The sequence below is a fragment of the Astatotilapia calliptera genome, chromosome 7 (assembly GCF_900246225.1).
Source record: "Astatotilapia calliptera chromosome 7, fAstCal1.2, whole genome shotgun sequence".
Lineage (NCBI taxonomy): Eukaryota > Metazoa > Chordata > Actinopteri > Cichliformes > Cichlidae > Astatotilapia > Astatotilapia calliptera.
The window spans coordinates 31,523,990-31,634,517 of record NC_039308.1 but is presented as its reverse complement, the minus strand read 5'-3'; the positions used below and the strand labels follow the sequence as shown (position 1 = coordinate 31,634,517).

The 110,528-nt window shown below is 38.8% G+C and overlaps 4 protein-coding genes across 12 annotated transcripts; 2 read left to right on the top strand and 2 right to left on the bottom strand.

Annotated features, from left to right (window-relative positions):
- Positions 1 to 12,736: 12,736 nt before the first annotated feature.
- tmem230a (transmembrane protein 230a) lies at positions 12,737 to 22,628 on the top strand. The gene is made up of 4 exons (XM_026174331.1): positions 12,737 to 12,864; positions 14,285 to 14,399; positions 15,048 to 15,170; positions 21,709 to 22,628. Exons 2-4 carry the CDS (start codon positions 14,298 to 14,300, stop codon positions 21,847 to 21,849), a joined length of 366 nt encoding a protein of 121 aa, XP_026030116.1. The 5' UTR covers positions 12,737 to 12,864; positions 14,285 to 14,297; the 3' UTR covers positions 21,850 to 22,628.
- Positions 22,629 to 23,087: 459 nt separating this feature from the next.
- On the top strand, positions 23,088 to 86,255 carry igsf9a (immunoglobulin superfamily, member 9a). The gene is made up of 21 exons (XM_026174326.1): positions 23,088 to 23,457; positions 30,814 to 30,908; positions 31,032 to 31,232; positions 45,513 to 45,659; positions 49,242 to 49,390; positions 50,220 to 50,331; positions 56,430 to 56,571; positions 62,130 to 62,275; positions 64,902 to 65,044; positions 70,163 to 70,303; positions 70,784 to 70,900; positions 72,657 to 72,807; positions 73,060 to 73,171; positions 74,708 to 74,898; positions 77,033 to 77,250; positions 77,610 to 77,694; positions 78,405 to 78,575; positions 78,965 to 79,001; positions 79,312 to 81,540; positions 82,265 to 82,338; positions 83,091 to 86,255. Exons 2-21 carry the CDS (start codon positions 30,848 to 30,850, stop codon positions 83,252 to 83,254), a joined length of 4,791 nt encoding a protein of 1,596 aa, XP_026030111.1. The 5' UTR covers positions 23,088 to 23,457; positions 30,814 to 30,847; the 3' UTR covers positions 83,255 to 86,255.
- Positions 33,603 to 39,249, bottom strand: LOC113025986 (uncharacterized). Of its 4 annotated transcripts, none has more exons than XM_026174328.1 (5): positions 39,082 to 39,249; positions 38,174 to 38,227; positions 35,206 to 35,261; positions 34,867 to 34,962; positions 33,603 to 34,615 (listed from the first exon to the last, which is right to left on the bottom strand). In XM_026174328.1, the coding sequence occupies exons 1-5, from the start codon at positions 39,146 to 39,148 to the stop codon at positions 34,298 to 34,300; spliced, it is 591 nt and encodes a 196-aa protein (XP_026030113.1). In that variant the 5' UTR covers positions 39,149 to 39,249; the 3' UTR covers positions 33,603 to 34,297. The 4 variants fall into 4 exon arrangements, with proteins under 4 accessions (XP_026030113.1, XP_026030112.1, XP_026030114.1 ...); XM_026174327.1 differs by having other exon boundaries at positions 35,206 to 35,361; positions 38,676 to 39,246; XM_026174329.1 differs by adding an exon at positions 37,653 to 37,741 and having other exon boundaries at positions 35,206 to 35,361; positions 38,174 to 39,244.
- Positions 86,256 to 94,379: 8,124 nt separating the features above from the next.
- LOC113025984 (sterile alpha motif domain-containing protein 3-like) lies at positions 94,380 to 101,130 on the bottom strand. Of its 6 annotated transcripts, XM_026174324.1 has the most exons (7): positions 100,024 to 100,577; positions 98,319 to 98,390; positions 97,270 to 97,334; positions 96,142 to 97,134; positions 95,898 to 96,059; positions 95,689 to 95,784; positions 94,380 to 95,402 (listed from the first exon to the last, which is right to left on the bottom strand). In XM_026174324.1, the coding sequence occupies exons 4-7, from the start codon at positions 97,117 to 97,119 to the stop codon at positions 95,094 to 95,096; spliced, it is 1,545 nt and encodes a 514-aa protein (XP_026030109.1). In that variant the 5' UTR covers positions 97,120 to 97,134; positions 97,270 to 97,334; positions 98,319 to 98,390; positions 100,024 to 100,577; the 3' UTR covers positions 94,380 to 95,093. The 6 variants fall into 6 exon arrangements, 3 of the variants coding, with proteins under 3 accessions (XP_026030109.1, XP_026030110.1, XP_026030108.1); XR_003272857.1 differs by lacking the exon at positions 97,270 to 97,334 and adding an exon at positions 100,587 to 101,130 and having other exon boundaries at positions 96,142 to 96,169; positions 98,191 to 100,092; XR_003272858.1 differs by having other exon boundaries at positions 98,319 to 100,577.
- Positions 101,131 to 110,528: the final 9,398 nt, after the last annotated feature.

Genomic DNA, 110,528 nt, shown 5'->3' with positions numbered 1-110,528 from the left:
TTCTTGTTTTCTGAAATATTTTAGTCCATTTTATTTAGTCTGATAGGTTTTATTTAAATGATTTTTGATTTCAGATGATATTCTTGATTTAACACAGGGGTGCTCAATCCCAGTCCTCGAGAGCTACTGTCCTGCAGCTTTTAGATGCATCCTTGTTCCGACACAGCTGAATCAAATGAATGGCTTGTTATCAGGCCTTCTCCAAACTTGATGGCATGCTGAAGAGGTGATCAAACATTTGATTCAGCTGTGTTGGAGTAGGGATGCATCTAAAAGCTGCAGGACAGTAGCTCTCGAGGACTGGGATTGAGCACCCCTGATTTAACAGGTCTGGCAGTAATCCAGCCTGTGTGCAGCTATAGTGAAACTGAACACGGCTTTTTAGATGGATTTAATAAGGAAGTGCAATTACTATTTCAGGTAGGTTTAGATATCCTTTTTTCATAAATAACACATTTAACAAAGACACATTTAAAAATGGTATTTGAATTAATTTGGTTATCTTTGTCTAATATTAAAATTTGATTTGGAACATAGGTGTGGTGACTATGAGAAAAACAAAGAAAATACTTCACACAGCTGTAGACATATCATTCAGCGCTTGGCACAAACCAAAGGAGAGTTCCCCCTAGTGAGCAAAACTCAATGCAGTTATAATATTTCATGTATTGAACTGCAAAAAGCTTTATATGAATATATGCAGTTTTCCACAAATGGTCTGACAGACAAAAAATCCACACTGTGGACCTGACATCATCATTTTCCCAGCAGCAGCCTGCTTAGTGTTCTGACTTGCTATCATATATGCAACAGATGCTGAGAGCAATGGAAGCTGCAGAAGGAAGTCTTCTCATACAGTTATTTATTTATTTATTTAGACTAATAGTATACTTAAAGCCAGCAGTGTGAGACATAGATAGCAAGGTATGTTTCAAAGAAACGGTGTGAACGCTAATTGCATTTCCAGGGCTGGGCAGAGTTCAGCAGAGATGCTAGTGGATTTTTACAACACCAAGGGACTTGTTGGGAGAAATTAGTGAATTGAGTTAATTGTGGAATGTGCTTAGAGATAGGCAAATGGAATTTTCCTATCACTTTTGTTTCATTAATGTGCAAAGCCTCTGGGGTCGACAATAGAACAGGATGTCTATATCAACATTTGTGGCAAAAGAAGGAAAAAAAAATAGTTGAATGAATGGGAAACCGTTCTGGGAGCCGACCTTGCGGACGGCGATGATGTCCAGCTGGTGGCCGGCGATTCCGAGGTGCAGAATGTGGATTGGGCAGAAGCAGGACCAGGCGAGGCAGCCGCGGAAGCTGAAGCTGGACAAGGCGAGGCAGCCGCGGAAGCTGAAGCTGGACCAGGCGAAGCAGAAGCTGAAGATGAAGTGGCATGAGGCTGGACGGGCTCCTCGGGCCCCCCAGCTGGAGCAGATGCAGGACCAGTAGGTGCAGAGACCACTTGCTGAACAGAAGGCTGAGCAGGTGGTGGAGCAGACGACTGAGCTGAACACTGGGGAGATGGCTGAGCTGCCCAGTGGGCTAAGGGCTGAGCTAACAGTAACACAGAAAATTGAACTATTGACTGGGCTGCTAACAGAGCTAATGACTGAGCTATAGACTGAAATGCATGCAGAAGCAATGGTGGTGATGATGGTTGTGGACTTAACTCTCCTGAGCCTCTGGAACACAGGGAGAACTGCTGGGCAGGCTTGCCTGAGCCTTCAGCAGAAACAAGAACGGGTGCAGGCACCTGCCGGACACAAGCTGCTCCCACCCGAGGAGTAGGTACGGGTGCGGAGACGGGCTGTATCCTGGCTGGCCTCACCCTGGGGACCGGCATGGGTGCAGGGATGGACTGGTTCACAGCCCCCGCTCACCCTGGAAGCTGGGACAGGCACCGGCAACAGCTGTTCTCACCCGAGGAGCTGGTATGGGTGCAGAAACTGACAGAGCCTCAGCCGGCCTGGAAACCAGAGCAGGGACCAACTGGGCCCCAGCCTCCCTCACCCAAGGAACTGATATGGGTGCAGGGGTACGCTGGGCCTGAGCTGCCCTGGGAGCAGGAACACAAGGAGGCAAATCAGCGGGCTCAGAAAAAACAGTCTACGTTCACACTGCAGGCGAAAGCGCATCAAATCCGATTTTTTGACCCTATGCGACCCATATCCGATCATGCTATGACAGTGTGAACGGCGCAAATCCGATATTTTCAAATCCGATCTGGGTCACTTTCGTATGTGGTACTGAATCCGATACATATCCGATGTTTTAGAAAGCGACTGCTGTTTGAACGGTCAAGTCGCATTAAATCCGCCTTTTACGTCACCGACACAAGACTGAAGCCAATTATCAGCGCCAGAGAAGCGCCCGAGAAGACATCGCGAACGCTTCCTGGCCATCCAGTGTAGATGTCAGTGAAACTGTTGGGAAGACAATGTGAACATTTTATTTGTACTGAATAATCTGCAGATTCTGACAGAAATCTACAGCTATCCTTTGAAGCACCGCTCCTCTCTTAAACGGCAATAAGGATCATTATTAGGTTATTTACATTATTATGTAAATAACAAAATAACTTAAAGCAAAAAATGGGAAACGTGAAGACCGAAGTCTTTATATTAAGGGCCATCAGTCAAACAATACTGTTGCTCTGGGTCTAAACAGAGCGCGTTGTGTGTGACATCTTCTTTTGCGCATGCGGGCCGCTTTGAGCGTTCACACTAGAGAGCGTTTGCTGTCGCATTTTATTTGTAGTGTGAACGAGCAGACAAAAAAAATCGGATTTGATCAAAAAATCGGAATTGAGCATTAAGACCTGCAGTGTGAACGTAGCCTTAGAATGGGCAGGCTCAGGGTTAAAATGTACCGGGTCAACAAAAACAGACTTATCAAAAATGAATGAAATGATGATGTGAGTTTATTACTTTTAACGTCAGATGGGACGTGAGAATAAAAGTCATTGTCACTCACCACTGTGAGTTGCTCAGCAATGTCCAGTGTATGGCGGCGGGTGCGCCGCTTCCTTTGAACAGAGGAAGCTGGCGGAGCGAGCAACTGAGTCTCTGGTGCACAGAACGGTGACACTGAGGCTGGAGCGTGAGCACCTGAAGCCACACGGAGGACTCCCACTTGAAGCGGGCAAGGCTTGGATGCAGGCGGAGCAACAGGTGGGGACTTTCGGCAGCTCTTGGGACCTCCGAGAACCAGCCGAGTCCCACGGAAAATGCGCTCGTAGTCGGGAGCACGCCACGGCTTCCAGCGGAGCTCGCTCGTTGAGCTCGCGGTCTGCTGAGTCCATAATATGGTCAGGTCGCATACAGCCAGACTGTATGCGTTTGCAAGAGAGGACTCAAACGCAGACCAAAAACTGAACGTGATGTGGATTTAACAAAAAAAACAAGCCGTTTATTGAAGCTAGGAAACAAGGTACAAACAAAGGGCAGAGGTGAAACTAAATAATAACCTAAACTGGGTGACCTAAAACTAAACATGAAAAAACCTTAAGCATGGTGAACTGAAATGGATACCTGAAGTTGTGACGTGGATGAGCAGACGACCTGACAAATAATGACTGAAGACACACGGACTAAGTACACACAGGAGGATATATTATTAATCCTTTATTTATCCAGGTAAAAATTTCATTGAGATTAAAAATCTCATTTCCAAGAGAGACCTGGCATCATGGCAACAAAAGTCACATACCACATAGGTATATAACATTTAAAACAAATACAATATTCCATACAAACGTGTAAAATATACAATAACAGATCAAATTAAGAGTACATTAAAAACAATCACACTGAGTAAAAGAGCTGTTCTCTCGTTCCTTTAAGACAGACTTAAACTCTCCCAAGGTAACCAATTCTGATAATTTCAGTTCCTTCTGCAGATTATTCCAGGAAGCAGGGGCAGCGTATTTAAAAGCCCTTTTCCCCAATTCTGTTCTGATTTTTGGGACAATCAATTGTATGATTTTGTTCGAACGAAGGTTGTATTGGTTGTGGTTTTTACACATATAAACACATAAATAAGATGGAACCAGCCCAAGGAGAGATTTATAGATAAAGATCAACCAATGGGAGAGTCTACGAATATGCAAAGATAGACATTTAGCAGCAGCATACAAAGAACAATGATGTACATGATTTCCATAGCCAGTAATAAAACGTAAAGCACAATGGTACACAGTATCCAACCTCTTTAGGTAGTGGGCAGGTGCATTCATAAAAAGCAGGTCACCATAATCTAATAAAGGTAAAAAGGTTGCACGAATCAAATGTTTTCTCACTTGGAGGGAGAAACAGGATTGGTTTCTAAAAAAGTAACCTAGTTTTAGTTTTAACTTCGACACAAGCCTTTGAATGTGAGTCTTAAATGACAAATTCTGATCTATAATGATCCCTAGATACTTGTAAGATGTGACCATTTCAATTTCAGATCCTTGAATTGTTTTAATCTTAGGAGACGTAGCTAACAACTCTTTGCCATTTGAGAATAACATGAACTTGGATTTCTCTGGATATAACACCAACTTAAGTTGAATTAAATGGGACTGAACGACATCAAAGGCAGACTGCAGAAATTGCAGGGTTTGTGCTACTGAAGGGGATGAACAATAAATAATTGTATCATCTGCATAAAGATGAAATGCTGCATTTGACAAATTATCACAAAGGTTGTTTATGTAAAGAGAAAATAGCAATGGCCCTAATATGGAGCCCTGCGGAACTCCTTTGGATACTGGGAGAAAAGAGGAAGAAGACCCAGCAGCACGGACATAATAATGAGGGAAATGGAAACACATGGGGAAACAGCTGACACACATGAACATAATGAATTCACAAGGGGAGAGTAAAACTAAAAACATTGAACATAGGAACTGTAACGTCGGGTTGTGTTTAGTGTTTGAGAGGAGGGGGTAAAAACACTTAGTAGGATAGTCGAAAGAATACACACTCACACTGGCATTGGGAATTCCACAGTGTGTTCTTTAATATACCTTCTCTTCATCAACCATATAAGCCCAGTTGAACGGCTGCAGCTTAACAAACATAGCGCACAGTGTTTGTACAACCCATAACATTGCAAACAAAGGTGTCTGGAGAGGTAAAATATGAAATCCGTCCCTCCTCATGCACTAGCGGGCAAGCACATGTCCACACAATCACAGAGAGGGCAGTGGCGCATACTGATGACAACATTAACCCTCGACTTGGGTTGTCTTAAAGACACACCACACCATTGTGACTGTTACAGAACACAGGACCCCTTCAAAATAAAACAGCAAACATAATGAGATGCAGACATGACAACCTGAACTTGACAACATAAGACACAGACATGAAGGGCAAGGGAGACTTAACAGGGGTTGGAAGACACAAGGGGAATCTAATAACAAATGAACTAGAAAAACGAATGAGCGTAACCATATACTATAAACATCAAAATAACTAAAACTCAAAACACTGGGTAATAAGACCCAGGATCGTGACATTTATTTACTTGATTCCTGTCATAATCAGGTTATAGCCAAGTAATAAACTGTGATTTTACATCTGCATGCTGGGACAGAAACACCAATATACAATGTGTAAACACATGTATGCATAAATTCACCAACTGAAACAGTACACATAGATTATTTACATTGTGAGTAATAATGCAACCAGCATTTTTGTATGAGCAGAGCAATGAATAAAGATACACATGACTCTATATACACACACAGTGCACATAGCTGTGGACACACTGATATACAATATAAACACATCGGCTCAGTTTAGCTGAAACTATCTAATTTAACAGCCATGCAACCATGCCTTTAGGTTTTTGCTCTTTAGACACGTGATGATTTAAATTCTTCAGTCAGTTTAGAAACTTCATTTGTATTATGCTGAGATTAGTTTTTACTATTTAATCTGCCATGTTTGCTATGAATAGGGTGGATTGCACAACTATATGCATGTCTTTACTTCTCTTTCTAGCCTTGCTAGAAGGGGAAAAATAAAACACTAAAGTCAGGGGATCAAACATCATCTCTAAAGTTATGGACTGTAACACTATATAAGCATAATACTGGAAAAAAATGTGCTCAAATGTCATGGCTAAAAAACATACTATTACAAAAATGTAGGATATTTCCCATAGTCTGACTATTTCATAAGCGGTCCTTGCCTTTTATGGTAAATGTAGAAAACAAGCTCAAAGAGGCAGGACAAATGAGGAGTAGGCTAGTACACAGTTGGTGCATTATGGGCTTTCCCATGTGAACAAGGCGTCCTGCCAGCATCGCCAGGCGAGACACTGTGTTTTTCTTTATGATCCCTGTAGCAGCAGCAGGCGTCAACATCATGCTACAAGCCATGTAATATTTTCCATGGTACCAGGCTCACTTTGGCTTCAATAGTAATTTTCAGCAGCAACCTTTCACCACTTTCTGAAGACCAGCCTGAAACAAGTGTTTGTGCAATTAAAGTGCCCCAAGGTCTTTGCTAAACAGAGCTAAACAGAGTACTGCACAAGCACTGTGTACCTCCAGACTATTTCTCATTTGATCGTATCTTTTTGATTAAATGAAAACACTCTGGTTAATAAATAATGGACACAAAAAAGTTTGTGACTTCCCTAAATTGGCTAGAAGCACAAGCCCAAAGAAAAGTGTTGTCCCTGAATTTAGCTTTACCTCAGACTTTAATACTGTTCGTAAATTCCTCAGTACTGCAGGGGTCTGGTGTGCCTTTTGATTTAACGCAGTAAGAAAGGAATGCTGCTGATATGCCCTTTTGAGTCTATAGTATTTCATAGAGTAATTGCTTAGATGATGGCAATAATATAACACTTTCAACATTGTTTCTTTCCTTGACACGCCAAGTTCTTTTCGTAGTTCTCACAACGATTGAAGTGGTGTATTCTTAACAGTGGTATCTTATTTATGATAGTAGGGAGTTCATGCTTGAGCACAATAAGTTCTCAGTGAAGGTCCCTGGTTTCCTGCCATCAGTAGAAAAAGGCAGCTGACTTCAGGCTCACACAGTTTGTTCCCTCCAGTTATATCCAGGTTCTCTGAATACTGCCTGCAGCTTCCCCAAATGGTGTTGCTGTTGTCTTTTGAAGTGGCATTTGGAGTTTTTCATGTAAATGAATGATGTTAATATTTAACTGAATTCATTGTCTGCACTGACCTGTTGCTGTGTTGTGGATTTTTGTGAAGCGGGATGACGTACATGCAGTATTTCATTATTATTTTCAAAGGATACAGGTATTAAAGGGATATTAAAAGGATCTGTCACCTTATTCTTTTTAAATTATGAATGGATGGCAGCCTTTACCTCCTTTTCACCTATGAGGTGCTGGTGCCATTACAGGTGGGGAATCATCTTTGTCTTGGTGCCATTTGAGAAACAAGCACAGATATGAGGAAGGGAACAATCCACAGTGTTACTTAGCACATTTGAGGTAAATGTTTTGGGAAGGGAAATGGAATGGATGTAATCTGTGGGCTACATCTGCAATCATCAGTTAATTTTCCTTTTGGTGACTCCTCATAAGCCCCTGGCATTAATAGTTCCAGCTTTCAGCACTGTAATTTTGTTCTGGTGTGCTGATGGTAACTTTTGGTACTGGCATCAGTATTTATTTATTTATTTATTTATTTTTTGTGGTAATGTATGGAATAGGTTGGTAGAAAAGAAGTGTCTTTCTGTCAACCAGTTGATCCACAAGTTGGTCCAGACTCTCCATCAAACTATTGCCACTGCCATGAAATTCCATAGAAATGCTCATGGCCAGCAAAAGATAAATTCTAATGAATATGGATAAGCATTCATGGTTTCCAGTGGATGAACCCAACTTATTGCCTTAGCTGTCAGTTGGTTGAAGATTTTACCTATGCAAGGAAATCAGATTATTCCATATAAAATCAGCTAAACATGAGAAGAGTTCCCACTTGCCAAAGTAAATGTGTGAAATAAATGTTTCAGTGGCATACACTGAAATCTTTGAACGTTTTTTTGAAGCCATAAAAAAATGACCTTCAAGCAATGAAAACTGTCTAAAAAGACTTTTGGGTAAAGATTTTTTTATGCCCATGTGTGATCAGGTGACTGTTTGAAACTAGTTAGTGTATATGAAAGGTCTCCTGTTGATCTAAAATTTAATCCCAGGGTCATCTTCTAGTCATGATTCATGTGCCTAGCTCCTACTGAAGAACATCTGAGGGATCAAATTTCAAACTACCCTTATGTGCTTTGAGCACCTCGCCCTTCGTCCGTTTTCATAGTCTAAAGGTACAATTTTCTATCACTTCAATTGATATGCAGACATTATTGTACAAATATAGAAATAAATAAATACATTCTTAGGGGGTTGTTGGGAGGCACACACTGATTTTCCATGGAAAGACCCAGTATCTATTGGATGGATTAGTACAAAATTCAGCAGAGACATTCATGGACAAGCATAACAATAGAGTGTATAGTTTTGACCCAGTTTTTTTTAAACTAAAGTCTGCATGCAAAGTTCATCTTTGCTCTAAGGCCATATATGAAGGCATCTTCATCTTATATAATACATAAGTACCCAATATATGAGTGGAGCTAAGATGCTGAAGCTGGAGCTTAATATCTTGCCTTTAAAAGATAAATTCTATATAATTGCATCAGGAAATCCCAAACTGTGTGAACTCTCTTCCGCTTGTTATCTGATTCTGACTCCCACTGAGTGAAGAAATGCTGCCTGAAGGAAGGTGGCTGATGCTATTGATAGTCAGCAAGGGCAGTTAGGATTAGTTTAGCAGTGAAGTAATCATTAGTGATATATTTCAGTAGTAGAAAGTAGGTTGCATTTCTTCAGACTACACTGATAAATATTTATGAGCATGGTTGTATCTAAATTTCTATATCTAGCAATACAGATGACACACTATCAAGCAAGTGATGGCTGTTGTTTTGTGGAAACGTGGGGAAATATGGGTCTTAATCTTCTGGCTGTAATGGTAGGGACTTTGTTTTGTATGCAGCTCAAGAAGGATCTTATCCTTAAGCAGAGTGACATTTACTTTCAGCTTAACCAAAAGGACCCGTCCCATCCTGGCAACAAACGGCAGGTGGAATTGAGTTTACTGTGAAAGTGTGAGTATAAATCACAAATACAGTGACATAGAAATGTAACAAAAAGAGAAATAGCAGAGAGAAACTCAAGGATGATGTCTTTCTGAGGACTGCATGCCTGAAATTTTGAGAGGAAGGGGAAAATACCAACAGTTAGCCTTTCTTCAGATAGTCCGTATTTATATGCTTACATAAATCTTAACAGCAAAAAATAGAATCATAAAAAGATAGTTCACAATCAATAGTTTCTAGATAGGGTATTATGAAAAAGCTGTAGTATATCCCAGGAAAAGGAGTAAAGGACCAAGGAGTGGACTGTTGCCAAAGTAAATGTATAAAAAGAAATGTTATGCAACTCAAATCTTTAGATATAGGTCCAAAGAAATCTTTGGAGATTGGTCCAAAGATTTATGGGTGACACATGGGGCCATACGCATGCATGCTATGGCTAAGGTAGCTAGAGCAGGTTGTCAGCTAATCGAAAGGTTAGGTTTGATCCCTTGCTCCTCCAACGTGCATGTTGAAGAATTTGTGGGCTGGATGACAAACCCTGATCTGTCCCCAATGCAACCATGTGAGTGTTAGATTAAAAATGTACGAATGGGTGAATGAGGGTTTTAGTACGATATACAGTGATGTGAAAAAGTATTTGCTCTCTTCCTGATTCCATTTTTGTTTTGTATTTTTGTCATGGTTAAATGTGACAAATTTCAATATTAGACAAAATAACACAAGTCAAGACCAAATGCAGTTTCTAAGTGAAGGTATTTATTATTAAGGGGGAAGATAATTCAAACGTACACGGCCCTGCATGAAAAAATTAAATGGTAAAATGGTAAATGGTCTGTATTTGTATAGCGCTTTACTTGGTCCTAAGGACCCCAAAGCGCTTTACACTACACACAATCATCCACCCATTCACACACACATTCACACACTGGTGATGGCAAAATACAAATTACAAATTTGTAAATTACTGCCCACATAAACAATAATAACTGGTTGGGCCATACTTAGCAGCAACAACTGCAATCAAGTGTTTGCTATAACTAGCAATGAGTCTGTTGCAGCCCTGTGGAGGAATTTTGGTCCTCTCATCTTTGCAGAATAGGGTTTTTCTAGCTTGAACCGCCTTTTTAAGGTAATATCACAGCATCTCAACCGGATTTAGGTCAGGACTTTGATTGACCCACTCCAAAGTCTTCCTTTTTTCCCCTTAAGTCATTCAGAGGTGGGTTTCCTCGTGTGTTTTCGATCATTGTCCTGTGGTAGAACCCAAGTCCGCGTCAGGACAGGTCATGAACAGATTACCCACAATTTTGGTAAATTGCGGTAAATTGATGCTTCCATTTTCTTCCAGGTCCTGAAACAGCAAAACAGCCCAAGACCATCACACTACCCCATCATATTTTACTGTTAGTATGATGTTCCAAACACTTTTTCACACCCTTAAAATAAACACCTTCATTTACAAACTGCATTTTGTTTCAGTTGTGTCATTGTCTTCTAATATTTAAATTTGTTTGATGATGTTTAACAACTAAGTGGGACAAGCATACAAAAAAATAGGAATGGGGAAACACTTTTTCACACCACTGTAATTACCAATCCATTTACATTACAGTGATCGCTTACAGGAAAGGGCTATTTATGCATTACTTTTGTAGTTTGTATGCAGCTAATTCACGGATTTACCTTGGAATCATTTGCAAAGGTATGCCCATTATAACCATATTTTTACTTACACTACAATTTGGAGAAAAACCTTTTAGCTCTGACTCGTCAGGGTATGGGCAGGATATCTGGTTCTCAGATTTTTAGTAACCTTTGTGTTTCATGATGGGGTCTCCATAGGTCAGGCTTGTTCTGATGACGATCCATCCAGAAAATTGAGCTCTGGGGAAGTGTTTGGGAAGAATTGAAGGCTTCAAGCCCTTTGAGTCGTGTTGTCCAATACACTGCCGAGCATGTTTTGTTGTGTTATGTGGTGGGGAGCGACAGCTAACATCAGTTTGTGCTGACTGCTCAAATAGAAAAGCGGTATATAAGCCATGTTACATGCTACGTCCATATGATCTTCTGCAGTCTTGATGTGGGTGGCATGGATACCAGGAACCAAGGTTTCCAAGCAAAACATTGCACACTAAAAAGGTGCCTAAAGTTAATACCCTTTATCTTTCAGTCATTTTAATCTTGTGGTTTTTTTTATAGATCATAAAAAACACCATGACTTGCTTCACCTTTTAAATTGCTACTTATATAATAACGTATTCTCTTTTTACAACAATATTTCAATAATTATAACGCACCAACATAATAGGTAGTTTCAACACTTTAGCTGAGAAGGCTCTTTACTTTTATGGAGGTGGAATATCGAATGAAGGACTTTCTAAGTGCTGGTGCACTTTCTGTGTGGAGTTTACATGTTCTCTCTGTGCCTGAGTGGGCTTTCACTGATTTCCTCCCACAGTCCAAAGACATCCATATTAGGGTGATTCTAAATTGTCTGTAGGTTTGGATTTAAGTGGTAATTGTAGTCTGTCTGTGCGTACTGGCAGCCTGCAATACAACATGTCTATCTAGCAGACAATCATTGTCTCTCATGTTAACTGTTTATGCAGAGCCACTGTATTGTACTGTCCACTACATTTTATACTCTGTAATACTGAGACACTTTGTGGACATCTGATATCTGCTGCTCATTTATTTATTTTGACTGTATTTAGTAAATCATTTTTGCTCAGTTTTATTGTGAATTTTAGCTATTTTACTTAATAAATCCACTTTCTCCTTCTTTTGGTTGATCCCTTTGGGGGTCATCACAGATCATCTGCCTCCATTTTACCCTATCTCTAACAGCCTTTTCTGTCACACTAAGTTCTGTATATCCTCCTTCACAATATCTTCTCTTGTACTCTTGCCTGGGAGCTTCATATTTCATATTGTTTGGCCAGTATATCCACTATCCCTCCTCTGCACATGTCCAAACCATCTGAGCCTCATCTGTCTAACTTTGTCTCTAAATATCACCTAAGCTATCTCTCTGATATGGTCATTTCTAATCCTGTTCATCCTGGTCACTCTCAACAAAAATAACCATCACTAGAAATACACTGAGTGAATTTATGAAGCCAGCTTTTAAAATAGTTTTTTAAAATACTGATGCATTGTATTTTATTATTTTCATTTATATTTTTACATATTGAGCACCTTTAATTAGCTTTTAGCATAACATTCTGTTGGATTTTATTAAGAATTTTGCATTTAGGCCACCTTCATTTTTTAAATGTTATTTTATGTGATTAATTGAGCTCATTTCTTTCTTGCATTTTATTGTTTCCACTTTATTGAAATATTTGTTTTGCTTTGTATTTCTTAGATATGTATTCATTCTGCCTTATTAAAGGTATTTTGTTTTAGGTTATGTTTAATGTCATGCTGACATTGCTCTTTGCTCATATGCTTTTAGTGCTATTTTTTGTTTTGTTTTTTTTCTGTTCCTTTCTTTTCTCATTTCTTTTCATATTTCTCACCGTGTTCATTATCTAATAGTTTGCGTGTTGTTTAAATTAACTGATTAGAAAGTTAAAACGAGACATTTGTGTGCGCATGCGCCATGACGAAACCAAAAATAAGGAAGTTGATGTAGTTTATAATAGGTGTAAACAATGCTGTGTTTGTGGCGCCGCTGAGAGCATTCCGAGCTACATGGACACAAGTGTGCTGTTTGTACATACCTCAGATAATGGTGAGAGAAGGAAACGCGCATTATGTGTTCGCGACTGTCTGTTAATGTTTGCTAGCTTTTGATAGCATAACTTCTAAATGGCTAATGTTCTAGCTAATTAGGTAACCAAAGTTCGCTAGCATTAATGCGCACTGGTACACAGTAAAATAATGGCGATTTGCTACGGTAAGTCAGGGTTTGTGAATTTAAGTGATGCTAGTAACTCTGCTTTATGTCGTATTATCGTAGTTCAGTGAATAAGGGAAGTCAATATTGCACACGCACCCCTACCGTCTTATTAGTTACATATGTGTATATTATATTTCCTTTAATTTCTCACAGTGTTTTTTTTTAATCATTCCCCAAATTACTAAAGTTAATTTTTCTTCATTTAAAAAATAAATGAAGAAAAAAAAAGTCATCAAGATAAGTCCCCCTGAAAATAATTTTGTGATTCACTACGACATTATTGACATAACCCTGAGCTTTCCTGATCACAAATGGCTCTGTGTCGAATCGATGTGACAGCTGTCAGCAAAATAACAAGATGTTTCTGATTGCTCCTGTATACTGTGTTGATATAGCGTCCACAGTTTTTATTCACTGACTTAGTCTTCCTTTTTGGGATCCAAATTAAACACAACACAGGCCTTAAGAGAAATCCGATCACAGGAGTACTCAGATTTCTCTGAGTTCTTCTGGGGTAGGTCAGTGTTTCTGTATTTATTTTGGTTTTTATATTTTCTTTATTTTCTTGAATGGATGCTGCGTCATGTGAAGCAGAATAATCGGTTAAATTGTTTTTATTAACACTGACTTGCTTATTCGCGATGCATACGAGAAACTGTGTGTGGAATAGAAGCAGTGACCCTCACAAAATTCTCTTGAGTTGTTATCTGCAAGGATTTGTTACTGAAAAGATGGGGGCGGGGGAGTTCCCCTATTCCTTTTCACAAAATCTCTCTTCTATAATAAATACTTTAAATCAAGCTATTCCATGACCTTGCCTGATTTGAATGTTAACCGGTTTATCTGAGGAAGTTATCTGTTCACTGTTTACATGTTCAAGCAGAAGTGGAAATGAAAAGAGCAGATGAGTGTATCCCGGTCACTGGCCTCTCTGTCTTTTTACTGGGATTGCCATTTCAGCGGCATTTCATGGTTCCTATAAAACGTATCTGTGTTGAGAGCATGTATAAGTTTGACGACTGTGATGGATGTTGAGTAATCTTTTCTATTTCTAAATGCTTTGGGCAGTTTTATAAATCAGTGAGCAGAATCCTTTTTTTTTTCTTTCCCTATCAATGTTGAGCTTTAGTTGTCAGGTTGTTTTTCTCTGGATAGATCAAAAATAGACGGCTCTCCTTCAGCTCACGACACCGAACGAGATAAATGTAGCCATCTTGGATGATTACCTGTCTGTGCTTCTCTCTCCAAACAGCTTCTATGCCATAATGATGACAACTAGAAGCAACATGCTCACTGCTGGAATATCTAACAATAAGGTCAAATACTCACGGCTGGCTGCTGATGATGATGGTTACATAGACTTACAGGTGAGAGACTTTGTAGATTGATGACAGAATGTTACTAAAACATTTCTCCACCACCAGCAGTGATTTGTTATGAATCGTTAAATAATGATTCTGTGTAAAAGCTGAGGCCCTCTGTAATTAAAATGACTTTGCAAAAGTTTTAGGCATGATAAATGAAGCTGCTTTCAACAGTAATATCATGAGTAGGTCGTACATAGTTAACTTACAAACAAAGTGGAGTAAACGTGGAAGACAAATAATGAAATTACTGGGTAGTGTGATCACTGTTTGCATTTAAAAGAGTGCCAGTTCTCTTTGTTATATTGGCATTATTTCTAAATTACTTGCCAGGTAGGTTGTTCCAAGTATCTTGGAAAATGTTCACAGTACTTTGGATTTAGGCAATCCCAGCATCTTTCCATGTAATCTTAGGAAGAATTCATGATTTTGAGATTAGTACTATACAGAGGAGCTTTCCAATTGTCATGGGGCAAGAGATATTTCTTGTTGCTAAACATGGAAGCAAGCTGATCTGGAGATGGGGAAATTCTAATTGCATTAAAGTAGATTAGATTGAGTAGCTGCCTCATGAAATCATATGATATCAATATATTCTGATGTACAAAATTGAAAAGTAACTATATTTTTCCACAATTTCACTTTTCACAGTTCAAGAAACCCCCTCCAAAGATCCCATACAAGGCGATTGCACTGGCAATATTCCTGTTTCTGATTGGCTCTTTACTAATTATCTTTGGGGCCCTTCTTCTGGCAGAAATCATACCGGTTGAGGTGAGTTTGGTTAGTGTGTTTAATATCTGTTCAAAAAAATTTACATTGATGGAGCCTTTACACCAAAAATAATTTTACTGTAAAGAAATGAAGGACTTTGTCCTTAAACAGAAATGATGTGTGAATTCACAGAAAATGTCATATTGTGCACTTTGTGAAAAAAAGAAAAGAAAAAAAGAAACGTTGAATAAAAAAAATAGATACTAAAAATTGAAAAATAAAAGTGTATTTGTTACTTGCTCTGGTGAAATGCCATAGGTTATATATTTTGTTATTAAGAAGAGTAAAACTTATGAAAATACAGTTTCAAAGTTTAAGCCTTTAAAATGATCCGCATTTTCCAAAGCCATCCTGTGGGCCAGATTGGGACCCTCTGGTGGGCTTTTCCTGGCCCATGGGCCATACACTGACTTTTCAGTGAAACATGTCTACAGCCTTTAGGTTGAAAAACAATTTCCTTGTCTGCTGCCAAAAAACGGTTAGTGTTTACCAAGTCATTTTCTTTTGTTCCTCTTTTCTGAAATCCAACGGTAAGGCTTGTGTCAGGAATACAAGCCCCCAGAAATTCATTTGTGAAGGAACTCCTGTCTGAGCCACTCCTGTCTTCTTCTGTTTAAAACGTATTTAGAGCTACAGATGGGTGACAAATCAAAGGGAAAACAAAGATAAATGTTTAGCTTCCAAGACTTGGATTATGTCTCATCCTGGACTAACTACTATTTCTAATGGGGATTGTGATTAAATGTTCTTTTTAGTCTAGGACTATGCTCAAAATGATTATGAAGCAGGCTGAAAGTTAGGTTTTTCACTGCCACATGCTGCCAGAGCAGCTTCAGTGTGCTGTCATGTTATCACTGATATAACAACGCTATGCCTTATTTAGCATGTACAACAAAGACACAAGCCAAACATTTGTGAGAGCGCGAGCAGTGTGTCGGCCTGTGCTAAAAGGGTACTACTTCAGTAGTATTGGCTATAAGAGATCAGACCTTCAGATAAGCACAATACTTTATAAATATGCAAGAAAACTGTTCCTGCTAAAATGTGGAAACAACAAGCTTGTTTCACCATTTCAGGAAAAAATGCAGTCGAGTGCACCCAGGCTATGAAAGCACGTGAGGAGGTGATGTGCAATCCAAAATTAAACAAATGACTCACCTGAGCATCACTGGAGCAATTAACTGCACTCATATGACTGGAAGAGTAATCACAATACAACACGACAGATAATAAAACTGAAAGATATTTTATATGTGACAACAATATACAGTTCCTTACAGAGTTGGACTGACAATCTGGTGTTATCTATACTTTTGTTGTTAAAATGTTATGTCTCAAACAAGTACTGAATGCTTTTTATATTTTTAGTAGTGTGTCACACAAACAGTAAATATTGTCAAAAAAATTAAGACGTCTTTGGGGGTGCTATGGTTCATTTTGAGGTATACTTTTACCTCAAATTTCCAGGGAAAACTTTGCCAAAGCTACTTTTGTGATTACATTTGATTCATGCTGTGTCACTATTGTTGCAAAATAATGCTGCTGCTCCTGCTGGCACCTTGTGGCAAAAGATTCACACTTCAAATTAGGCAGTCTGTCAACATTGACCGGAACTCATTGGAAAAGAAGGCTGGAATATTCCCTTTACTTTGTATTCACTAATAAATGTTGCTGCCTGCGAGCTGCAATCACAGATACAATGTTCAGTACTTCTTCTATATCAAAAAAATGTAATTATTGCATAATTTCCATTGTGATATATTGCATGTAATTGTAAGACTATGTTGCCCACCCCAAGATGGAATGCAAGTCAAATAGATATTGTCCTATTTGGGACTTTGATTAGTGTGGTGGGCACCTCTGTCTAACACAAGTTCAGTTTCTCAGAGGAATTCATTAAACCATGAATCGACCCCTTGTGCCCTGTGGATGGGGGCTTTGTTATACTTAAAGATGAGAGTAGGATAGAAATGTTTCTTCAAAGAATAACCATGATTACTGAGACCAGCTTTGTATCGATCCTTTGCGTGGAAATGCTAGAGAAATGCAACCGCATGCCCTCGCTGTAAGGGTCAAATCATCACCTCTCTCTGCATGTTACTTTATGTTCGTGTTTCTTCTGCAGCTTCCCTAAGATTTATGTATCCAGAAAATGTTTTCTACATCATTTGAAGGGCATCATCTATAATGCATTTCGGTGTTTGAAGAATAGTTTGTAGCAGTTTTGGAAATATGTGTTTCCTTTCTTACTGACAGTTGAAAAACTACCCCATTCTCATTTGAAGGTGGAGTCACCAGCTGGTTAGCTTTGTTTACCTGCTTAGTTGAACGATAACAGGGTGTGCTTGCCAAGATATGAAACTGATTAATGAGCATCTTAAATCCACACATAATCTGAAATGAATCAAAACCTAAAATGACAAGTTAGGATTTAATTGGGACTCACGTGCCACAGTATTTCTGTCTGTTTCTATGTTGTCTTTGGACAGAGCAAGAATCACTATTTGCCTGTTTTTTTTCTTTTTTTTATATAGCTGCTGTCTGTATTTATATGCTTAGCATACAGCCATTTGTGTGATATTATTCTAAAGATGTAACTCTGACAAAAGAGAACAAATAGTCTTAAACCACTCCTCATTTCTTTGTGTTTTGAGGGCAAAATGGGAAATGAGTATAGCGATTTATGGAAACGTACAGTATATAGGGCAGAAACAGTTGGTAGAATTGTATTGAGCTTGTAAGTCACTGTTTGGTATGACCACCTTTATTCTTCAACACAGCCCAAACCCTCTGAGGCAAGCTTTCTTGCAATTTCTTTAAGTAGTCTTCAGGAACAGTTCTTTAAGGACATTCAGAGCTCTTCTTTGGATGTTTGCTGCCTTTTGTTCCATTCTCTGTCAAGATGATCCCACACTGCAATGTTGAGGTGCAGGCTTTAGGGAGGCCAGTCAATGACTTTCAGTGTCACATTATGTGTTTTTCTGCCTCAGCCTTTTCTTCCTGTTTCCCTTCCTCAAGAATGGCTTCTTGACAGCTACCCTTGTACAGAGACCATTTCTGATGAAGCTTTGGTGAACAGGTGATGGATCAACTGAAAGGCCAGATGCATCTCTCAGGCCATGTGCCAGGTCTTTGCTGGACCCCCCCTATTTCTTAAGGACATAATGTTCAGAGACCGATCATCTGTTGTAGATGTTCTTTTGTTTGTTTGTTTTTGTTTTGGCCTGTGCTGCTTTTGTCCTCGTCCTTGTCTAGTTTCTTCAAATGCCTTTATTAAGCACACACTGCATAGCATGTGGAGATACCCCAAGTTATTGGCTAGCTCTTTGGGAATAATATAAAATACTATTATACACTTTTAAAATGTGTTATCTTTGATATTTTTGACTCATATGAAGTAAGTTGCTAGGTACTAGTAACAAAGGACCTAAAGATACAGTTTGACTGGTTGTTTACGAAGTTGTCTGTTATGTGTAGCCTTTCCATTCCTTGAGTTAGATGTTATCTGCCTGACTACTTGTTAACAGAAATATCTCAAATATCTAATCAACTCAGTATATCTAAAGCAACTCAGTGCACTTAGCCTTCAACTTAGAGAATGGTCCAAAAAAGAGAGCATATCCAGTGAGCATCAGCTGATAAATTTGCAGCAACTGTGTGATGCTGGCATTGTCAGTATGGACCAAAATCTCTAGAAGTGTTCTAGAGACTAGACCACAGACTCCTGTACCTTGATGAATCCATGCCAAAAATAGATAAGACAGTTCTGAAGGCATAAAGGGTTCCAGCCTGATTTGCTGACAAGAATAAGTAAACAAGACGGTCAACAGGGGCGATTTTAGCCCATTTTGGGGGTGCTTCAGCACCCCCAAAATGGGTACAAGGTCAGGAAGAACCAGGTAAAAAAACAGACAGGGAATAGTGACAGGCAAAACAGAAACTGTTAAACTGCTTGAGAGAGTTGATCACCAAAAAGTGATAGACAGATTTGCCAACCTCAAGGTGAGGCGACATAGTTTAAAATAAAATAAAAAATCTGCAGAGCCATATTACTGCAGTAAAGATCTTTTCATACATTGTATACATTGTACCATAGGCAAAGTTGCCTCCATTTTTATAATTTTATTTATCAATATTTTGTACATTTCAAGGACTCTATTTTTGGAGTGTATTTTTATATATCTGTATTATATTATACATACACATTAAAAGTGAATCTCTGTCCAAAAAATGCACTCGGTTAACTTCTTACTCACTATGATCATAATCATCATTTTCCCCCAGTAATTAAGGTTAGGATATGTATTTTTTTTATTCCAATCCATTCTTCATTTGCAGCATTTAAATAACCTTTATCTGATTTGATGGTTTTGTTACTGACTTTTCAAAATATGTGTTTTGCTTTTCTTTCACAAATGTGGGGATTAAATTGTTTTAAAATGTACAAAGCAGTAATGTCATGTTTTGTGACGAGGACCCAGGCACAGAGAGACTTAATGAATTTAAAAATCTTATGATTTAATAAAGAAATTTGCAGACTTACTCAGAGATGGTAAAATTATGATGACTGATAACGGAGACGAAGACAACAGACTATGAGGACAGGGAGGAACAGGGGTTTAAATGCACCAAGGAAACAGTCAGAGGGAACTTGGGACAACTGGAGACATTTAAGGATGCAGGAACTGACAGACATGGGAAGATGTCTCATCGTGACAAGTAAAGTTTATCTTGCCTGGCTGGGCAGCTCTCTGGGTGCTCAGCACCCCCAAAGCTCTGATCCTAGAATCGCCCCTGACGGTCAATCTGCCAGATATTCTTGTTATACATGCCTGTTTTTGGTACTATAAAGACACTTCTGTCTGCACTAATAAAGCACTGTTGGTATTACCCAGCCCTACTTTTGACACACAGTTGGAGAGCCAACAAAAAATCCAAACTTTCATCCTGAGCAGCAATTAAAACACCCCTGCTGCTGTTACTCTTGTTCTTAAATAGCTATAATTGAACAGCTGTCCTGAGATTTTATAGTCCTGCTGTCAGATTTGTGCTATGCTCTTGCTTTTACTGGTCTCAGTGCTTTTATGTGTTTCTGAATATAACTAATGATTTTGATATTTTATAGCTTGGAGTTTAAACTTCAGTGGAACCCCTCCTTTGGGGTTTTTGCTTCCTAAATTCATGACACTGAGGAGATAACTCAGCCTACACATATTCGCATTATCAGTGGGAGGGTAATGTGAATTTTTTTTAACCTACTCTGCAGATGGTATTTGCAGAAAATTTGATCTGACGTGAAGGCAGCATCAGAGTATATGAGTCTGTTGTACTTGCCAGTTATCCCACACAAGTTAAAATGGCATATCTAATACTAGGAGATTATCCAAGGTTCAAGCGATAGATACTACAGCAATAGAAATCAGACAGGTTTGTTTGCAAGAGGCTGCATGGGTTTGGGGCTAAAATAATGTTTGGTGTGTGTGTGTGTGTGTGTGTGTGTGTGTGTGTGTGTGTTAGATAACAGTTGTTATACAACTGGAACCATGTCAAGGGCTTCAGTGAACATTGTGTTGGGAACCTTTGACTCAGCCTAGTCAACCATTGTAGTGGCAAAAACAAAGAAATTAACCAAGGGAAAAGAGGTTGAAGGAATGCAGCCAATTTAGGCAATAAATTCCTATTTATTTATTTTTGAAGAGTCAAGGGTCAGTTCACCCAAATTAATGCAAAGAGACTGAAATTAAAGATCTTTTTTTCACTTCCTAATCTTCTGGGACTTTTGTATTCTTTGCCTGTTCTTCCTTAATGATTGGAGCTTGCTCACTTCTCATGGTGGTGGCTCAGTTATCATGTGGCCTAAATATAGGGCCACTGTCATGCCAACTGAGCCATCTCGTTTGGCAGGTGAGGAGAAGTCGCCTGCTGACATCCATCAGAAAAGGTGCTGTAAGTGGACACTTTACAAGACAGATAAATAGAACATTTCAGAAGCTTAATACAGACAAATGATCGACATTACCGCAGCCCAGTCCCTGTCTTTAAAAAAAAAAAAAAAAAAAAGAAGAAGAAAAAACTGGTTGAGGGTTACAGTGACTCTGAGCACAAGACTGCCATCTGGTGGTAAAATTAAACAAATTAAACACATGTCTTTGGTGTTGATGGCCTTTGCCTCCTGGTTGTTAGATGCCATGCATATGAAATGACTTATCATTTACATGAAATCTGATGTCAGACTATGAAGTCATTATGGCTGCATGCCTCATCAGCGTAGAGTGTGTTCATGTAATGCTGACAGGCAGTGTTGAGGTAAGTATGTTAAAGCATGATGGAGAACATTAGTCTTTAATGACTTCCTCTTACATTCTACTACTAAATGCAATATTTGGTATTCAGTATGTATGAAGTCTATCTAAACTTGGTTACAAAATGTAATAATGTGAGCATTAATGAGTATTTATTTAGGTAACTAACTGAAATCATAGTGTGTAAATTTCTTCTGATTACCAGATTTTCTTTATTTTTTTCTTGATGTTTTTAGCATCCCGACCGCACTATTCCTGTCATCATCATAGGGATACTCGTTTTTCTTCCGGGATTTTACCATTTGAGAATCGCCTACTATGCTGCAAAGGGTTACCGGGGTTACTCCTATGATGACATCCCAGACTTTGGCGACTGAACCAAATACCATCCAATCATCCCCTATTTTTCCTCATTGTGTATCTTGGTGCCTGCTGTTTTCTGACTGAATGTATGTATCAAAGAGTAAAACCATATAATTTTAGGATAGATATCTGTATTTGTCTGGGTGGGCTTACTGAAAGATTTATGGTGTGTGTGTGTGTGTTTGTTTTGTTTTTTTTTCTTCTCCTAACTTTCTTCCTAAAATGTGGCTTGTGTGTTCACATATCTGCCAAAGCTTTACAGAAGTTAGAGACTTTACATATATATGCAGCTTTATTAATATTAAAACACTCAGTGACTGGTGGATATCAGTCCATCTGCTTACCTGAAACAGCACATCAATGTTTTTGCTGTTACGCACCTCACTACATACATTAAGAAATGATCAGTGAGTATAGATTTTGACAGATGCCTTTAATTTACTATTCCTAGAGTGCACGACTGAGAATCGGTGTGATTATTGTATAGTACTTTAATGATGTACAAATAGGCATCTTGTATTTTAAATTTGTGGCTTCATAATGTGTTACATCGTAAAAGACGATGGGAACTTGCATGTCTCCTAAAGATTGTATTTGTATTGCTATCAAGATTTATTACTTTAATGATGTTAAGTATATTTTTTAACCAAAAAGTATCACTTCCCTTAAAAAGTATTGCCTTTTGTCTACATTTGCTTGGTTTTGAATATTTACCAAAATGTTATTTTGCATACACTTGCTGGAGTTAAAAATATTAACAACAATAAAAATGAGACTACAAATCTACAAAAAAGTTTGATGTTTTTTGTTTTTTTTATCCTTTGTGATTGTTGGGTACAGCTGGATTACATCCTCTGCAAAGTCTTTTTTTTTTTTATATGCTTTTGATGTCAGACTGCATGAATCAAAACTTGAGTGTTTAGCAAAGAATCATGACTCACTTTAATAAATAATCTGTGTTAACATGTGTCTATATCAAAAAGCGAAAGACGGGGATCAAAAAAGCAATTTTAGGAAAAACTTTCACTAAGTTAAAAAACAAACAAACCCCCAAACATCTGTCCTTTGTCTAAGAAGTACATCTGCTCTCCCCGTTTGGCCACCAACATCAGGTAAAGGACACCCTCTTGTGGTTACCGCTAAGCTGGATGCCATCAAGGGATTAAGGGCTAAAAAAAAATCTCCTTTCATCCTCTGCCTGCACAAACAAACACAGTTATTAAATCAGCATTGGCTCAAACATCCAGGGGCTTATAGGACTATGGTCTGTCAGTTTACTTTGTTTTGCTTTGAGCCATTTGAACATAACAAGGAAACAGGAGCAAGCAGCGGAGGGAGGAAGGAAAGAAGGGAGGGGGGAGGTTGGACTCGGGCAGGAAGAGCACAGTACGTCGATCCCTCGCTGTCACCTGTAAGTGAAATGAACACCTGTTGCCGGTGGGCTTTTAAAAGGAAAACGCTCAAATTTCAGGTAGTTTGCAACGCTACAAAGGAATAAGGCCCGTTTTTAGTTTTTCAGCCACTGACCCGGTGTCTACAAACTCGGGCACAAGTTGGACTAATACTCGAGAAGGATGTGTTTTTAAAAGCAAAATCTGCCAGCGGCTAAAACGGAGCTACAGGTAAGAGAAGTAAGAAAAAATAGAAGATGTTAATGATTTTGAAAGTGTGTCTGACTTCCAGCAGCTTTAAAAGGATGAGAAATTAATGCTCGGAGCTCAAACTGTGGAGTGCCAAGTTCCCTCTCAATCCTCTGAACTGTGGCATGCATTTAAACGTCAGTAATGAAGTTTCTATGGGGGGATTTTCATTCTAATGCGCAATATGAAACTGACAGAAACTCAGGAACAGCCATTTGCCATGAGTAATTTAAACGTCCCAATGCAAACTTAAGTCTGTTTTCTATTGTTTACATTATTTATTTGTATGTTGTTTTTCCTTTATGGCTGTTGCTTTAATTGAGAATGACAACCTTTAGATTATTAAAGAATTTGGAGTCACGTTATTAGAGAAAAACAGGGCTAAGATATTGGCTGTTAGAGCGTGAGTAGATAAACACCGTACATTCACAAGGAGGGGATTTTATGCCGCATATGGATACAACTTTCACAAGCAGCAGTGCAATATGTAGAGCCAGAACCAGCATATAAGAGCTCATATTTTTCTGCTATTGTCTTTGTATTGAACCCACCGTCTATCTTTATTTCACCACTTATGGAAGAAATGGTCTCATAACTTTCCGAGACAAGCATCATTTAATGGTTTGAAATTCTATTCCTGGTTTGAATTGAGGTTGCTGATGTGCCAGATGGGTGCAGTTTCCCGTTATATATTATTTTCCATAAAGTTTATATCATCAGAGGGAGCAGAGTGGCAATTAATTCAGCAGGACTTGGTGGCACCTGAATAGTACATATGCAATAAACACTTCAGATCTGACACCTAAAGTGGATTGAAGTAGATCATTATCTACAAAACTATTTCATTCCCAGTGGTTTTTTTTGTTTTTTTTTAGCTTCTGCGTTCCAGTGAGCCCAGTACTGATACTGGAGAAAAACCGACAACAGTGTAAATAAAAAAAAGTCATTCTTTAGGTTGAATAACATACAAAACATCTATGCAAGGTGGTTTCTTCAGTGTAATACACCTGTGGAAACCATCAACTGCTCAGTGTTTGAAATTCTAGTTAAAAGTGCAATGCACCACAATATAATGGTCCTTTAAAAAAGGAAAACGTAATGTATTAGTGTATCCCTTTACAAAACAGACAGCTGGGACTACATGAACAAAAATCCAATCTACTATGTGTTTATGCATTTAAATTTTGTAAATACAATAGTGTTATGATTCAAATGTTGCTAAGTCATGATTGGTCCCTTATTGTCACCTGTTAACAAACTCAGCCCCTCCCACTTTAAACCACAGAGAAGAGCAAAGGCAGACAGGAAGAAAGGAAACGTACAAGCCCCTACTATGGTGAAATACCCAAAACGTGTGTAACTTTGGATGAAAATTGTGTACAATGTTTAGGATAAAGCTGAATTTAAAAAGAAAAAAAGTGTTTCAGGAATTTAAAGCAGAGCTGTTGTGATCATTTCCAACTTGATATTTTTATTCTTGACTCTGCTGAGTTTCTTTGCACGATTCTTGCTTCAAAGTACTAATTCACTGTGGGAAACAAGCAGTTTCAGTTCCTCTCCCTTTAAGGCCACTCTCCCTTAAAGCAAACAGTAGATTTTGAACAGAAGCATTTAGAGCAGTCTGAATCCTTAGATTTGGACTTACAAACATTTGTACATATGCTCACCTCATTTGAAACATTTGGCCTTGTATATTATGAGCAAACACTGCCCTAATGTTTGAATTTCATCTGATTTTAAACCTTGAGTTGAATGAAAGCAATGCTTTCATGTCTCTTTTTTTAGACATGAAGACCTTAACTTGACACCAATGATTTAGACTTTCATGCAGAGTTTATCCCTTTCATTTGGAATGACAACAGCCTCTCCAAGCCCAAAGATTAAACACTTTGTCATAAAATCTTTAAATGAAGTAAAGATTGTGGCATTCACCTGGATTCACAAAACGGCTTCTGAGCAGAGAGATGCAATACCCACACTGCAAAAAAAAAAAAAAAAACTCTTTATTTTTCCAGTTTTCTCTCTCAATTCGAATGCCCTATTTTCGCTTAAGTGCACATCAAACCAAGCTACACAGAGAGGTTCCTATTGTGATGGAAAGTGTGTGTTTGACTTTGAAAATGGGCTTTTTCTAACCCATGTGCAAGCCATGAAAAAATACAATGTAGACTTACAGGGTGGGTTAGAGCAGGTTGATTGCCAATGCGCAGTATTTATGAACTCTGAGAGGGAGCTGACAGTCAGCACTCATGACATGACAGCTCACATTTGCAAAATTGTCAGTAATGAGATCAGCACATGGTCTTGGGATGGGTCCACGAGTCATGGGAGCTTCCTGTGGTGCCTGGCACCAGTGGATTGGCCGGAGTTCCCTAGGGCTTTTGTTGTCTGGCCACATCTGTGCTTAAGCCATGGGACCTTTGGGGCTAGTGGAGGGCACTGCTACCTGGGAAGCTGCGGAGACAAGGGTGTGTGGTTGGCTTGCATTAATGTTTTGGTGCATGCTACGTGTCAAAGAAGTATCCATGTGAATGCCAGTGCACAGGAATACCACTGCAGAATATTGCACTGTAACAAGATGATGTCATTTTAATGTTGTGGCTGATTTGTGTATATGCAAACTCAGTAGGAAGCCAGAACTGTGGGACTTCAAAAACCTACTTATTTTAGATCAAATGTTAAAAAGTACTTTTTACGTAAATCCGAACTCTTTTGGGAATAATTAAAGTTATATAGCTTTTTTAAAAGTTGTGGGAATACTATATATTTTTTTCAACTAGTTTGAGACCAAACCACGCAAAGTACTAAAAAAGAAATACTCTAGAGAGTTGGAAAATTTCGAGTCAGCACTGAAAGCACTGTATCGACCGGTTCAATATCAATACCAGTATCGTATATATGTATGTATGTATGTATGTATGTGTATGATAGCTTTGCCATTGTGAGACTATGCCATCATGCTATTATTAATTAATGAACCGATGTACCTAACTGTTAGTATTACGATGACTACACATTCTTGGGCTTGCTCAGATTTAAATCCACATACACTCTACCATAACAGCAACCTTGGAAATTCTCTGCGTGTCACGCTGTGTGAGCACACTTTGAAAACTCTTCAAATATGTGATGAATACCTGATGTTAAAGTATGTGTTGTATTCATCTCAGTTGGAGGCTGTTCGGTGCCCTGAGCTTTAAAGTGTTGATGGACGTGTATCACATGTGATTCACAGCGCAAGCTTTGCTTTGGATTACTGTCTTCACTGTGTTTCCCTCACAGTTGCACTATAATCTGTTTAAATCCAAATCCAACCCCTATGGATGCCTTTTAGTGTGATTCGGGACCATGCCTGAAGTTTGAGTTCTGCAGCGCTATAGGAATTTAATATTTATAGTCATGCCTTTGGATTAATGATTTTGTTTGTCCAAAGCTGAAGCACCATTTTCTGTTAAACGCTGTTGTTTACCTCTTTAGGTCACAGCAAATGAGCAATTTGACTTCTTTCCCCTTTCTACTTGCACTCTGGTCAGAGGCTAATGTCCAATTTACTGTAGCTTGCTGGCAGATACAAACAGCCTTGAACAGTTCTAACCCACAAAACAAATACCCTTGGTTTCATATTCTCTAACGGATGCAGCACCTGTTGTTTTCCAGATCGATACCAGTGCTATTGTAACAGACATATTTTGAAAATAGGCCCAAACAAGCAGGGACCACAGCAAAATGCATGGATGAGAAACAGAATGAAAACATTTATGCAAGAGGAGCTCCTTTATCTTTAAGTTTTAATTGTGGTAGGTAAAAGGAGAGCTGGCTGCTGATAAATCTGTGACTGTGCCCTCTGTGATGATTAATCAGCTGCTCCCCATTTCTTTCCTTATGTAGATTAAAATGGCAACAACGCAGAATTTCAGCAGCAGCATGCCTGTCACTGACTTTTCTATTTCTGCCAGCTGATAAATCTATGCGAGACAGGGCGCTTTCTTTTGTGAGCTACTGGCTCATTTAGTATAGCTTTATACATTTTCCAGAGTGCTGTGCTGTCACCGTGCTTGTGTTTATGTGCATCCTTTCAGTGTCAGAGGAAGGGATAATACGTCTGTGGGAAATGTCTAGAGACCATCTGTGTTACCATGGCTGAGAGCTTCACCTGTGCGGGCCGCTTTGTTTGGCATCTCTCTGAATTTTTGGTTCAAATTTAATGATGGAAAATGTCCTGCAGTTGATTTTTTGCCCCCCCCCCCTCTTCTTGCTGTAGCCTCCCTTTCTTTTCCCTCTCTTTCAAAAATAATCTTTCTTTTAACTCATGTGGATCCACTTTATTGCCTTGCTATTTCACCATTCACATAAATAAGCCTTACCTTGTCAAGCAGTAAAACTATAAACATTTTTATTCAGCTGAAGCTTGCACGTATTTGCCAGATGCGGGGCAGAGGTCTGGTTATAATTCTTTAATCAGTGACTTGATGACTATCTGTACTCTGTGTTGAATCCTTATCATCTCCATTCTTATTAGTTAACAAGAGGCAAATAAGGGTGATAAATAATAAGTAGATGATGCTGAGCATCTGTTCATTAAGAGCCAAATGGGGAAGCTGAGTCATGGCAACAGGGAGTCTTCATTTGTATGTGTGTGCATGTTCTCACACTGTGTGAGGGAGAGAAGCAACAGATTCATAATGTTGAAGCTTTACCTTGGCTTGTCATACTCAGTCTCAGCAAACATGCAAGGCCTAAATCCAGCATAATAAGTTCAGGATAGACTCTGTTGTGTTGCTTTGCATGAAGCCATCTGGATGAAGGGCAGGAGCAGGGGAGTGTTCACTGTCAAACACTTTGCGATCAAATTTTTTATTTTTTTGCCTGACTTTCACTTTGATTTTGTGGAAAATCTGTGTGTGTTGTTCTGTTGCTGAAGTATGTGAATATGTTGGAACAAGCGCAGCAGCTATTGACAGCCTGTGTAATTATTTGTCTTGAGTTCAGACTTTGTCCTGGTCGTGAAATGAACAATCCAATAAAAGCCTTATGGTTATAGAGAGCTGATAAGGCCTTTGCTGCTCCTGCTACTGGGTCAAGGATAATAACATTGCTAATTATCAGGAAGTACAGAGATCACTCAAGATGAAATCATCTTCATGAATCTGTTACCTTTTAAAGTCAACACTGTGCTTACACCCAGTTTGTACAAACTACATAGTCATTATACATTAGAAACAACAAAGTTTCCATATATATTTGATAATATTCAGGTGATGTGATTCTATACTGATCATTTATTGTTGATACCTACAATTTTTAAAACTTTTGAAATGTGAAAAACAGATTTCCATCACAGGGGGTATTTGGGTCAGTACTGTATATCGGCAAGAAGAAATACAGTCTGAAAACTGTCAACGAAATGGTAATAAATTTGAAATCCTGTGAGTTTTTGACTCTCGTTTAGTCAAGAATTTCAAAAAAGAACAGGTTTAAAGTATATTTGGATTTCCATTTTATGCTTTTTCATAAATCACCTGTGACATTATGAGAGAAAGGACATTATTATTTTTTTTCACGTTTATCACTTTTGTCCCTTGCTCGGATGTTAAATAAGAGTTTAAATTTAGCCATTTACTGGTGTTATAATTAGATACTTTGATTCATCTTTGTAGTTTTCCCTCTGTACACCACAACAGTCGAACCACAATCAAACAATTGAGATGTGATTGAAATGCAAAGTTTCAGTTTTAGTTCAAGGGGTTTAACAAAAGCATAATAATAATAAATAAAGCAGATAAATATCTGAAGTTCATTCCAAAGTGTTGAACTTTTTGTTTTGTTTCACTGAGACACTCATTATATGATCCAAAGAGATTTTGATGCAAGCAAAGGAGGTCATCATCAGGCTGAAAACCAAAATAGATCTATCGAAGAAAAAGCAACAACTTTAAAGGTGGCCAACTCAACGTTCTGGTACTGTGTATGTTCTTAAAAATGAAAACTTCACTGGCCGGCTCAGCAACACCAAAAGGCCAGACCAGAGAAGATAAGTCAAGTTGATGATAGCAGAATTCTTTCTTTGGTTAGGGAAAGCCCTTTCACAACATTCAGCCAAGTCAAGAACTCTCTAAAGATTGTAGGTGTCCAAACTACTGGTTATACTTAAAAACAGGAAGGACATTCTTCCTAATACATTCTATCACTAACAGATGATTATAGTAAGAGGAAAAAGTATGAAGAAGGAAAGGAACAGCTCACAATCTGAAGCATGCCACATCATTTCTCAATGGCATGGGAATGGATGACTGCCAATGGACTCGGGTCACTGGTGTTTATGGATGAAGTATAAGGATGAATTCTGAAATGTACAGGGCTGTACTCTCTGCTCAGATTCAGCGAAATGCTGCAGAACTGCAAAAATGATTAGATGGAGCTTCACAAGGTGATGGATAGTCACCTGAAGTATACTGCAAAAGCAACACAAGAGAGTACATGGAAGGGAAACGAGGTCAGTTGGCGACCCTGTGTGTAGAAGCAGAGCAGAGAAAAGGCCCGGACATGACACAGGAGTTCAGAGCTTTGTCTTTCATCAGTTGATGGCATTGTTTTGCAATCTGCAACTAAGGAAATCAAAGGAATTGAAAAGCTTGGCAGAAAGCAATTCCAATTGATTGGACATTTTAACCTGAATCTTAGATCTGAATTGGGACAGTTCCAATGCCCTAGTCAGTAATGTGCTGTTGAATAATTTAGGCAGAGTTTTCATTGAGCAGCTTCCATGAAACTGTGAACTGACCTGAAAATGACCCATCATCTTGATTTCCTCACTCCTGTGTACATATTTGATCACATCTGAGCAGGGATTACTTTGACTGGATTGAATCAGCTGCTGCCTTTTGGCATTAAGTTGCACTCCGTAATGCTTAACTGTAGCCTGCGCTCCATCAGCTCAGCTCATCTCTGTCCTTGAGTGCTGAGTCTCCTGGCTGCTTCAGCCAAATGTCTTCATTGATGTGCTCTAAATAAAACACTTAGATGTCACTTTGCACGTGACTTGCAAAAGATTTATTTGACATTTATGACATTTACTTTCAGAAAACGATATAAGGCCGGGGAGCTTTCTGGCTGCAGAGGCCGCTCTGCCCATTTGTGTAATGATATGGGATGAATTCCAGTTATTGGAAAGCTGTATAAAAATCTGAATGCTCCTTTCCTCGTGTCTGTAAAATTATGACAGAAGTGGCAGCTCTGGTGTAGACTTTTTAGTTTGGAAATCTGTCACAGATGGCTGTCTTCTTGTGTGCAGCCAAGCAAGTAATGTGATTGTGACAATTGTGTCTCTTTTGCCTACAGATTGAACATGCTGCAGGTTGTATGAGTGACAGATATGGGGTCGGCAAGATCTTATTTGCAGACTTTCACTGTGGCGGTGGTTATTTGCCAATTTCGTAAGTTTTTTTCAAATATCATTTTGCATTCCAGTGTACTTTCTCCATTTGCTCACTGTTATCCTTTGCTTTGTGAACTAACTGAAGCATATTCTCTGATTTTGCTTACAACAAACCCAACAGTAACCACTGAAGGTTTGACCTCTGAGGTGCAGGCAAAGGCTGGAAGCTCCGTGGAGCTCGAGTGCAGACTTCCGTCATCAGACCCAGCAGTTGTGTCCTCTGCATCCCAGTACGTGGTTGAATGGATTCGACAGGGATTTGACATTCCTGTTCTGATTAAATTTGGATCTTATGCACCTCGGGTACATCCACAGTATGAGGGTAAGCATCTGTTACTACATGCATACACTGTTTGCTGTAGTTGATGCCATTGTCTCAAGTAGCTTATCTTCATACTGTACATACATGCTACTGATGTAAAGTATAATTATTGTATTTTTATTTTAGGATTTACTCTAGATATTGTATTGTAAGAATATTAGCTTAGCTGAATTAGCTTAAGAAGCTATTGGACAGACTGTAAGTGAATCACGTAGAGAAAGTTTGTTTCTCCTGTTAATGATGGCTACTAAATTTGATGATCCCCTGCATGTTGGTACTGCTCTTTTTTTTTTTTTTTTTTTACAGGTGTTATAGTTGTTTCTGTATGTGAATATGCTTTAGTAAGGAACTTAAAACAATGAAGGATTCTTATTTGTTGCCATTGTCAGTACAAAAGACACTCAGTGAATTTAAGTTGAAAATATTAGAATGATGGCTGAATATGACATGGTTTGGTCCAAGTTTCTTTTAACTGAAAGAATGTAACCAATATCAGGTTCTCAGAATACACTCAGTACCACACCTTGATGTCCTTTTCAGACCAATGTTATATTTGGAGCTACTGTTAAAGGAGGTGAAACATTGCATCATCGCCTATTGTGCGCACTCTGCACACAGCACAGAGAACAAAGAGTCTACAGGGGGAAAGAGCCTCTATAGTCCAAGGATACCTTTGTGTGGCTCCTGTTATCCTTTAAAGTTGCAAACAATGGAACAAATGTGGAGAAAAAGAAGGCATGTCTGGGTTAGTCAGATCTTTCTTTTGTCAGGGGCATTGTTTTTCTTTTCTGCTGTGCTGCCTGAAGAAAAGTTCAACCTATGGACCTCTTCGGTGTTTTTGAATTTCTGCTTGAGAACAATGTCGTCATAGAAAGAAAAATGCCAAAGGAGGCATGATGATCCCACTTCAAAGAGTAAAATTAATTTAAACAGTTCAGCTGGTAGCACAAAGCAGACAGCTAACTAACACTGAGTTGTTACCTTGTCATTTATTTTCAGTGATGAGAATACCGATAGGGGGTAGATAGCAGCAATCAACATTTCATTTGTATAATTACTGCTATAGCAATCCTCTTCTGCAATATTCTTCAAAACCCTTCTTACCCACTGTTGCATCAGTCTCTATAAACTCATTCGATGTGACTAAAAACTGTTCATACCGACACGAATCATTTTAAAATTCTGGCAGAGCTTCCAAAGCCACCAGATATATCAGATTTTTTTTCTGAGGAATGTGTATTAAAGATGAGGAACAAAAAATGTAGACTGTTTTGATCCGGTGCAGTTTCAAATATTGCACTGACTTTAAAGGTGCATGCGAGGAACTAAAAGAAGAAGTGGAATCAGAACTAAATGAAGTATGCGAAAATATAGATCACTATCACTAAAACTTAATTACCGATCATTTCAATATGTGATATTCAATTCAATTTCAATTCAATTTAATTCAATTTTATTTATATAGCGCCAAATCACAACAACAGTCGCCTCAAGGTGCTTTATATTGTACAGTACATTGTACAATAATAGATAGAGAAAAACCCAACAATCATATGACCCCCTATGAGCAAGCACTTTGGCGACAGTGGGAAGGAAAAACTCCCTTTTAACAGGAAGAAACCTCCAGCAGAACCAGGCTCAGGGAGGGGCGGCCATCTGCTGCGACCGGTTGGGGTGAGAGAAAGAAGACAGGATAAAGACATGCTGTGGAAGAGAGACAGAGGTTAATAACAGATATGATTCAATGCAGAGAGGTCTGTTAACACATAGTGAATGAGAAAGGTGACTGAAAAGGAAAAACTCAATGCATCATGGGAATCCCCCAGCAGCCTATGTCTATTGCAGCATAACTACAGTAAGGGAGGATTCAGGGTCACCTGGTCCAGCCCTAACTACACTCTAAGAACTAAAACTGATAATTACTTAAATATTTTGGTGCAACACTTTTACACTCAAAAATAATGAGTAAATGCAAAAACAATCACATCTCTTAAATACACCTTATTAATTGAGTAAATCCAACTAAAATGGAATAAGTTGTTAACATACAAAATTGAGTAAATACACTTGAAAATGTAAGTTAAAACAACAGTAACCAAAAGTTCAAACTACATAAAATATTAATTAGGAAATGCTGAAATGCTTGGCACATTTAACCTACACCATTACAATTATTTGTTTTTAAATAATGGTTCAATTTACTTAATATTTTTAAGTTAACTTAAGCAAAAACGTTAATTACAATTAAGTGTGTGTGTGTGTGTGTGTGTACACACACACACACACACACACACACACACACACACACACACACACACACACACACACACACACACACACACACACAGGAAAAAAGAACCACATCAGTTCAACATTGTTCACAATGATTTATTTTAAACAGCTTTTTTGTGAATCACACATTTAGCAGATTCCTTCTCTGAACACAGTGAGCTGAAATCTGTTCTACATTCAGTGGATAAAACTTGGATAAAATTTCAGTCACAACAGCCTTATATAATAAAATTGCATCCAAATTGGCATGCTTGATAAAACTCTGTAAAACTGGCATATTGATGCTAACAACAAGAAAAATGTACCTGCCATACAAAGAATAAAAGTGACTCAAGTGAACGCAGTGCTTTACCTTTTCAGAAAAGGTCAAATGACAAAAATAAAATTAAGATCCCAAAAAAATATAAATCCTGAAAAAAAACAAAAAAACATTTGCACTGTGACATAGTTTTTGAACATCTTGAGTCCAAAAAATTGGGAAGATTATAACTAAAGAGTGACCAAAAAACATCCATAATTTAAATAAAAAGGTTTCAAAAAGGATTGCGAAAAGAAAAAAAAAAAAAAACATACAGAAGATACTCTCTTCTGTATGTTCACCTTAATGTGAATCTGGAAAAGTTAATACACACATACAAACACAGTTTATGGTACAAACATTATTTATGAACAGGAATGTCAACACAATGTAATGTCGCAACTGAACCTTTTGATGAGCATTACATGTCACTTAACAAGTCTAACACTTTAAGAACAGCCCTGTGAAATTTTGTCTACAATGAACAGAGGTCATTTTTCAGTCTTTGAACCTTGACAGAAAGGTTTCCTGGATCCAGCTCCATGAACACTTTTTGAAATGCTTCAAATGTGCATGTGAAATTCTTGGGGTATTTCAGATCCAGAGCATAGCACAGTCCCAAAAGATAGCAACAGGCTTTGCTCAGATTCCCAAGTTTGCCCAGAACAGTAACGCCTTCAATAACAATACCCACATCAGTAGGTTCGCCTGACCTGTCTTGATTCTGCAGCAGGTAAATCTTCATCACCTCCTCAGCCAAAGCCTCTTCAACAAAGACAGCATCAGCACCGTCCTTTAAAAAGAGAAAGAACTGTTTTCAGCTCACATATTTCCAAACATTGAAACAAAAAGTTTCATTTGTATGACATTACCGGTACTCATAATATGTGGACACTGTGCTCCAAAATCTTTGAGCAAATGCTATTCTTTTGTATGCTTTGAAGTGTTTTTTTTTTTCTTTAGAACAGTATCTTAAAACTTTTCTATGATCTCACAAGCTAAAATAAACTACTAATATTCCTAAAACAGATTTATTGCACCAACCTCAAAGGTTTTGATTAAGGCACTTGGATCCTCTCCCAGATGGTCAATGAGACATCTGATGATGACTTCTCGTTTTTTCTCGATGGAATTTCCACTCTGTAAAACAGGAAGTCTCAACTGAGGCAAAATTTGCACATTTAAAACATGACTTACCATTTCTAGCTTAAACATAACAATTTTTTTCTGTTGTTGACCTGTTTTCACACCCACCATCAAGGTAAGAACACCTGTGGAGCTAAAATATTGAACAGAAACCTAAGAAAAGCCGTTTTTAGTGGAAGGGCCTCTTCAGTGCTGTGTTGGAACGTTTTTGTGGTTAGAAAATGCAATCTTCCTTACCTGAAGCAGAAGGTTTAACTGTGCCCTGTGGCGTTGTCCAGCAGCACCTTTCTTGGCTTGAAACAAGGACAGGAGTTTGGATGAATACAAGTCCAACGATGACATGAACTTTGGTTCAAGGTTCAGGGTCGTGATCCTATGAAACTCTGCACTGACCTGGATGGGAGAGGACAAAAAACCAAGGACAAAAAAATCTGAAGGCCAAAATTCTGATTCAATCAAAAAAATAATCTTTAAGTGGAACTACCATTTTTTGCAACCTGGACCTTATTTTCTAACATGCAAAAGATTAATTTACTCATCCAGACATAAATCCATATAAGTGGAGTTGTTCAGTATGCAGACTAAAGCCTTAACATAAAGTATTATCTTCCACTAAGCTTCTAAATTTTATGTTATGAATTGCTTGCACTATTTCCCTGTGAGATTGTATAATCTTGGAGGGAAGAGGCGGAGCCAGGTTGCCCTCTGAACCATCGTCTGCCAGGCAGCGATGCGAGAGGAACACACTGCTGAAGTGGCGCACGTATTCAGAATCGCGTCAGCGGCTTTACAGAGAAAGCCTTTCAGCTCCTCTGGCAGCTCTGCTTCCTCCACCTTCCTGGAGATGACAAACGCTAGCAAGGCAGTGTTGTTAGTCACTGCAGCTGACTGAACAGTGCATTGATGTGCGCGATCAGTGAACCTTGCTATCAGCTGGTCAAGTTTGGCGGGATGGGCCGGTCGCTGTCCAACGACCTTGGTCATTTTGGTGCCGAAAACTGAAGCGAGGCTCGGCTCTAGAGGGGGAACAGGCGGAAAACTCCAGTCTGTGAAGCCCTCTGTGAAGCCCTAGGTAGAGACCGGCGCTCTAATCTTCGCTGGCTCTGCTGCTGCCTCAGAGAGGTAGGTCATCACCGCCGGGAACTGAGGCCAGATGGGATCTGGGCAACGGAGCCATACCTTCCCTCCAGATCATCCGATGGGGGTGGAGCAGGCTGAGGGACGGGAAGTCCCTTCTCACCAGCTGCCTCCTGGATGATGCCAGGCAGATCCAGGAGCAGCGCACCAACAACTGGGAGCGGCGTCCTCGCCGACATGTGAAGGCCAGGGGTGGATGAGCGTCCGCTCATCCGCCTCCCTTCTGTCGCCAGGCTGCCCAGCTCGGAGGCAGTGGAGCTGCCACCACTGCTGTTTTCCTCACGGTGGGTGGAATCATCCAATTCCGGCCCACTATCGAAGAACTCGATGGCTTCTTCCAGCGAGTACCTCTCTCTTAGCGGGAACGCCTCCTCAGCATCAGCCTTGAAAAAGGCTGACCTCCGCTGCTTTTCCTCTGGCGGGAGGAGCTAACAGGAACAGCAATAGGATTAAGGTGTGAGGGCGAGGTCCGCATGGTGAGGACCGAGGCAGCCCACGCAGACGGCATGTCGGTCATACGATATGATGTAGCCGGTCTGGCAGGATGGACACAGACGGATGGTCTCGCTGGACATCTTCTGGCTGGCTGAAGAAAAACGGTAGAGCCAATTTCCTGGTCTCACCGTAACTTATACTAGACCAGGGTGAGGCCCACACAGCAGGTGGGCGTGGACTAAAATACTTCAGTGCTGCGCGCACAAGGGGAATACCCACTTAAAGGGCTGCGCCTATACTCATAGAATCTGGGGTTACAATACGTAACCAACGTTTCATAAAAATATTAAATTACTCTTCACTCTTTACTCTTCAGTAAAATCTAGTCTGTCGTTATGTGCTCCAGAGTTAGATAAGTGAGACAAAGGCACTTTGCAATCAGCCCAGTCATTCTTCAGTCAGGTTACATTAGCTTAGCCTAAAACAAGTTAAGTGAACGGAAATTACTAAGATAAGATAAGATAAGATAAGATAGAACTTTATTAATCCCTCGGGTGGGTTCCTCTGGGAAATTCGACTTCCAAAAAAAGCACAGCAACGACCAAAGTTACAGTTACAGAACTGTTATATCTATATATCTATATATCTATATATATATACATACATATATACATATATCTATATATCTATATATATATACATATATACATATATACATATATATATACATATATACATATATATATACATATATACATACACATATATACATATATACATATATATATACAGAGACAAATATAAATAAACTATACGAAGGGGATAAATAGAATAAATAGGAATAAAAAATAAAAATACAAGTGAATTGCACATTTCAAGTATTGAGTCTATTGCACTGTTGACTATTTACAAAAGTATTGCACAAAGGTATTGTACAGTGAGGTGCAGAGGCACTACAGCTTAGTTGTTCCTACTAGCATTCATTGTTCCCTAGGCTTGGGAATGGTTTTGATTAGAACCATTCTGGTTTTGATTCAGATTCCTCATTCAGTTAAAAGAGCAAGGACAATTCAAATGAAGACAGGGTATGGAATAGCCATGACCAAATGTACCATGTTTCACTCGATAATGTTTGAGTAGTGACACTTTTGATGACTCCTCATGTTTGCAAAGTTTACACTGCCATCTCATCACCTGTGACCTAAAAAATTGTGAGAAAATATGTCTCACAGTATGAAGATGACAGAATGGTGTATAACCATATTTACACAGTTTTTGTATGATTAACTGATTGAATAACCAATACTCACTACCAATTCAGGTGGAGGATACAACTTACAAATAAGTCAACATGGAACAAAGTACAATACTTAACCACATTGAAATAATCTGAATCACATCACCACGCTGTATAAATAAAAAGATAGTATGGTGACACTAGATGACAGACCATGAACACATCAATATATTTACCGAACTGAAAAATTCTCAAAATTTAGATTTGGCATTTGTATGACCCACCACAAAACCAGTATAAATATTTAGGTGGTATCACCATCCACTACTCAGCTTGTATAAAACAATATCATATCATTCCAAAATTTAACACATCAAGTCCTCTGAGTAAAATTACCTGCTTTACTTTGTAGTTGATGCAGATTTTTTTCTCCTGGTGGTGAAGATGGTGCTGAAAAAATACAAATCAAAACTTTATCATTACAAAACATGTCACTGAGTAATCTGCCATAACATCAATCTCTTATAAGAAATTTTAGCTTGGATTGAAATAAACATTTATTTATGTAAATTGGGAGTAACTATACTGGAAATAATGGTACTTTTGGCTTGACCCAAAGGACCAAAGCTTTTTTTTTTTCATTATTTTCTGGGATCTGAAAGGAAGTAGGGCCCCGAGTCTAAATTTACTTAAGGCCCCATAGTACTTTGGACCGGCCCTGGATGAGGTAATCTGCTGACCCGGGCGGTCCTCTCAGCGTTCTCTCAAAAACTGGCCCTGTTCGGGACAAAGCTGAAAACAGCGTCTTATATGCTCTGAAAGACCCCACATAGAACAAGAAAGCTAAGCAGCATGGTTGCTGCTATGAACTGTTCCGCGGGCAGGTCTTCTTAGTTACCAAAGCCATTGATGACGTCTGTTCATCTCCTGAACAACCTGACAGAGTGAGTCAGGCCGCGTGACTACCGCAGCTCCCGCACCGCGACTCAACAGGGCCATTTTCTAGAAATGTCTGAGCACACCTGCTTTCACGTGGTTCCTAAAATGCCCCCAATTAAACGGTCAGGTCGCTGGTACCGGGACATTCCGGTCAAATTACCCGGAACGCAGATAGCAACTCAGAACGTAAAAGGATAAAAGGGCGCGGTTTCCCGCCGCCTTGACTGGAAGACGGGTTGAAAACTTAAATTAACGTGCACAAACACGCTGCGAAAAGTGAGCCACCATGACAAACGCTTTCTTCAGAACATGTTATAAAAGAACGGTGTGGATAAAGACAGCTAATGTAAGAATTGGTCACTTACCTGAAAACGTTACCAAGTCTGCAGTGGATGTGTGTCTGTCTCGTTCAACGTGCAGAAAATCTCCCATGAGGCCATGCTCCTCGCGCGCGGTACATGCCAAAGGTCATTAGTCTTACTCAAAGTTTTAAGTTAGTATTGGGGGACAAAATTATATTGATTTTGAACCATTAATAATTAAAGTTAAAGACAATGATAAATATGAATACCAGTGTCTCAGTTATTTTGAGTACTTTCTATGAGATATATTGAGTAGATTTAAATAATGCACCCTGTGTTTCAAATACAGAATTTTTTTCTTTTAAATAAACTTGAACAAAAGAGCTCAGTTCAACTCAAAAACTGGTGTTGAAAATTTAAGCATTCTTTTCAGTATTTTCAACTCAAGATAACACTTTTGTGATTTTCAAAGATTTAATCAAGGTCATCTAACTTAGAATTATAATGATATTTACTAAGCCCCTGAATAATTTTTTAGGGTGTATATGCTTTAGCAAAAAGGAAAGTTTTAAGCCTAATCTTGAAAGTAGAGATAGTGTCTGTCTCCCGAATCCAAACTGGAAGCTGGTTCCACAGAAGAGGGGCCTGAAAACTGAAGGCTCTCCCTCCCATTCTACTTTTAAATACTCTAGGAACAACAAGTAGACCTGCAGAGCGAGAGCGAAGTGCTCTAATAGGGTGATATGGTACTACAAGGTCATTAAGATAAGATGGGGCCTGATTATTTAAGACCTTGTGTGTAAGGAGCAGGATTTTGAATTCAATTCTGGATTTAACAGGAAGCCAATGAAGGGAAGCCAAAACAGGAGAAATATGTTCTCTCTTTCTAGTCCCTGTCAGTACTCTTGCTGCAGCATTTTGGATTAACTGAAGGCTTTTCCGGGGGGTTTTAGGACATCCTGATAATAATGAATTACAGTAGTCCAGCCTGGTTGTCACAAAATTATAGATGTTAAAATGCATCTACAATTCCTGCTCCCTAAGGACTTTTCATTTATGTCAGTCTGTCAGTTTAGATTTCTTGCTTGAGCTCAGGGCAGTTAAAGAAATCAATGGATTAAAACGGGGCTGTCTGTTAGTCACAAACACAACAATGCTATTGGATACAGGTAATTGCTGATTCCTAAATGATTATTGCCTACAAATCCCATAAAAGATTAAAAACAACAATTTGTTGCCGAACTCACTAAATCAATACTTTTAGAAAAGTTGCTGGACACTGTAGTACCTTGCCAGGGGTAAATGGTGATTTGTTGAGGACTATTTTCACCTGTAGATTACACATTGTGTGCTGTGTTTGCACTTACAGCACCAGGGATGCTGTAATGCATTAAGAATTTACTCAAAATAAAATGCAGGGCTTGTGATCAGAACAAAAGGCCACCCAGTGCAATGCAAATACACGGTCGGACGATGAAACTCTATCACCCAGAGGAATGAGATAAACCAGTTTTTGGATGAATAAACAGTAACAGGCAGTTACATCAATTCATTGTTGGTGTCGGACTATTCATTTTTTAATATAGAATAATTCCAGCTTCATTTTTGAAGTCACTTTCCGTGTACAGTGTACCAATCTCTTTGGTGTCATGTCCATTGATTGCTCTAGGATACGGTAATGAGCTGCAAACACCGGCATTACGTGTTTCTTTGTCAAAGGATCAGAACCTACTTTCAGCTGAGTTAAGGCCTTTGTCATGCGAGCTGGATGCCACTCCCTTGCCCAACCCAGGCAGGAAATATGACACAGACATTTACATAGTAATAAAGTCGGGGCAAACGTTAGCTGATGAATTATCGTAAGTGGGAGTGGGGCAGACTTTAATTCCAGCCCCGGCTCATAAAAAGCAGTAGCCTTTTGTCACTTACTCTCAAGACAATCCGTCAACGTGCAGCTCATTACACTGCATGTTAGTTTTCAGACGAAGGCTTCTAGTAAAAAGCCCAATAAAAATATGCCTGCCCTTCAACCCATAAATTACACTATTTGTACTCAACTCGACTCAACTACAAAGCTCTCTTCAAGGAAAAGCAGCAGCTTTAATAGACGGGTTTGCTAATCACATGCCTCTCAGGCGACAAACAAAAAGCTGCAGTTTTATACAGGTTTGAAAAAGATGCTTTGTCCCATCTGAGGCAAGGCTTTCTCACAGGTACCAGCCGGTGTGGGAGTAACAGGTGCAGCATGGGAAACCAACGCTTTAGAGATGGAACGACTGGTGTGTATTTCACCCCCTCGGGCCATGAATGTTCTCGGGTGTCTCAATAGTTTGGCTTCAGGACTCAGTCTCCAACTGTTGTTTAGCTGTTGTGATTCTAATGGAAGTTATCCAAGTGATTCACTCTGCTGAGGCTCATTTTTTTTCGTTCCATCATTCCTCCCTTTTCATCACCTTAAACTGATTAAACTTCTCTACATGTAGTCCACCTCTCCCATCAACATTCCTTGTCTTTTGGCCGTGTTTGTAGCTTTGCAAAGTGTGAGTTACTTTAGATTTTCATCTGATTGCTCCCCTGAGAGGGTTAAGGGCTAAAAAGGGCTTAAATAAATTTGTGTAATAGAGCTGTAAAGATCAAAGGATTAGCATCTTCTCTGTGGAAAGGACAGAAAGTCCCTCAACACCCATACAGCTGCTGACTATAAAAAAGTAAATACAGCTGTATAAATGCACTGTTCGCAAGCTCTTCCTATTCAAATCCCATCATAATCAGCCTGTGTGCAGGAGCAACACATTACGCACAGCTGAAATGGCTAATACTTCCTTTTTCACATGGAAAAACATTAGAGCCTTCACTGGGATTACTCATGTTCGTTACAGCAGTGAGTAGACCTCAGCGTCTGACAGGGACAGAGACCTTCAATACCAAATTTAAAACCATGACACAGAAGAGCTTAACACACACAAAAAAAACAAAAAAACAAAAACGAGGAGTGAAACCTTATCGTTTTCTTTTCTCTAACCGAAACCAGAGTGCCTCTGCGAAGCTTGCCAAGAGCTGACGACATCTTATAGAGATGATGTGGGCTTGCTGCCCATGAGTATCACATTCTCAGGGTCATAAATGTCTGGGCTGCGCAAAATGGTATTGAATTTAAATAATTTTTCATACAAGCCCCTGTCACAGAAAACAAGACACTTTCCCCCTGAGATACGTCCCACCCAACCGAAGCCTTTCTTTAGAATTTGAAAACGTCATCTCCAAAATGTTACATATCCATTTTGGAAGAAAGAAAATCAATATCTCTGGTGCATCCTTCACTCTGAATAAAACTGGTAAAAATAAAAAGCACACTCCGCAGTCCTCCAAATGTCCCTTTTGTCAGTAAAGTGCCTGTTTTTTATTGAGCTCTATTAAGGACCTCAAACCTGTGGTCTTTTCATAAGAGTAGGTGTTTTTGTTTGGAATTTTAAAGCATTTTGGTACTGTGATCCCTGCCCTGATTTTCCTTTTTTTTAAAAACATAAAATGTATAAAAATTACGTGGTACTGTGGCTAAAATACAATAATGATGAGGCATAAACTCTTTAAGGTTCAATGTAAAAAAAAATGGTCTTGAGCTGATGTGATTTTTGTAAAAGATCTTACTTCGTCTTAGTCCATCTGAAATAAAACGATGCCTTTTAATTATCTCTACTGAAGGAAAAGAGGCTCCTTTCCCCCTCATAGAGTTACTGTCTTGAGAAAGACGATGACCATCACTTTTAATAATGTATTCTAGTAGACTTTTCATTTCAGACTTAATTCCTTCATTTGTAGAGAGTTGTATTTCTTCACAGCACTGAATGGTTTCATGTTTCCCTGTCACCTGAGAATGTATTCAGGAATAATGCCTTTAGGCGGCTTCACTTGGAGACACTATATTCACTATATTCAGCCATGTTTTTGTGTGTGGAGTATGTTGAATTGAGCTGAAAGGAGGATAGCTGAATGAGTCTCAGACCTGCAAAGCTGCTCTTTGGCTAATTTATAATGTTTTTAGTGTGTGGAGCAGTGAACATGACAAGGAAAAGTATTGAGTCTTGTTGGTGCAGGCTGGGTGTCTGTTTTTCCAATTTAGGTTCATCATCACATTTTTTTCCCGGTGAACACTGTTTCAAAGCAAGTTTTTTAGGGCAAGCTTTCAACAGTTTTTCTAAGGTACCTGTAAAGATCTGCTGCTATGCAGCCACACACTATTGGAGACTGCTGCATTTGAAAGTAGAATATGAATGCAAGAAAAAGAGGAGAACTTAAAATTCACTGCCTGTAATATAGACATCAGCATAGTCTGAGCATCAGAATCGGCAAAACAAACGAAAAATCTGTTAAAAAATCAATTATTCTATATGACTACAATTTTCCATTAAAAGCAGATACGCAATATCTGTTTTAAATTTGGATGATATCCTCTTTACCTCCTTATGAAACTCTGCGTTACTTCCAGCACTGCTGCTACGTGTGGCTCCTGTCTGGTCCTGTTCTGACCAGTTTTACGTGTGCATTTGCAATATGTGGATCTCTTCTCCTGTGTGAAATCAGCCGACCATCAGTTTGGATTTTCCTTATTTGATTTTGCGTAGATGGAAGGGGGGCAGGATTGCAGAGAGATAGTAGCACAGGTGGTAATGATTGCAAGATTCCATCATCTTCAGTGGTTGAAGCAGATCCTCATACAGTTCAGGTTGTTTGCACCTGATTTGTTCCTCAAACACTGAAGGATGTTACAGTGTATCTCTATATTTGCACAATTTTCATAGTACACAATCCAGTCACTAAAGACTGCTGTTTATTTTATGGGTCATAGGAGACCCAGCTCTCATCACCAGGGATGATCCTCAACATGCCAGTTTGACACTGAAGTTGATATTTGCTCTCTACCCAAACATCAGCATCCCAGCAGGGATGAGAGCACTGCAGCACTTTACAAGTAAACAACCTTCAATGAGATAGCGGCCAAATTTAAATCAGGTACGGTTTCTGCTTTTTATAGGCCGATTAGCAGATCCTTTTGATCCCACCTCGTATTTAACAGTTTATGGGTATAAATTATTCCATTAGATAGCCACTTATTATTTAACAATATAGTATCATAAATTATTCTGACTGATTAACACCCTATATTTAATAGTTGGTGTTATTTTTGATGGTCAGGAGTGAGTTTGGCTGAAGGACAAAAATGGAAATGCTGTTGTTATATTTACATCAACAATGCAAAGCCAGACTGCCTTCATTTTACTACACTCCTGATTTGTTGGCACACTTTACCTTTCGTTAAAACTTGATTCTCATGCATGCACACATTTTCAGACAGTGCCTCTCAGCACAAATAATCTATGTCTGACAGTCTGAGTCGTGCACACTGTCTAAAGTCTAAATTTCCTCTGTCTCTGCCTCTGTGTTGTATTGTTTCTGTGGCCTCACACTTAATTTACCTTTCATTCAAATCCTTTGCTATCACGCATTTTTCAAACAGCAGCAGTGATGGCAGTAGGCCATGCTCTTGTTTCCCCTCCACCCCTCTCTTCACTTTTATCTCATCACTCCCAGTTATGTTTCCTCAACATCCCTGCAGCACTACAACCCTTCCTCTTAAGGTGCAATAGTGACCCATATCAAACTGATCTCGTAAACAGGCAAGCAGTAGAAAAGGTGCCAGAGGTCAAAGGGTGGGATTTTAAAAAGTGTTAATCCCCTGAGTGTATGCTCATGTGTACTTTACTCTACCTTAACCCCCACCTCACTTTTCCCCTGTGGATTTTGTCCCCTTTGGCGGCTTGGAAAAGTAAATACACTGTGTTATCAGTGTCAGCATACCTAACTCCAACTTCCTGGTTCTTTTTGACTGTCAGGGCTTTCCCTCCCTGTCATAGTAAACAGAAATCAGAGCCTCTGTTAATAATTACCATCATAGCACAGGGATCCCAGTGGGTCTCAGGCTTCCACGGGGCAGTCTGCTTTCTGTTTACATGTCTTCATTTTGAGATGGTGCAGTGAGAGGCTGTGTGTTCTAACACAGTGCGTTCATTGACAGTTTCTCTTCGGCCATGCTTTCCCATGCTATTGGGTCACCGGACAATTGCGTGTCTGTTAAAGTGTGAAAAACTAGATGGACATGGAAAGATGTGGGCTGCAGACTGGAAAAGATAAAGGCTTGATGTTGCAAGCTACACTGGCTCCAGGGAGCCGTCACCTGGCAACAGGGAGATCAGATTTCTAAGTTTGTGCGTGCATGTGTGCTGCAGTTTGCGTGTTTGCTTGTGCATATGTTGCTGTGTGGTCATTTTAAGGCACCATTTGAGGACACTATTCATTTCCTGTGTGACAAAGCATCACAGACCAACAGATGCACACACCTGAGACCTGACAAGTGAAGTCACAATTGTCTGCGCTATTCCTCTGTCACGTTCCATGCACCTACCTTCTCACTTTTTTCCTGCACTCTGTTTCCGCAGGGCGAGTATCTCTGGTACGAATCACCACCCTCAGGCTGGAGGGCCTGCTGCTCGCTGACCAGGGCTTGTATGAGTGTCGAATCCTCTCACTGGATAAGCCAACAGATGAGCTGCAAAATGGCACCTGGACTGTACTTTCTGTTACTGGTGAGGTTAATGGAACAGCTTGTGTGTGTCATCATGGCTGCTCTCAAAGAAGAATTTAGTTGGCTTTTTTACAGTAAGCCAGAGATCAAAATGTAAATAAACGACAGGATTGAACCAGATTCGAACAGTAATTTCCATCTCAGCCCCCTAGACCAGTTTGTCACTCAAACCACTGAAAATGAGAAACGCTAACTTTTACTACAGCACAGGAAAGCCTGCCTGAGGCCTTGGTACTATTTTGTTACTAGCTGAAATGTTGCTCTTATGTCTTGTTTGCAATTTATTTGATGAGATTGATTTATTGCTATCATTACAACAGAAGCACACATCCAGCTTAGAAGTTATATTTTGGTCATGTTATACCAACAACTTTAGATTCTTTAGCAGCTCAATGGTGTATTTACCACATATACTGTATATAAAAGATGGACATAACGTCAGCCACTCAGCCATCCATTTGTTGTTTTATGTCTGCTTCTTCAACAGTAGTCTTTTTCGTTCCTCCTTGTTTAGTGAGGGTTTGATTTGACTAAAAAGACAAAAGGACACTGCTGATGCATATATTTGACTTAATAATCCCGGTCTAAATCCTGCCCTTTTTGTCATTTATTTTACTTTAAATAGGTTCTTAATTCACAAAATTACCATGTTCTATTAAATAAAAGAACATGTCTTTAAATTTGTTTTATCCTGTCTTATGTTTGCAGCCAGTGGAGTTGCCCCTTTCTGAGATTTCAAGGAATGCAGTTTTTAGGCACATTTTCTTTATGGCTTTACTTTTAAGACCCCTTTTTAAATCATTCACATGCATTTATTTATATATTATACAAATCAAGAAACAAAATGTAACATGAGCTATATGCCTCTATTATAGGCTCAGTTGTGATGTTAGCAAATAACCACGCTGATAAAACGTAAAACAAAGTAGTCAGTCCTGAAGTTCTGCTAGCAACATTGACCACACCACAGTTATTAGAGGAAATTAAAAAAGATAAATTGGTAAGAAAAACTCTTTTTAGGCAAGTGAAGTAAAAAGAAATGCTTGAGTATAGAAAAAAAAATTACTAAATGAAGCAATATTATGTACTAACAATGCTAAAATAAAAATACTAATCTAATTTAGGCCTGTAGAGTCTGAGTTTAACCTCTTGGGTATTTTGTAATTTCTCTGAGCAATACACGATCTGACCTTTGGGTTAATTAGCTAGAATAGTCACTCCTGGGAACATTGTGGCATTTTGTCTACACACAAGTGAGGGTAGACTTTCTTTTTCACATGACTAATTGCGTGTTTTAAACTGAAAATATTTTGAGTGCTTCAAGCATAAAAATGGAAATGACTAGAAATGGAACCAAAAATGAGCATGCAGATAGATGTGTGTCATACAGCTTTTTTATCTACATTCAATTTTAAACCAATTACCAGGCAACAGCTAACCCCTCATGCTAGCAACAAATGAAACTATAATGCACTAATGCAGACTGCTCACTCTGCATTCCTGTAGCTTGGGATGTGGCAGTATTACATTCAGTGATGGGAGAAGGCGGGAGGAAAGGCGGTGCAGTCAGAATGGAAAGCAAGACCTGGGGTGTGGTTGAATAGTCAAATTTGCTTGGGAAGGTTCCCAACTAAGCCGAGTAAGCTGGGACTATCTGTGCGGCAACCATGATAAGAGCTTTTTTGCGTTCTCCACATACTAAGGAAAGGTGCTTCAGTGCTTCCTTTATTGCCACTTTTAGCCCAGGACCCACACGACCATCCTCAAGGAAAAGAGAAAAAGGTCATTCTATCCCAGAGTTCTGACCAGTTATGAAAACAACCAAGAAAAAGTGCTAAAGTGTGCAGATCATGTAAATGTTAATTATCAACATGTTTTCCATTTACAAAACTTGCTGATATGTTTTGATTTTTAAAGTAAAGATTATGAGTTATTTAGTTGTTAAATTGTATTAGTTTCCAAAGGAAGAAACATAGAAAACATGACTTAATTCCTTTATTTTTTTAGGCTACATTCTATATAATATATATTAATACAGTATAAAGAAGTTTATATTATTCAAATGTGATCTTTTAGCTTACAGTCTACCGTATGAACTTCCACTCATCAGGTAACTGCTGTATATACTACATAAAAAAATCACCTCTTAAACTGAAAGAAAACGAACATGATGTTAAAAGAAGTTTTTTTTTTAATAGTGTCTAAACTTTTTTAACAGATCAGGTAATTTGGATAACTTCTGACTTCTTTTACCTGGATTTTGGAAAGAATAGTCATTGACTAGAGTTAGCGTCATACTTCTTGATAGGTGTAAATAATAAATCGTAATATGAAATATGCATCATTATTTTTGCCCTTTGAAGTTTATCTATATTTTCGAAAACCTTTGCTATGATTCCACACACAAACATACAGAACAAAGTAGGAGTGCGCCTCAGATCAAAGCGGCAGAAACAGTTTCACCGAGCTGGTCTGTGTGAGCATCAGGATAGGGGTGAGAATAGTAATAGATGATGACTGTGTACTTGAGGGCTTGGATGTTACTTTGCTGGCATGCCCTGCAAGTATGGGCTTTACCTATTGTTTGCACTCCCCTTCAATAATAATCTGTGCGACTGTCATGGGTTTGAATTGGCGAGATAAAAGAACATGCTTCTTTTTCTGTTTTATTAGTCAATAATATACTAAAGTTTATTTTCAGAGAGTAAGTAAAAAAAAACTTAAATATTCTTCATATACAGCTACAGTAAGGATATAAGTTATGGTGGCTTTTTAACTCTGAAGTGTTTGCAGACAAAAAAGGAAGGCCTGATTGTCCTTTGATAAGATCTGAGATTTAAAGTGTCAGCAAGATGTTCTAAAGGCACATTTAAAAGGCTGCATTTGCAACTGACATTTTCAGTTAGGTATGTGAAATAATAATGTGTCTTTCAGGCTGCTGCTGTAACAAAGCAGGCTGTACAGCTGTCATGTTGTATATAAATGTATTGTCTGCTAATCCAGTTTTTCCTCTTTTGTATTTTTTCCCTTAATACTTCTGCTTTGAAGACAGAGCTTTCTTGCTTTTTACAGAAGGCTAAACAGCTCGAACAGCTTTAATGCTCCTTACCATTGACTCACCAAGTCTGTTGAAATGTACTGGGTGGATGAAACGCCATTCTTCCAAATGAATTTCCCCACATTTGGTGTTTTGATAGTGATATTGGAGATTGCTGTTTAACACATCGGTCCAAAATTTCCCACAGGTGTTCAGTTGTTGGAGCATGACATGTGATTCACATCATTTCAAAACTTATCAAACCAATCAGTGGCACCTTTATCCCTATGGAGACCATTTCCATCAGTAAAGAAATATTTCATCATATGAAAAAGTTGAAAATCTTTATATTAATTTGTTACACTTCCCACTCAGGGGACACAAACTATACCATCAGAATGTATGAACATGTATATTTGTTTATGGATGGTGTGAATAAGTATTCAATCGGAATTTGTTTTTCCATAAATGGCGGAATCTGTTTTTAAGTTTTTTAAATTTAGATGGTTTATGAGCATCTTCTTAAAGCTGTTTTTATATCCATAGCCCCACCCGCCTTCACTGAACCCCCACCTCCTGTCCTCGAGGCTTTGGTTGGAAGTCACATTTCTCTTTCCTGCATGACTAATGGCAACCCTACTCCAGCCATCACTTGGTTTAAAGACGGCATTGCCATTCAAAAAAATATTTCTGAGGTATGTATTTTTTAAGGGGTTTTAAACCTGCAATACAAGTATAGCGCTATAGTTGTTACATGCATGGGGTGAAATAAATAAACAAAATTTTCCTCGAAAATAATATATAGTAGTACTCTCTCTCTTTTTTTTTTTCAACCCTCAGCAGTTGGCTGCACCTTTCTGAGCCTGGTTCTACTGGAGGTTTCTTCCTTTTTAAAAGGGAGTTTTTAAAAGGGAGCCATCTGAATATTCGGATTTTCTCTATATTATTGTAGGGTCTTTACCTTACTAGTGACTTGAGTTGATTGTTGTTGTGATAAATAAAAGTGCATTGAACTGTATAGTGTTCATGCACTGCAATACATACAAAGTTTGGGTAACACTGAGCAAATGTATCCAAGATACTTTAAAATCAGCCTCAGTTCAAATGCCCATCCATCCATCCATCCATCCATCCATCCATCCATCCATCCAAGTTGACACAGTAGTGTTGATGCAAAGTGGCACACGAATAGGTTCTAGAAAAGTCCTTGGAAGGAAAACAAAGGTGCTTTGGACACAAGCACCAAATCTGTTATTACTCCTACCTGTTGAAATATTGTGGCACAGGAACCATTGTGTGGATACATGTGAAGTATGCACGTAGGAAGTGAAGATTCTACTATATTACTATTCTACTATCAGCTGGATGCAAATGTCATACAGTACTAAATACTGACATTATACTGTAGGATGCCAATGCTTTTGCAAAGGCTGCAATTGCTGCTACCTATTGTACTTTCTGTGTGTTTACCTGCCTGCTGCATTCAGCCACCTCTCCGTTTTTTTACTATGTCATATTTATCAGGATGGAGTTTTATCTCTGCGAGCAGTGAGTATACATTCAGCAGGACAGTACACTTGCCACGCCTCCAACTCTGAGGGGAACGTGACTTGCGTGACAAAAGTGAAGATCAAAGGTCAGTTGTTGCCTAACAGTCTGTCTGTCTGTCTTTCTGCCTGCCAATTCCTTTAGTTTCTGTGATGTCTGTGTGCCCAACTGGCTTGAAGCCACCATAATTTACATTTCTGTTTCTTGCCCTTGCATCATGCAACAGAGCAGTAAAAGAAGTTCAAACTGAACTTGACTGGTATTTAGCCACGCAGTGACTAAATAAGAGTCAATATCATGATGTGAGACAAGATATCATCTGGGACTTGCCGATGTTGCTTTATCGTGATAAAGCTTTGTGTTTTGCTCAGTGTGAAGGCTTCATTTTAGAGAAGTTGACGTAACTTAGTGAAAAGTTTATTGTCTGTGGTCATGAATATATGTGTATATATGTGTGTATATGTGTGTGTGTGTATATATATATATATATATATATATATATATATATATATATATATATATAAAAAACACCCAGCACGCCCCTGCGGGCGGTTTATCCTTCAAGCTCAGGTCCTCTACCAGAGGCCTGGGAGCTTGAGGGTCCTGCGCAGTATCTTAGCTGTTCCCAGGACTGCGCTCTTCTGGACAGAGATCTCCGATGTTGTTCCCGGGATCTGCTGGAGCCACTCGCCTAGCTTGGGAGTCACCGAACCTAGTGCTCCGATTACCACGTGGACCACCGTTACCTTTACCCTCCACATCCTCTCGAGCTCTTCTCTGAGCCCTTGGTATTTCTCCAGCTTCTCGTGTTCCTTCTTCCTGATATTGCTGTCATTCGGAACCGCTACATCGATCACTACGGCCGTCTTCTTCTGTTTGTCTACCACCACTATGTCCGGTTGGTTAGCCACCACCATTTTGTCCGTCTGTATCTGGAAGTCCCACAGGATCTTAGCTCGGTCATTCTCCACCACCCTTGGGGGCATCTCCCATTTTGATCTCGGGACTTCCAGCTTATACTCGGCACAGATGTTCCTGTACACTATGCCGGCCACTTGGTTATGGCGTTCCATGTATGCCTTGCCTGCTAGCATCTTGCACCCTGCTGTTATGTGCTGGATTGTCTCTGGGGCATCTTTACACAGCCTGCACCTGGGGTCTTGCCTGGTGTGATAGACCCCAGCCTCTATGGATCTTGTGCTCAGAGCTTGTTCTTGTGCTGCCATGATTAGTGCCTCTGTGCTGTCTTTCAGTCCAGCTTTGTCCAGCCACTGGTAGGTTTTCGGGATATCAGCCACCTCCTCTATCTGCCGGTGGTACATACTGTGCAGGGGCCTGTCCTTCCATGATGGTTCCTCGTCTCCCTCCTCTTTCTTGGGTTTCTGCTGCCTGAGGTATTCACTGAGCACTCGGTCAGTTGGGGCCATCTTCTCAATGTATTCTTGGATGTTCCTTGTCTCATCCTGGACTGTGGTGCTGACACTCACCAGTCCCCAGCCCCCTTCCTTCCGCTTAGCGTGCAGCCTTAGGGTGCTGGACTTGGGGTGAAACCCTCCATGAATGGTAAGGAGCTTTCTTGTCTTTATGTCAGTGGCTTCTATCTCCTCCTTTGGCTAACTTATTATACCAGCTGGGTACCTGATCGCAGGCAGGGTGTAGGTGCTGATAGCTCGGATCTTGTTCTTACCATTCAGCTGACTCCTCAGGACTTGCATGACACTCTGCAGGTACTTGGTGGTTGCAGCCTTTCTAGCGGCCTCTTCATGGTTCCCATTCGCCTACGGGATCCGCAGGTACTTGTAACTGTCCTCTATGTCTGGTTACTGGACCCTGTTAAGGGAGGTTGCTATGGTCTGCCCTCAGATCCACTAGCCACTGAGCATTGCTGTTATGGGTTGCGTCCTTCTCCCATATGCTTTTCCAGTATTGCTCCGTCTCCAGCCTTGGTGGTGCTGTTCTCTTATTTTTCCCTTGCCACTGAGAGTACACCTTTGCTGGTTTCTGCGGAGAACAGCTGGTTTATTCTCCTGCCTTCTATCTCTCTGGTGTACCTCTTCAAGCAGCAGGCCAAGGCTGTGAGTCTTTGCTTGGCAGTTTCCATGGCCTCAGGTATGGACAGCTTGCTGTATTTTTTATGCACCTTCTTTGTCGCACCTTTCTGCAACTCCGTTAGTTGGCTAACCTCCCTCCGTGCTACTTTGATGTTGCCCTCTAGCCTGATTCTCCATGGAGGGTACTGCTCCTTGTGGCTGTTCTACTTATAGCCAAGCATCTCACTGATGCTGTATTGTAGATCAGCTTGTTAGTGTTGGTAATCGTGGTTGTAGGTATTGTCCGTAGTGCTGCATTAACATCATCTAGCAGCATCTAGCAGACCTTCTGCGGGTACTTCACGTAATCTTGGTAACCGGCTACGGGGGATCCAGGTTTCAAGCTTGGCCATGATCCTATTTTTCAGGTCAGTTCCTCTCGCACTCAACGATCCTTCTCCTATCGCACTTGGGGCTATGTACCCAATCTCGGGGGGTGATGATATCTCCCCCCTGACCTGGCGTCCTGACTCCCCCTTGCCGTAGCATTTGTGTTGTGTGTGTGTGTGTGTGTGTGTGTGTGTGTGTGTGTGTATGTATGTATATATATATATATATATATCTTTCTTTTATGAATAAAATGCATAATTAGTTCTTATTTTGAAAAAGAAACTTTTCTTTTGATAATAATTGTTTCTAATTGCTTGTAATACATGCAGGTGTTCACACACGTGAAAATTACAAAGATGTTTTCAAATCATAGCTCTACCGTCCAGTTTAGGGAGAAATGCATGTAAAATATGCAAATAGGTTACTGTATATCATTGGATTACACCAACACACCACTGCGTAATACACTGTGGAATATATTTCTGACTTCTTCTGTACTCCTACTCCAACTCCTACTGCTGATTTTCCTCTGGAGGACCAGGATTCATCTGTAGCATGGTGTATGGGGAAATAATTTTTGTTTTGGCAAAAAGTCTTGTTGAGGCTTCACTTAATTTTGGAATCTCACAGATGCAGTGGCCACATTTAAAATAATAATCATGAGCACGTACGGCTCTAAGTCACATTATCTGAGCTTTGGCTGCATTCCTCTGAAGCATTGCCACATGGATGGATTACTGACTAATAGCTGATCTGGATGGAATCAAACTAAAAGCCTTAAGTAACCTCTAAACACTCACTCTTGCATATATGTCATGCATTTATGATTATAAACTTGTTCAGTAATGAGCGCTGTAATGATTATGATCTTGTTTATATATGTATATAAGACATGTGGTGTTAGAACTTTTTTATTAGCTCTGTGCAAAGAGCACACATGTTAATACAAGTTTGGAGTGGCTCAGGGAAGAGATAAATGTAACATTGTAATGGTACTAAAATAGCTGCGTTTGACAAATTCCTTTCAGTTGCTTTGGTGTACACACTGTTTTTCTTTTTGACTTTTGGTTTGGTTTGTATTAGCACATTTGTCACCACAACTAAAGGCTTCAAAAGAGTCATTGTAGAAACCCTCATGTGTTAAAATATCCAGTCAACCATTATAACCTTAGGAAGCTAGAGACTGACTGATTTATTGGTGTATATGGTGTCAGGTCATAGACTACAGATAAGTGATGGATGCAGCCTCTGTGAGGTCTCCCATTAGTTTGGAAAGTCACTCTTGAAGCTTTGAGTTAAACATTTAAGACATAAGATAGCTCAGATTTTTGAGGGCACTCTGTGCTCATACTTGTCAATCAAAACATAGACCTGCTCTAAAGTATACCAAACCTCATCTTCCTTTTACCACAAGTGGAACCATACTTTATATACTAAACAGCATTCACTCATCAGTGAAGTTACAGATTTAGTCAAATGTTGGCTAATTTTGTCATATATGAATTGCATATGATATATATATATACTGTATGACATCCTATTTATAAATTCTTTCTCCAGACAGAGGAGTCACTTCCTCCTTAGAAAGAACACTGGTTAAGGCAGTTTTGCATTGGCTCCACTTTTCAGAACCAGAAACGTTATGTATAGTTAATGTTTCCAGTGTGCAATGGCATGAAAACAGAACAAAACATATTACATATACATTAAAAGATGCTTGGGGTAACTCTGCAAAGATTTTTTTACATAGTTTGTCTAGTAGAGTGGTTCTGATTCATTCTTAAATAGTAAAGTAATAATACCTTAATTGTCTTTTGTCAGTAAAATTTTAATGTACTGCACTTACATACAGTGACTAACACTACCTATCATTAAAAACAAAAAAAAAATGCAAATGTTTCAGAAAGCTGTAAAAAGCTCATTTAAAATTAAGAAACATATATATATTTTTATTTACTATACAAATAACAAACCAATTAAATCATGTTCTTAAACCCACATTTGAGCCAGCACACTGGACTTCTCTGACAAGTATATCATTCAACCACTAAAACTAATTTATCTATTCAGGAATGCAAGTAAATATCTGTAGTTTGCCATCTTAATCAAAAAATAATAATGTCCTTAACAATTTTTTTCTGCTTCTTTTGTAAAACAGTAAATTTGAAAATTAAGAGATAACAACAGTAATTAATTAAAATTATATTTTTAATGCTAAAATATGAAGTGCTTATGCATACTGATACATTAACCATCACAGAAAATATTCTAGTAATTGCCTATACTCTTAGTTTAGGGCATCTGTGCATCTATAGAGCACCCTTGTACTCTATATACTGTATATACTCTGCATGTATGGATTTTTGTCAGATATATTGATGTCATAATTTTTTACTTCACTAAAAATGTTTAAGCACTGGCCTCACATATGCACAATCTGAGCTGTGTTTACTATTTCTACAAATTAGTGTCTTGACAAATTAGTTACTAATAACAGGTGAAGTCTATACTCCAACTTATCACCTGTACGGCACATATTGAGAATATTAATTTTTAAGTAAGTACGTACTTTGGTTTCTGAACAAGGACCCAGCAGACCTTGGAGAGAGACAAAGGGCTGCTCATAAAGAATGTAAAAGATGTATAAATACAGTGTATGTGACATGTCTGGTCAAGCAAAGACATGATGGGGACCGCTGCAACATCGCAGAATGTTTTGTATATTTTAGTGTTACGGTTAAAAGAAATGTTTGAAAAGCCAATGGGGTATTAAGTTGGATTTTATTTTCATTTCTCAGTAAACATCTACTTCTTACAATTCAACTTTTGCTGTGTTGTATTTTGTTTCTTTTATTAGGTTTTAGCATCTATTTTTGTTGTTATTACGTTTCACCAATATACAACCTATTTAACCATTAAATATCCAGTTGTTTCCCACTTTATCTGTGGTTGTGTCTTTCGCTACCATGCATTTCATGAATAATTCATTCTGATATTTATTAGATTGATATTTTGCATCACAGACTATTTCATTTTTTTCTCTCCTATGAATAATACGATTTTTAAGGGAATGTAAGAAATTAGTAGATGTCTCAAGGAGGGTAAAACAGGTTTTGCTCTGAGACCAGCTAAAACAAAAGGAATACAACATACTATACTCCTCTACAAGAAGAATACTGTAGTCCAGCGTAATGTTAAAGGATAATATTGAGCTACTGATGTATTTATGTTGTACTGAAACATATAAGGCATCACGCTTAAGTATTTTTTAATACTTGAGCAATATACTGTCTTTTGTTGCATCATAAAAAAGGTGTAAGATAGTGAAGGTTACAGTAAGTATAATTTAATTAAAAGAGAATGCAATATACTAGAATAGATGCAACAATCTATTTGAGTCTTTTATCATTATTTGATTATATTGCAGCTCTTTCCTAAGAGGTCCTTCCAATTCAGTTTTTTTTTGGCAAAATAGTCATTAAAGTAAAAGGAGAATACGACACCTAGTGTAGATAAGGGACATATTGTGAGGATGAGTATTGAGAAAGAGAAATCTGTTAAAACTGTTATTTGTATGAGGTGAATTTATTCATCTAGATACAAAGGAATTGTACTTATGTAATTTATTAATTTTTTGTGTCCTCTGCCAAACTGACACTGTTTCTTAGATTTTTAGGTTATTTATTTAATAACTATAGAGACAAAAAAAAAGGAAATCTTTATTATTATACCCTGCACTCAGCCTTTTTGTATCCTGCATCTCCAGGTCCGCCTGTCATTGTCATACCTCCCAAAAACACCTCTCTGAATATGTCCCAAGATGCACATCTCCAGTGCCAGGCAGTGGCAGATCCCCCCAACATGACATACGTGTGGGAAAAAGGTGGAGAAAATGTCTATCATATAGAGTGAGTGAACTACCATTTTGATTATTATCCTTTTTTCTTTTCTTTTTTTTCCGAGAATGTTGGAAAAGCTTAGTGGTTGTTACGTAAATCGAATTTTGTGCTTTTTGTTCAAGATTGCCTTCATTATCTTTTGCATCATAAAAAAAGGAAAATCACAAAAAGCGGATTACTGAGATTTGTCACATTAAATCTTTAATTTAAATTTTTTTTAAAAAAGGAAAAAGAACCCAACATGTTGGGCAGGTTGTACAAGAGATGAGATTTACTTTATAGTGACTGTATTGAAAATTTACCAGAAGCTTAACCTCACCTCCTCCTACAGTATATCTTAGTAATAGGCATTATAGCACACAAAAGCCCAATTCTGTGGGTTTAACAAATCCAGAACATTCCTTAAAAGTATGTCTGACATCTACTTGTGTCAGTTCATTGAATACTTTCATGACAATAACTAACATGCAGTCTGCAGAGTGTCTTTATTAAACAGGCGCAGATCTTGTACGTGTTGGTATATACTGACATTTTGGTGAATGAGGGCGAGTCTTCAGACTCTGCATTAAATAAAGGGATACATGAGATCACAAAATGTGCTCATGAAATTTACAGCAAGATGTCATCAATTTTATATGTTTTATCATTCAATTATTTATAAGGCACTCAAACCCCCTGTCACTCAAGTTCAAAAATGTCAGGTAAACGTGGATCCATACGTTCTGTTGATCTGGAAACATGGATACATTCATGCAAAGATCACTTTATTATGAAACCCTCATTGATGCTGCATATAATGCATGGTAAATGCAATACATAGTATGGTTTCTTTGAGTTTAATAGCTAATGTTTGCATGCACTAAAATAGCAACAAATTTACCAGGCAAATGTAAAATTGTTATAAAACTGCAACAGCACCAAGGGAAAATACACCCAATACAGCCTGTAGGTTTTTTTTTGTTATTCATAAAAACTGAGTATTTAGTGTCCCGTGGGAGTGTCTAAGGTGATCTGTGGTTTGTCTGCCAGAATATGCACATCACTGTGCTCAAGCTTTTTAGTGCCAAAAATAAGAAATGCTTTTAAAAATAACACCATGAATTGCTTTTATTTGTCAAGTTACTTCAGGGCACCTTTTCTAGCTGGAGATAGTCTTTCAGGCTATGCATTTGCAGTTGTTGTCATGCTTCAGAATTCATCATGGACCAATCACACGTCCCCACATACTGTTGAATAAGTATATAAGCACCTGACTTGACTTGTTGTTTTCTAGATACAAGTGAAACATCTAGACAGACCTGAATTAACGAAAATGAGCACTGAGTGATTTCTTTTCACTCTGAGGTAACATTGACTGCACAAACTGTTTTTACAGTCCAGTGGTGACCTAAGGGCCACGTTAAAGAACTCACAACTAAAAGGTTTCTTTGCTGGCCCAGAATTGAAAGCGCTTTGCAGTAATCAAGTCTGCTAGTGATGAAAGAATGCTTTATTCCTTCGGTATATGCCTAGGAGAGAGGGTGAGCTGTGCACCAGAAATATTCCTGAGATGATAGAAGGTGGATTTTTTTTTTTTTTTTTTTTTTGCTACTTCAGATGTGAAATTTAAATAAGGAAAAAAAGAAACACACACACACACGCTGAGGTTACTTGTTTGGGGCTTGACATTTTGTGCTAAGGATTTTAAGTCAGAGACGAGCCTCTGTTTTCATATTTTACCTGCAGTTCTTCTTAACTAGTGTGGCTTGTCTATGTTTGTCCAGGTGTAGACAACAGGGTAACACCCATTAGCTGATATGAAAAACAACATTGTATCACATTGAAGTTTTCTAAATCAGTGTTTATTTTCTTATGAATTAATGCCTCATATGCACTGGGCATTAAATATTAATGAGCACAGTGATTAAAAGTAGGGAAAAAACATATATTGCACTGCACTGTCCTCAGTCTCCAATTCTCTTTCTAGTATCAGCTGGTCAAAAGGTATGAAGTTAAAAGTTAGCTGATAGATAATGAATCAGTGGAATCAGAAATGTATCTCGGCAGGTGTTAGATGCAGAAGGTTATTAGTTTGTAAATACTGGAAACAGCATATTTTGTGTGTTTGTAAATGTGCAATTTCACCACAATGTTATAAGACAAAAAATAGGCCAAAATACTTCATTTATCTCATGGTTTTTAACTTATTTTTTTACCCCCAAATTATGTAAAGGACAATAAAAGATAACATTATGTTGTAGTCTCCAAACACAAAGAAAAATACAGAAATAAAATAAAAATAGAAAAGAGAAGAAATTCTGATGTTGCAGTAGCATCAGTCGTGTCACTTTAAAAGAAGAAAAAAGATATTGCCCTGAAAACTGCAAAGCGCCGAATGAGCTTTTCTCTATGAGAGGTTTCATAAAAGCTCTGTTTTGTGCCAGAGAGAAGATGGAGTGAGCAGGGAATGGCTCATGATTGCCAGCATATCATGCACCAGACAATTGAACAGTCTCTTAAAAAACAGTGGCTGGGATAGGGTCAGTTGAGCAGGTTGGGGGCTTAATTTGCATTACTTCTCCCCTTGAGCATTTCTCTAAAACAGGTATTACTGTTCATTATACTCAGGTTAATACTCAACCGGATCTCGATTGGTGGGGGGGAGATTCAGAGAGGCTTTTTGGACCTGATATATATTGCTGTTAACAGCTGAGTAGAGCGTATGAGGATTATTCTGATTATCTATGACTAATGGTGGGAAATAAGCCTTTTTTTTTTTCATTTCTTTGTTAAAAATAGTGAGGTGCTTTTTGACAGTGCCAAAATAGATTTCCTATATTCATTTCTCCATTTACACTCAGATTTCATGCTGTTGTTTGGGTTTAAGATGCAATCATGGCAAAAAAAAAAAAAAAAATCAACACATCCCTTTGAATTTGTCATATTTTCAGTGTATTTTGACCTTTGTACCTTTTAAGAAAGACACTATTCTCAAACTAATTATTTCATGTTCACAGCATTAATTACAAAAAGTAAAGTCATTCATGTGGAAACAGTAAGTAAAGTAAAGTCGTACAGCTGTAACACCTTCAGATCCATAAATTTCGGATCAGGTGTTCCAGATTGGGTGCCAATGATTGGACACTCTTTAGAAGTGAGAGCTGGAACCTGTCTTATTTAAAAAGTATGACATCAAGAGTCTGGTGTTTTCTTTGCTATTGAAGTGTGTCCTCTCATGTCAAGATCTAAAGAACTCTGTAAGGGAATCAGAAAAAAAGTTTTGGGTGCCTATGAGTCTGGCAAGGGACTTAAAAAGATTTTGTACAAGAATGGCTGCCCCAGCAAATTTAGCCCAAGAGTAAAGTGTTTGATGGAAAAAGAAGTCTCCAAGAACCCCCTGGACTTTATTCCAGGACCTACAGGAAACTGTTGCTACTGTTCGTCTCAAAGTACATGTGCTGACCTGCAGATGAGATGTGCAAGGAAAAGACTTGGCTGCCTAAAAGTAACATTAGGCCAAAACCAAGACTCTTATGCCTGGCTTTTTGGGTTGCTGTGTTCCAGACTGGTAACTCAAATGTCGATTTGTCAAGTCACAAATGCTGTGACCATCACAAATGTGATGTGATGAGCATGTCACTTATGGACATTTGTGTGTAGTGTCATGATTTGGGGTCGCTGTGGACTGGGGAGTCTCTGAGTCCCAGTTATGAGCAGTTATTATCTTTGCTGTGTAAGATATTATGAATTTATTAAGTAGTTTAAAACTGAACCTGAAGGGTACCCTTTGATGGTATAATGGTTCCCATCAAATAAGCAAATCAGCCAAGGAATGGCTGCAAGAGAAGTGATGAAGAGTTATGAAAAGGCCTAGTCAGGTTAAAAGCTACGTTATCATCTTGTTGCCGTTCAGCAGAAATGATGTCACAAATAGAGCTGGCTATGTTTGTTTTACATTGTAGGAGGATTTAAATGGGCTGTACATGAAAAAAGCCCTCTATCATAATACAGTTGACTGAAATCTACATGTGGCAGTGGAAAATTTTACAAGAGCCTGGTGGATAGTTGTGCAAAAATACCTACAAGTTATTGATGCCAAACAGGGCAGTATTAGCTTAAGAGAGCAAGAGTAACGTGGATATTAAATGTGTTTGTTGAGTTATTAGAATAGAAACTGCTAATTAAAAATGCTAATTATTCCATGTATGAAAAAACAAACAAACAAAAAGCAAACAATTTATTTTTTTGAATGAGCCCTGTACATCTATCATTTTTCATAAGTAAATCACCTTAGGAAAACTTTTTTGTTTTTTTGTTTTTTCCACTTTATTTATTTATTTATTTATTTATTTTTACCACAAGGGGAATCAGTAACTCCCTGAAAAATTATACCCATGCTAGCGAAATATGATACAAAAAGTGAGAAGGTAGTTTAGTGCTGAAGCCTTGGGCACAGTAGCACTTTTGTGCTATACCCTAACACATGCATGGCTTTCTGTCTACACCAATAATGCCAACATGCTGTTGCAGGTATTATCCTTGCCTTATTAGTTCAGCATGTTAGCTTGCAATTAGTTGCTAATTACTGCTTAAAAAAAGTAGAGCTGAAGCAAATGGTAATTTTATTAGGTGATTACAGGTATTTAATTATAATGTTCTGGATAAACTAAAGCTGACACTTTTAACCTGGGAAAAAACGAATATAAGGAAATGTAAATATGTGGCTACATTCTCTATATGTCTATTTTCCATAGCAATTCATTCCATAGTTGATGGCATATTTTAGTTTTGACACTAGTGCTGCTGAATAAAATTGACGATAAAGAAATGTACGTCCAATAAACCTTTGACCTCTTGTTTTATTTTGTCCTGTAAGATGGTAAAAAACAACTTCTTACCATCTCCAGTTTTATTCTGCAGGTTGTCCTCTGTGTGTCTGCCGTTTGTTCCTGAGGCAGTTAACATACCGAGGGTTTGATAGAGATTTGTTTGCTAAAGAAGCTGGCCCCCGCTGCAACTGACTGATACAGTAAATGCGCCGTAAAGCCTCATAATTGAGTTAAAAGAGCTTGAAAAGCTCTGTAGGCCTTCAGCATTGGCGATAAATCTTTGCGGTCACTGACAGTGACCCATATCACATTTTTCGATTGATTCTCTGTTAACATGAAACTGAAACAACTAAAATATTCAGTGGCACTGGCTATTTTTCTTCAATGCAAGAGGAAAACAGTAGTGCTAAGAAATATCCAAGTTTCTTATAGTACGTGAATGTGAATGTGGCTGAAGGTGGTCCCTTAAACATAACACCAAAGTCACAAGCCTGTTAGATGGATTTGTTTGTTTGTCTTTTTTTTCCTTTCTCTTTAAATATAAGGATGTATAACATGAGTGGGCACACTGCCTCTCACTCTAACTGAAATAAAATGAAATGTCCTTAACCTCCATCTGCACAGAACAGTGAATAACAATATTAATAATAACAAAAAAAAAACCCTCCTACACTTTTGATGTTCTGAAAATGTGCTAGAGAATATTTCCCTCTTATTCTAAAGTAGCTGGTTTGCTCTCATACTGATGTTTTTCTCAAGGTCTCTAAAGTCACGAGTGAAGATCATGGTAGATGGGACTCTACTTATCTCCAGGCTGATCCCAGAGGACTCTGGCAACTACACCTGTGTGCCAACCAATGGCCTGCTCATGCCGCCAACTGCCTCTGCCATCCTCACAGTGATGCGTACGTTTGTGTGTGGTCTGTGGCTAATATATAATAAGATGTCATAAGAAGAAATATTTACTGTGTACTTCATTTATCCCAGATTGGTCAATTCTTTTTAGCTACAACACACAACATCTTAAATAAGTTAAACATACACTAATTAATGTACTGTATAGCAAGTAAAATATTTCAGTAACTCCAGCAGAAACAACATTTCAAATGGCTACAAAAGTGGTAAAGCAATTAATAGTAAAGCATTAATTGGCTCACAAGTGTCTGTTTTAACTAAGCTGAAATTAACTGTTAAACATCAGGGTACAGACGACTGTCTGCTAGACAGATGTGTTGCATTATAGAGATATTGTATCAAGTATGAAACAATTTTCCGTGTCTGTCCTTGTGGCAGGGGAGCTGAATCAGTCTGTTAGAGAAAGTGCTTCAATGTTTGCTTAGTAACCTCTGCAGTACAGCATAAAAGTTGTCCAGTTTTCATCCAATCACAGAGCCACTATGAGTCCTTAAAAGACTATTTGTAATTTCCTTCAAATTTCATTTCTTTTCATTATTGTCTCTATTATTATGAATATTATTGTCATTAAGGCCTGAGCACTCACAGTGTAAAGGCCCCATTGTATCTGCTCAGTTTAATATTATTTCGACAAAATAATTGCCTGTTTGAGGGCCTAAATTGCATGAAAACTTGTGAAATCTGGCAGTAATTTGGCATTGATTAATTTTAGAAACAACTTCAATAGCAAGGTAAGAGTCCACATGGACTGCCTATGTAACATTTCTGGATTTTAAAACCTTGGTCACCTAGAATAATCAGGTCATTCCCAGTAACCCTCAAACCATTAAAACACACAAAGATGCAAAAAATATTATCAAAGATGTACTTCTATGGGGTGTGAGCATGACACATTAGATAGTGTTTCAGTGGATGGTGCTGACAGAAATCCATCAAGTGTTGGCATCACAGATGGCAGGAGGCTAACACACATAGTAGAGGAAGCTGACACACCTGTATGTAAGTCAGGCGTTGAGTAGCTTGGTCATCCAGAAAGAACCAGAGTCCATTTGCATCACAGTACAAATAAACTTTGACTTGTTCATCTTGTTTTAGTTCACTATGCTGCATTTTCAGCACTGATAACTTCTGAACAACTTTCCTCAGCACAGATAACCAAAGCTTTAGGATCAACTGTGCTGTGTGAATATAGAGTAAAGAAACTCAGCCTTTGCACAATCCTCCTTTTCATCTAAGTCCATTAAGGCAAGAACCAAGCTCCCCTATGCCTTGAAAATGTCTAGATTATTATTTTTTCTTTAGAGGCAAAAAAGAAAGTGGATTCTAAGAAACCAGCCGTGTCATATATTTTATATAGTTTATATATTGAAAGGGTGGTCTCCTTATTGAATGAAGGGTACATGTACATATAGAGGTTTTACAGTGTGTATACTTCTGTTATGTTTCTGGAGTGGAGATGATATATGTATTTTTGAAAACATATTTCTATTTTTATCTAGTATCTTTGATAGTCTTTAAAATACAAATATGTATCGAAATTAGGTTTTACTTGCCCATGGGCAAGATATGTTTAGTCCATGGTCCTGACAAAGATAAAAACAAAATTATAACTAAACTGGTGAATAGAATATTTAGGAAACCATAACATGATTAGTGTGAGTACATATATGATGGATTTATCTGCCAATGCCAATTAGCAGATTTACTACATATCTGACATGTTTTGCTTACTGTCTGAGCTTTCTTTCATATGTCGCATGTATTCCCTTCATGTGGAGTGGCAGTCTTCACTTTAGAAACATTGTAGCATCGTAAGGTAGACAAACACTGTGATGGACAGTCACAAACAATATTTTAAGCTTCATTTTAAGCACTAAGTCATAAAAAAACATGTCCTGATTAGTTTAATTACCACTAAGAAAGCCCCAGTCATATTTTATATATTGAAACAGTGATCTCAGAAAAAATATATAAAAGACAGTAGGAAAGTGAAAGTAACTGATAACTTTAATGCCAAGCGGCAAAGGATATCCGTACCTTCTTTCAACAGAGGTACAGTGGAAATTACAAAGTTCCTGGATGAGACTGATAACTAGTGTTTATTAAGGAAATCTATATAAATTAAATCAAAAAGATGAAAATAAGATTCCAGAGACATTAAATATGGTGTTTTATTGCACTGCTGTCAGCAGTAGAATTAGTTCTGAAATAAACTGTAATGAAAAAATGCACAGTTCCTAGAACTGATGTAGAAAACTAGACCATACATTCCCTTGAAACCCCAATTTTTGTCTTGTTTTTTCCGCTTATTGTATTTTTTATTTGTGAGGCTTCTTTAAGGTTTTGTAAACAGTTCCCTATTAACATTTTGCTCTTGCCTGTGAAATATATTATTCTGTCAGGCACTCAGTCAACTGCAAACTTCTTATACTGAATACACAGACTTGCAGAAAATGCACTACAACAAAACAATTGTTTTTCAAAATAAGTTATGGATCATGGCACAGTTCCTCTGCAGTGGTATGTGCAGTTTTCCTCAGTGTTGACACAGTAAAGTATTTGAATGCTTAACTATTACAAAAATAAATAATGTTTTATCTATATAACTGTTCTCAGACCCAGCCCAGGCACTAAAAATGCCCCAGGAAACATACCTCCCCACAGGTATGGATGGTGTGGTTTCCTGCCCAATGGTAGCTCAGCCCCCGCTGCTCCGTGTGGATTGGATGAAGGACGGAGAACCAGTCGACCTGTCTTTGGTAATAAGAATAATAATTTCCACATAACCGCACATTTTCCTTAATAATCAGCCTTTGCTGTGTCCTTAAAAAAATGCTATCCCCTGTTCTGTGCACCCAACACTAGACTATTGATTTATGATACTCACAAGGAATCACTGGCTGTTTTCTATTAGTACAGAATGCACAATTTGTCCAACATTGCTGTGAGCTTTATGACTCGATAGCTTTGAGCATTTACTATATTTATTTACTATTTATGTAGTTATTTAAACATTATAAATTCACATTTCCTGTGCTGACGCATCAAAATATGTTCTGTTTCCTAGGTCTAAGGCCATGCAATCACATACATTTTAATAGAGTGGCAGACTTTTTTCAGTCTTAAAAGCTATGAAAGCCATCCTTAAGGCATTCCTTACTGCCCCGTGTACTCCCATCTTTTTCTATTATTCTTCTGCTTTCACTTCAATCTACTGCTCATTTCATCTCATTGGATAAATGGGTGTAGGAACCATTACAGATGGGGGAGGGGAGTAGCTTTGTCCTTTCTTTAAAAAAAAAAAATAGTTGCGCACACACACACACACACACACACACACACACACACACACACATACATACATACATACATACATACATACATATATATATATATATATATATATATATATATATATATATATATATATATATATATATATATATATATATATATATATATATATATATATATATATATGAGGTGGTGCAACAATACTCGTATCGATATTGAACCGTTCGATACAGTGCTTTCGGTTCGGTACGCATATGTATCGAACAATACAGAGGATCGCAAGTTCGATTCCTGCCTGGGGCGTCTGTATCCAGTAAGGGTCCTAAGGCTAGACCCCTTATGCTAAGCAAGCCTACCGCAGACATGAGCGAGACAGATAAATATGAAGGCATGCCGGCTCGGACGCCGCCCGGATCAACAAGGTCCGCGTCAGGTGTTGAGGAACCAGGGTACCCTGACGAAAAGTGGGCTACTGGAACAAGAAGGCATCGGTGGGCAAGAGACGAAAACAGGGCGTTGTTGGAATGCTACTACGCAAGTAACCCCGGCGGAAGGGGCTACATGAATAGGATGAGGGACCTATGGATTCTTCGATACCCAACATCCACAATGACGGCGAAAAGTGTTCCAACATTCGAAAGAAGGGACTGCTCTCACAGCTAGAGATTGACGAGGTACATCACAAATGCTACGGCAAGGGGGAATCAGGACGCCCGGTCAGGGGGGCGATATCATCACCCCCACCCGAGATTGGGTACATAGCCCCAAGTGCGATAGGAGAAGGATCGTTGAGTGCGAGAGGAACTGACCTGAAAAATAGGATCATGGCCAAGCTTGAAACCTGGATCCCCCGTAGCCGGTTACCAAGATTACGTGAAGTACCCTCAGAAGGTCTGCTAGATGATGTTAATGCAGCACTACGGACAATACCTACAACCACGATTACCAACACTAACAAGCTGATCTACAATACGGCAGCAGTGATCAGTGAGATGCTTGGCTATAAGTAGAACAGCCACAAGGGGCAGTACCCTCCATGGATCAAAGTAAGATCAAAGTAGCACGGAGGGAGGTTAGCCAACTAACGGAGTTGCAGAAAGGTGCGACAAAGAAGGTGCATAAAAAATACAGCAAGCTGTCCATACCTGAGGCCTTGGAAACTGCCAAGCAAAGACTCACAGCCTTGGCCAGCCGCTTGAGGAGGTACACCAGAGAGATAGAAGGCAGGAGAATAAACCAGCTGTTCTCAACAGAACCAGCAAAGGTGTACTCTCAGTGGCAAGGGAACAATAAGAGAACAGCACCACCAAGGCTGGAGACGGAGCAATACTGGAAGAGCATATGGGAGAAGGACGTAACCCATAACAGCAATGCTCAGTGGCTAGTGGATCTGAGGGCAGACCACAGCGACCTCCCTGAACAGGGTCCAGTAACCATCACAGTGGCAGATATCCAAGAAAGGGTCTCCAGTATGAAGAGTTGGACAGCACCAGGGCCCGACATGGTTCACGCCTACTGGCTAAAGAAGCTGACTGCACTCCACGAGCGTCTGGCAGCACAAATGAATCAGCTGCTAGTTAACGAGAGACACCCGGAATGGCTAACTGAAGGTCGGACGGTCCTGATCCCCAAGGACCCCAAGAAAGGACCGGTCCCCTCCAACTACCGACCAATAACCTGCCTCAGTACTACATGGAAGCTCCTGTCAGGCATCATATCGGCTAAGATCAACAGGCACATGGGTCAATACATGAGTGAGACACAGAAAGGAATTGGCAAGAATACCAGAGGCGCAAAACACCAGCTACTGGTAGACAGAACAGTCAGCCGAGACTGCAAGACCAGACTGACCAACTTGTGCACTGCCTGGATTGATTACAAGAAGGCCTATGACTCAATGCCCCACAGCTGGATACTGGAATGCCTAGAATTGTACAAGATCAATGGGACCCTAAGAGCCTTCATCAGGAACTCAATGGGGATGTGGTGTACAACACTAGAGGCCAACTCCAAGCCCATAGCACAAGTCACCATCAAGTGCGGGATCTACCAAGGAGATGCTCTGTCCCCACTGCTGTTCTGCATAGGCCTGAACCCCCTCAGTGAGATCATTAACAAGACTGGCTACGGATACCGACTACGGAACGGAGCAGTTGTCAGCCACCTCCTGTACATGGATGACATCAAGCTGTATGCCAAGAGTGAACGAGACATCGATTCACTGATCCACACTACCAGGCTATACAGCAATGACATTGGAATGTCGTTCGGACTGGAGAAGTGTAGTCGGATGGTAACAAAGAGAGGGAAGGTAGTCAGAACTGAGGGGATTGAACTACCAGAAGGCAACATTGCAGACATAGAGGACAGTTACAAGTACCTGGGGATCCCGCAGGCGAATGGGAACAATGAAGAGGCTGCTAGAAAAGCTGCAACCACCAAGTACCTGCAGAGGGTCAGGCAAGTCCTGAGGAGTCAGCTGAATGGTAAGAACAAGATCCGGGCCATCAACACGCACGCCCTGCCCGTGATCAGGTACCCTGCTGGGGTAATAGGCTGGCCAAAGGAGGAGATAGAAGCCACTGACATAAAGACAAGAAAGCTCCTTACCATGCATGGAGGGTTTCACCCTAAGTCCAGCACCCTGAGGCTGTACGCTAAGCGGAAGGAAGGGGGCTGGGGACTGGTGAGTGTCAGCACCACAGTCCAGGATGAGACAAGGAACATCCAAGAATACATTGGGAAGATGGCCCCAACTGACCGAGTGCTCAGTGAATACCTCAGGCAGCAGAAACCCAAGAAAGAGGAGGGAGACGAGGAACCATCATGGAAGGACATGCCCCTGCACGGTATGTACCACCGGCAGATAGAGGAGGTGGCTGATATCCAGAAATCCTACCAGTGGCTGGACAAAGCTGGACTGAAAGACAGCACAGAGGCACTGATCATGGCAGCACAAGAACAAGCTCTGAGTACAAGATCCATAGAGGCTGGGGTCTATCACACCAGGCAAGACCCCAGGTGCAGGCTGTGTAAAGATGCCCCAGAGACAATCCAGCACATAACAGCAGGGTGCAAGATGCTAGCAGGCAAGGCATACATGGAACGCCATAACCAAGTGGCCGGCATAGTGTACAGGAACATCTGTGCCGAGTATAACCTGGAAGTCCCAAGGTCAAAATGGGAGATGCCCCCAAGGGTGGTGGAGAATGACCGAGCTAAGATCCTGTGGGACTTCCAGATACAGACGGACAAAATGGTGGTGGCTAACCAACCGGACATAGTGGTGGTAGACAAACAGAAGAAGACGGCCGTAGTGATCGATGTAGCGGTTCCGAATGACAGCAACATCAGGAAGATGGAACACGAGAAGCTGGAGAAATACCAAGGGCTCAGAGAAGAGCTCGAGAGTATGTGGAGGGTGAAGGTAATGGTGGTCCCCGTGGTAATCGGAGCACTAGGTGCGGTGACTCCCAAGCTAGGCGAGTGGCTCCAGCAGATCCCGGGAACAACATCGGAGATCTCTGTCCAGAAGAGCGCAGTCCTGGGAACAGCTAAGATACTGCGCAGGACCCTCAAGCTCCCAGGCCTCTGGTAGAGGACCCGAGCTTGAAGGATAAACCGCCTGCAGGGGCGTGCTGGGTGTTTTTTATTTTTATTTTATATATATATATGCTGGGTGTAATATATATGCCTATATCTATTTATATCTATATTTATTTCTTTTACAATGTAAGACCTTGGGAAGCAGCTTTTAAAATTAAATCATTCCCTTAGTTTTGTGTGCAAAACAGCCACCCGCTTCCTTTTCCCCCTCATCTTTACACAGTGAGCTGACCCCCTCCTCAGTGCTTTATGTCTGAGCTGTGGACATGTCAGCAGATGAGATGCACCACAGGAAATGCGTTAGATTCCTGCAGTGTGGGACACAGGCGCTAGAGTCAGGCTGTTATTCTGCCAATTATTCCAATTCTACCATGGACGTCACAAGCTCTCATACCCACAGTAATACTTTCTTACTGCCTCATTCTGGGAGGGGGGGCATGATAGCAATTTTGACTTCATTATACTGAGTGGCAACCTTTTGCACAGTCAAAGCTAAACACAAGCCTTCCAGCTGTGACTTAATGGAACAAAAAAATGACTGAAAATTTACGGTTTTAAAAGCAAATGCTTGAAAGCTTTGCAGGCCATTTCTGTTATGTGTGTTTTGACTGACCTGACTGAGAAAAATAAAAAAATAAAAAATCTTTTCTAATCAGACAAAAATCACATCTTTTAACATTTATTGTAAATCTCTTCTTGCAAAAACGGTGTCATTTGGATGGAATCTGTGTAGCAGGGACTACAAATATCAAAAACTGTAGTTACTATACAGTGAATCATTCATACATATCTGAAAAGCGCATATTTTGCTTGCTTGGTTACGGATTTCCTGCCATTTAGCTCTTTGAGCATTCTGCCTACTTCCTGTTTAAAATATGTTTTTTACATTTACTTGGTGTATTATTCAAAATTGTGTGTGCTAGTTCCTTTTAACCTCTTACTGTGAGAGGTGTATACAAATTGTGCATTTCTCTCAGTATCCAGGATGGACCTTAGCACCAGATGGTTCTTTGTTCATGGCAACTGTCAACGATGATGCAGCGGGCATGTACAGGTGTACTCCGTACAACAGCTATGGCACTATGGGCACATCTGGACCAACTAGTGTAATTCTACAGGTTAGTGTGCAGTCCAGGCCACCTGGGTCTCTCACCACAGGGATGCTGTGTATCACATGAAGCCACTGTAATGATGTACGCAAGACAGATTACATTTCACGCACCACAAATACCGCCTTTGTGGTTTAGATGTGACCTAAAAGCTCATCGAATCTGCCTCCGAATCTGTCCTGTTCTTATGACTGAGCTGTCAATTGTGATAATTTTAATTAGCCACAACTGTATCTGTCACAGCGAATTAAAAACTTTAAGAGAAACGACATTTTATTGACCTTTTTACTCTGACGTGAGCCCTCTGACATTAATAGAAGTCAACTCAGAGTAACTACAATGGTGGCACTATTGGGGAGTTAATTGTGTGGCTAATCCTTTTGTTATTAAGATAATCTTGTCCAAAGCGGCAGTAATCCAGTCTTAAAATCCATTGTTGGGATTGCTGCGGACTCCTTAATTCAGCTATATTGTTTTGGCAATTCGCAGGATCCCCCTTCATTCAGCATCACTCCGGAGAAACAGTATAAAGTGGAGGCTGGTAGAACCCTGCTTATCCCCTGTCAAGGAAATGTGGACCCAACAATTAAAGTGACCTGGAGCAAGGTAAATTACCCACTGTGGTTTATTTAAAAAGCGAGCTGTCCTGTTTTATTCATGTCAGTGCAAATGCTTACACGGATCTTCAATTTATATTGTTTACTCAGAAATCAGAATCAGACACATGAGTCAGTGCTTGCACAGGACATAGAGTACATATGATGCAGTCTGGGTGTATATAAACAGATACATTTCCAGTTATTGTTTTCCTGATGTACTTTTCTAAATGAGTAAAGACAATATTTTTCACTCTTCCACCCTGCATCCATTTGACTCATGATGACTCATCTTGCACTTAGGGATGTATACATAAATGTATCCAGTAAAACACGTTGAGGGGTGACTGCCTAACCCCTCCCATCGTATAAATCTGTACTTGACCTTAGCTTGTGGGTAGTAGTAGCTGGTGGAGCTGTATCATGTAGGAGGCGTGTGTTTTGATTGCAGTTGGCAAAAATTTTGTTTAGGCTTCCAAAGGACAGAGGTCTAATTTATTCATTTCTAGTTGATCCTCCTCCTCCTCATCTAAGAACATGGATAAAGGAGGTGTGGATGGATGCAAACAGTGCTGTACAGCTCTATGATGTGTTGTGCTGTAGGCACTTAACATGCCATCTTCTTAGTTATCTAAAGGATTTGAGCTCATCTCCTGTATAATAATATCCTACGCAGATTTTCCAGTTCACTTGAAAATAAGTCGCATTACAGAAATAAGAGATGCTCTTGCTGCCATTTGACTAGTCTAAGAAGTAACTAGACGAAATGATGATGAGTGCAGCCAGAAGCAAAATCAGTGCATCAGTGTCTTTCCTTGCGAAAGATTGAGACCAGTCAGCAGTTGAAAGAGCAACTTTATCACCACTTTTTATTATGAAATTGCCTACTTTTCAATTTAAAAAAGGACTTTATATCCACACTCACAGAAATAAGGGCAAAAATCGGATGGTTGTATAACAAAATTGCTATGCATGCTGTAAACTTTACGACTCAAATTTAGCAGAAATCTGCTGTTTAACATCCTTTGTCATTACATCTCAAATCCAGTCACTTGGAGTATAGACAGTAGACTGTATATAATGTGGGTATAACCTTAGTACACTCACCCAGCAGATATTTGAAGTTTTCACTTAACCATTTTGGCTACTGCCATAATTTTTGAAAACCAGACACTGTGAATTGGACCTTTGTTCCATTCCTGGTCTCTGTTGTGGCTCTGTTTGCTATTCTAGCCCACTTATCAAACAATCGGCATACACAGCATTGTCCATGTTGAGTTGGGGTGCAACATGTTTGCAGGGTTTGAAGGCTCTCCACAATACCTCTTCAATGGACACAACAACAGTATCATAAATGAATCATGTGATGTTTCTACAGTCATTGGTGTACAATCAGACCTCTTTTCACAAACAGGGCCCCCAGTGGCTATTAGAAGAATTGCAGGTTTAAGGCAGTTCTGCATTAGCTTTTCAAACCTAGAGGACTACATTCAATTTTTCAATGGAGCCCAAACAAAATCAATCAATCAATCAATAAATAAGCTTATCAATAAATATATTTCCCAATATGTCTGGTCAGCAATGCATATTAAATTGCACAAGTTAAATTAACTCTTGACTTGTGTTTGATTTGTAATTTGTTTGTCCTAATATGTCCCAGCTATTTGTGAAAGTTATAAGATGTTTCATTCATGCTATAGGTACATCTGATTATGCCAACGCAGAGAGTTTTCTTCCACATGTGAATGGTTTGGTGTTTTTGATAGGTCGGCCTGGCTCGTAGCGTTTCCTACTCCGTAGAACCGGATGGTTCTTTGCTGCTGCAGCCTTTGACCAAGGACCACCAGGGGGTGTGGGAGTGCAGCGCTTCTAATCGTGTAGCCTCAGTAAAGACCAGTACACACGTATTTGTTCTGGGTGAGTCCTGTCTAACAATACCATAACCACACAGTGATTACATGAGCTGTGCACATTTTTAGTTTTTACTTTCCCAAATTATTTTCTGTATACCTGTGTAAACCTTTATTACACCCAGCACAGGCCAGATGCCTGTGCCTCCACTCCGCCTCCGATGGATAAATGTGGTACACAGAGAGATGGCCTCTAAACTCCAGGTAGTTGAAGTGCTGGCCGATTTCCATCAACACCTCTCCATTCCCTCCATTACAGGAACCAGTCCCCATGCGGCTACCTCTCTGTCCGTGTCTCCAGGGGTGAAGCAGGCCAACATATCCTGGGAGGCAGGCTTTGATGGAGGATCAGCACAGACATTTTCAGTTTGGTGGGTGTAAAGCCACCCACTTTCTTTTCGGGCAGTAACCATGGCAGCCATCGACAGCAGTGGTATCACTCTATTGATCTCCCGAATGAGGAGTTCATTTATCTGTTATCACTTGTTGGCAGCTTCAATAAAAAAAAACGCTGCTACAGAGCATTACTTTATAATGCAGTGGCCATGCTAGCTACAATACAAGGTTACTGACAAAAGAGAGGATAATCTGCCTACTTTCTTTTCCTGTGAATCAGCACTTTTGTTCTGATGAATCATAGATGAATGGATTTTGTTTTAGATATGCTTGTGGTGTGGTGGAGAGAATAAAAGGAATCTTAAATTGGTGGAACTTGGTCAAAAACAACCAGAATTATGTGTGCACTGTTAAAAATAAAGTTTAGCATGAACACGAAGTGTATATTTTCTAATTAATTTCAAGAAATAAATAATAAACTATATTTAGATCACTATGTATTTTTTATGTCAGAGAATACTAGTACAGAGATACACAAAAGTTCTTCAAAGACCACACTGTAACCTGAGAGTGCTACATCAGATGAACATGAGATGAGCTGTCTTAATCCTTGAGAGGGAACTGGGTCAGTGCTACAGTAAGGAGCACATAAATAAATCTAAACGACTTCAAAAATACTAAAATAGATCAGCCATGAAGGATAAACAACCTCCCGAGTCTTGGCTGCAGCTTCCTTTGATAGCCTGTGGTCACAGCATGTGTTGCCGTGACCACAGGTTAAATGAAAATACTACAGTGAGAAAAGCAAGAGGATGATCGTCTTACTATAAGAAGTTCAGCATATAAGGATATTTGGGTATAATGTGAAAGTTATACCTATTGAAACTTTAATCACCATACGTTTCAGTTATGTTCACAAATGATTTAAAAAAAAAAAACATGTTCTTGTTGCACTTTGTTGCGTCTAGCAGAAGAAATGTTAAAAATCATGCATATGTGTTATAGCTCTTTGGGCAGCTTTTTATTCCTCTTGAAAATGAAACAAGTCTCTGCTCTTGTAATTTTCCTAATAAAAGTGATTTGCTTGTTGCAGAACACAGTAAAATAAGGTCTCTGCACTGAATTCTTTGTACACTTGAATATCAAAAGAGAAAGTCAGCTTAACCATGTTAATGTTACCAGTAGCACTGATGGAGTCCAAGTCATCATTTAAAAAAAACAAAAAACCTGCTTTTCTGAAACTGGTATTAATATTTCTTCTGCTGTTTTTGAATAGGTGAATAGGGTATTTTTTAGCCTTAAGGTCAGGTAATTTTCTCTGTAGAGAAAAGACGTGTAGAACCTCAGCTCTGGTAGAAACATGAAAATCACTATAATTGGAGTTGCAAGCTCTCTGTGCAATTTCACAGGATACATCAGTGCCGTCTCTGCCACACATTCTGGAGCTGATGACGAATATGAATGTTTAATGAAACCTACTTTTCTGTCATGTTTCATAAAATCACACTCCCAGAATTCCCTGCTCCTCTTTTGTTCTCACTCCTTTTCTCTTTGTCTCGCCTCCTCTGCAGGGTGAAAAAGATTTCAGCAAGTGATGATGATGGGAAGCAGGACTGGTTCTCTGTGCCTGTGCCCCCCTCCTCTGGCACTAGGCTGCAGGTGACAGGCCTGTCTCCTTCCACCGACTACCAGTTCAGTATCCTGTCTCAGAATAAAATGGGAACTGGCCCCTTCAGTGACATCGCCACTACACGGACTTTGGGTCAGTATCATCCCCTGGTTTTATCTAAATCTGTCTACGGAGCTGCAATTTCAAAGGATGATCTTATTTTGGCACAAAATGGAGATTTGCTGTCTGATTCACTCCAAAGCTCCAAAGCTAACACATCTATTATCAGATGTTTGTATTCCTCCTCACTCTCAGCTGCAGCTAATTAAGGTTAATTCTGCCCAAAGGCCAAAAGCAAACTTTAGCTGTTGTGTGATAAATACACGAGTCAGCTCTCAGTGACAATAATAATGTTCTTGCAGTACAACTAACTTTGTGACTGAAGAAGTCTGTAAGTTATTTCATCAGTTGGTCTATTCCCCAGCACAAACCTAAACATCATTTTCAGTCATGATTTTCGGTGCCTAATGGGTTTATCTCATCTTTCACGTCTTTCACATTTCAGGCTCGGTCCAAAAATTGATTAACTGGTTCGCATACATGTGTTGTTTCTTATCTCACTATTGCTACTTTTAAATACAGACTTAAAATGCCAAATAAACACATAAAACAAAAGGTCTGCACACTCATTGCAACTCTTATAGCATTCTTTGATCCCATTTAAGCATTCCTGTAGTGACACAAACTGGAAACAAAATACAGTGCAGTGAAACAGGATTTCCTCTCTTCACGATTTCTTATTTTTCTTTTTTATGTTTGCTACACGTTTCAAATAAAAAAAAATTAATGTTAGACAAGGTCAACTAAATGAATAATATATGCAGTTTTTAAATGATGATATAATTTATTAAGGGGGTAATAAGCAAACCTACCTGTGCCTGTGTGTGGGAAAAAAAGTTGGCCCTAAATCTAATAACCTTCTTATCGCTGGGGAGCAATTTTGGCCCACTCTTCTTTGTAGAATTGTTTTAATTCAGGCACGCTAGAGGGTTTTCAAGCATTAAAGGCCCGATTTAGGTCATGCAAAACCATCTCATTTGAATTTAATTCCAAACTTTGACTAGCTCACCTTTGTTTTGTCTGTTTGAACAATTCAGAGGTGGACTTGCTGGTGTGTTTCAGATCATTGTTCATAGGTTACTTTTTCACATAGGTTTGGATAGCTTTTTTTTTAAATTACATTTTGTATTCACTCAAGTGATCTTTGTCTAATATAAAGTTGTTTTTTTTACTTTAAACTAGCGATATCCCCATTAGCTTGCGCTAAATAATGCTAAGACACTAAACGGAGATAAAAACATATATAAAGCTTAGCATGTAAGCACTGTCAGAGCAGTATAAATAGAGAGAGCTGCCAGCATGCCTGTCACTCTTTTTCATGTTTAACTTTTTTTTTTTTTCCAGCATTGGGCCCATATGTTCAAAGGTATTTTGTGTGATTTACAGCTCTCTGATGTCATCAAAAAATTATCAAAATTTAGCTTAGGGCAAAAACCAACATTAAAATGCAATGTTTATACACCCAGTGGCACTACTCTTTTCTTCATAGATGAATGGATAGTACATTAAAATCCGTTTAGTCCTCTGCCTCAGACTCGTGAAGGCTGGAGTTGTGGCTGTTGCAGTCTGTGGAAATGTTGTTAAATGCAGATTTTTCTTTTCCTTGCTAGAAACATTTTTTTCATTCCAGTCAGAGAAAATATATCTGTGAGACATCTGAGAGATCATGGAAATTAATTTGAAGGTGAAATCCATTGGATAGGAAGTAAAAAGATAACATTTAGATTTTTATTTTTTAAGATATTTATGTTGGGAGCCAAAAAAAATAAAATAAAGGCTAGACTCAGGGGAAACAAACAACCTGATCACGTTAGTTTGTCTTTGTTAAACATTCATGGCAGCAGTTAATTATAATAATATGATAATCCTGAAAATAAGGAGTAAGCATGCTATATCAGTGGTTTCAGTTAGGAATTAGATAGATAAAATTGGATGGATGGATATGTTTTATCAAAAAGTCTTGAATTTACCAAACTGCATAAAGATGACTATGTGTTTCTTGTTTGGTACACTGCAAAAGACTAATGTCAACCTCTCTCTTATTCCCCTCACATTCTGAAGATTGAGCATCAGTGGCTGTAGCAATTTCCTCTGGTGTAATTTAATTTTTCCGCCAGAACATATCAAGCTGATCGACTGAAGCTCTTTCTCATTCTCTCTGCATCAGATCCTCCACCAAGGAAAAATAAACTAAAGCCCCCTGCATTGCTGTCAGCTAATCGGAGTTCAGCAGGTGTTGTTCTGCAATGGTCCCTTTCTGAAGCACAGCACCCTCCCGTCACTGGCTTTGTTCTCCAATCCCGCACCGAGCAAGGGGAGTGGTTTAATTTGGACGAGGACATCAGTGCCAACAGTAGCGAGATAGTGGTTCCGGGTCTGCACAAGGTAACACGCCAGACACGCTGCTCCCTGCGAGACTAATCAGTCCATGCTCCCTGTTGAATGCCTTTGAGATTTTTATCTAAGCTTTCCTTCCGTGGTTTTACTTTTTCAGACTCTCAATTATACACACTTCATGGCAGTCATCACTTTTCTGTCATATTTCAATCTGCATGCGTTGCCTTTTTTTTTTTTCTCCTCCAGTCTGTTTCATCCTTCCTCTTTCTCTCCTGTATAGGCCTACATGAATTCAAATGAACGTCATTAGCATTGCAAGCACAATCCGGTGTTGACAAAGTGTGGTTTCATCCTCTGTCCTCCCCACTGTGTGTGTGTGTTTGTGTGTGTGCGGATGCTGGTCTCAGGACTGTGTGTACGAGCTGCGACTTCTATCTCGACGTGGGGACTTGCTGAGCGAGCCCAGTCCATCAGTCAATGTCTCCACTGCAGGTAGGTTTGGTGAGCAACCTTGCTCACTTCACATTTGTTCCCCACCTTCTGTTTGAACCCATTCTACTTCCTCAGTCTCCTTGTCCTAACTCTTTCCCCCCTCTTTCTATATTTCTTATCCCATCCCTCTGTTCCCAGCGTTAGACTAAAATTAGAGCAGGGCCTCAGGGAAAGCTGTCCATTAGAAGCCTGAATGATTGAAATGGCTCCACTAATAACTTCTCAAAAGAGTTAGTGATTGAATTTGCACTTTTCTTATTATTATGTGAATATGGCATGAATGTTACATTAGCTAGAGTACAGAGATATTAAACAGAAATCTGCAACCCCTAATGGTGTAGGACCATCAGCACCAAAACAATATCCTGTTGATTAACACAGCTCTGCTGATAATCTCAGTTTTACATCTGACAGATTAAGTTATGCAAAATAATTAAGTTGCTGATTTGATGAACATTATTATTATCAGGGATGTAGACTGGAGATTAAATCTACCTAAAAACCTTTTAATCATGTAGAATGTAAATTCATTGTTTTAGTATTATTCTGTTGTTGCTATTGTTCTCAAGTTTGTGCTTTCCCCTTTAATCAAGTATATATTTAGGTAATCCTATAGTTCTATCCATCTATATCCTTCTCTCTCCATCTACACACACACACACATATATATATATATGCATATATACATATATATCTATATCATGTCACAGGTATGGAGATTTACCCGTCCACTTCCCGGCTCCTGGAGTTCGTCCCAGAGTCGTTACTGGCCGGTGTCCTGGGTGGGGTCGGCTTCATGTTGTTGGCCCTGGTCTTGCTGCTGGGGTCCGCCTGCATCATCAACCGCAAGAGGAACCAGCGCTGCAGAAAGAAGAGCGATGGTAAAATGCTCCTCACTCCAGAGACACAGCAGACACTCACTTTGATGAACTGCATCATGAATATAATCATTTATTCAATAAAATATTGAAAGCACTTTCAATCCATTATATAAATCATGGCCCACTGCATGGATTTGGCGCTCCTCTTGTCCACCCCCTTCGTCCATTCACTTGTAAAAGTTATTGATGTCATTTACATTACTTGCTAATTAGGGTAATTTCTCATTAGTGGCTGATAAATGTAAGTGTAATTAACTTTTTGGACAAGCCTGGGTGCCTCGGGACCTATAATGGGCTCTTATTACGGTTGATTATGTTTTTACGTCTTGGTCAGTGTGGTTGTATCCTACTGAGTCAGATACCATCTTGCCCCTCTCCCTTCCTTTCAGAGCCCCCAACTGCCATCTATAAATGCTCCCCATCAATGTAAGTACCCCTTTATCATTTCATTATAATACCTCCCATTCACCTTTCCCTCTGCCTTCCTTTAAGTGTGCTGAAAATGCCAGCACTTCAGTTATTTTCTATTGCATATCTTTGTTTCCTTCCTCATCCTCTGCTGCTGCTGCTGCTGCTGTTTTGGTCTCTCTCTATATATTTCTCCCGCCCCCTCTTTCACTTTTGCTCAGTCTTATTTTCTCTGCCTCTATTTCTCTTCCCCTCACACCTCCAGTTTTTCTTACAATTTTCTTCTGTCACCCCTCCCTTTCCCTCTTTTTCTCTCTCTCCCTCACAGAAAGACTTCAGGCACCAGCACTCCAGACAGTGTGCTGAAGAAAAGCCTGCTTCCAGCCAGCTCCCACTATCCCACATCTTCCTCTACCACCACCTCCTCTTCTTTGCAGACAGACTGTTCCTCATTTAGCACTGAGAATAATAATCGGAGGAAGCATCTTATGTCCAAGTACAGCAGAGACAGCCTCACTAAAACAACATCTCTAATTTCTCCTTCAATTGAGATGATCTCTAGAGGTCCAGATGGGCGATTCACACTCCCACCGTATGACACTGAGACTCTGAGTGTTCACAGCAAGAAAAGTGTAAGGTATGACCAACACTCTAAAGTTCGAAGGTCTGTGTCACTGCACTCGGAGAAGGAAGACAGGAAAGAGCGTCCATTTGTGCTTTCTGTTGATCTCCCGCCTTGCAAGAAGTCAAGTTATGATGGCTTTCCTGAACTCAGCAGCTTGTGCTCTGACAGTAGTTTGGCCACTATTCATCATCACGACAGAGAAATGACTCCCGTATTTCCAGTGCTTCCACATATCCGAGCTGGCCTTGGTCAGCCATCTACAACTGCAAGCGCTCTGGTGCTCCAAATGGAACATGAGAGGGAAAGGGGGAACCTGCACCGCTGCCTGAAGCTGGCTCAGGAGAGGGAGGAACTAGAGAGGGAGCTGCAGTGGTACACGTTAGAAAGAAACTCCACAAAGCACGAGCAGTCAGACTTAAAGAGGAGGGAGGATGGTGGCAATGAGCTTTTATGGGAATACAAGAGCAGCACCTTGCCACACAGATACTCCCTAGCCAGCAAGGAGAACCGTTGTTTCTCACCAAGCTTTTTATCATCATCTTCTTCCTACTGGGAAACGCATCCTCTTGTTTCTCCACCCACTTTGATTCAATCCAGGACCCATCTCAACGCATCATCAGCTGCAGCTCCCTCATATTTAAAGTCCAGCAATCGTCATTCTTCTCCGTTTTTGCCCAAACAGACTTCCTTTCAATCTGCGGAGGCAGGCAGTTTTTCGAAAGCCAGATTAACTCTCCCACATCTTTCCCTAGAGCACCAGAGACATGAAAGAGCAGGGGCAGCACCAGAAAGCTATAATGATTCACCACAATCCACAGGCCTAGATATGCAAACAAATGATTCATGTTCTGAGGCACAGAGACAGAACAATCTTAGTCATGGCAGCCTTTCAACATTGTCTTTCTACAGCAATAAATACACTGAAAGATCTAATTCAGCTCTTGATGCGTTGCCAGGCTCTTCAAATGTGGAGGTAGTGCTCCCCAAACCCACTGGTGAAGATTTGTGTGTTGAGATGAGTGTAGATGAGCCACACTTTGAGATGTGTCATGTGCGGCCTGCAAAGCCAATGTTGCACCAACGAATTGCATCTCATGTACAAGGGCACACACTGACCCGCAGAGGTCGGCATCATGATATGAGGAGGAGCACAAGCTTGAACTGCCGTGGCCCTGTTTCTGTGGATGATATATTCAGGGTCCCAGATTCTTCGCAACCTTTAGAACCACACATGTGGAAAGCTGCGAGCCAAGGCTCTAAAATATCACTCTCTAAGCAGCGAAGTCAGAGTCTAGACTTGAGAAGACGGAAGGAAAGCAATTTCCTGACTCCTGATGCATGGATAGACTCTCTTAGCCAAGAAAACTGCTCTGCTCCATCATCTTGTCCTCCAGACTCGCTGTTCTGGAAACCTCAAAGTGCTCCTCCTAGGAAGATTTCCAGCTCTCCTCCAAATGATCATGCAGATACCAAATATGCCACCTATTTAACTCCTGCTGCTGCTGACCCTCTATTTTCAATGAACCATCCAGAAAGGCCCACAATAAATCCTAAAGTGCCTTGTCATTACGAACCAAGAAGAGAGACCTGTCTTGTACCCAGTGCTGCCACAATGCCAGGGGAATACCAGGAGGACATGGAACAGGAGGGAGGTTATTTGGAGGCCGTGAAAGGAGCCGCTATATGCTTACTGCCCAACACCGATGCTCACGAGGTACTGGAATTGGAGGCAGGAGGCTACAATGGAGTGCCAGAGTCTGGCAGCAGCTACAGCAGTTATGCCAGCAGTGGCCTAGGAAGCATGGAGCCCAGTAATGGGCGCCTTTCCATGTGTAACCTTTCTCCAACACTCATAAGCTCACCTGAGACTATAGAGGACACCCAGGGGAACACCCAGGACATACAAAATAACAAAATGGAACCAAGCCAAAGGTATTAAGCCATAATGAATAACGGAAATTATGTTGTATAGAACAAAATGTGTGGGATTACATTTTCAACTTGAATAAACCCTGTATGGTAAATACAAGGCTTTCAAGGTTAGCCTAATATACAATTTAATGTAATTATAGAAAGAAACATTGCACATTGTGTTTTCAGATTACAGTAATATGCTGTATACCCAATTTTAGAAAACCAAACTTTAGAGCAAGGTTATTCTTTAAAACATATCAAAAAGTTAAAAAGAAGTTTTTAAAAAAAGGAATTTAATCCTGCATTTTTGTATAAACTCTATCAAGATAGAAGAGCATTTGATGATGTTTGTGTGTTGTTATTTTTTGGAATACAGTGTGAACAACATCAAAATAATTTAATCCATTTGAATCAAAATCAACATCAAACACTGATATATTGCATAAAGCAAAATATATTTCATAACTGAGAATGAGATGGAGATTATAGAGTTTCTTTGTTCTACAGGAAAGCATTTAATAACTGTTTAAAAAAATGATGATAATATTAAAGATTTCTGAATATTTGCAAGCACACCTTCAGCATTCTGCTCCGTCTGACAAACTATGAAGCAAAAAACATGAAATAGTTTATTCTTTGCTGGGAGAACTCAAAGTGTGGCTCATAGTACTTTTTCATTTGTAGACAGTCATGAGTGTGTGTGAGCGTGCATTAAACATGCCTTGTTTTATGTCCTCTCTAGGAGAAAGGTCTCTGTCGATGAGAACTACGAGTGGGATGCTACTGATTTCTGCTCACAACCTGCTGACGTTCACAGTAAGCATTTTTATATTCTTGTTATATTCTTATATGGCTTATGCTTGGGTACAGACAAGGTGGAAAGCTGTATAAATCTGCTGAAACTCACTGAGCAATTTATGTGATTGTTGTGTGGTTTATGATCCTCAAATCAATAGAAAAATCCACACCATTTAACCTGTGGGAATGTAATACTCCTCATGGATGGGGACACTGAATAAGGGCAGAGACATTATGCAAATTGTTTCTGTTTAAATGTGTAACGACAATGGAACATTAGCTCTCCAGCATTTCAGACTGTGAGCTGTATAACTGAACTAAAAATACAAATGACAATCACTTGTTCTAATGACTCTTGAATGTGCATATATCTCGGATCCAGCACACACAGGTGCAAGATGCTAACAAGATGCATGTATTTTAGCTTGAATTAATTATTATATTACATTAATTATTCTTTATATGGAATACTTAGCAAACTCATATTTGATCTGGGGATGTTTGTGACTACATATTGCAAGCACAAATTAAGAGAAACTTCAGATGTTTTCACTATTTAGCTCCAGTGAATTGACTTGAAAGTTAACCTGCTGTCAGAAGCCAATATTTAATTTCCAACCTGTAGCCTATGAGGGTTTCACATCTTTGGGTGTTTAAGATATAAGGGACAAAAGCCTACAGGGTGCACAATTTTAATGAAGTGAAATCTGCTGTAAAATATCAGGAAAGTCACAGATACCATAATTTCACAAGTTTCTTTTTACCTACAGGCCTGTTTCCTTCGTTGAATCTGCTGAAGCCTGATCCGTGCCGCAGCCTACCCAGCATGCAGCGCTCCACTAAGGCACTGAAAAATTGCAGTCAGATTTCTCGGCTCCCAGAGCATCAAAGCAGCTGCTCTGCTGAGCTAGAACCAGACACTGTGCTGTTCTGACACTGCCAGCCTTTGGCTCGTCTCACCTGGTGTGTCCTTTCACTTACTGACTCGCATCAATGTCGACAAAAAAGTGCATGCGGCAGAATATGAGCCTTTGTGTGATCAATTTTAGTTCCCCTTTCAATCAAAAAAAAAAAAGGGAAAAAACAGAGCGAGGCCAGTACAGAACTGCCTTTTTTACTAGACTATTCTCTTTGCTAAGCTCAACTGAAAAGAATAATTTTCAACACATGTAGGTCCCAGTAAAAGTAGTAGAGGCATAAAACCATCTCTGTCTTTATGCAATGCTTTTAAACTTTGTTTCCCTTTGTGACCCATAACTATCATGCTTTCGACATTTTCTTTTGAGACTGTCTGCCAATCTGCGAATATCAAATCTGGTCACCGTGTTTTCTTGTGCACTTTGATATGCATTCATCATCCAGGGATGACTCAGTAACCAAACAAAAGACAAAACGATCACAGTCATTATCAAGTTACTGGTCTATGCTGGGATAGAGCTTTCAATATTATCTATCATCTTTGAGTTTAACAGCAGATATGTTAATGAAATGTCATCCAATAATGAAGATGACTAAAATACAGAAGGTCATTCAGCTGCACTGTTGCACAATTTGTGTAACCATCTTTCTAGAAGTATAATTTCCCAGCAGAGATTGAACTTTTTTTTTTTTTAGAATCCCAACATCTACTCAGTGTAATGAAAGGCTTCCTCACCATGCTGTCTCCTTGTTCAGTGCAGCAAGACCATTAATTATGTTCAGCAATTGAAGAGGGTCATGTTAGCTAAGATCATATTTCTTCTTGTTTATTTTTTTATGGTCATAAAGGGAAATTAGCCTTATTAAATTGTGTTGCCTAATTTGGCAAGGGTCAGCTCTGACTAATCAATGCTTTTTTTCCTCCTAGCAACACGTGCGTAAAAAACACTTGGGAGATAAGAGTGCTGCTGAAAAGTGGCCCCAGTTAAATGCTTTGCTTGTCAGAGTGTATTTTCACACATCCAGTCAAATAGTATATTAATACCATGGTGCAAAACGCACTTCTATGTTTTCAATGTCGAAAAACCAAAATCCAAAACAAAAACTCAGAGATCATTATAATTTACCTTTATAGAAGGAAACTAAAATTGTGCAGTGCTTTATGCGGTTCTTATTACACGGTGATTGTAGTTTTTAATAAGTAAGAAAAGAAGGTTTAATTAAGAGTATGAAGTCGTGAGAAAGTTGTATTTTTCTTAAAAGTTGCAAGAGATCAGACTGGTGTAATGTAAGTCTGAAAAGCACTAAAACACATGAAGTTTTATTCAAGCCAAAGTTTTATTATTTAAGCCAAACTCTTTTTGGATATTGTGCTTTTATCAGTGGATACTAGTCATACTTCTGAGCTGTAGGACTGCAAATTCTGTTGTATGAAGGTCTTTTTCCCCCGTTCCCACTGCATGTTGCTTTTTGTTTAAGTTTAGACTCTCTTCTACACTGACTCACACATTTGCACCGCTGGTGACCATTATGCCCAGAGACATTTTTAGCCGTGTGGTGGGTAAGCTAAAGGATGCTGCAGAGCATAGAGAAGAAGAACAACACTGAAATTCAGATACTGAAAGAAATTTGCAGGCTGAATGTGTACAAGGACACTCATCTAGGGACTGATGTGCACTTTTATATCGATGACTTCTATGTTGGTCATTTGTTTAGCCCAGGAAGAATGACACACGTGTACCAGGCTTCAGTAACATGAGTATCAGATATTATTTTGATTAACAAAAAGAACAAAATGTTATTAAAGCCAGTGGTTGTGAGCAATACAAGGTTAAGGTTTGCTTTTATCTTTTAATATGCCTTTCAATGGCACACTATTTTGCGGAAAAAGAAGCAATGCCAGCTTTCGGCGTGCTGGTGTGATTAGGTACTAAGAAGTTTAAAGAGTTTGCTTTGTTTTAACGCGTAGTGGAACAAATTCATAACATAAAAAATCAGTTTTAATTAATGTGTGGAATAATTCCCATATCAAATTGTAAAAACTGATTTTTTCCAACCTCCTTTTCCTACTGCAGATTGTTTTTTTCCCCTGGAGGATCAAACCAAGCACAAATGTTTCACTGTTTCCGTAAACCTACTGAGAAAAAGAAATGCACCCATGCGCCACGCTCTTTTCTTCACGAACAATGGAGGAAAGGAAAAGAAAAAAATGGTTTTGGTTGCTGAACCTCTATCTTAAGGCCTGCACATTAGTCAAGCAAATAATTAACTCAGAACTCTGCAGTGTACCAAAGCATTGTGGGGTATCCATCCTATAATTGAAATTCACTCATAACAGCTACATTTACTGCAAATCAGTGTTTCACTTCTGTAGAACATTTTCATTTTCTGGTGTGCGTATTGTACCTCAAGTCGGGAAATGATAAAATCCTAAGTGCTTTGCAGACAATTTGTATTCAGCACCAGCTTTTTCTGTTTGTTTGGGTTTTTTCGCCCTACCTTTACAAGTATAACTAGTGCAAAATAGGTGGTAATATGTAACATATATATACATTAGAAAATGGAAAACACAACACTGAAAAGTGGTAATGAAGCATAATAATACACTTTTAAGGAAACCTGTTCACAAAGAGTTGTGGATAATAGCAAAGGCTCATAAAGCTGATTGTTATACTGCTACCTTTTTCAGTTATTGTGTGTACTTAGGAGGATTAGCTTCAATGCGAGCTCTCGTTTATTATGGCCATTAAGAAGTGATTGAATTATTTGCAAATGCCAGGAAGTGACTCTCCAAGCTAGAAACTAATGAAGGTCTCACTGAAAGGAGATGTCATACACAGACCAGAAAAAGGTGCTTACATCCCCTCTATAAAGTTGAGATAGCTGGAAAGTAACTGGAGACTTCATGTTTATTGAATATCAAAGTTAAACTTACAATCTGTGTGATTATACAGTGAATGAATACTGAAATGGCAAAGATTTGTAGAAAAATAAGTGGGGTTTTTTTTCTGCCTGTCCCGTTTGGCTCTTTTGCCATCAGAATTGTTGTCTAAAGGCAAAGAAAGATGCCCAACGGATTTACTTTACCAAACTGACCATCCCAGCCTTGCCGTAATGGTCCATTTGATTCACCTTTTATTGTTTATTTTATTTTCACTTGCTGAATACGGGACAGACTTGACTGGGGGAAAGAAGGGGAGAAAGAAAGAGGGAAAGAAAAACAGCTGAGAAGAGGGACGGGGGAGAAGGGCAAAAGACAAAAACCAACAGAATGGGCAGAGAAAAAAAAAGAAAAAAAAGAAAATGCATATATCAATCACCTGGATCACCTGCTGAGAAAAAAAAAAGAAAACAAGCAGAAGAGAACAAGAGTAATAGAATAAACAGCATCACAATGATATATGAGAATATGACAGTAAATACTAAATATTAAACATTATTGTGCAGCACATAAGATCAACAGAACACAGTGTGCTTTGAGGTAGGAGCCAAAAAGGGTGTAGTTTGTGGGTGTGATCACCCGTGTGTACACCTGTGAGCATGGACGCGCTTGTTTTTTTAAAAGGTTCCTTCGTGTAATGATCTGCTAGAGGGTAAAGAGAAAAAATAATAAGAGGGTAGAGAAAAATAAGTTAAGTTCAGCCCATTTTGCATTTTGGCTTGTAGTCTAAGAAACACTACATATATTTATGGCTTTAAGGGCTATTGTCGTAACATTTTCACATGTTTAATTGAGTTCCATTTAGATTCAAGTTTGCCAAAACACATTTGTCATCTTTTTTGCTGTAACAAGTCATAGAAAATAGTCTTTTGTACAGCACTAAAAGCTTAAAATATACATTATGCAAAGCCCAGATAAAAATGGAGAGAAAATGCAAATAAGCTCCTGATTATGAACCAGTGTCCTTCTAATGATCAGAAACACCTCAAACTCTTAAAGAAGAAAAAGTTGGCAAAAACTCTGAATTAATCAATTCTTCAGGTTTTACAAAGCCCCTGAAAACGTGGCATCAAATCCTAGATATTGTTCTATAAAAAGAAAGACTGAATAGCAAAAGCCATGCTAGACTACATACCACCGGCAAGCCCCCCCCAAACCCCTCTTCATAAATCCATGAACTACGTCCTTAGATGGAAAAAGGATATCTGATCTAGTTTGCAGTTTTAATTTTCCTGAGAAAACATAATGATTTCCAATTCTGTTATTAAATTTTTTACATACATTTGTGAGTATATGTGAAGTGTTCACTGTTGCCCTTCCTTGCCATGGTAAAGTTAATCCCTTCTTAGGTCCCTGCCTTAAGCTTGGTTAAAAACTACCAGGCAAGCTGACAACATAATATCTTACCTTTACCATTAGCATAATCAGTTATGAAAACGATGATAGGTTTTGTTACTGAACAACAGCATAAATCAGCTATACTAAATAGACCTTAAAATTTAGTATATATATTGCTTTTCACAGAGATTAAGGAGTAAAATTTTCTTCTCACTCTACTTCATTTGCACAATGTAAACTGTAGAAGCAATCTGTGATGACGTACAAATATTGAGTTCCATTCTGCTCGTTTGACACTGAGTGGGCAACTGACTTCACTGACTGATAAAGTGCTTGTATTACATATGAACCAGCTTCCAATTATACTAATGGTATTAGTACCGCAGCACCAGACAACCTCCATCCTGAGAAAACGATCTGAGGTAATGTCACAGTCATCTTTTTTAATCCTCGGCAATTCCATTTATTTAGACTTTTATATCTCTTTGACATCAGAGATTATGGGGTGGGACAAACACGTATTTCTTGTCTCTGGCTGCGGAGTAAAGATTTGACAATGCAAAGAGCAAACACTGAAAACATTAATGAGTGTGTACAAGTGCAGCCTGTGCACAGGTAGTTCAACAGCTTCTTCTAACAGAAAACACGTGTAGCATTCAAATGACAAGAACTTGACATAATTTTACCAGAGTGGTGTGAATTAATCATTTGCACAGTCTCTGACTTTAGGTAAGAAAGGAATTGTTCGACAATGTAAAGACTGGGCTATTGATTGGATACTAAATGTGCTTTATAACTTAAAATTCTTTGTATAAATTAACCTCCTCTGATGGGCTGATTAGTTACATATCCTTGTAATTAACATAATATTAATTAATTATCTTTTAATTAATAACCCTATAGTATCATTACAGAGTTCTCTATTCTTAAATTGACTTCTGACTTGATTAGAAACAGAATTTCCTGGTTAATTTTGCCAGTAACTGTCATTTTAGGTGATAACAGCAAGCGTTGTATTGCACTTGATGTATTATACTACAATTCCAAGGCTAGCCACTGTGCCGTATCATAGTAGCAAAACATGTTGATTTAACAAAATCTCTGATTTATTTTAGCAGTAGTTGGCCTTCTTGTTTTGTTATTCCCTACAATATTTCTACCTTTAATAGTGGTAATTCTTAATTTAGTTTCACTAGTTTAATACTTTTGTTGTGTAGTAGTGGCAGCTGTCATGAATTTATGAAAAATAATGTCTTATTTTGTAGCCATCTTAACCTTGTTATGACAGTATTTTTGGAAACTTGGACGCAAGAAGCAAATAATACAACTAGCTATGAGTAGCCTCTCTTACTTTGCCACACAGGTGTCAGTCATTTAACTTAATATAATTTCATTGTGGGTGCAAAGTTATTGATTGCAGCAACTTTTCAAAAAGACTAATTTCATGTGGAGTCTATTTTTTTCTCCATCATCTTAAGTGGCTCACTCATGCCCATCTCAAAGCGCAATTACTGAAGGGGCCTAAGAGTGATCTTCAGTTGTTTTACCTGGAGGCTCAATTAAAAGTTGGCAGTGTGTACTTTTTAAATCGCTAGAGGAAACATGGGTTTTCAACTATGATTAGATATATAATTAAAATAGACAAACAGGTCACCCTGAGATTAAAGTTCATTATATCACAACTCCTGTCAGTTAACAAGTCATTTAACAAGCAGAAAAGCCAAAAAAATGACTGGTTTCTCCTTTTCAAGTGTTGACATGTTTATTTTGTAGTGTTACACTGCTATAAAACTGGGCTTAAGCAAGCTGGATAAAACAAGCATATATAATATCTATATATTTCGTGCATGTGTGTATGTATTCTATATTTAACATGACACTGGGGGAAAAACAAAACACTTGATAGATAATATCTAGTTATCTTCATTACTATTATGTTATAGAGCTACAAAATAAAACAAACGTCCCATGTAAAATGCAGGTTAATACTTTCTAGCTTCAGTGTTCTAGCATTTTCATGCTACGACATCCAGGTTTTTAGATGTGCAGACAGTCGTAATTATTTTTTTGTGCTTTTTCATCCTTAAGCAAACTACAGCAGGTATTTTATTTTGCATCGCAGAAAGAATGAGGATGGCAATTAATGCTTGTTGTTGAGGATAAGCTGTGGCTATTATCTCCTGCCAAGTGTAAAATTAGTGCGATTATCAGCAATATTACCATGGAAATATGGTTGGACGTGGATAATTTAAAGATGGAAACCTAAATGGGACTTTTTCAATCAGTCTATCTACACATCCAGCATTCAGCCTAAGAGGCAAGAATTCACAACATGTCAGCAAAGTTAATTACCTCTCTGAATGCCTCCCAGCAGAGAGTGGAATAATAGCATCAGGGGAGAGAATGACTTTTCTCCTGTTGTATTGCTTTTATTGTACAGCACAATCTTTCTTAACCCCTATTTCACTTTAATTAGGCATTTACCCAAGAGACAGAGGTTTTGAAAAACATCTGTGTTCTTGCTATCCCAAGGGCAATAACCTTGCAGTGGGTGTTTCTTATTCTCTCATTGATTACAAAGCGTGTTCATCCAGAATTGATGACCTTATTATATGGGGTGGTTTATTGTGTCCTTGAGAAGAAACATTTACCATGAAGATAAGTAAGCCTAATTTTCCACAGCCACTATTGATGTGATATAGCACTTTTTAGGGCTTTGAAATATGACAGTTATATTTGACTGATATTTAATGGATTTCTTTTCATTAACTGAATTAACTGTATGCGAGACTTCTGAAGCTAAGACTCGAAAAATGGAGACTTATTTTTTTATCATGAGGAAAATATATGCATCTATATTATTAAAAGCACAATATATGGATTTATATGGTTGAATTTATTTTCATTTCAACAATTATGACTTATATGAACCTTGTGATATGTGACATGAAGCTTATTAAACATGTTGTCAAAGTTGCAAAAGTGACTGTAACTACTTAACAGAGTTCATCTTGATGTTTAAATAATAGCTGAAGATTTCTTGTTTACTTTCTCATGAAAAAATATGATCTATAGTTATTTGCTCAGTTTTGAAAGTTGTATTTTATGTCAGACATTCAGATTTCTGTGTAAATATTTCATTATAATAATGTGTTATCATATTGTGATTTTGTTAGTTCACTTTTTTTTTTAATGTTATAGCCATTTGTGTGCAAATGAATACTATGTTGAGGTCCTTGCCTCCTCGGTCATATTTTAACAAACAATCCTGAACCATTTCACTGTTTGCCATTTACTGGACAAAAGGTGTTCACACACATTGAATAGACTCTCCCACAGCAGGAGAGTAAAAGTGAATTCTTAAACTGATTTGCATTCTCTTTTGCTCATTTTGAATGATTTGTATGCATAAATGCTTTCAAAATCAATTGAACTTTGTTGATCCAAACCTTTTGAAGAATTTGGCTTTCTGGGAGAACTATGACTGGCATAGAAATTAAACCCAAAGTATATTCCCAAACTATAAAACAAGTGGAAGTACTTGTTGAGAAAGTTGAGCTTTTTAGTTTAACTTTTGGAATTTTAGTGTTTAAAGTTTAGAGCTTTCGGTTTGTAAGCCTCAGATGACATGACTCATGTTTTCATCTGCTTCTTTCCATCTCATCTGGAGTTGATCATCATAGATCACTAATGAAGACGATCTAAAGTCAAAATACCTATACATATCTTACTCTATCTATAAATAAAGCACATAAAAAATTTGCAGATACCTTTCGACTGAACTTCGTTTCAGTTACAATTTAAGAAATATTGTTATTTTCATCTACAGTCATTTATATTTATTGGTATGACTCTGTACTGGGACCACCCTATCATGCTTTATGGTTTCTTCAGGTAAAGGTTAAAAAAAATAAATAAAAGATGGTAATCTGTTGCAAAGTGTTCCCTGTTTTTAAAGCAACCATTTCAAAGGCAACACGATCATTACACATGGTCCCAATCATTTTGCTCATGACGATGGTTTTCCATGAATTGAAAATTGGTAAAATATTTCCTCTATTAATTTCTCTCTCTCTCTCGATTATTTAAACTAGATATGATAAAGTACAGTTCCCGAATCCCCGTGCGGACTGATTCCCACACTAATAGATAACTTTAGGAAAAAAATGTCGTAGGCAAATTGTGATATATTTCCTGTCGTGTGCACTCTGGCAATGCAGCTACATAACACATTTGTCCATTGTATTTTGACATTTAACCTTTCTCAATTCTGGCTGTCAAGAATGAAAAAAGTGCAATGGAAAAAAAAAACATGCAAAACACAGTCTTTCAGAAATTCTCAGGTCTGTTTCCTGTTTAAGGTGTTACTGTGATATTTTATGATTTGTCACTGTCATGCCGGTTTGCCCTCAATCAAATAAGACGGATGCTGCCTGCAGCTGTTCATTTTGATCGGAGCAGCTGCACATCACATGTCCCCACAATCTCCATATTGCACCTGTTGATTTGTTTTGTCTTCTTGATACCCTAAAAACGTCCCAAATAGCAGACAGGAACCACCAGTGAAAAGATTGTCCTTGACATGTTTTTTGACTTTGCCTGTGATGTGTATACAGTATGATGAAATGGAATCTGTTGATTGCTAGCAGCTTCGCACAACAGACAGACCTCTTCAAAGACTAGAATGCCTGATGCAAACTAAGTGATGCCAATGTGACAGAAAAATAGCAGTGCACTGGTGTCAGTGTGAGCTGTCATACACTGACGACAAGCAAAATGTCCTGCAGGAATGCACAAAGGCACAGCTTGGTTGTTGCCTCATACTTCATAATCACTAGTCAGGGATGAGAATGTGATAAAACCAAATGTTTTCTGTTTCTTTTAATGCATAGCCCATGGCTTGAGGTATGAAGTACAGTGATTACACCGTGAATGGTCTCTTTTCACCTCTAAATACAGGCCATCAATAGGCTTACACAATGAATGTTTACTGTTTCAGACAAATAGATTATTCCATTAGTCTAATTGATTAGAAACAGGTTAGTGGGGCCAAATGTGTTGGCCAAAAAAAATAAATGAGATTAAAGCGTGTGGTGTCAGTCTGGTGTGTTAAGGTCAATGGCGTTTTCTTGCTTGTTATACAATTTCAGCTGCTCAACTATTCAGGCCCTGTTTTTGTTGTAAGTGATTATTTCTTAATGTTATAAATGTATTCAGTGAATGGCAGCTCTGGGCTGCAGGCAGATGAGTTTAGTGCCTGGACTTATAAAAGATCACTGATGTAATTTTGTGTAGAAAAATATGGTGACTTCACAAATGTGCAATGTTACCCATGCTACTCACCTATGCAGTTGTATATCATCACTAATGAACTATGCATTGATATGTAGCCAGGCTGTCAGTTTTATATGGTTATTTCAAAACCACCATTTTTTTTCCTCCTCAGTTCTTAAATGCTCAATAGTGGTAAAAACAACAACAAAAACAAAAACAAACAAACAAACACACAAACAAAACGGTGACACAATATAGTGGGAATATGTCTGTGAAGGTTCTCAGTCATCCAGGTCATTGTAGTCAAAGGAGCTTGCAAAGAAAAGCGTCTGGACGTCCAGACGCTTTTCTTTGCAAGCTCCTTTGACAACATAGTGGGAAACATTTCTCCCTTTGTTTTTTGGTCTTGAGCAATAGTTCTACAGGAATTCTGAAGGTCTTTCACTTTTTTTGTTGTTTTTGTTTCTTGACTGCTTTTTCACTCATGTTCACTCCAGTCATTAATTTTCAGAAGAACATTTTTATTCTTTGTTACACCACTTAACACTGACCAGTATATAAGCAAACAAAGTCAAGTCCTTAAAAATCATAACGAAATATTCCAGCAAAGACCTGACACAAGACCTGAGAGAAGAATCTGTCCTTTCAGTTGATCCATCTACTATTTACTGAAGCCTTGTCAAAAATGGCAGAAGGTTGTCTGTCAAGAAGCCATTCTTAATAAAGGGATGCAAAGAGAAAGTGGTGGTCATTCAAGCATGTTGTGTTCCTCTTGACAGAACAGAACGAAAGGCAAGAAACACCCAACAAAGAGTTTTGTAGTGTCCTCCAAGAAGCACTGAGAGCTATTCCTGAAACTATTTACAGAAATTCTTAAAGAAATCACCTAAGAGAGTTTAATTTTACAGACTCTGTTTTCAACTTATATCCTCTATTTCCATTTATATTTTTACGTATTTCAATAAATTTGCTGTATTTTTATTTCTAGTTTCTTCCTTTACATTTGTGTAGGCGTTGTTGCATAGTGGTTTAATGATAACTGACACCTGTGGTTTGCACATCCTATAATGTTCCCAGGTGTTTATCGTACCAGCTGTTTGAGTTTGCCTTTCAAGTCTCTATATAACTTCTTATGTGTGTTTCTTACTTTCTTGCCATTTGGCTTTTTCAAGATTTATGTCATAATTTTTAACATTTGACCTTCCCTACACTGTAAAACCTGACCAGTTAAGTTAACTCAAATGATTTGGGGAAACCGATTGCACCAATTGATTCAAGTTTTATAACTTAAACAGTTTTGGATTATTTAAGTACTTTATTAGAGTCCCAAGAACCCAAAGCAAATATGATAATGTAACTCAAATGCATTATGTTTATTTACTCATTGTTTTTAGTATGTTTTAACTTAAACCATTAAATTTGTTGTACTAAGATGCTGTATTTATTCAAACTTATTTAAAGTGTTACATGCTCATATTCAAATTAAGTTAAATTAACTTAAATAGTTGTATTTAAACAACTTAATCCATTTGGGGAAACCGATTGCACCAAATGGTTCAAGTACTATTAACACAAAACCAAGCTATTGTTCTTTCCATTCAGTTTTTATTAACTTTAACTGCAGAGAAAATATAGAATGAATACAACCATACTTTGAGTCATAACCTATGACTGCTAAAGCCATTATCAAACAAACAAATAATTAGGCATTTTAAAACTTGCGCTTTTAGGGAATTTTGAATGTTTTTTGTAGCATTTTGAAAATCAATTAAATATACAAAACACACATTTAGGTGTACATCATATAAAAAACAATAGTCTAGAGGCAATTAGAGCCATAACAATCACAATTTTAAGTAACATTTAGTATAATAATGAAATCAGATGCACTACAGCAATGCAACTATAGAAAACAGCTGAACTAACAAAAAATATTCTCAAAGGTATTTGTGGCTTCTCAACAGTTTTGCCCAGACCTCGAGTCAAGTGAACTGGCACTCATCACACAATTAAAAAAATAAAGCATGAAAGTATACTGTACATATTGACTAATTATCAGTTATCTTCCAAAAGATTTCCATGTAACTAAAAGGTGTTTTTAGAAATAAGCTTAAGATTACACACTATGTAAAGATTTTTTTCAATCACAAACAAAACGTCAAATATGGATTGTCTCCTTATTCTTAGCTTTCTCCACATTGCTTTTTAGAAAGCTAATTACCCTGAACAAATGAAACTATTGAAGCCATTCACAGATAACTGAAAAAGCACGACTATACTGACAGTGAAAAACAAACATCATCTACACAAGCTCATTTTTTAGTGTCTGCAATTTTAGTTTTAGTTGCTTTCTCTCATCGTCTAGCTTCAGCAACACTACTTGAATGAACTCAAAAAAGCCAGTACACTTCTCAGGATAGCTCAGATGCAGAGCATAGATTAGCCCAAACAAACACACCAGGGCATCAGTCCATGAGTGATGAGTCATAACAACCTGATCTTCAAGTACTATGAACACTTGGCGTGGTGAGAAAGGAACTCCTCCAGGCACCTCCTCTTCATCGACATCAGCAACCAGAGCAATTGTGGCTTCATAGAACTCATTTTCCTCCTATAATACACAGTGCACAATTATTCATCTGTAATACCTCTGTTAAAAGTATAAATACAAATGGTCAGGCACCTTTCTTCAGTTTTTCAAATTCTATATATCATAACATGTTTTAAATTGACAGTGAAGGTTCATTTTTCATTCATCCAGTCAAATCAAGGATGAAAGAAGTTTATAAGTCATTCAACTTCACGTCTTCAACTTTCAACCCAAGTCCAGATGACTTATAAACTCCTTTCAACCTTTTTTAAATTCAAATGTGCAAATTATTGTAATACCCAAGTACCTTGCATGTTTTGAAAATCTCTGAAGAATCCTCCTTGAGGTACATTGGTAGGCCGGCCAGAGCTGCTGTTCTAGTTGCATAGATGTCGTTTTTGTCCTAAAAACAAAATAAATAAATAAATAAAATAAAGATATATATATATATATATATATAAACATAACAATGGCAACTGCCAAGCAAGCAGAATAATAATTAGTATTTTTAAATACCTGTTTTCCATATGCCAACAAAAGCTGCTCCATCCTTTCACCGACCCGTCCAGTTTTCCTCTTTTTGTAAAGTCCAATCAGCTGAGGAGCATAATCATCCAGTGCAGCATAAAACACATGTGGCAGATTCTGATTGGTGATCCGATGAAATTCAAAGTAGAGCTGAAGAGAATTCCAAAAATATTATAAGCAAAACACAGCATACTATATGAACAGCAAATGTTATATATGTAGTTGTACTTACCTGTGTCTCATGAAAGAGTGCTGGCCATCTGTCCTTGAGCTCTGATACAGGAGGAGAAGTGGTGACAATCTCTTCACGCCGGAGGGCAAAAGTGGGCATCATATGCTGATGAATGAGAGGGATGTCTCTTTCTGCTGAGGTTTTCTTGAACTCCTCTACCATCTCAAGTCTTCTGGTTTCCAGAGACTCCCTTGTTTCTCCAGAAGGATAAGAAGGAAGGAAGTTGACCTCACCTCTCCTAGGTCTTTTAATATTGGCCCTTGGTGAAGCTCCATCTGGGTTTGTTCTGCTGCGCTTTCCAGCATTCACAGCAACATCCATGATGCCAGCTTTAGCCAACTTCTTTCTTTGGTTTCCCATTTTATATCTCAGGCTATTCTTCCACCCTTCCCACCCAGTGTCAGAATTCCTCTCTTTCAGACAGGGATGTTTTCTAACTAAAGCTTCTGCAGCCTTGCCAATTTGTGTTGTACTAGGGTATGCTTTTAGTTTGTAGATTTCTTCCCCCATTGTCTCAAGTATGTTGTGTTTTTGATCTCGTGTCAGCGTAATTACTTTCCCATTTTTATCAAATGCTGCATTACCCTCTCTTAATACATGTTCCACTTCATAAGAAAATGGCGGAACAATAAAAACTTCTGGCCATCTACTAATACGCTCTGGTGAATCTATGGTATCAGTGCTATCAGTCTGAAGGATTGTGTCATCAGTGCTCGTTGAAATCCGGTCAAGCTCAACTAACCTGACAACTTTAACAGATGCTATAGCTGGCAGGTCTTCTATTTTAACCAAATTACACAAGGCATTATCAAAATCTGGGTCATGAAACTGAAGCCGAAAGTCAAAAGTAAAATTTAGCCTAGATTTGATCGCATCTATGAGGGCTTGCACACTGTTTGGACGAGATGGCAAAATAAGTTTTTCAGCGTTATCCTTATCAAGGATGACCCTTAGCTTCAATATTCCTGTTGCCTCCATCTGAATTTGTTATTTCTGTAAAAGACAGGTTTCACATATTATAGTGGCATTTTAATACATGTTTGTGTTTACAGTTATTTGCAAAATATTAATTGTGCAAAAATATAAAAACATTTATGTGAATACAAAAAAACTGAATAGATGAATTACCTTTGCATTGGTTCAGAAATTGGTGGAATCAGCTGATGTCTCAGTTCTGTTTCTTTAGTCAGACACTGGAATGAAATGGTTTGTTGTTAGAATGAGTTCATTTGCTATCTTGTAAGCAACATGCGGCATGTGGTCAGACAGTTGGCACAGAGATTTTACACTGTGACGGAGACCCCTCTGTTGATTCTCTGCTACTTCATATGAACGCAAGTGCTCAACGTAATAAGTGTCATAGTCTTTCAAGAGAAAATAAATGTTGTTTCTGATGAGCAGTACATTAAGAATCTCTTTGAACTCTGGCAATGCAGCATAAGCACCTGTGCATACAAACATGCCAATTGCAAAGTTTGTGCCATTAATTGTAACCTTTTTTGTTGCATATATTGTGTCACTGTCAGCAATACCTGAAATAAATAATTGTGTATCTGCAGGTAATGATGAAATGTACAAAGACTCCATTTTGGATGTTTGCACAGGTGGTTTGAAAAACGTTGATAAGGACAAATAAAATGCCATCATGCTTTGATGTCTCTCTGCCAAAGTTTTTAGTACATTTTTGTAGTTGTGAGTGTCATGAACTATTTTTTTGAAAACCTTATGCTTTCCCTCAAATCTCATTGTCCAAAGATGAACTAAGGGGCCAAAGCACTTTATTAAGTGTGGGTAATGCTCGATGTAATGATGCTTTGGCCTGAATCGAACATTAGGAAACACTTCCTGAAAGAGTTGTCTGTGATCTAATATTTTACAGGCCATGTACTGAATGGTCTCGTCACTAAAAGTATGAGACATGGCAAGCTGAACTACGTCCTTTAAATCCATTAGCACTTCCCAAAAAGTGTCTCTTTCTGGAACTTTGGAGCCAATGAGAAGAGGCAACAGTCTAAGAAGGGCATGATTTTCATGCCCGTTCCCACCAATGGTCCCTCGCCTGGCAAAATTTGAGGGTATTGGATGAGGGCGATCAACTTTGTCAGAATGTTGGTAGGGAAAGCGCAGAATTGCTCTGTTTAAGTCTTCTAAGGTAAAATATCTCTTAGAAATCAAACCTTTTAAACAATGTGCCAACTCCACTGGAACGACACCTTCAAACAGGTCGTATAGGAGGTCAGGTGGGAAGCCTGTGACAGGATGGAAGAAAGAGAGATGGTCAGAAAGAACACAGGGGTTTTTAACACCATAGTTTTCCTCAATGTCATCATTCTGAAGCTCTTGCACAAGATTATCATGAGCATCTTTTGTTCTCATTACATAATTCCCTGTAACAGCATTTTCAGTTTGCATTTCTGTTTGGGTGGCATGACAAAACCTACAGAAATATGTAGACCTGAAACTCTCATTGAAACCAGCAAGTCCATGGGCAGCAAGGTTGTCTGCCACAACAGAGTAGACAGTGCCTTTAAGACATTCACCAAGAGTCTCAATGTAGACACCTACTTCTTCAAGAGTTTTCAGATCATTTAAGAGTGGTGACAACATTTCCTTATACCCAAACTGGCATACATCATTGGAATTGCACAGCAGAGCAAGCTGAGTGCAGTGTAGAGCAGAACAAGATTTAACTGGAAAGTTTGCCAGTGTCCAATAAACTGCAAAAACTTTATGTATTTTCTTTGAGGTACCAAGTGGGTTTGCGATTTCAAAATCATCCACGTAAAGTATTATTGACAATTTCTGTCCCTCTTGTGACAGTAGAACATTTTCCTGGTAGTAGGATCCATCACAAAATGACATGAAATGTCCAGGAATCTGTGTGGGTGCTTGTTTAATTTCTTCAAGCACATCATTTTTTTTCAACAACAATTGCAAAGATGTGAGAATAGGCACATACATATAAGTGTGCTTTGACGATTCAATTAAATACTCCACAGGTTTGACATATGGAAAATTTTCTTCATAATATGATTTCCTCCTCTTTGCTGTAGATAGTGGTCCTTCAGATGTGACACATTTATGTAAAACATTACTATCAGAAACTGCCTGACAAATCTCATCCACCAGTTTGTCCGTATATGTACAGTTGTGCTTTTTCAGTATATCTACAACTGATTTTCTAACCAGAGGTACTGATAACAAAAACAACTGATCAATATGCTCAATAATCTCCTGTGTTGCTCTCTGAGACACATGGAGAATGGTCTGCATTTTCAAGAAAAATCCAGCCAGATTGTATTGCAACTGCTCTTCTAAACCCTCAATTCCACTGATTTCACTGGTGGATGCCACTTGATTGTCATCTGATGACTCTATTGAATCAAGCTGCATGTCATCTTTTTGTTCTACATTTATAACACTTTGCACAATGCCTTCATTGTAACTTGTTGAATTTTGGTGGTCTCTGCATTTGTGGGCATTGAAGGTTGAGTATACATTGGTTTTAAAATTGCAGTTCTTGAAAGGACATGGAACAGTTTCTTTTCGTTTTAAATGCCCCCTCAGATGGATAAACATTTGGCTTTCAATAAATGGCTGCTTAAAATTACACACAGGGCAACAAAATCCATATTTATTCAAATCTAGATAAGAACCGTCTTTTCTTTGTGTGGGAGTGTGCATTCTTGACATGTGTATCTTTAATGAATTAAATGTACTAAATGTACACATGCATGTGTTGTAGAGACAGGGTAAGGGTGAAATTGTGGAGTACTGACCATGGTTGAGCCGATAATGCTTCAACAACATGACTTTTATGGCAGTAGAAAAACTACACAACTTGCAATTCCACATTTTGATGCCAAATCGTTTTAAAATCACCTTTACTGGCTGTCTTTAGTGCAGTGCTGGATGATCTCTCGGCATGCTACTGCTCCTTCAATCGTCAGACTGTAATAACACAAAAGCCATGAGGACAGAAAGCTAGCAGAACAGTTTTTACTTTTAGACTTTTACTTCACTTAAAAACAGTCAACCTGGATAACACAAGCTTTGAAAACAGTAACTACAGTTCATTTTCAATTCAGGTTGGTCAACTACTCTAAATGTTATGAAATAATAAAGCAATTTTACATAAGTGAAGTACACAATAGGCTAACCCTTGGAAAGTACAGAGTCAGAAACGTTTAGGTTTGGTGCAGTGCAGCTTTGAAAAGGTAAATTATTTCACGACTAAAATGCCACTAACCATCATACTTTAAATTTGTGAAGGTGAACTTGTCCAGTAAACTCTTAAAATGAACACTAAATAAATCTTCTACCATTTTCACTGTGTCAAAAGTAGGCTACATTTGAACTTGATAAAGTTCAGAGTCAGAAAAGCCTAAACACTGATTTTACCAAAGGTTTTGTGGCATGCAGTTTGCAAAAATTAGACTACTTACCAACTATTTGATTGAAACAAGCCACCAACCGTTAATTTTTTAAATTGTGAAGGCAGACTCCATACAGCGCTAGGCGGGAATTGTGTGCTGGCAAGCTAAGTTACGAGCTACTACAACAAAGTAGTCTGATAAATTACAACAAAGTACAACTAAAACAAAGCAGTCTGATAAATGTACGTTTTGTATGCTAGAAGTAAGCATTAACAAAAAAACATAAAAATAACGTTTATCTTGTACTTTCCACTCTTGCAAAATTTCTCTTGACGAGACTTGTGTCTCATGGCCGACAAGTCCAGGCAAAACGCTGGGGGCGGGGCCGTGGATGATGACTAATACAAATGAATTAACACTACTTAAACAGTTTAAAGCAACAGTACTTAAAACATTACAAAAACATCATGTGTACTTATTACAATAAAGTTATTATAACATATGTATACTTTTGGGTCTACCTAACACACTTCATGAAAGTTACTTTAACTATTTTTCAGAACTGAGTAAGAACAACTTACTTCTTTTAGTAAGATGCACTGTTGGGTTTTACAGTGTATCTTCAATCCACCAAGAAAGACGCTACAATTAGGGCATCAGACAGATGTTGATAGGAGTGCATCCAATTTATTCTCAAATTAGAATATAAAACTCTTTTTTGATTAAACTATAGTGATGTAAGGAAACCAAAATGCTGATGTAGATGCAACAGTATGCCATAGTTTGTAAAATCTCTTCTAGTAAAAGTTTCCTATGGTTGTCCTTATCTGCACTGTAGCTGGCAGTGCTCTGCTGGCTGAAACAGGGACAAAAGCAATTTGGCACCACTGGCAGATAATTCATATGGTGCAGTGCTACAGGATTAAACCAGGAACCACTAATGAAATTGAGCACAAGGCTTCTTCAAGGCTATTTTCAAAATGTCCTTGAGCAATCACAGTCACGTTTATGATGTGATGGAGGGAACGCTCAGTTTGTGGAAACATTAAATGTTTTTATCACTGCTTTCCACGTCCTTTAAACTTTCAGTGTATTGTAAAACAGAGACCAATGCCACGCTTAACAATTCAACATTCATTTTATGAGAGTTTGCAAGTATACGGCACATTGGATAACAGGAAACAAGGAAGTCAACAACCTTCCAGTTTCCTTTTGGATTCAGTCTGACATCATCAATTTGTTCATTTAAATTTTCATGCACAAAAGTGGAAAATTATAGGGTTGGGTTGTCTTTTTTTCACAGGTCACATACTGTACACATGCAGCTGATCTCAACAGATCACTCCATTTTTCTGTCAGTAAAGGCCAATCCTATGTCTTGGCTCTAATTAACAGTTCAGACACCCACTCATGAATCCTAAAGACTTCCAGCACAGTTCTTCTTTGTGTGAAATACAGTGAAAAGTCACAAATTTCTGCTCTTTTCCTTTTCGACTTTTTGACTCTTCAAAGCCAGACTGGATCCTTTGGTGGACCAACTCTAGCCTGTTTTACACCCCTGTTGTTAACAGTAAATCTAAAAAAAACAAAAACAAACCCCAAAACATCCACATATGTGATTTCTTGATATCGTACAGATTGTAACAAACTAAAAAAAAGTCTTTCGTATTGGACAAGTAAGTCAGCTCATGCTAATGTGGCTGATAAAATTACAATCCTCTTGTTATGACTCATTATGCTTTGATGCTGTCATCTTTCCTCACCTCTACACTGTGTCATTAACTGTAATGTGTTACCTTAGCAACTCTAGCGCCAAAGTGTCCCAAGCATCCCAGATGCAGCGACCGTGTCACCACAAGCTTTGACACGCTGTTCAGCAGAACCTCTAGAGCATTTCAGCTGCTTAAAATTTAATAGAGGCTTGTTGTGGTCATTTGTGATGAAGATAAATGTCGTTATAAATCCCACCCCCTCCATTTGAGGGTATTGCAGCACAGTATTGGCAGTACCAGGCCTATTCAAACAGCTAGACATACAGTAAATGTAATCTCATAGAGGTTTGGTGTGGTTTTTATTCATAGTTATTTGATATCATTGCTTCATATACTTTGTGATTTATCACATTACTCAATGTAATAAATATATACAAGTTTGGATTTCTGGGCTCAACATGGTCCAAATAAGAAATAAGTGAAAACATGCTTTTTGTTCTTATGAAATAACATTTTGTTTTAAAGTTGGTTAGCATGTCATAATAAAAGCACCCATGGACCAGCTAAAAGCCTTCAAGATCTGACTCCATGAAAACTTGGCCTTTAGTTTCTAGCTTGGCCTTTTGAGTCTTCACAGTCATTAAATAAAGTCTAGAAATAACTTTCCTTCTTTGTGCAGTTATTTCTGTCAAGCACAATGTAGCAACAGCCTCTTTGGGAATTTCGCTAGCATTTTAAAAAATGTATGTATTTATTATTTTTCGGCTTCTATAAGAAGTATAAGGAGATATAAAGCAGAACATAAACACCTGTTCTTCTACTGTGTGGCACTGTTATTATTCAGCAGGAAGGTCTTGGGCACAGCTGCTGTGTTTGAGGGGGCTTGCGATGGCCCTCCGGAGATGGAAGACAGGGACGTCTGCTGTTGTCAGCTGTGAGTGGACAGACTTATTTACGTCATAGAGATCCTTAAAATCTCAGTGCACTAAACTCAGATCTCCGGAGGTAAAGAAATCAGGCGCTTTAGAGCTTGTTGATGGCACTCTGAGGTTATGACAGGCTTAAGCTGAGTCTTGAGACATTTTTTTTCTTCTGTGCCAACATAGTTTTAGAGTGCGAAAGGTTGAATAGTACTGCCTAGGCTCAGGGGAGCTTCAGTGAATGAGGTATCCATTTCAAGCTGCAGCATGTCTTGATGTCCTGCTTTTTCTTTCCTAGATGGAGCTTTTAGTGATACTTCAAGCCAGCAGTAGCAGCAAGAACACTCATACACTTGTGGCCTTCCTTGGTGCAGAGGGGACTTCTTTTCCTTTGCTTGTGGAAGAAAAAAAGTAGTATATGCTATGAATCACTGACTTGTCACAGTACCTCTACATTCAGCGAGCAGATAACAACAAAAGGCTCTATGTTTTACTATTAAGCTGACCTTGAAAGTTGTTTGACAGCACCTTTGTAATGCTTGGGAGGTGGGAGGGCATTTTGGGCCCAGCTTCAAATACCTCGGAGTTGCTTGAGAGACTTCCAACTGCCCTCCAAGGTGCTCAGGAACTTTTACTCGTGCACCATAGAGAGCATCCTGACGGGAAACATCTTAACCTGGTTCGGGAACAGCACCATGCAGGACAGACGAGCTCTACAGAGGGTTGTGCGGTCAGCTGAGCGCACCATCCGCTCCGAGCTCCCTGACCTGCAGTCAATCTACAGCAGGCGGTGCTGGACCAAGGCCAGGAAGATCGTGAAGGACCTCAGCCATCCCAACAACAGACTGTTCTCTCTGTTGAGGTCAGGAAAGCGATTCTGCTCCCTGAAGACCAACACAGAGAGACTGAGGAGGAGCTTCTTCCCGCAGGCAATACGGTCTCTCAATCACACCACCACACAGTACTGACCCACACATACAGTTCTTACACATTACACACATTACACAGATCTTATTGTTCTATATTTCTTCATACATTCTTATATAGTTCTATACTGTGTATTTTGTTGTACAGTTATCTTATTTTAAACTTTAATTTATATATTTTATCTTATTCTTTCCCAGTTAAATTTACCCTTCATTCTAATTTGTTGTTGTACAGTTATTTCATTTTTAACCTTAATTTTTATATTTTATTTTATTCCTTCCTAGTTAAATTTACCCTTTTAATTTTTATATTTATTTCCTATCTTATTCATAGTCTTTTTTTCTTAGGTCACGAGCAGTTGTCTAAGCATTTCACTGCATATCGTACTGTGCATGACTGTGTATGTTTTGCAAATTATTTAGAATTTAATTAGAATTGAATTATTCTGGAAGAAGAACTTTTAAAAAGAATAAATCGTTGTGGAAAATGAGTGGTATTAGTTAAACTAAAATAAAAGATGGTATAAAAAACCCCAGAAAAAACAAAAAACCAGAGCGCTCACTGTGACACAGACTGAACTGCCTGCATTGCCTGCATTTTAAAATTGACATCACAGCTGGCTACAACAAAACAAGAAATGCATTTTAATAAATTAATCATAATAAGAGTAGTCATAAGATTAATTACACAGGCAGAACAAAGAATGTTTATCATCTTGTCCACAGCTGCTTCTGCTTCACCAGCCTCGCAGCCTTTCTCATTCAGTCTACTCTGCTTCACCTCAGTCTGTAGCCCTCCTCAGCTCTGCTCCTCAGATCTGAAACCCTTCTCATTAGGCTGCTCTGCTCCAGATTTCCCTCTATATTTGCTCAGATTACTCGTCCACACTCTGGGCCCTCAGGTCAGCCACAGTCCCTCTGCTGACCTGCAAAGCCAGCAACTTATTCGGTCTATAGTAATTATTCATCTTCATTATTCATCAATTGCTGTCCCCTATATATGTAACTCTATCAAACTGATCTAGCTAGCTCTGGCTCATATGATAGCAGCCTTCAAAATGTGTTCCTAGGCAACCAGGCAAGACCCAAAGGCTGAGTGCACCGCTTTGCGGTCAGTTCTATGAGGTCAATATGATGTCCTTGGAGTTATTCTTCTTATAAATGGTCGCCCCAAAATTCACTTTATGAGGGATAAATCAATTTCAGCAAATGTCAGGAAATATGACGTGATGGTTTTTATTTTAAGAGTTGCACTAATTTAAAAATGCCAAGGAGTCAAAATTACCTTCATGTTGCAGATCTAGTGTTGTTTACTTTTATACTGGCTTCCCTTTTCATGTCATGAGGCTACGTCCATCTTTTAAATACAGTCTGTGATGGAAGCAAAGAATTTGAAAGAGTGGCACTGTGTTGCAGTATTTAAATTGTGGCATTTAGAGTTTTTGGTACCGAAAAGTTTGAATATATTCACCTCTGCCACTTTCAGTTTTACCTCAAATCTGTCTCATGCGAGTGCATACAGAGATAGAAGCGCAATTCCAAATTTCCCTTTTCAAGGTGAAATTAAAAAAAAAATATTGTGATTTTTAAAACTTAAAACAGTTTTAGAGGCCTTGCTTCAAGGGAAACTGAGCATTCGGGGTGCATCTTGGTAGTGGTTGTGTACGGATTTGAATGATAAAGGGACAAAATATATGAATAAAGAAGGAAAATAAATATTGTGAAGAGCGCTCAGTAGTTACTGAACTTTGCACTGAGGTTAAAATTAATTGCTAAAAGAGAGACAGACAGAGTTAAATTTGTACCACCACAGTGCCCTTTGCAGATCCAGAAAAACTCCTTTGGTGACAGTTCACGCTTCGTTTTCTTGCTGTCTTTTCCCCACGTTGCTATAGAGAAGGACCGTAAACCCACACCAATTAACTCCCTCCAAGAACAACTCCAAATATCTGACAACTGGGCTGGAAGGAAAGCCACCATTCCCGCATCTCACATCAATGTGGTTTGCATCACACCTATCAGCACCTTCCCACCACACACTCAATCCAGTGTGCAGAGCAGAAGTGTGCTCGCTTAGTTTGCTCTGTGTGACAGCTTGTAACCATCACATGAATATTTGAGTTCAGTCTCACATTTGAGTTGTTTCAAAATGCAAGAAACAAGGATAACTTAGCACAGAAGAATTTGGCAAAGGGAGTATTTACTTTACTTTTACTAGACTACACTAAGTCACAGCTACAGGCATGAGCAGCAAAAATAAACAGTGGTGATAACATGGATGACAAAGAGCTGCAGTAATAATTCTATTTTAGTCATTGGTCTTTTTCACAATTTAATTACTTGCAAATGAGCTGCAATTTGCTTCATTAAAACACAGTGTTACATTAAATCCTCCAGTGCTAGCTATCTTTAAATGCAACTGTATAGAACACAGTTTCAACCAGTATTAAAATTGGCCTGTGTCTGTTTTGAATAAAGATCTTAAAATCTGATCGGCTGGTCAAATGTCAAGCTTTTAGCTTTAAGTGTTTTTATTTAGCTGTCTATATTCTGACCCCTGACATTGCTTCAATACCTAATTTTCAGTCCAGTATTTTTAGTGACTCCATTACTTCACTTTTGAGCTCTTTAGTTTAACTGAATGTCAAAACACCTAAAGAGTGAAGTTTGGCAGCTATGTGTTAAAAGGTGCTCACATAATGCACTTTTACTTTCAGCATTGATCAGCTCACCTCAAGCAACCTTTTTAAACACAAAGACTGGCTGAGCTAAACTGCCTCACAAACTGCTCCATTTACCTTTTGAGTTGGAGAAATTATTTTCAGGGGTTTTAATGGATAATCAGAGAAATGTGCAGCCTTTTAGAAGAACATTGTTTCAAAATGAAATGTCTCTTTGAAATATAGAAAGTGACTTTTAGAGTGTTGATAAGTTAAAGAAAAAAAAAATCCTTAAATGTTTTATCCCTAAAATGAGGAAATCCAGTGGCTATTTTTCTGACACTACATCATTGAAAATCAATGCAAATTTGTTGTGAGTGATCACTTCAATCCTCTGATGAAACCTGCAGGACTAAAAATAGCTATCCTACTTGGGGACCATTATCTAAATTAGCTTTAATTTCACTGGTCACTGGGACAATGATTGCATATATAGTATAGTATATAAGTATTTTTTGAATGCCATCTCTACTCCTTATGCAGTGTCTCTGGTTAGACAGTTTTCCACCGAAATCATAAACAGGCGCAGTGTGACTAATTGGGTGGAGAGTCAGGTGGTTTTCCGGTGGGGTGGTTCCTGCTCACCTGTCTTTTGGGCTGGTTGGGTGAAGAAAAATAATTTTAACAATTACTTTATTCATCTAACAGCACAGATTCTGCATCACAGTAAACAGCTGTTCTACCATCTTACTGTAACTTCGGCATGCGTGTCCTTTTCAAGCTTTGGAGAGGCAAAGCGTGAAATGAACATGATGGGCTGGCGTGTCTGTTGCACATTTTTCTGTGATACTGGGTTGAATAAAGGCGTATGATTTAAATAAGGAAAGATCATTTGGAGGAACTGAAAATGATTTATAGATAGAAAAAAGAAAGATCAACTCAGTGATTAGACTCCAATTACTCATCATGGCAGAAGTGTTAAGATTTAGGACAGAATCCCAGAGTCTAGATGGTGGAGGTAGTGGGGATGAAAATGGAGGCTTCGGTGGAAGTGGAGTGTCTCAGGTGAAGCTGAGATGGGGAGGAGACGGTTTGCATGTATAAGGATCTGAAAGGGAGAATGACAAAAGAGCACTGAGATTGAAAGCATACAGAGTGGAGGCTGATTGGCTGAAAGAAGGCATGCAAGAGGATGACTGAACTGTTATAATGATGTCAGTATTGAGTTTGACAGCGTGGGAAAGTGGACGTGATCTAAAGAAGAGGTTAGCAGTCGAACATCTGTAAAAGCAGGCAGATGAGTGATTACAGATCACTTACGCATGAGCCTCATTAGGAAGAATGGTGCTTCTTCACATCCATATAGTTGTAGAATCCATGATAAAGGTGCACTAAAGCTGTTTTGGCAGCATGTGGTGGTCCAGTACTTTGCTAAATTCTTCTTAATATTTTGCCATGCTAGAGGCAAGTCAGCATCTGTCAAAATTTCTTTTTAAAGTAGCCAGAAAATGAAATTACTATCACTAGGACTTTTTAAGTGTAGTGCCACTGCGAGCTTGACATTTGGCTTTGACTAAAATGTCTCAACTTATATTTGTTGGATTAAATATGACATTTGGTGTACACAGTTTTGTTGCTCTGAGGTTGAACACTAAAAACATGGATGGTCCCTTTTTAGTGTTTATATTGCACTATTAAGTGTCATGTGTAGAGTGTGTCAGTTTCTGGACCCAAATACAGAGTTTAAAAAACAAAAAAATGAACCTTTATTTTGGCTACGTTCACACTGCAGGTCTTAATGCTCAATTCCGATTTTTTGATCAAATCCGATTTTTTTGTCTCCTCGTTCACACTACAAATAAAATGCGACAGCAAAAGAAGATGTCACACACAACGCGCTCTGTTTAGACCAAGAACAAACAGTATTGTTTGACTGATGGCCGTTAATATAAAGACTTCGGACTTTACGTTTCCCAATTTTTGCTTTAAGTTATTTTGTTATTTACATAATAATGTAAATAACCTAATAATGATCCTTATTGCTGTTTTAGAGAGGAGCGGTGCTTCAAAGGATAGCTGCAGATTTCTGTCAGAATCTGCAGATTATACAGTACAAATAAAATGTTTACGTTGTCTTCCCAACAGTTTCACTGACATCTACACTGGATGGCTAGGAAGCGTTCGCGATGTCTTCTCGGGCGCTGATAATTGGCTTCAGTCTTGTGTCGGTGACGTAAAAGGCGGATTTAATGCGACTTGACCGTTCAAACAGCAGTCGCTTTCTAAAACATCGGATATGTATCGGATTCAGTACCACATACGAAAGTGACCCAGATCGGATTTGAAAATATCGGATTTGCGCCGTTCACACTGTCATAGCATGATCGGATATGGGTCGCATAGGGTCAAAAAAATCGGATTTGATGCGCTTTCGCCTGCAGTGTGAACGTAGCCTTTAAACAAGGCAATAAGGAATAAGGAAAACAATAAATCTCAAACTATAACCAAAAACTAGAATTATGAAGTCTGACTCAAAATATTAAACATGAATTTAGCTGTCCACAACTCAAAACACTGGTCAAAGACCAGGACCTCAGCTAATTACACTTCCATGAGCTCCAGCTGTACTTTGAACTAAAAAGTAATGCGATGTTAAGAAAGTTCACACTATTTATCTGGTTCACCATCTTAAACATGTAAACATTTGCTGATGCAAAGTGCCCAAACTGTTTTGCTTCTTGACAGTAGAAAACCAAGACCATCAAAAATTTCCAGTTTAAGTGAAAATTGCACACACACACAACTACAGTACAAATTTCAAATCAATATTAAATTTCTCCAAATTGTTTTTTTTCTCTGTGATTATGTATAATTATGTGTAATTATAATTAATCTTATTTTGCATAAACACTAAGAAGTCTAACAAATGAAAAAAAAATATACCTAATCAGAAGAAATAGCAAATGTAATTAGAAATTAAATCTGCAAGAGATTTTACAAACACACACACACACTCTCACTCTCTCTGTCTCTCTCACACACACACTCACACACGCACACCTGTCACATATACACACTCCCACTTCTCTCTGTCTCACTGGTTTTCCTGCCACCCTGGAGAGTTCACTGCTCTTGCTGTTTTAACCTCCAGCCTGGGTTGTCCATGCTGCGTACACTGTGTGTCACTCAGTGAACTATTTGTTTGCCACTCATTGCTCACTGCCCTGCTCCTGTCCACACATGGCTCCCTGCAGGCAACAAACCACTGGAGAGATTTCACATCACAAGACCCGTGTGCACAAGCAACTTCCCCTCCTAGCAGCTGGTAATTTGCTCCAGACAAGGCACCTCTGCTCCCATCAGTGAGATAACTCTTTATTCTTTTTTCTCACCCCCACCCTTCCTTCTTCTCACTCCCTTTCCCTTCTTTCAACAGCTCCACATGCTCTGCATGCAGTATGACTCACCACACAAGGTGCTTTCAGTGATAATACTGCAGCAAATAAAGGCATCTATTTACACTTTACAAGCAGATTGTAATTAAAAGTCAACATCAGGAATAGCGTGCTTCCCTACCACTATATCAAACTTTCATAAAGATGATGACAGCACACGTGGATTTGCAATTTTGTAATTATCAGTACTTTACTTTGAGGGGTTGTTTCACATTTTCCAACAAAACCTGTAGCAGAGTTGTTTTTTCTCAAGCTAAATGCCAGTGCTGGGAAACTGCAGTATTTACGATGACCAATGGAAAGCTGAAGCCAGTGTGATTTGTTTTGCAGGTATCTGC

Coding starts and splice junctions, on each gene's coding strand:
- tmem230a (XM_026174331.1), top strand. CDS start 14,298: ATGATGACAACTAGAAGCAACATGCTCACTGCTGGAATATCTAACAAT. Junction 14,400..15,047: donor ATGGTTACATAGACTTACAG/GTGAGAGACTTT, acceptor CACTTTTCACAG/TTCAAGAAACCCCCTCCAAA. Junction 15,171..21,708: donor CAGAAATCATACCGGTTGAG/GTGAGTTTGGTT, acceptor TGATGTTTTTAG/CATCCCGACCGCACTATTCC.
- igsf9a (XM_026174326.1), top strand. CDS start 30,848: ATGGGGTCGGCAAGATCTTATTTGCAGACTTTCACTGTGGCGGTGGTT. Junction 74,899..77,032: donor CGCCACTACACGGACTTTGG/GTCAGTATCATC, acceptor TCTCTGCATCAG/ATCCTCCACCAAGGAAAAAT. Junction 82,339..83,090: donor ACAACCTGCTGACGTTCACA/GTAAGCATTTTT, acceptor TTTTACCTACAG/GCCTGTTTCCTTCGTTGAAT.
- LOC113025986 (XM_026174327.1), bottom strand. Junction 34,963..35,205: donor AGTTAAACCTTCTGCTTCAG/GTAAGGAAGATT, acceptor CCTGTTTTACAG/AGTGGAAATTCCATCGAGAA. Junction 34,616..34,866: donor CCTTAATCAAAACCTTTGAG/GTTGGTGCAATA, acceptor CTCTTTTTAAAG/GACGGTGCTGATGCTGTCTT.
- LOC113025984 (XM_026174323.1), bottom strand. CDS start 99,996: ATGTGGAATTGCAAGTTGTGTAGTTTTTCTACTGCCATAAAAGTCATG. Junction 96,170..98,190: donor ATTTTGCCAGGCGAGGGACC/ATTGGTGGGAAC, acceptor GCTCAAGGACAG/ATGGCCAGCACTCTTTCATG.